General features: G+C 38.3%; 6 protein-coding genes across 8 annotated transcripts; 2 read left to right on the top strand and 4 right to left on the bottom strand.

The window, feature by feature from the left end:
* Positions 1-33,830: 33,830 nt before the first annotated feature.
* Positions 33,831-37,642, bottom strand: mrpl19 (mitochondrial ribosomal protein L19). The gene is made up of 6 exons (XM_005802625.3): positions 37,554-37,642; positions 37,258-37,372; positions 37,061-37,179; positions 36,016-36,150; positions 34,654-34,835; positions 33,831-34,314 (listed from the first exon to the last, which is right to left on the bottom strand). The coding sequence occupies exons 1-6, from the start codon at positions 37,630-37,632 to the stop codon at positions 34,093-34,095; spliced, it is 852 nt and encodes a 283-aa protein (XP_005802682.1). The 5' UTR covers positions 37,633-37,642; the 3' UTR covers positions 33,831-34,092.
* A 1,190-nt stretch (positions 37,643-38,832) lies between these two features.
* Positions 38,833-107,205, top strand: eva1a (eva-1 homolog A, regulator of programmed cell death). Of its 2 annotated transcripts, XM_005802626.3 has the most exons (8): positions 38,833-39,097; positions 60,558-60,781; positions 62,125-62,248; positions 64,411-64,563; positions 71,922-72,065; positions 101,806-101,934; positions 103,796-103,951; positions 105,374-107,205. In XM_005802626.3, the coding sequence occupies exons 1-8, from the start codon at positions 38,986-38,988 to the stop codon at positions 105,751-105,753; spliced, it is 1,422 nt and encodes a 473-aa protein (XP_005802683.2). In that variant the 5' UTR covers positions 38,833-38,985; the 3' UTR covers positions 105,754-107,205. The 2 variants fall into 2 exon arrangements, with proteins under 2 accessions (XP_005802683.2, XP_023203062.1); XM_023347294.1 differs by lacking the exons at positions 38,833-39,097; positions 60,558-60,781; positions 62,125-62,248; positions 64,411-64,563; positions 71,922-72,065 and adding an exon at positions 81,734-82,178.
* Positions 107,206-108,169: 964 nt separating this feature from the next.
* Positions 108,170-114,515, top strand: efhc1 (EF-hand domain containing 1). Its single transcript, XM_005802651.2, has 10 exons — positions 108,170-108,337; positions 110,004-110,216; positions 110,303-110,590; positions 110,703-110,861; positions 112,271-112,457; positions 112,625-112,842; positions 112,965-113,111; positions 113,753-113,966; positions 114,113-114,265; positions 114,432-114,515. The coding sequence occupies exons 1-10, from the start codon at positions 108,275-108,277 to the stop codon at positions 114,443-114,445; spliced, it is 1,656 nt and encodes a 551-aa protein (XP_005802708.1). The 5' UTR covers positions 108,170-108,274; the 3' UTR covers positions 114,446-114,515.
* Positions 114,516-115,100: 585 nt separating this feature from the next.
* Positions 115,101-123,002, bottom strand: tram2 (translocation associated membrane protein 2). Of its 2 annotated transcripts, none has more exons than XM_005802627.3 (11): positions 122,809-123,002; positions 120,727-120,790; positions 120,427-120,536; positions 119,449-119,565; positions 119,265-119,323; positions 118,094-118,178; positions 117,802-117,872; positions 117,540-117,644; positions 117,278-117,421; positions 115,599-115,756; positions 115,101-115,497 (listed from the first exon to the last, which is right to left on the bottom strand). In XM_005802627.3, the coding sequence occupies exons 1-11, from the start codon at positions 122,926-122,928 to the stop codon at positions 115,421-115,423; spliced, it is 1,110 nt and encodes a 369-aa protein (XP_005802684.1). In that variant the 5' UTR covers positions 122,929-123,002; the 3' UTR covers positions 115,101-115,420. The 2 variants fall into 2 exon arrangements, with proteins under 2 accessions (XP_005802684.1, XP_023203036.1); XM_023347268.1 differs by lacking the exon at positions 122,809-123,002 and adding an exon at positions 121,972-122,081.
* Positions 123,003-123,623: 621 nt separating this feature from the next.
* Positions 123,624-129,667, bottom strand: LOC102222613 (XK-related protein 5-like; the record flags this gene model as incomplete). The annotated part of the gene is made up of 7 exons (XM_005802628.2): positions 123,624-125,846; positions 126,822-126,933; positions 127,138-127,307; positions 127,428-127,640; positions 127,725-127,909; positions 128,074-128,257; positions 129,337-129,667. Coding segments are annotated over 7 exons (2,142 nt in total), but the record flags the coding sequence as incomplete, so codon positions are not given.
* A 2,835-nt stretch (positions 129,668-132,502) lies between these two features.
* Positions 132,503-141,498, bottom strand: LOC102222872 (PR domain zinc finger protein 1-like). Its single transcript, XM_005802629.2, has 7 exons — positions 141,364-141,498; positions 139,778-140,029; positions 137,232-137,351; positions 135,997-136,249; positions 133,750-134,762; positions 133,498-133,626; positions 132,503-133,359 (listed from the first exon to the last, which is right to left on the bottom strand). The coding sequence occupies exons 1-7, from the start codon at positions 141,388-141,390 to the stop codon at positions 132,802-132,804; spliced, it is 2,352 nt and encodes a 783-aa protein (XP_005802686.1). The 5' UTR covers positions 141,391-141,498; the 3' UTR covers positions 132,503-132,801.
* Between the last annotated feature and the right edge of the window lie 2,681 nt (positions 141,499-144,179).

Raw genomic sequence — 144,179 nt, 5'->3', positions numbered from 1 at the left:
ATAAAGGAGTAATTCAAACAAGCTCTTAAGAAGGAAATAGTGAGTTGTTTGCTTTTGTTTGCTGTCTCTTTTCTTTCTTTTTTTTTTTTTTTTGCCATTTTCAAGACTGGAAAGGCGTCTGTAAGGCTTAATTTATTTGTGTTTTTGTAGTTGCCAACACAGAAGAGGAGGCTGCAGTCTATTAAGCAAAACATTACAGAGCAGCCGCATGAAGGGAATGAGTCAGGCCTGTGGTCAAACTTTAAAGCTTTAGACTTGCCCTCAAGATGCCCACAGTCCACTGGTCTTGTCTGTTGCCAACCTTGGTGAAAAAATGATTTTCCAGGCCAGTCCTGCACAAAAAAAAATCCTCTGGATAAGAAATCTATTCAATATATCAGTAGTGCAATGATGTATTTAAAACAATCTCTCTCATTATCAGAGAGCAAGCTGAAGGCAGCACCAACCATCCTAAATTTGCAGGTGCTAATGAGGATTGTGCAACTTGCTAATGAGATAACAAGGCCCTAATGAGGCCCTGAGAGAAAATCATGATGGAATGAAATATCCTGCCTCACACCAATAGTGAAATATGAGAGTAAAGCTCTTCTGGGGAATTAAAATGAACTTAAAATTAATATGCCATAACGAGCTGTATTACAGCACATCCCTGATGGGAATGTTTCCTACTAGGAGTTGTGATAGGAATGTTCTAAATGGCTTGTGATGAGAAAATGAGGGTAAAACAAGGACAAGTGTTTGTGTTTATAAGGACTTAACAAGAAATATTAATAAATTAGCAAAGGTTTCTACTAACAATGACAAAATTTTGCACTTCTTAAGTCAAAATTTATCTAGTATTTATTTCCAGCTAGCCAAGGATGAAGTGTGTGCACATCAAAAATATGAATGATGTAACAGTCTGTACAACCTACAAATTAGCTATAATGCACATGCATTTGCATTTTACGGTCTGAGCAGTTGTAGCTGCTCAGACAGTGAGCAGTTAGCAGTTATATATGCATATATATAAAAGCACAAGCATGCACAATGTTCTGTGATAACATCTGGGAGCCATGTTCCCCTCCATCCCCCTTTTTTGTGATTCAGTGGAAATTTCCTAGCTTGCTGTTTTACAGGTTGAGAAAACGTAGAAGCTGCAACCGAAGCTCACTCATAATCCCCCTGTGCCTGTCCCCTGCACTGCTTCCCCATCAAAGAACCACTGATTACTTGGAGCTCCACTGGGAACAGCAGGAACGGGAGATGAGAAGTCAGGTTAGGAGAACCTTAGGGGAAATGAATAAGTTGTAAACAAATCCAGAGGTGAAGAACTGAATGCAATCTGTGCGACTGGCTGTTAAAACAAAGCGTAAGAGACTAAATTATGCCAACAGCTACAAATGCACTGATCAGAATTGTGTTGCCTACTTGTTTTTTATGCTGTGGCATACCAATACCAATTTTAGCCATTTATTATTTCTGTTTAAAAACTTTAACAAATACAAAAACATCAAAAAACATGTTTTTTTCTATAGCTGTCAACCATGAGCAGTCAATTATAGTTGATATTAAAAGCAGAGAAGTGACTGAGAACAAGGCTTTACTTATTTAAAACAAAAATAAAATGATTAAGCAGTTGATATTGCAGTATCTATACCATTTTAAGCAATGACATTACAGCTAACATATCAGCACAGAGTGCCAAACATTCACCTTGTGTATAATGAATCTCTTTCACAGACATGTCTTTATGTGTCACAGAAAGTACAATGTTCTTTAAATTGATTCTCACAGATTGTGTGCTTCATTTGTGCTGGACTTTATTTAAAACAATTGATGGTATCTACTTTAGTCAACACTGAGTCTACTTCAGTTGCTAACAGAGCCCAGGCATAAGACAATGTTCAATTTGGAGACTTTTCTATCTATTGCATCTTTAGGTGTAGGTTAATTTATGAATTAATTAAACATCTTCTTCATTACTGACTACAAAATACTTTACTAAGAAAACACCTGTAGATTTTTCTTACTAAATATGTGAAATGGACTAAAACTAGGCAAGGAGAGCATTAATCAGAGGAGAAGCAAGGATACTAATGATAACTGGAAGAGCTGGAGTGGACCACTAGTGAATTTTTTGACAGGGCAGCTATTCTTTTTACACACAATTATGGATGAGTTGCAAGAAGAATGGGGGCCAGTGAAAGACAGCCAGGAGAAATAGTTTGCCACAAACAATGTAGGGGGAAATACAAAGTTATGGACGTTCTCTAAGCTAAGGTGGAATGGTTTAAATCTAAATATAGTTCATTTGCTAGGCCAACCCAGTCATAGTCTAAATTCAACTGAAAATCTAGAGCAAGAATTGAAATTTCAGTCCATTCTGACAGAGTTTGGCCTACCTTACACAGAGGAAGGGGCAAAATTTGAATTTTTAGATGTTAAATTGGCAGAGAGATGACAGGAGAGATACCCTGTAGTTGTAATTAAGGTGACTTGTCAAAGGAATGCTGAATAACGATGCATTTTTCTGATCGAGGATTTATGTCTGTCTATCATTTTCATAATTTCAGCGAAATTCAATACAAGTTTGTAATTGAAACATGAAAAAAAATGTGAAAAATTTCAGAGTATAAATACTGTTGCAAGTTACTAAATTGGCTGATTTTTTTTTATTTACAAACTTCAATCTTTTGACCAGGCGCCTATAAGATTACAGGCAGCATACACGCTGGATTCCATATGTCACGCAACCACAATAAAGGTTGAATTTTGTCTTGACATCTAAACCAAAGTGAAAGGTATTCAAAACAAACACAGGCCATGAGCAAAGAGGTTCAACTCACTGGTGGCAGAGGTCAGGAAGCAAAGCATCCTCAGTGTGTATGTGTGAGGGAGAGAGTGCCCTTTCAGCTCCTGAAATAGATCGGTGAGTGTATCCGCTCATTCTGCTCTCATGTTTTTAATCTTCCTGTCCATTCGTCCATCATGCAGCACTGCAGCATTTCCTGTTTGAGTCACCGTGGCGATGACCGCATGGCCAATAAAAATCAAACAGGAAACCGTGTGGAGACTCTCTGATTGTTCACGAGGTGTCTGGACAAGGAGACCTCGTCGTACATCCGCTGTGCTTTTTTTTCCCTTACAATAACACAAACACACACACGCACCCGCAAGCAAACACACACCTAATGGGTGTGAATGTATAAAAAGGGATAACAAAAGCAGAAAGTGAAATGCAAAGCAAAAAATTACTAGTGAGCCGGAAGAGCCTGAAGAAGATAAAATAGTACATCTCTGTTATGTGCATAAATAAAGAAGTGTGACTTGGCATCCAAAATAAAAAAAAATAAAAATATTCTCCAAACATCTATAATCTGGGTATAAGATGATTTAAATGCATTGTTTTGTTTTTTTAATTTTCTTAACATGCAGAATGGGTGTGAAGTACTCATCATTATTAGTCAAATCCCAAAAGCCCGACTGAGTGGATGTAAGGATAATGAGACATTTTCCTTGTCTTATTTTTTTTTTATTTATTGTCATCAGTATAATATAACATTGCACTTAAAATCAGATAACGAGAGGCAGTTTTAAGATAGTCTGACGAAGGAGGAAAGGTAGGTGTGCTCCAGGGCAGGGGCGGACTAGGGAGAACAAGTGGACCCAGAGTTCTTGACATACATATAAAAATTGGGAGATAAAGAAAGCCAAGAAAGTGTGGTACCAAATGTAAAAACATTCTGACCGTTTGGGTGGCACCTTCTCTGGTACCATCATTTGAACACAGTAGCTATGTGTGTGTATATATATTTATAGGCCTATATTTTTTCATAAAAATTTCAACTGAGAAGTTGTAAACTGGGCCAATGATTGATTAACTCCTTGGCTACTTTTTCTATCCAGTCCCCCACTGGTGCACTTAGGAAAGCTGTGTCTTATATTCCACACAGGGTGGGATATGAGTCCTCTGAAAGGCCAGTGACCAGACAGACGTTACAAGGCCAAGACCTGGGTTATAACCCTGGAAGGAAGCAGATGCCCTGTGTAGCTTATGGCAGCCAGGATGTCCATGCTGGAGCTAAAAAGATTCCCACATTAGCCATTTTTTGTTTTTTCAGTCCTGGTCGGCACTCCTGAATTCTGGTCACAAAAGACAAATGCTGCTTGTTCAGAATATTTAAATGAATGCTATTGAACAACAAAAGCAATGCAGATACTTTTAGATTTAAGCGGAATAAGAAGAACTGGATTTGTAGTAAAGGTTTTTGATGTTTTAACAAAACATCCTATCAAAACACATATTAAATAGTAGCATATTGAATGGACAGTTTCAATAGTCCTGGAACGATATCTGACCTAGGTTGCAGTAAAACATTATTTTCAAAGAGTCCAAATTCATGCAGCTCTCAATTCTTTAATATAATTGAGTTCAAGAAAACAAGTACTTTTGCATGTTAAATCAATAAAGGTGAACTATAAATGTAAGATTAAAACTTAGAAACTTCTCAACATTTGAAAATAGAACTACAGTAAAACTAATTTTGAAATCAGATCTAAGAGATTATTGGGTACTGTCTGAAAAGTTATGTAATGAAAAGTTTACAGAAATATTAACAGACAAAAATAGGTGTTAATTTTTCAGTTTTTTTTTTAAACTGTTATTTATATTTCTAAATATCCATGTTCCAAACTTTATTTAATTCACAAGCTAAGTATTTACCTTGCAAGTTTGTGTAGTTTACAAACCCAGTCTGTAAATTAAATATTTAGCTCCAAATTAAACAATTTTCAAAATATAATATTTGTTAAATATTTAGCTTGGAACTAAATACTTAGCTTGCTAATTAAATATGTAGGTTGCTAGATAACAATTTCAAATTGAAATTGCAATTTCAATTTGCAAATTAATTTAGCAAACTTAGATAAGCAGAAGTATACTATCAAAATAAAAGCAAAGCTCTATTTAAACTTCTGCTGGTAACGAGACTGAAATTCAAGGATTTCTTAAACATGCATGAAGGAATGAAAGCAAAACTGTATGCATTTTTTGATGACAGAATAACATTATCACATGACATAAAATTTAAAACTGTTGATTTTACATAATACTCCTTTTTTACAACATCACAAAGCACTTTGAAATCTACAATTTCAAAATATGGGGAGACAGAAGGTGGAAGGAGGTGCTCTGGTCAAATGGAACCAAAACTGTGCTTTTTGCCTGACATGCAAAACATTATTTGTGGAAGAAAATTAACTCTTAACTCACAATTCTGTTTTAAAATATGGTGATGGCAGCATCATTCTGCTGGAAGGCTTTACTTCAGCAGGGACACTGAACATCTTCCCTCTATAAATAAAGGGAAGATGGATGGAGAAATGGTTTAAATCAATATTCTCAGACACTCCCAGTCCAATTTTGCTGAGTTTGAGGTATTTTTCTGTTTCTGCAAAGCTGGCAGAGACATACCCAAAAGACTTGTAGCAGGAAAATGTAGAAGACTTGTAGCAGGAAAATGTGGTTGGACAAAGTTTTTACTCATGTTTCTTTTTTGCAAAAACAAAAGAAACTTAGAAAAAAACCCTGAAAAATAATTTTCGCAATTATGCACTACTTTGTGTTGGTCTAGCTAAAAACTGAGTAAAATGCATTTGAAGTTTGTGGCTGCAATGTGAGAAAGCAAGAAAAACTCCAGGGGTTTGAATATTTTTAAAAGGAACTCTATGAGAACTTTTTTTTTTTCAAAGTAAAAAGAAACAAGTGGCTCTCATTTGTGCAAATAAAATGTGATATAAGGAGTATTTACTGAGTATTCTTCAGCACACAAATTGTCCAAATGTATTCCAGTTGCTACAGCAGCAAAGTAGAACCCTGACTGTGTGAAAGCATCTTTTGTGTGTTTCTCACTCCCGCACTCTGCTACACCCTCTTTCTTTCTTAGAGTGTGTTGTGGCTCCTGTAGCGTGTTCTCCTGCTCTTTACGCAACATGCAGCGTCACAACATGACCTTGTGCCAGTTTCATCCACATTTTGCCAGCCTCTCAGGCAGCCGTTCCAAACCCCAGTCTGCGCTGCGCACATGCATCCTGTTCCTGACGGAACAGGCCTATGTGTGCGCAGATCACACCCACATAATCTTGGATAAAGACAGATAAACAAAAGCAATTATATATTTCCACATCCACACATTTTTTTTGTCAGTTATTCTCCCAGACACACCTCTGTATACACAGACACACACACACACACGCCCCCACGCACACGCCAGCACATCTCACTGTACACAGAGTACTACTTAGCCAGAAACAAGTCCCTCTTTTACGGCCTCTGCAATATGTTTATAAATAAGTGAGTTTATAGATTTGAGGGCATCATAAAAATGAGTGAGTATGGGAGCTGAATGCCAGACCTCAGGCTCAGTGTCTCTTAATTGAAAGTCTCACAGGCACTCAACTTGTTTTCTCTGGGAATCAGCTGGGGAGAGGCTCTGGGGTGTTGCTGGCTCAGCAGCTGCATGCAGAAGCTTGCGCAAAAAGCCACCAATTATGGAAAAATTGTTGTGTTTTCATTTGGTTTTGATTCAGAACTCTCACTTGAGTCTCCCAGTAATACCTAACTATAAAAAAAGGCCTGAAAAAAATGCATAATACTACATTGTTAATAAAGTTGGTCCTCACATGTAAGCTTGAGGTTTGTGCCACTGTGCGGAATTTGCTGGCTCAGTCGATTACAAAATCCACCCAATTTTTATTGTCTGTGATCAGATTAAACCACTGGGAAAACAGAGTCAACCGTGTGTGTAAATTAAAGAGATATGATAATCTCTTACTAGTAAACAGGCAGGTTTTCCCCTGACAGAGTTGATTATGGAGCACATTCCCATGTTATCCACAAGAAGTCGTGACCTGCGATAATAAATGAGTGGAGTTTTCTAATTTGGCTTGGATTCTGTCAAGGGTCAGGGAGCACCACCTCTGTGCCTTTGAGCTCTTTCTTTGTGGGGGGTCAATAGAGGTGAGGGAATAGCCACAGGCGAGCTCACTCAAATGCAAACACACATTCATGAACTCACACAATATCTATATGTCTACAGACTTCCAGGAAAGTCAACAAAAGGAGATTTTAGTGCTTTCCAGAGGTTTGGATTCATGTGTTCTTGGTCTCCAGAGATCACACTCTGGGTCAGTTGTAATTTTTCTAACTAGACACTGCATGGCACTGTACGCAGAGTAAGACACAGGGATGAGCTGAGCACATCAAAGTTGTTCATCGTAGACCTAATACACTTTGGGGCTTTTCATAACTCCTCACTTAAAGAGTGCGCCCCTATTGGGCCCCTCTGACCTCTGTGATCTGTGCGTGTACGGAACCAAGGCGGAACTAAACGGGTGGCTCCGGCGGCGTCATGAGAAGAGTCCTTCGTCATCTGTGCAGAATGTGTGTCAGGAGATTGGGTAACTCTGCCATGGGAGGAAAAGACAGGCAGCCCACACAGCACACTTTGTTGAAACAGAAGACATCTCACTTACAAGGGACATGTTTGTAGTGTGTGTAGAGGGGTCTGTGCTGAGCCATGAAGGAGCATTTGTGTGTATGTTTGCATGTGTTTGTATTGTTTGAATAAAATGTTCAGTTCCTTGCAAAAGTATTCATTGTTTTGCAACAGGAAGTTTGTCTTGGCTATGAATCACTATTAATAAATGCTAGGGGCAATTATTAAGAAAACGTGATTTAATCAAAATTAACAAGTCAGGGCACCACTTGATTATCAGGAATTAATAGCAAACAGCTCTCAATGTCTGTCAGATTTTTTTTTTCCCTGAATACCTGAATGGTGAGGTGCGGTATTTCAGAACAGTAAATCAAAGAACACATTTCAGCACTGGTGTTCTCAAACAACAAGGTCTACACACAGGATTAAACAACTTCTCTCCAAAATATGAAAATGTATTAACAAAATATTTCAACTTAACTTCCAGTTAAGATACTCCAGTCAAGAATCTCTTTAACTAGGCATGTAACATTCACTTAAGTTAAAATAAAAAGGATAAGGAAACTATGTGAAAAAATATTGTAAAGGTAAAAGATGAGAATAAAACTGAAACCGATCACCAATAAATGATGCAGTGATGTCACAGTGAGTTTATAGGTCTCAAAACAAGGTTTGTTTTTAGACTCTCATTACTGAGAGCCAAAACAAATTAGAGTGAGCTCAAATTAACTCTGAAAGCTAATAAAGGACACCAGTTTCTAAGGGTTAAGAAGCAGTTCACAATGCAAAGGAGAATGAAAATAAAGCAATAGTTTCACAAAAAATTTTTAAAAACATATACATTTTGGTTAATTGATTCTTAATGTGCTAACTAGCCATCACAGTAACTGACTGAATGGAGTGATGGACTACCAAGATGGTGATAAAAAGCGGATATGGACTCATGATTTCCCAGACAGAAAGCAGGAGTGATTATGTCACATCCAGAATTAGCGGCTCAGCTAACAACACATAAAATAGCAGCAGCTGTGCCATTTAGCAACCTCTCTAAATATCACATGTATCTTTAAGTACCACTAATACAAATATTATTGTGTGTATGAGCTCTGGCAGTGTGTCACAGCCAGAATAGAACAAGCTGTGTAGTAAAAACAGCAGAACTAATTGTGGCTAGTAAGCTAACAGAGCTTTAGCTTTAGTAGCTCAGATATCAGACACACTTCAACAAGTCCATAAGGATGGTGTGAACATGAAGGGAAAACACAGCACCTTTCCAGGGTGAAATCAGGGAACAGCAGGCGATGGTGATGGAAACATAGTAATTAATGGGTAAAAGAGATTCTTTATTCGATTCACAGACGTGAGAGAATTTTGTCAGCGGTGAATCCAGAAGGTTCCACAGGAGACAGGTTAGGGGAATACATGAGGAGACATGGATCAAATTACTTATACAACAGTTAGGCAAAAATCAGAGGTCAGAGCACATGAAACCAGGTCAATCCAAAGATCAGGAGCCTGGTAGAAGTCAGGCAAGAGTAAGGCAAGGCATCTGTTGCGAATTCAAATAACAGAAACGAAGGTGAGGAAAAACCATTGAACATCCCTTTGGAGCTTTCGATAATCTTGCAGAAACTAGAAAGCTGGAGAGTGATTTAATAGACCACATCACAGGTGAGTGAAATTGCATTAGAGGGGCTGGAATGGCAGAATGGAGACATCAAGTCATAATCATGTTCTTGGAGAACATGATTATTTTTGGCTGTTAAATTGATAACTCATCATCATAGTTAACATTAGTATTTATCCTGTAGATGATTAATACCTAAATTTTCTCCAACTGCCACCAAATTGCTTCTCAGAAACCTGAGAACTGTAATAACTGAGCAGTTCCTCTGAGATTGTCTGCATGTGTGTGTCCAAGCATGTGTGCATCATTTATCACCAAAACTTTGTTTTTTCTCCACTCACAATGTTTGTGTTTACCTGTAGCCCTGTCTGATGAGACTACAGAGGAGCTCAAAGTCACAACGGTGTTCTGTTCAGTCCATCTGCAGGAGAATCCTGGAAAATAGGCATTACCTGTTGACTGCAAAGCAGTTGACAAAGCCAGAAAGCAGAAAAAAAGTCCAAGCCATTACTCTGATAGGTTTAGGGAGAGGTTCTCATTTGGTAACTGGATCTGGTCGTGGTGGATGTGGTTTCATCCATCCACAGTCTCTCTTACTTGTTTGTCCAGACTGGAATTACTGTTGACTGTCCCTGCATAGTAGTGGCAGCTTGTCCTCAATTAATGCCCCTTAAACACTACACTTTCTACAACCTGCCATTGTGAAACACGTTTGATTGATATTGATGTTAATGTTACATTTATGTCTCATATGAAAGATACAGAGGAAGTTTTATTCTGTTGTGGAAATGCTGACATAAAAGTAGGCTTTCATTTGTAGGCCTTATTTAATTTAGAAGATTTTAGCAAAATGTTATGTTTGCTTAGGTTTTTTTTTACAAGATCATCTTTCAATGCAATATTTGCTATAAAACGTCAAGAGTTTTTTTTATTTAAGTCCACATAAAACAAAATATATAGCATGACGCCTTTTATATTTCCAGTTCTCCCTCTATTTAAACTTAGCTTTTACTCCAAACATTTTGAGAAATTACATTAATGAAAATTTTTCTTCAAGAAGATCATTACATACTATAGGTAATGATAGCAAACAATTGTCACAAATGGCAAATATTTATTCTTAAACTAAATGACAATAAATAATAATACAATGTAAACAATGTTCGGATTGAATTCGACAAGTGGCCTACTTTGAATTTCTATTTTTAGAATAGAATAGAATAGAATAGAAGTACTTTATTCATCCCAGCAGGGAAATTACTTCGCAGTTACAGCATAGAGACAAGACACAATAACAACTACCACTGAGTAGTAGTTGTAGATAAAATAAAAAACAAAAAATAAGATATAAAATGCTATAAATTGTAAAAATATAAAATGCTGTTAATATAAAAAGCAACTTAAGAGCAGTCCTTGCAAGATTCAAAAAATGCAGATATGTATATGTAAATATATGTACAGCAAGTGTGCCACAGTGCAGTTGTGCAAAATTGGACTGATTAGTGCAGAACAATGATTTAGCTTTTATTGTACAGTGAGATGGCATGTGGCAGGAAGGATTTCCTGTATCTGTCCCTACGACAGCGGAGCTGGAGCAGCCAATGTGAGAAGGTGCTCCACTGTCTGTCCACTATGTGGTGGAGAGGGTGCTGTTTATTGTCCATAATAGACAGAACCTTCTTCAGTGTAAAGAGAGATTTGTCACATCTAATCAAAACTGTGGGTAAAAGCACTTAAAGGATAGCGACTTAATACGTCAAACAGTTGTATTTCAACAGTTATGCCTATTGCTAGGAAAACAGGCACAAATTTGTTGACAATTAATATTTCTATATCTGAACATTTAAAATTATAGACAAATAAGACAAACAGGAAGTGATCACATATCTCACTACTTTTAAGAAAGTGTGGAGTTTCAACACATTTACATGATTCAAAAATACATGATTCAAAACCAAAAATTCCTTTTGCATGGTTTTGAAAAAGGAATTTTTCCCCCATGCCTATGGCAGGACTTTTTCCCAAATTCAAGAATATTTATTCCTGATTTTTTTTATTTCTTTATTTATTTTAGTGATGGGTCAGTACCTAAGCAAATATCTTTCTCATCTGTTACCAGGTAATTTTAAAAATGTTCACCATTTGCATTTTCATTATCGTCATCACTGATATCATCACTGCTGCCACGACCCATATCCGTTTACTCTGTTCCTCTCCATGCTAAAAGACAACGCGCATCCTGCCGGTACTTTCAGAAACCCCCATTATGGATTTCCTGCATCACATTCCAACCAAACGACCCAGCCGACTGATGCCCTGTGCGGTGCCGTTCTCACACTTAAGATAGCCATGATTAGAAAACATCCGGGACCATATTGGATGCCCAGCGGAACACCGCCTGCCGCGTTGACTCCTCACGTCTCTAAGCCAGCTGGCTCACATAATCAGGAGCTTTGAGCAGGCACTCGGGAATAACATCAGTCCCTTGGATATCATTCGCATTCTCGTCAGAGCTGCTGTCAACATGAGTAAAAGGGGCTCAGGTTCAGCAGCAGCCACGGTAATGGGATGGACAGATGTTTAGACGTGAGGGGAGCCGGCTCCCTTTGGGGCGCCTGCAGCAGCCTGACAGAAAGCAATAAGCTTGATGTGGAGGGAAAGAATACAGTACAGTACATTCACAAAAAAAGCTGCAATGTGAGCCAGGAGAGGGAGATTTAGATAAAGGGTCTGATAGGGGGGAAAAAAAAGAGAAAGTGGAAACGGTTGAGGTACACAGTGCCAAAACAGCTGGTTCAAAAACCAGAAGTGATAAGTTCAGTAAATATTTAAACAATAGTTTTTACAGGATTTTGAGTTGAAATATAAGTAAAACTTTCCTTTTTTGACATCTGAATTTGACTGTGCAAATAACCATAAAGGGAAAGAGAAAATAAAAGGGAGAAAAGGAGGTCCTGCCAGAAAAATTTATGATGTTGGCTGGACAAAAGATGGAAACAGCTGAGAGATTTTTGAGGGGCATCCCCTGCTCTGGTCACACTTTTATTTTAGTTGAGGAAAACTCGAACTCACTCGCTGGTCCCACCAACAAACATTCGTTCTCTTTCTGTCTCTCACCCCCACTCCAGCGCTTGTCTGTCCTTGCCAAGTATTTTATCCTGGGAGGTGAAGTGAGTGTTTCCACATGTGGTAGGCCAGTGCTACCAGTTTGGCTTGTTACACTGATTCAACACAAAGACCCCTTATGGAAGCACAAAGACAAACAGTGAAGAGGCCACAATTACCTCATAGTGCTTACATTTTTTTTTTTTTGCTTGATTGCCCTGACTGAAAAGTTAGAGAAGGAAAGACAATTATAAACAATTATATCAACTGAAAATATAAATGTTGCTTAGCTTTTTACATTTTCTAGATTTGCTGTGAAATATGGAATAGGGAGACTATCACTTGCAATTTTCAAATGCGGATATTGACATCAAACATATTAGTGGTTATCAGTAATTTAAAATACAGAACAGATATCCTAAAAGCATGTTTAATGTGAGATTTAAAGGAAAAATCATTCTCAATAGAATAACCAAAAGTTCTTTATCTAAGTAGAGAAAGATGAATGCCATTTAGAGCATGCCCTTAAGATTTCTGAAATGCTATGACTTTTAGATGAATATAGTTGAGTGTCATCTGCATGTGCGAAGCCAGGGTGCGGGTGGGTGCAACAAGCAACATTACTGAACATTGTATTTTTTATAAGTATAGATGCTAGCAAAATTTTGTAAAAAAGAATTGTTTTTTGGTGTTTTTTTTACCTGCTTTTGGATCGACATCTACTGTACATCTGTACAGACTTTGGAATTCTGACAGGAGCAACATCAGCAATGACATTGTTTAAACCTAGAAACCTCTACAGCATGGCTCAAGGAGTGCTGGGATAAGAAAGTCAAATGCAGTAGCATAAACCTTCTTGAAAAAGGTAATAAATATATATAGAAATATAGATAGACATATAAATCTAAGTAATTCATTTCTGTTACATTTTGGAATGGTCGTGACTATTGTGCTTATAAGGGTTCATTTCTTTCTTTCCATTTTAGAAAAACTTATACTATGCCTAAGTTTTTATTTGAGATCTTTGACTATGCAAGTTGTGATAACTTGCTCATCCAAGATTCAAACTATATTTTGTAAATAAGCAAGATGGAATTTGCATTATTCTTTCTAAGCTTACTTGAACAGAAGGAAAATCTATGATCAGCATATATGAAGTATTTTGTGAATGGCTGCTTGTGCTTTTCATGTATGTTCACACAGGAACTCCCAGGACATTTTAGGGTGAGAACTAAGGGTTGCTGACTGTGATGGAAGTTGAGCTCGATAGAAATGGGGCAGCAGGCATGGAAGAGGGTGGTGATGAAAGAAAGTGAGAGCACACACACACACACTCTCTTTTCTCTGCCGTCCGTTACTGCCTGCCACCATCACAGTGGGGGGGCCGTGGCCTTTGCAAAGCCTAAGAATGCTAAAGGCTAATCCTACAGGAATGCTCCTGGAATGTGAAAGTTGAGTCAGGGATCGAACAAGAGAGGGGTGGAGAAGAAATGGTTGGGGAGGCAGAGAGAAAAAAGGGGGGCTTATAGAAAGGGGTTGCATTCAGATATAAATGAAATGAAAGAGGAAAAAAGAAAAGGGGAGTACTATGGGGGAGTTCAAAAAGAGAGGTGGAGGGCCATAAAAAAAGAAAGCAGGGAAAAGGAACAAAAGCAGAGAAAGAGAGCAAGTGAGAAACAGATTGGCTGGAGGGCTGATTGCAGAGTGTCTTGTTATAAGATAAACGGTGGGATGCGTTCGTTTCTTCAAGAGTAATTTTTAAAATTATTGTAGAAACTGAGCCAAAACCTTGCAAATTCTTTTGAAAGACTCTGATTCTGCAGGTACACAGAGATAACTCTGATGGTTTCGCTAGGATATTGTGTGAGCTTGTCTTGTCATGAAACAAGAAACGAACTTTGTGCAGACTTTCGTAACAATGGCAGTTAGGCGTCCACCGTTGCAGCTAAGCTGTCAGGATGAGTTTGTACTTGTCCTTGATTCCTGGTTCCTTTTGCAAATATGGTTGTTCCGCTTTATTAATGTACTGTGACGTACACAAATAGGCACAGAATGAAATGTTCTTTAATGATGGTTGGATCAGTAACTTTTTTTTAATAAAACACAATGTGACTAAATCACATTTGACACTAAAGTACAAATTTAATGACAGCTTAGTAGTTTCTGCTTCCATTGGCACTAGGATGTAAAGCAAACCTGGATGATAAATGATAACTGATAAAACTTTGATGACAGAGGGAAACGTTTTTCCTCATATCCTGGTACCTGAGGGGCAGGTGTTCCCTGAATGTGCCTGAATGCCAGCTAGCGTTAAAACAGACACACGTGGGAAGAGGATCTGTCTCCAAAGTTGTTATGTGTTTTCTTAGTCTGGTTGTCGTTGAGCAACAGTAATTACAGCCACTGTTGCACTTTCAGTTAAACCTGCTGACAAAACTTGAAAGATGCAGCTGCTCCATGATCCTTACTAATATTGTTTTGTGTATATCAGTGGAAATATGTGTGGGCTGAGAACGAAGCAAGAAATTACCAATATGAGATGAAGAAACTTTTGAAATACAACTATTTTTTCAAGGAACTGTGGTATTTCAATAGTCCCCTTACATCATGGGTGAACAGAGCTCCATGATGTTTTCAAGTCTTTGTCTCTCTTATCTCTTGAAGGGATTCTACTATGTATTTTCCAGGCAGTGTCCTATTTTACAACTGTGTTACTTTCAGTTGTTATGCAAATGCTGGATATATCAAGAACACCTTAAAAGAAATGTAACTTTGCATCATAGTAATATCTGATGCCTTGAAATTGGCATCAGAAATGGAAGAAAAACCTTCTGTGACAAATTACAAAGTAATAACTGATTCAATGACAAAGTAAAAACTAATTTCTGTAAGAAAAAGAGAATCTAGAAAAAATGTGCACATTTGTAATGTGAACAGCTTATGATTCAATTATAGAAAGTTACTTGCGTGTAAAAGCAAGCATGAAACATACAATTACAGATGGCTCGAAGCCTTCAAGGGTGCAAAATAGGTCAGGTGTGAAATGACAAGCGCAAGACAAAATGTCATGACAATGCTTGTGAAATGCTTATCAGTATAACACTGGGACATTTTTGACCATTTAAATTACAGCCTAAATAAACGCAGTGAGTAAACAAAGAAGAAGTGTAGATGTCATCTCTTTACATACCACAGTATAACAAGAAAGGATGCAGGGTAACAATGACTCAGATGATTTGGCATATTGTGAAGGCAGTTGTTCATGGAGTCAAGCTATCATACAATCAAACTAATAATTTATCAGAAATGATACAATGGATCTCAAAAGTGTACTGTTGTAAATATCAAGTTTTGGTGTCTTTAAAGAAAACCAGTGCTTACTTTACTGTATCAAATGTCCTGTACATTTTTACTGAAAAACAAATTTGCTGGAGGTGCAATGTGAAAATAGTGTAATCCCTTTGTTGCATAAGTATAGAATAAGTAAGAATACACTCAGACTATTATTTGGTACCACGTTTTGATGGATTTATAGCCTTCAGACTTCAGATATCCAGTCTGATGCCCCCTGGAATAAAATTCTGCTGTCCTTTCAGAATCTCTTAACATTTATCCATTTGCTTGATTTTGCTAAAAAAAAAAATCAGTTTGCACAAAGGTAAGGATGGATCCAAAAGATCTAAATGGATAAAAATTTCTTCTCTGAAGAAGAGAGCAAGAAATGTTTTGTTATTGTATATATGCTATGTGACAGTAAGGAAAAAAAATCTGGTTTAACAGTAACATTACAGAACCCAGTCATTCAAGCTTCCAAAAGGTCAATGGCAATACTGAAGGAGCTGCTGGTATTTCTGTTGAAAACTGTCCATGTTCTATACGTGATAACACTCTCCTGCTTTCTCCAAGGCTCTAAGCTAAGTTGCAGGGTTTCAAGAAAGAGGGTTTGTTTTCAAAAGCAACTAACTAAGTCCAGAAGCTTTTGGGAGAATGTCATATAGTCCCCCAAACAGTCCTATTTAGGCCTTTTTAATTGAACTCTAGTTCATTTGCCCAGATACCCTGGTTTGTTTTGGGAGGTGTAAATATGCAATCAAACTCTGATGCTGACCAAAAAAGTGGATTCTGGTTCTTCTAAAAACCTAGGTCTTGGCTTGGTTGAAATGAACTCTGGTGCGGTTTGAATGCCAAGCTTTATTAACGGACGGAGACGTTCCAAAAGCAAAAAGTGGATTTCAGGACAGGGCATTCTGGGCATATACAACCAAAACAAGCGTTTGACTTCAGTGCCAGCGGAAGAAATGGCTAGTAGTCTTTTGCCAAAGACAAAAGATAAATGCATAGCTACCAAAACCTAAACCAACTCCCGTTTTTTTTTTACATGTCATGAAAAAAGTGTGCACGCACGCTTGCGCTGTGCGCGCAACTGTGCACAGCCCGCACACTTGCGCGCTGTGTCTTATTCAGACGTCTTTGTGTCATTTCCTCCAGTAGTTCTTGGTACGGTGATGGCGCCTCACAAACCAAACCCTTGTCTGGTTTGCTTGACACAGTGCAGTATGAAAGCAACCCGCACCAACTGAAAACGTAACAAATTTAGGTCTCCAAACATACCAAGTTTCCCAGACTGTCAGGTGTGAAAACTCCCTTAGAATATCACAGTTCTAAAATGTATGCTTCGTAAAACAAACACTGTGCTTCACCAACAGAACACCATATCCACAGTAAAACATGGGGGTGGAAGTATCATGCTGTGGGTTAACCATTCTTCAGATGAAACTGAACATATTGTCAAGGTTGATATACTCAAGAATAGTTTCAAATAGCTTTAAGGTTTTTTTTGGTTTTACTTTATTTGCCAAAATATTCAAATGTCTGCGAGAAAGCTGGAAATTAAAAAAATTATAATTTTTCAGTATTATTATTTGTCAAACCATGCATGCAATTCAACAAACAAAAATACTGAAACTAATTTAAAATTTTAAAGTAATCTAGCATATGTTCAGAATTAAATCTGATGAAAAATCTGTTGGTCTATGGGCAAGAGTTGTTCTCACAACCTGATATGTTAGGAGAACTTTTGCATAGTAGAATGGATAAATCTACCAAAATCATCATGAGAGACACACCACTACAGATATAGAATAAAATTAGCAGTGTGACTGGGAGGACCAGTGATAAATAGCAAACATTTGAACCCAAATGAGTCTGAGTGGGAGAGGAAGAGAGCAGATGGAAACTGAGCAGTGATGAGAGATTTTAAGAGGGTGGGATATGTGAAGAGACAATAGGACAGACGGTGACATGTAGAGCCATACAGTTTTCAGGAAGTCCCCTAATAAAAGCTTTCCTGTCTTGCTGAGAGTCCCTAGTCTCTGATGACTTTTTACTGAGACCTATTTGACACCAATTAAACCCGCTTTGGATCTAAGTGAACCTTTCCCCGCAGGACACAGCTAAAGCGCAGACATGTGCATGATAGATGGGTATGCAAGAGGACTTCCTATGCAGACATACAATGCACGGATGGACACAAGAGTATATGCAGACAGCCACCAGCAAGCAGACACACAGTGCCTCAATTAATGCCAAAATAACTGGAAAAATGTCTTTTCCAGATAAGATAAGGTTCTAAAGTCAAGAAAATGTTTCTAGTCTTTAAGCTGTCCAGAAACATTAACATGTACGTTAACTATAAGACAAATAATAATTGAACTATTGCAGATTGATGGCAAAGAATATTACAAACAGTGTTAGCACCATTCAAATTAAATAAGAAAGAGAAAGTTGCTTTTGTGATATTGTGATATCCTGGACCACAGCTAATTGCTAAAATCCAGAAATACTTCAGACCTCTTCTGAAAAAACTTTTAATAGTTCAATCACCAAATATACCATAATACGAGTAAATTAAGTAAGTGAAATCTGTCTTAGCACTACTGCAGAAGCTAACATCCGCTGTCTTCTGATCTTGGGAGCTCATCCTATCATCAACAAGTATTATGCATGGTACTCCTAGATTGGAAATGATTTTTAATGAAGTTACTAAATTCTGTGTCTGACTATAAACAAACATTATGTTTATTTAATAAGAATTGATGAGCTTGCCAGTGCAGTGGTTTTGGCAAAAATCACATTTCACATTAATGAGGATTGTTTTCTCACTGCGTACTTAGATTAAAGGTGTTTTTTTTTTTTTTTCATCGTGAGATAATGCCAGTTCAAAAACAGATTTATTTATTTGAACCTTTTTTGTTATTAAGCGACAAATTAAATATAAATAGGCTTGTTTTCCACTTTAGGATTTGGAGTAATTTGCCCTATGGTCCTAGTTCAGCACAGCACAGCAGTGTATATGATCAATAAATACTTGGATGCACAGGACCCTGTTACTTTTGGACACAGTTATGCATTTTGTTCCTCTTTTCAAATCGATAAATATTCAATAAATACCTTGAAGCCATGTTGATCTGGAATGGTGAGTCTCTTAGATCATCCCATTTGTCTATTTTTTTATTTATATTAAATAACAATCTACAGTTCTTGCAGCCTTTTTCACAATTGCCAGGTGCAGTTGTGAAATAGAAAATTTTCTTGTAATTACTTGCTTAACTACTTAAGAAGTTTTCATTTAGGAAACTGTTCAACAAATGTAAAATTTTACTAAAATTGATTAAGGGAGAGAAAATTTCTCCCTTTCTCAAAGTTAAGAAATTGAAACAAGTTTTTTTGACTAACCTGAAATCTTACATAAGTCACTGGCCTTTCAAATTTTTTTGTCTGTGTGGCCCATAAATTTCAGGAGGACCCAGGATGATGCAGCTCAGGATAAAGGATTGAGACAGAGGATTACCAAAAGGGAGTAGGCTGGGTGAATTCAGGGGTTAGACGAATTAGAAATTGGGCCCAAATCCTGGGCACAGCATGCCACGCTCCAGGCTTCATCCAGCCTTGCTTCAAAGAGCCTAAAATCTCTCCAGAGCCACTCAGACAAATTATAGTAATAAACAACAAGTAACCCTCCCACATACACACACACAAAACACACACACATAACAAACATGTCTCCCAGGGGGAAAACTAACAGGCTTGGAATCCCATCGCCCTGGTGGCTCAACCTAACAAGGCTGCCCTGCTGCTGACTGCCTGTTTCCAACTTTGTTTGTTTGTTTACTCAAACACACCAGAGACAGCAGCAGAAGCGGGGAATGTTATCTTCACAGAGCTCAGGCTGAAAGAAGTTTGGGGAAAAAAACTTCAATTACATGTGATTTTGTGGGGTTGGTGTAGTTGATTACAAAAGATAAGCTGGACTGTGAGAGGGCAATAATGATCGACTGACCTACGGGAAAGCTGGGTGTGCTTCGTCTAATTTTCCTTTTACTGTAAATGTCTGCAAAACAGATGATTGGATTGTGGCTTTACAGAACCTGGAATTATAAGTGAAAAAAAGTATCATTTTACTCTCTTGTATAATGTTGAAAAATATGAAGAAAAGGTTATGACCATCTTTATTGAGTGAGGTGTAGGTTCCAGCTTAAGGTATTAGCGGCTAATTGCTAAGAGCTCTGTAATGGAAATCAAAGATCACTGTGTTTATGTCCAACTCACTCAAAAGACTTTTCAGAGAATAAGATTAACATGTTTTCTGCATGTTAAGATTCTCACATTTTCTATCCAGAGTAGCTGCAAAACCTTAATTAAATCAAAAGAAATATAAAATTACCGGCTTATAGACAGCACAGGTAGAGTTTTTACCTGCCCTCCAAGGGTAACCGCACTCACAAGGTGTGGAATTTGACAAGGCGATAATTCACAGCTCTTACTGTAGTTCGCATGAAATTGTTAACAGAAAATCCCAGAAGACTCTGGAGAAGGGTGGGAGATCTGTCACAACTCTCTTCTTTTATCTGGTTTAGCTAAGAGGAAAGATAGATAAACACTCTCTTGTGTTGTTCCTCCAAGGTCAATCCCTGTGTGAGTCTGAAGCCTCACTGAATATCTATGAGACAATTAGGTGACAGAGAAATAAAGAACACGATGCATCACCAGAAAAAACAGAGCAGATAGTCTAAAAGAAACAGAACCAAACATAAATGTTTAAGCTTAGGGGCTGAGTGGGTGTACTCCTCCCAGAACCTTTCTCTGGCTTATCAATCTTGGTGATATCAGACAGTGATGGGAGGAATGTCAACAGCACTCACCTCTAACCCTACGTGTGAAGGCACTACAGCGGAACTGTGACCCCCTGATTCTCCTCCCGACGACCTCCAGGCAGCCCCTCTCTAATGGAGATTTTATGGATGGTGTTTCACTTTATAGCGACTTTGGGCATGACTAGATGTCTCTGTGAGCCAGATGTGTTGCCTAGACAAAGGAGGCAAATTACTTAAGCACTACTTTTTTCAGGTAAAAGCACTAAAATGTCAGCTGGATTTCACAGTCAATGGAAGATGCTAAAAAAATTTGATGTGTCTGCTACAGAATTAATTTAAGCAAAATATTTCTAAAAATATGGATCCCAAAGATGTATTTGCAGATGTTCTGTTAATGTTTCCTTGAAAGTCCTGTACTCAGTAATATGGCAAATTTTTACAGTTGCTAATTTGCAGCTCTAGACCAGGTCTTCAACCAACCGAGTATTCAAATAATTCAATTTTTAAATAATGATTCTATTGTTTTAAGAGAAAAAAGCCATTCAAACCAGACTGGCCCAATGTCAAAATGTAATTGTCCCCTAAACCTAAAAATGGGTTGTGTCACCCTTGATGAAAACAACTGTCATCAAGAATGGACTTTGTCTAAGTCTAAGTCATACAGAGATAGACTTGCTGAAGCTTTGGATCACTTTCGTTCTGCATAACCCAAATACACTGGAGCTTAAGGTCACTGATGGTTGGATTATTTTCAAGAGCAGAATTGACAGATCCATCAATTATCTAACGAGCAATCTATGTTCTAAAGCAGCAAAGTAGTTTTGATTCCTCAAAAAGTCTTGGGTGTCCTCAAGATGATTCTTGACAGATCTAAGGCCTTTGTGTTCATTTTGGTGAGCTATAACTCTCAGGCCATTTTTCCCCACTCTCTCTTTGTTATTGTTAAATCATGAACAACAATTGTTCTCAGCATCTTAACTGGGAAAAGTGGAGCCTATGGTGCCTTAGATGTTCTGGGTTCTTTAGTGACATCATCAAAGACTTGTTAATACCTTCCTTGAAAAGGGTAATGTACATTTTGGATCCAGAACTCAGACTACAGCCCAGAAAAGATTAAACAACTTTTAACAACCAAACTTGGAAGGGGCATGGACAAAAATTTCTTCTTCAGATCGGATTTCTCTATCCATTTCACAGAATCTGTGAAATGGATAGAGTTGGAACTCAACAAACCCAAATCCTCAGAGATGTAACTAGTGAGGAGTGGAAAATGTCATTTTACCAGTGATTATTTCACTCACAGTACCGTATAGAACGGAACATTTTACAATATACAAACTGAGAACAATGACATCACGGAAAGTGGAAACTTAGTAGCAGGGTTGGATCACACAGTCCAATTCAATGTTAAGGTTTGACCATGGGAAAGTGGGAGGTTACTTTGTTTGTAACCCACAGCTCAATGGTTGGGTGAACAGTCCAAGTCAGCAACATGGCAGTCAGGAATCAGGCAGGACAATGGTCAGAAGGCATAAAATAAGTCAGAAATTCAGACATGGAATGCTCAAAGCGTGTGACAAGGATGACAATAGTTGATCTTTCATTGAGTGAGCGAAGATTAGGAGTTTATATAGGCAGCAGCATCCATGGGAGCAATCAGCAGCCAGCAGGTTTGGGAGAGGCAGATCAGTGAAGCAGCATGAAACATGATAGGAACAAGAGCATCATAACAGGTGTGTCATTATTTAAAGTTCTCAATTTATAGATGGCTCTGACTGTGCTTCACTGAAGTGTCAAAGCCATGGAAATGGCTTTAAAACCCTTTCCTGAAAGATGACAGTGACTTGATTTTTCACCTATGTGTGTATGCTTTTTGAGTCCCTCCTGTCTATTATATGTTGTCCGGTGGATCCAATTGAAATAATTTGTTGATTCTACAGGTCTAGTAGCAATTAAATCAAGGTGTGAGCATTGAAATCTTGTTAAGCACAACTAAATAATAATTTTAAAAGGACATAGGCTCAAGGTGATTTTGCATTATTAAGTGTAATCATTGTTAAAAAAAATTGCATTCAAAATATATCAAGACATAACCCTACAGAGAATAGCTTTTTATCATTTAAGAAAGCTAAAACAGACAGCAAGTGTGAAATAGTGAAATGAATGATGGAGCAAGACAGACAGAGAGTTAGCAAAGAGAGAGAGAGAGAGAGATAAAAGGACAAAAAGGAGGCAGAGAGGGAGAGAAGAGAGATCAAGTGTCAAGTCCACTGTGGTCCATTTTGCCCAGAGACAGCTGCAGCCACAACTGACAAATCCAGAGGGGCCCCTTCCTCTATAGGCACCGGGAAAGCACCGGGAATTATCCAGAGTCTCAGCTCTCCACTCCTTGGGGAAGTGCTCTCTCTGTCTTTCTTTAGTCAGCAGGGAAGACGAGGAGAGGAGTGTCATGTCCTGTCCCACTTCCAGTGCCCCAGTGCCACCACCAAAGCTCCTGCTGTATTCTAACCCACCCCCATGCACTGTTGATATCCTGAAAGAGGATAGAGCTGGCAAACTTGGGGGGCAGACTCCTGTCACACCCTTCCCCTTCTAGTTCCATATGTCTTTTTATAATGATTTGTATGTGTTTTAAAGGAATGTGGGGAGAAAGAGAGGTAGAGGGAAAGTGTGAACAGCTGTAACGAACTGTTATCCGGGGCATAGTATACCCACACCATTAGGGCTCCATAACATCTGTACACAGCTATGTGTTAAGTTGAATTTTTAAACAAACCAGTCACAGTTCAAAGAAGGCCACCGCTTGCTGGCAAATCCTGATACCTGCTGCGTCAGTAAAAGAAGCTGCATTTAGGGGAAATGAGAGCAGCTTACTGGTACAGAGAAGAAGAAAAAATGTGGGACAGGTTGCGGATATTAGTGCAAGAAAGGGGGGGGTACAAGGCAAAAATGTGTTGCTTGGAAAAAAGGGGGGGAGATCAGTAGCCACGAGAGGGAGAAAGTTAGGAGAAGGTTTTGATGTTTGGGAAAGGAGTGCAGCAGGGGAGCACATCGTAATGTATCTATTGAAGTTCAGGCCTCTGTGTTTGATACAGTACATCTGCACCCCATTTCCCTCTTTTCCCCCAGCTGCACACTCTCACGTGTACAGGAACAATAAGACCCAGGACCATAAATTCCCTTACTCCCTCTCTCCCCTCACATCCATCTCTCTTAGCATCCATGTTTTTTTCAGTATTTAGATCTTTTCCACAAGCTTTTCCCTTCTGTCTTTCACACCCCAAATAAGTCACTCCCCTTTTCTATCCTCTTCTGTTTCTGACATATTGCAATGCTGCTCAGACTGCTGACTTGGCTATTGCTTCTCATTTCAGAGACTGTGCCATAAAAAGCTTGAATTAATTGATTTCCTCTTCGTAAGAGGGGTCATGTCTTCTGCTCTGGTTTCTGAAATCCTTTACTCCCCTCATGTTCTCTTCCTTTGCCTCACACTCCTCCTGCTCCCCCATTACTCCCTAAGGACTATGAGTGCACCTCTTACCCTAATCCCTCCGCCTCCACCACCACTCTGGGATGCGAGAGAATGGAAGTATCAGTTGGCCCCCATCAGGTCCGCTGGGGTGTGGGTGCGCGGTAAATGAAATATGGTAGCTGTCGCATTAGGAAATCCATTGAAGTTAATGAGGGCCGGTGTTCTCTGCGGAACCACATCTGCTGCTGGTTAGGCGCCAACAGCCTCCTATGCAGACACTACTATGGGGACTGGTCTGGGGCTCAAGAGGGCGTGGGGGCAGAGTGGGAGTAACATTGATGGGGAAACTGGACCTGGGGTATTGAGTGGTATTGGCCAGCAGTTGGGTAAGAGGAGACAATGAACGGTAATTTGTGATCATTGCTGGATGGGCATTGAGTAATGGATATCAAGATCGGTGTGGAAAAACCACAAAAATTAGCTTATCCACCCCCTCATGGTATGGCAACATATGATACAGACATAGAAATTTATATTCATTTTATATATACTGTATATATATAATATTCATATTGTGAATTATTAATATAGCATTAATATGTCACAATATTAATGCTGTATTAATTTTCCTCCACACATTTCATTTTACCTGCTTTTTGATGGATGTTCTCCTTGTTTGACCTGTCAGTTTATATTGATTGCAATACGTCGTTAGGCTTGTATTTGTTCCATATTTATTCAATTTTGTCATGGATTGAACATTGCTCCATGAGATTTTCAAATCTTGGGATATTGCTTGATAACTAGTCTGCTTTAAACATCTCCACATCTTTATCCCAAATCTGTCAGGGTCTATATAAATACTCTACATACTTTTCTGATTTTATTTACAAGAAACTGAATACTATGTTGATATTTCTTGCACAATTACACAGTACTTAATGTTGTTCTGTCATAAAAACAAAAGCAATTTTTGATAGTTAAAGGAGAAAAAGTTGACATTGTGAGTGCTTTTGAAAGGTCCTTTTATATATATCCTACTCTGTTGCAAAAATAGGTCTAGAAATAACACCAGAAAAACAATTAAACTGTCCTGTATTATAAGCTGGTAATGAGCTGTGAAGTAGATCTTTGTAATTTGATACTGTGGGCTATTGTAGGGTAATGGTGCATGGGTTGAAGATGGCAGCTCTGATAGAGCAATCAAATTGTCTTTGAGACCTTACCATAGGTTTTAGGTTTTATTGTAGGCTCCCAATTTATAACAACTGACCTACATACCCCTGGGTGTGTGGGCTAGGGAGTGATAATGATAGCTAAATAATAAAGACAAGACAAGTAAACTCAGTGTGACAGGGTTAAGCATTACGTAGACAGTAGTCAGAGTTTTGTCAAATAGTGTCAGACGTGGCCAGGTCAGAAGTTTAATGATAGCGTCCATGCGAGACACAGCGAATGGGTAGCATATTGACACGCAGACAAACGGGCCAGAGCTGCCCTGAATGGCCCGTCACAGCTATTTAAGACAAACTTTGAACGCTTTCAACTGATGGCTTTGGGCAGTTCAGATGAGGTCTTGAGCTTGTGTGGAATTTACTGGCTGCCGTAGAATTTGTTTTTATATCAAGACTGGGTCGCATTAGCTAATCAGTTTTTAAACTGCCTGAAGTACCAGATGGTGAAGAGTTTACTGCTTTAGAAAAGTTCAAAGAGTGTTTGGTAAGCTGTCAATCAGAGAGCTGTAAGCTGATGTTAGACTTTTTTGCACAGCGCCCCAAAGATTTATTGGCATTCCTGGTAAACATGTGTAAAAAGCTTTAAATAAATACATCTTTTGGGGGGATGTTTGCTGTAGCATAACCTCCAACACAAAAGTAGCTGTAGTTTTCTAACAGCACCTTTTGGAGATTTTTTCACTTCCCTTATAACAAATAGTAAATTCTTGTGGCAGAATTAATTTGAGTCCATCTCTAGACTTGTAATCAGGACATGTGTTTTGCCAATATTTATTAATCAAATTGGTCTGGTCATTTATCGATAACAACTGAGCTGAAAATATTTATTTTTAAAATGTTATTCAATATAAATTGGTTTTAGTCAGAATGTCTTCTGTTCATCTTAAAAGCACAAAAAGGGCTTCATAATTGGGATCTTTTTTAAATGTCAGCTCATGAACAAAAGTGGAAGAAGGTCTCTTAACCTCTGGTCAGATCACATAATAACCTTCCCATGGTTAGCGCTGAGCGGGAGGTCAGTTCATGCTCCAAGGTGTCAGACCATTTGTCAGCTACAGTCCAGTTCAGAGAGCACCTTTACAGAGTCATTTATCTTCCCTGTGTATAGTAAGTAGGTATTCACTGAGTGTGTATGTCTTTCAGGCCATTTGTCTGTTATTCACATCTTCATTGTTCTGTTTTTAGCAAGAGTCCTAAGTAGGATTTCTTTGTGTCCATTTCAGGTCATCAGTGGTCAGCATGCAAAACAGGTGAATAAAGATGGTAACAAACGGAATATTTTAGATCTATTCTAAGTTCAAACCAAACAAAAATAGTTTAAAAAAACAGTTTAACAATTTTGGTGCTAAATCATTTCTTCATAATCAGACTTAAGCAATCAAAATGAAACCTGCAGAATCAGACATTAGAGTGCGTCAGCATGAGGTTATTCCTACACTTACAGCATAGGAGAAATATGTTATTGTAAGCACATTGCAATAGCCAGGTAAAAACAGGTGTGGTTACTGGAAAATGTCAAACATCAAAACAGGACCACACAAATGGGTAAATCAATAACTCAGTAGATAAAATTGCTCTGATTTGTTTGTTACATTAAGCCCTAAAAACATGAATTGAAGTCTGCCACTCTCAAACGATTAAATGATTATACTAAAAAGACTATTGCATTGTAAATATTTCTACAGAGAAGAATCCGGAATGTGTGAAAATCAAGTTATTAAATATCTTAACTGTTAGCTTAAGTTTAAATAGACACAATGATTAACTTCCAAATACACTTTTGCAGCAAATACATTTACAGAGTTGAAGTGTAAATGAATGTCAAAGTTCTGTTATATGTTTGTGTTGAGACATCACCCAACGGGATCTTCATCTGGAGTAAGATAAATCAGCAGCAGGGTTCTTGTTACCTCACAGGACCTTATATCAATTATTCAGTTGTTTGTCAACCTTTCTGGCCCCAGGCGTTCTAGATTAGAGTTCACTTGAGTTTCTTCTAAATCCTTGGGTACTTGTAATAATCTGAAGATAAACAATATAGTGAAGTTTTTTCTCAGGCAGAAGTTTTTTTTTGTCTTGTTTTTTTTTTAAGTAAATGGAAATGTTAAATGGTGTCTATATTTGAATTACATAACATAATAGATGTGCTAAATAACTAGATGACCCACAGCAGTGGGGTTTGGCTCTGAATCAAATGATTGTGCGCCTCAGCTCCATCCTTGAATATCAACAGCAATTTAGGGTAAATTGCCTTTCAGCTGCTGCTTGATACGAGGGAATAAATGAACAGAGGCAGTTAGATTGAAGTTAGTGATACCCGGCCCCGTAAAGGCCTGCTTTGACTGCATACTTGGCATTAGATCAAGGTGAATCTGGTATGTGTAAGGGAATGAGCTCAGAAAGTGTGTGTGCATTTGGAGCCCTCATTAGTAAACTCCAGTCTGCATCCACAGACTAAATACACCACTCCTCCTTTCCCCTTCACTCTCTGCCTCTCAACCAAATGAGGTTAATAAAACTCAAGAGTTTACTACCATCACTAACACCATCCCTCCTCCCATGCATTCTCCTTCATCTTTCTCTCTGTACCTCCACCTCTATGCACTCCTGAGCCAACAACTCTCGATACCTCCTTCAATTCCAAAGCTTCCCTCCCTCTTTCATCTCAGCTGAAATGCTTTTTTCTTCCTTTCCTCACCTCTTTTTTATTGTCATTGTTGCAAGGCGAAAGCTCAGGGATTTCCTCCCTTTTTTTCCCAGGACAGAGGTGCAATTACAGCTCAGAAGAGAGGAAGACCAGCTGTAGAGGGGCTTCTGAACGACAGCTGAGGGAAGACAAAGCTGAGGGCGCCCTTCAGAGGCAAGAAAGCCATACTGCTAATATGCCCACCACAGATGTTCACCATCGCATCAAAACAAAGGCATGCCTTTTAAACCAATGTTCTAAAAGTACACAGTGGGGTCATCATGACCAAACAGGAGTAGAATATATAATGATTAAGAATGTACTGTGTTATGACCTGGATCGCATGTCCTGACTCTTAAAGCGCAACTGAACTGGCTTTGGTAGCAGCAAGCACTGATATCAGTGTTATGAGAAAATGCATTAAACAGCTTTGGAGTCACCTTGGCGGCATATGTACATGGAGATCCTGAAAGTCTAGAATGTGCATTAGGATGTGGAATAAATTCAGATGGCTGTGTCCTGTATACTGGGTGGAATGGCAGAAATATCGTCAATACAGTTTGCAAGTAAGGTAGCCAGTGCATCTTTATACACATAATTCTAGCTAGATATTTTGCCATTCTTCTGACCAACATTGGCAAAGTTAATTTAAATGGGGTAGGTTCCCAGCATAAACTTCCCGTTTTGGTATTATTGCACTGTTGGGACATACAGTTGTGTATGTCCCAGCTAGCTGTTTATTTGAGGTGAAGTTACAATATTTGGTGGTAGTTGTATGTCTGCATCATGCTATCCACTTTGTATTACACCAGTGTCACCGACAGTGAAACAGACCCTCAGGATTAGGCAACCACCATGCTTGTAACTGGTACAGTATTATTCAATATGAAAGCCTTGATTCTGTGAAATAGGTATGAGCAATTTCCTTACAGCCTGTTATCATTATGAAAAAAAAGTGATTTATTGCAATTTTTGAACAACTCTGATTGACATTAATAAACTCCACAAACTGATAGCAAAACTGAGATTAACCATTATGTTCTATTGTTTTTGTGAGACCATTAAAAAATAACTGTTCAGCATTATTGAATTCAATAATTATCAAATTGATTGTGTGTAGAAATGTGAGACTATACCAACAATTTGGTATAGACTATAGAGTTTTGTGTAGTGGTAAGTCAAACTCTATAGACTATAGAGTTTGGTACAACTGTATTACCAAACTCAAAACTGAAAGGGATGAATAATATTTTTGATGTTAAACTGAAATAAAAGAAATGCTCAGGCTTTCATACTGCAGCAGTGACACACATTTTCAAGAAGGATGTTGAGTTTTATTTGTAAAGCCTCTATTTAGTCTGCTGAATATGTGGTGAATGACTTCATTGCTCTCTGTCATTGCTGTGATAAAATGTTTTTATTTTTCTCTCTTGTCTGTGGGTGGTTCTGACCTAACTGTAATTTGTGTTGGAAGTAAAAATGCAATGCATGTATATAAATTTTAGCATGTCATATTGTGTTTTATTTATTCCCTTAACCTTGCTTCAGTGTTTTATGTCAGGCATGTTGATGGTCAAAGTAACAAATCTTCAAATTTTCCCAGAGAGGACATCGCTCCTCCTCCTACAAGGCCTATTCTCTGAGCTAAACCACCACAATTACAGCTTTCACAAAAAGGAGCTAAACCAGATGTGTTTCTTTTTCTATATGAAGGGACAAAAAAGTTGCTGTTGTAATTCCATAACATTAAGCTAAGGAATAAATAAGGTAATTCACATACTAAATAGGACAATCATATGAAATTCAAACAAGAGATATTGAAACTGTTTAAGAAGTATAATGACTAAGGACATTTCAATTTCTCTCTATGTATACATATATATATATAAACAAAATTATGTCAAATAACTGAGTGCAAAAGTTGTTAATCCTTGTGTCTTGTGTAAGGGGAGCTGTTTCTTGTTGCAAGTATTGTGAAAATCTAACGTACCTTTTTAATGGGTCTTTTAAAAACTTTCAAATGAATTGTATTACTGCCACTGCTAAACAGTCTGTTTAACTATTTAAATAAGTAGTTGGGGTTTTTTTTATTGCAGAAGCATAAGCTCTCATTAAGAATGTTAGAAAATCCAAGCTTTGACTTAAATACATTTATTCAGTACGGAAAGATTAAATGTTAAGCCATAAACGTTTTTTTTCTAAATCAGTCACATCACAATTAGAGGCAACCCAAATGAAACCTATTAAAAAATTGAAGTGCTTTTGCCATTTATGCTTATTGTTAGTTGATGAGGGTGCTTAAGAATTTAAGATGCAGAATTTCATTTCTTGTAAGTAGTTTTAAAAATGGAAAAAATGTGTTGACTCTACTAGGTCAAACAGGGAGATGAGCAGCAATAAATATGGGGTGAGGAGTCAAAACTCGAACAGCTATATTCAGAAGAAGCAGGCTTCATGCATGTGGTACCCACTCTACCACTACACCATTCCCTTTCCCAGAGATTATGAATGTTGTACTTTCAAAGAAATAATAGTATAACTGGAATTTGTTGGTCAATTTAGTCTTTAATAATTTGTCAAAAGTTAAATGTGACTGGGCATGGACTGGTTAGCGGGATTAAGGTATACTGAAGTTAAAAAAAAGGTAACTTCTTGTAAGTGAGTGTGTTTCAGAGCATGCATTTGTTTCCAGCTGTGTGAACTATAAAGTAAGCCTGCCCCTCCCGCACATATTGTCTCAAAGCAGGCTAAAAAAAACATTTCTCATTCTTATTCAAGAGAGAAAAGTAGCTTTTTGGAAATATTTCTGATGGCGGTGCCACTTGTCTTAAGTTTTAAAACTACAGTTGAGAGAGGGATTTAGATAAAAGCTGCGTTGTTCAATTTTATGTTAAAGTTCAAGGTTGACACACAGTGAGTCTAAGACAGAGTCATGCCTACTTAGCACTACAGTTGATTCTCCTTTCAACTGCAAGAATTTCATGGCTCCTCACTTAGGACCACATCAGCAAAATAACTGGGATATGTGACTGCTCAGCTTCAGCTATCAGCTGCTTGCAATGTAATGTTTCCTAGCAGCTGTTGCTCTGTCAGGTTGTCTGCGTGTCTCTAACAAAGGGAGAGTGATGGCAGCAGGAGCCCTAGCCAAGCTCGTGGGACAGTTGGACAGAGGAACAGACGGCAGCGTCGTTTCACTGGAAGCATATGGTGAAACTCAAGTGTGTAATCTACCAAGGACCACGGGTGGCCCTGAGCTGCACGTACACACAAGTGCACTCACACACACAATGACAGGGTGTAATTTACCTGTGAGGGAGGGGGTTTGGGGGGTCTACGGGTGGCCCAGTATCCAGTTGCACTTGTCATACATGTAGACAGCTTGAACATAGTTCACACTAACACTGACAAGGACAGAGCGAGTGAAACTAATTTCCCCAGGCCAGGCAGGTAGAAGAGTAGGAAATCGCATGACACTCCAAAGGATAAAGAAAAAGAGGTAAAGATCAAAATTTCAGTCTGTGGGAGTTTCTTCACACACTGTATCACATCCTTTCCAATTCACCAAGCTGGCTCCTTTTCAAAGCCTGAGCTAACCCCCCCGAGAAAGAGAGAGACCCAAGAAAAAAGGTGAAGGCTTTGGAAGGGCAAGTGAAAAGGGAGGAAGACTGATTGGAAGAGTACATCCCTCCCAACATTCCTGTGTTGACCTTGAGAGTAGTGTGGCAATGGAGCTATCATCAGCCCACCATGCTTTACAGTTGACCGCTATTGATGGGTGGGATTATTGTCGCCACAAACCTGCATGCTCCACCCTGGTGCCACGGCAACCATGAATGGAGCGTATCCAGTTTCGCTCGGGAATTGACAGACAGGTTGCCCCAGACATCTACAGTTGGCAAAGTTTGAGATGTCTGGTTGTGGTGAAAGGTGATTTGATAGCCTGTCTGCTAGTTGACGAATGTGAGTGTGTGTGTGTGTTTGATCTCGGTTCCCAGCCAAGGGGTTTTAACTTCACTCCAGGTGCAGAGAAGTCAACCGGAGGGCATGGGAGGCTCGTGCAGATGAGACGATGGGCCTAGATCTCACACACACACACAGAGTGGCAGGAAGTTTCCTTTGAGTAACCTTTTGGTTTAAACTGGTTTACCAGTCCAGTGGTGTTACTGTGGAATGCCTCTGAAGACTCTGTAATGTGCTTTAGGATAAACATTTCAGTTACTGCCTCCGCAAGAGAACATCAATCAGTTCCAAACAGAAATACTGAGAGGGAGAAATGAGAAGGTGAAAGGGCCAGCTGGTTCAGTGGGTAAGGTAATGACAATGTGCAGGACAGCCACTTAAAAGCAGATGGAGTTGGCTTTCTTTGCTGCAGATTGATGATTGAGCAGGGAGTAACTTAGCTGGACCCCTGCATACGAGACAACTTACTTAACAGGTAGAAGATTCTTTAATAATCAAACTATTTGCAAACATGCTCTGGGTTGCTGTTAAAGCAGAAAACATAACTCTCAGTTACTCCTCTGGATCTCCGCACAGCAACTCTGTGTGGTCCATAATGAGCTCAGCAAACATCTGCTGCTCCTGTATTAGAGACCATTTTCTCCACGTCTCATCCTGTAATATGCAGAAATTAGAGTGCAGAGACTCATTCAGCCTGTTTATACACACACACATTCACAGGGAGCAGACATAACATAAGGAGTCCAAGTGTTTTTATACAGCTCGACTGACGCGCTAACATACCATCTTAACACCACAATTTTCCATCCACAGTAGTAAAACACTACCGGGTGTCTTTGCTTGCACTCCTTGAATTTTTCTTTTTAAACACCAAGTCTATTTTAAACGACAGGCATACTGAAATAAATGGATCTTTTTATTTTAGGAAAATGCCCTTTAAAGATTTATTCAAATAATACACAATTGTTTATTTTAGTTTGTAAGGTACTTACCTTCAAAAACCCAGTCAGACAGTTATGTAACCATTTATAGGAGCATTAATAAAAGTAGAACAGTGCCACCTTGTGACATTTTTGGAATTTGTGTTTCCCATCTCCTTTTCCTGAAGCAGAAATTAATCTATTGTCTTAAGCTCCAATAGAGGAAGGGAAGAGGAGATTTCAATTCAGTTATACAGGCACACTGCTATAAATAATAAGAAAAACATTTTTCAACGTAGACATATTAGCCTAATTAAAAGTCTGTATATGTTGGACAATTGAGCAACTGTAAAGGCTCAGTTGTCTTGACATTTGTGATTCAGGAGTGGCTTAATGCAAGAAAGGTAATATTTGAAGGGTTTCTTAACATTCCACAAATCAAAAGTAAAGAACAAACCTGTTAAAGTTCTGTCATTCATCTCCTTTATAAAATATAAAATTTCACTATGAATTTATGCCATAGCAGGCAGTTTTAATGATACTTGGAAAATAAGATATATACAGACATAAAGAAGTATTGATAAAAGAAAGTTGCTATGAAGGAGGCTGAACAGCCGTGAAGATAGAAGAACAGACAAAAATGAAAGTAGAACAGAAGGAGCATAATGTGCTTTTCCACACTTCTTCAGACCTCGAAAACCTAAAAATTTAATTCCGCACTGCAAAGGAACCCTGCAGTTCCCAATAGCCCATGCAATGCACATGTGTGGGGTGAGTCTTGAAGCACCATTTTCTACCACACATTTTGTTTTTAGTCAACTTGCTTTGGTATGCTTGGCTATAGTAATCTGTGAACTGCCAGCTTCTTTAGCAGTGACCGTATTTTGGCTTATCCCTTTTATAGAGGGTGCCAATTAATGACTGCTGGACCGCCCTCAAGGCAGCAGTCATCTACTTCATTGTGATAACTATAATGTGGTACTATAACCTTTTATTAAAAATTCTTATTCTTATTGGTCTCATAAATTTACAATAAAAAAATATTCCCACTTAAGACTCCTCTGTTCCAAGCAGTTAAAAGTGAAAGCTTAATATATGGAAAAAGAAAGAGGAAGGAAATAAAAACAAGTTGTATTAAAATAAAAGCAATAACAAGGGAAAAACAAGCTAAATAAAAGACAATTAACTCAAATAGAACATTTCAACAGTTTAATATTTTTAGAATGCAACTTAATTTCTGTTTGGAAGGAGACAAGTATACATACAAGACAATTCAATCCACTGACAAATATGAAATGTCCATGTTGCTTCCTTTGTATTTATTATACAGTGACCTTTAAGTTCATTGTCACATACTGAATGAATACTTACATTCAATCTATTTTCCAATTATTCCTTGTTGTTGGAAATGTTGGCTCCTATGGTTACACTGAGCGGTAAAACAGGAGGACTCCAGTCACTTGCTCATCTCCTCCTGCACTTCTTTGAAGATCTGTTCCTCTAGTTCGGTGGTGTCATACTCCCGCAGCATGTCATACTCCCTCCAAGGCTGTGCATGTTTCTGGGCACCCGCCATCTGATTGGGCGTCATGCACAGATCGAAGCGGATGCCCTGGATGTTGAACTTGGGCCGTTCCCAGTGTTTGGACCACGGCTTTGGACGCATTCTTACTTTGAGCTGGAGAACAGAGAGGGAGAAAAAAAGGCTTAATTGTTTTAATTTTTAATTGCTTTTTTATTATTCTTTCTCAACTGTTTTGTTTTACTGCAGGTGATGTATAAGAAAATTGACGCCAAAAAACCTATACCAAGTAGTTCTCTGTGAATTTTACTAATTTATTACAAGAGTTCCAAAGAACCAAATAACTTAATGGAGGTACATTTGCGTTACTTAAACAAAAACATAAAGACATTTATTACTATAAACAATAAATGTTTATAGTAACACAGCACGACAAAGAACAGTTTAAATTAAAGCAGGAATAATTTGTCGGACCAACCTAAACAGCCCACTCACCGAGTTAAGAGGCACTTCTCCAGTAGGGGAGAAGGGCACAGGCTTCATTTCTGGGTCCACTATGCTGTACTCAGGCAGAGCGTCTCTAAGGTACATAAGGTTATCGTCCAGTCTTTTTTCCAGCTTCAGGACTTCAATTTTCTGGATCCTAGGATTGTACATCTCGTAGCAGATCTCAACACCTTGGAAACACACACATTTTGTTTGATGCTCACCAGTCTCCTTCCTTGTACCAGTAAGTACTGACCAATTAATCAGCAAGACAATAAAATTAGCACATTTTCCATAATTTCAAAATCAGCAGCGCAATCTTCTGGTCATTTCAGAAGGCCACTGAACAATTAAAGAATAAAGATATCTGTAAACTGATCTGTGATGCTGACAAACTACTGAAAGATTAGCAGGTTATTTGGGAGGCATGTCAGGAAAATGCTTTTTTTCCTCCTACAATCATAAAATGTAACCATATGGAGTTTGCTAGACACTGCTGTGACTTTAGCTGGAACAGTTGGTTGTTTCTGGCATGAGAAGGATAAATATGTGGAAAAGCAAATGTTGATGAATCTGCCATGCAGTGGGTGTTTTGAGCTAAAGTACAGAGTGCATACCCAAGACTAAAGAAATCCTCTTACTGTTCTAATTGACAAAAAGATGTTGTACACTAATTGTAGTACCAACAGTTTTGTTAAATAAATAACAGTATTTTTTTTCCACAAAAATATGTTTTATGGGATTTTGCAAAATTGTTCAATCTAAAGAATCTACTACTGTAATTAAAGATTAATGAAGTCATTCACTGGGTTTTTACACATCTCTGCTAGGAGCCATGCACATACTACACACAGATATAGCTGGGACACCGATTTGTCCAAATATCAAAACAACTAAAAAGTGACCGTCAATCAAAGATCACACATTTTTACTAATTTCTCTTGAAAGAAAGTGTACGATAAACCTGCCAAACCATGACTTTTGCACACTGTTACGCTCCTTCCATTAGCAAAATTATTCAGCAAGTATTAAGCAACTGAAACATCCAATATAGTCAGTGATTTAACACAGTGGCAAGCAGCCTGGACTAATATTTAGTTCACATCTTGAATGAAGAAAAAAAAATACACATTTTTATCTTGGCTTAAAGGTTTACATTCAAAGAAATTATTTTTAAAAAGTTATGCTAGTTTCGGTGCATGACCAAACACAGTCATCTATAACTCTTTCTACATTTGAACAGAATCTGTTTCAAACTATGTCAAGTGTTTAAAGCTTCAAAAATCCTTGCAGGGTTGGAGTGAATCTTAGATGACATCTTAAGCCAAACATGCTTCTCTATGCTGAATTGTGCAGCATAACTAATCTTACCTTGATTATTAATGATGTTCCTTAAGACAAAAGTGGCGCCCAGCCCGTTTCCACGCCTCTGGATGCAGATACCCACAAAGCGGTTTGTTTTTCCACTAGCATTAGGATCAGCCATGGTCACTGCAAGAATGCTGCCTGAAAGACATGAAAATAATACTAACTAGTACTGATAAAGCTAATTAAATAATAAATTTTTTCAATAATACTAATACCAACAACCAAGTCAGGGCACATCTCTGCTCACTAACAATCACAATTTTTACTTTTGTTAATATTCATTATGATTGATTCTTTTTTTTTTTTTTTTTTAGAAATAATACTTGTTGCCAATCACTTTCTGAATAAAAAAAGATTAGATAAAATGAGGGGAAAAAAGTTCATTTTTTTTCTTCCCCATCTTAGAATTTACCGATATTTGATTCTTTCCATCACTCTAATAGTTTTTGTGTTATCGTCTTATTCTGCTGAGCCCCAGTGAAGTCCATGCAAACCTTTATGACAAGGTCCTAGTCATCATCCAAATAGTTGCATGATGGTCAGGGACCATCAGACTGAAGACTGTTTTTGTATAAAACTCAAAGAAAGTTCTTTTTTTTTAAATTTTCCATCTAAATTTTGGTCAGTTCATTTTGAGACATCAAATCCTGAGCCATTATTAGTCATAGATAACGCAGGATTTAAGCTGCTTAGTAGTTTGGAGCTCCTTTTGTTTTTCTTTTCAGTTTGTAAAAGTTTCATGAGACATGCCGAGCAAATGTCTGAATCACAGCAGAATCCTCTCAATATGGAGGAGCAGCAGCTCCACTTGGAGCTTCCCCCAGATGAGGAAGCATCTCAGCCAATTTCCAAGTCCCTTCGTTTTAGTCACTTACAGCTGCAAACTTGAAATTCAGCACTAGGAAAAACAGATTCGCTCTTTTGTTTTTTCTTTTTTTTTTGGTAATACAATTGCGTGTAAATACAGAGAAAACAATCAACCAACTAACAAGAAATACTGTGATGTCCAGGTGAAACAACGTCAAACTTAAAACATTTAGTCCCTTACCAACATAGAATTCGGGAATGTTGAGCATTTTCCTCCTGCGAATCATGTCTTTCCTCTCCAAGAAAAACTTGAAAGGAGCCGTCCTCTGCCTGGGAGGGACGAACTCTGGACTCAGAAACCTGACAGAAAATGAAGCAAGCTGAACCAACACAGTAACCAACGAGATTTTGTTGTTTACAATGTAAGAATAATCTTACTTTCTCAAAGAAGCCACCGTTTGTGTTTTATCTATTATGACAGGCTTGGAAGGAGGGACAAATTTAGGCGGTTCGCTGTCTGCCGCAGGGCGACACATGGATGTAGAAAACAACCCTGAAAACAAAAAGGAAGAAAGATCTCAAGATGAATAAAAAAATTGTCTACGGCTAGCGTAGCTAACCTCGCTAATCTTAGCGATATCAGAACAAAATACAACTAAGAGTCTATTTATTCCAAGAGTAAGAGCGAGTAATACAACATTGCAGACAGTTTCAAGCATCTTTAAGACACTTACGTTCATTCTGGTGCTGCAATTTTCGACAAAAACGCAGCGGCGTAGCAAGTTTACCAAGCCCTCTAGTGCAGACCGCCATGTCTGACCTTCTGTTGTCACATTGTACGGAAACCGTGAAGACCAAACTTTCTAAACGCGATTATGGGGTGTAGTTCAGGAGTTTACTTCGGAAGATGGCGCAATTGTTCTATTATAAATCGGCCGCTCTGTGTGTAAAGTTTTCAAAGGGGAAAATTGAACAAAACGTGTTTTTTAATTGAAACGAAAACGTAAAAATTACGTAAAAGTTGCTATTGTTATGCCTTAGATGATAAGTTACATTTTAGATGAATCTGACTAGAACATTTCTTCCTCACACCTGTAACGTCTACAAAAATAATAACAATAACAATAATAATTACATTATTACTGCTTTCTTACAATTTTGGTTTCTTTGTGCCAGTCTTCATTAAAGGTCAGATTTGTAGAACTTACAAAGTTGTCCTGTTGATAGATTCTCCCACCTGAGTTTTTGGATCTCTAAAGCTCATCCAAAATAACTATTGGTCTTTTAATTGCAGTGCTGAATAATGCTGCCCTTGCCAATCCTGACAAGTGTGCGCATGGCTATGTAATCGCTTTTTTTCAGTTGTTCAATACTCTTCATTTTCAAGGGATCATCTGGATAGTATTTTATAATGTGCTTGGGATATTGTTTTATAAACTAACTCTGTTTTGAACTTCTCTACAGCCTCATTCTTAACTAGTCTTGTTACTAATAGTCTCAAAAACCCTCTCTGCTCTTCACAGAACAATTAGGTGACTTCTCAACGAATGTATAGTTGCAGGGGGAATGACTTTATTATTATTTTTTTATCTATAAATTTTATTTATTTTATAAAATGCCTAATCCAATGGTTTGTTGTTGTTGTTGTTTTTTTTTTTTACTATTCCTTCCTTTATTTTGCAGAACTTTGAGTTCTGCCACTTAAATTCCAAAGAAAGTATACTGAGCGTTGTTGTAACTTGACAAAACATGGAAAATTTCAACAGGTATGAAAACCAAGACATTGTCAGTGAAGACGAAGCTTATCTAAAAGTTTGCAGCATTTTCGAAATGCTGTTAAAGTCTGAATTGTGCAGTATAAATTGTAATTTCCAAAGAGAGATTTTGCCCTATGTGTTTCCCTTAGATCTTTGAGGGCATGCAGGGTGGCGCAGTTCCAGCAGGTGGAATGCCTCCTCCTTCAAAGCGCGGTTGGAAATAACACTCGGTGCACACACGGACTCCAAACCCAGCCCTAGTCGATGCAAGAAGCATTGTGGTGGAGGGAGGATGATGGAAGTCTAGAAACATGGAATCGCACATCTCTTGAAACTGGAACTCGTTGCTGCTGGATTTTTTTTTTTTTTTTCGGTGATTCGGGGGGAAATTACAAACTTCGAGGTTTCAATGATGTTATTCTCAGATTGGACTATCTCAGCCGTCAATTTTGCGCTCCTGTTGGGAATAACGTGTCTGACCGTCATCTGCGATCTCACCAAGGGCTCTCCGGACTTTTCAGGTAACCATTTTAATTAAAAGTTTGAATCTTAAAAAAAAAATAAATAAATAAATAAAATAAAACAAATGCGCTATTTATAATAAAAAAAATAACTATTCTGCGTATTGGTTCTCCACATTTTACCTTGCATTTTCAGTTAGAACTTACACTATTACAAATAAATGATTAAATCAAACTTAAAGCGCGTCTTAGGAAGCGCGTCTTTCAAAACAACTTTGAGGTGTAATTTCAGTCCAGCGTCGCATCACGACCCGTGCCTCTGGCGTGCTACAGCATGCGCTCTCAGATGTTTGTCTCGTAAACCTTCTGAGACATACAACTCGAACACACGGAAAGGGAATAAAGAGCCAGAATGAGCTGAACTTTTGGCCTGCTTTAGATCACTTTCTGTTGAACGATCTACATGAACAAGTTCTACAAAACAACTGGGTATATAGGGATTATGAAGTAGTTTTGCACATAGAATATGTTATTGGTGACGCGGCTCGATGATTTGAATTATGTGGTTAATATATGTTGAATAATATTTCCTGCAGATACATGCAGGGGGGCGGGGAGGGGACAAACTGCTTCATGTTTTCTGGTACCACTTTGAAAGTTAATACATTGCAGTGCCTTGGACCCGGCTGTTACTTTGATTAGGTAACAAGCTGGGATTTTTCATCTGCCAAAGCAAATCCTGTATATTACTTAACTACAGTTAACTATTTACCCCCATAGAGATTTCTACAGTTTTTGCTTTGTTTGTCATTCTTACATGATTCAGATCATCAAACTTTAGCTGTCAGAAAAAAGATAACATGAGGATTATGCTTACAAAGTGCAATTTGTAAATGATTACTTTATTTATTAAAAGTCTATTCAAACCAACTTAGCACTATGTTGAAATAATAACTAACCCCCTAGTTCAGAAGTGGTGGAGCCCCATTGGCAGCAAGGACAGCCATTAAGTGTTTTCAGTAAATGGATATAAGAATTTGACATCACTATAAAGGAATTTTGGTCTCTTCTTGCAGAGCTGTTTTAATTCACACACAGTTGGGAGTTTTTAAGCGTGGATAGTGCTTTTATGGCGATGCCACAACATGTTGATCTAATTTTAGGCAGGATTTTAACTAATCTATTCCAAACCCTTCACATTTTTACCTTTGGATCAATGTCCTGTCTCACATGCCAAGTACAGTTGAGGTAGTAAGTTTGCAGAGTTGTACGTTCAGGACAGGAGAACAACTTCTGTAGGGTTTCCCGGTAGAGAGCAGAATTCATGGCCCCCTTCAGTTATGGTAAATTGTCATGTACCAAACTAGAGCATCAGGCTAAAACAATAACAATGCCATCACCAAGTTTCACAAAAGTGAAACTTGGTGATTTTCTCGTCACCAAAAACCAACTTGGTGATGATTTTTGGGACTGTGTTAGCAGTCCCAAAAAGTTCCAAAAACATTTTTGCAACAAGTCTTGGAGATTATCAAGATTTGAGACAGTATTTTGCTTTTTGCCTTTTAAATCTTCCATAGATTCCATTTTTGTTCAGTATTTTTGTCATTGTTGAATAATGGACACTGAGGCAAGTGAGTCCTTCAGTGGTTTTAATGTTCCAGCTTCTTTTGTAACCTCTTGGATGAGTTGTTGATGCTCTCTTAGAGTAGTTTTGGATGTGGATAATCACAGTTAGTTGTTGTAATGTGGCCAGTAATTACTTTTTCAGCATGTGTCAGGTGATCTAGACAGATTTATTTCCATTTATAAATGAAGTTGTGATTTGAAAACTGTCTTTTGAATTCAGTGATTCAAATTTGTTGAATGGCCTGAAACATTAAAAGCGACAAAAAAAAAAAACACTAACAAAAGGAAGGGAATCCATAGTAAGTCAGAACACTTTTATTTACGGTGCTGTAAAACAGGAAGGAAGCTTTGTCACAGTGTTAATTAGCCTCTAATGGGTCTAATGGTTGGAAACAGCAAGGTGACAATACAGTGAGAGTTGCTAAACAACAGATGTGTGAAATATACTCCCATGCATATTATTCTTGATACTGTCTAATGAGCTGCTAAAGAACGCGGTAGGGATGGCTGGTAAAGCTGTAATTACCACACGTATGAGTGGGTGTTGGTTTTTTGTCACAAGTAGTACTGCTGAGTGGAGTATAAGTTGGTTAACTCAGTAAAAGTCAAAAAGATTTTAGATTTGAGCTGATTGGTCCAAGCTTACACGCGATGGTGCAAATTTTTGGTGTTACAGGAATTCATTGATGCTCTTTCAGAATACTTTACTCCTGTGAGAAACATATTTCAAATGCCTCAGATTAACTGGAGCCATTTATAACACCAAGTTACTATTCTGTGTCCTATGTGGTACAAGATTGTACAGAGGTGCTGTTCAAACATTCAAAGATAAGTGAAACGAGGAAGAAACTGCCAGACAATGCCTCAGGGACAAATAAGTCCCCCTTTTTTCACATTCTTGACCTGCCGAAATTCCAGGGAAACAAGAACAATTTGTTTGATTGACAGGTGTTGTTAGCTCGCTGGCTGATAGAAAGTGGTTTGTGTAACCCTTTGGTGTGATTACAATAGCACTCCTTCAATAATGTTTCATGAGGTCAGGACATACAGAGCCACAGGTCTTTGACCACTGCCAAATCTCACTTCAAGGTTCACTGTTATGGGCTTTTTTATGGGTCCTCCATAGTTCAGGTTTTAGATCTTCTGGTGACTTAGATGACCATTTGAGGTTAATTATGTGATTGCTTAAATATTTCTCAGCTACTTTTGCTATATGTTTAGAATCACTGTCCTGTTGAAATATCTTTTGATGGACTTGTGACCATTTGGTGTACCCTACCTCTTGGCCGTTGACTACTGAAGATAGGTATTATCCGCAGGGACATTGTAAAGATTAAAAGGGTATGGGAAGTGGATGAAGGAATCTAGCTAAGAGATGTAATGATATTATTCAGCTTTCTGGCGAAGGCTGCGAGAGTTTTATCTAAAATAGTAAAAGTCCATGATGGCATGCACTCTCATAAGACTTTGAGGGCTCATGAAAGAGAAACAGCCCCACAGCATGACAAACCTGATGATAGATGAGTTGTTTTCCCACATTTTCTTCCTTTGTTTCATGGCAGCTCTTGTCTGGCCTTTGCCTTCCTGTGCAATTCCTCTTGAAAACATTTCTCATTTCTGGCATATTGTGGGCTTTCTCCCCTTGACTTTGATTGTCTCCTGTAAATTTTTGACCGGGACACTCAGCAAACAGAAGGAGATGTTGTGAATGATGATATTGATTTTCTGCACTGTTTTAGGATTGTAGTGTGCCTGTAATTTTAGCAATGGCATTGGAGGAAGTGAATGCTTCCATACATTGAATTAACATTATCAGGTAAATATTAGCAATTGGATAAAATTTAAAACATCAACACAGTCCATGCCTTTGGGAAGCAATTGTTCCTCAACAGCAGGAAGCCTAGAGTCTCTGTATAAAGAAAAGTGTAGTCCAATGGTCTGGTTTTTACCAGGCAATTTTGTGTAGGTAAAAACATAAATCACAATCCAGCTTCGGAAAACATTTTAAGCCTTCTTCTTTGTATAAAACTAAGGTGGCAAGACATGGTTGAAGTGAACCCACCGTTGTTGTACTGCTCATCTCACATTGAACAGGTTGAGATAAAGTGTTCTGAGTCAGAACAGCTGACTTGACTATGAAAGTGGTCAGGAATCACAAGGATTCAATGTGTTTAACCTTTCAGAATAAGACACTCATTTTCTCTCTAACACTCTATCTCAACCTCGATAAGTTCCACTACATGCCTCCTTTGGATCTGCAATGCTGACTTCATTTTGTGAATGCCTCTTCATTCATCACCAATGGGCCTGACAGGTGATGAATGAACAGCAGAGGCAGCTTACATATGGGGGGTTATTTATGCAGCTTTATACCAATTTGTGATTCCAGATTGAGTCCCAGTAGGCAAACTCTGCATATTACCTTTTGTAAGTGGACAACAGACACATTTTTTGTGACACAGCTGCCAAACAACTAGCTGGTACATAGACAGCATCAAATGGTTGTCTATATTTGTTGGTTTATCAAACAGTATGCTTCAGAGACTTTTCTCTTCTTCAATTACCATCCTGCTGGGGGGTCTGTAGTTGGAAGATAGAACTTGGTCCTTTGTCACTTCAATCACATCTACAGTATATATGACTTAAATATGACATTTAACCTCTGAGCTGAAGAGAAATAACCAGTGGGAATTAGTTGCTATGTTTCAAGCAGCAGAAGTTTATATTCCGCAACATAGTGTTTGAAGTTGTCTGTGTGTGTGCTTGCATGTCATATCAATGCTACACTTTAATACATCATCAGCATCTTTTAGCTTACTGCTGAAAACTATAGTTTGTGTGTGGGTAATTTACTCCTGCTTCTGCCCCATCATCTTCGTCTATTACAGTATACAGCTGCCTACTGAGATAATTAGAGGTGCAGAGTGAGCTGTGCAACACTTAAGTGTCTATAGGCTTACAGTGGCAGCAGTTAATTAATACTCATCTGTATGTTTTATTGATGCTTTGTTAATTAACTTATAGATGATTCATTTTGATTACTACACTCCTAATGACCTCTTGTTACCAAACAATGAACAGTCATCTTAGTACTGACAGAAATGTTTTAAATATCTTTCAGTATGAGGATCACATTATGTGTTTATTTCTTTCCTATCTGGATGCCAACATGAACTCGAGCACAGCAAATTATCAACATGTGGAAATAAAGGTAAATAAAAGAGATGCAATGACCTCAGAAAGGCTTAACCATAATAGGAATAGACTTCTTAAGTGTGCTTTTTTACTAGATTGAGTCATTCTAAGTCCAAGCAAGCAAAACTCTGCCACATGTGTTAAAAACGCTTCATTGTTGTTCGGTCTCACCAGAAAAACCACGTTGTCGCCAAAGGGTTACTGTGAGGCCACTTTCGTTCTGTTTTCACCGTCATAAAACCCCATGGACAAACCCCTCTCTAATCCCAGTCAATAGGATGAGAGGCTGTCGAGGGGCCGTGGGGTCAACTGAGGTCAACCCATAGTAACTGTGAGAGTGTGTGTGGTTAGAGGGGAGTTACCATCCATCTTGCTTTTTGTTCCCTGCTGACGGGCCTTCTCACGTGTTCTTTCCCAGATTGCAAAGGTTGAGGGAAAGTCAGGACAATACCAGTCATTAATTTATTTCAGTTTTGAGTTTATTTCACTCATGGCAATCTTTTAACTGGCAGAAGAAAATGGATTTCATGTTTTGTAACTCAGTTTTCTTTTAATAAATCATATTTAAGAATTTTTTCTGCCCTTTTGTCTCATATTTTTTTTCCATTTTCAGGCATTATAGGGAGGAGCCTAATCAAAATGGTCTAATCTGCAGATTTTGTTTTCTTCTATAAATATTTTCTCATTGGAATCCATCTAGCTTACATTTATTTTCTGTTTAGTTCTCCACTAGCCTCCATCTATATCACTGAAACTTCACATTGTGCCAAGATGATAAGCAGCTGAAGCCTTTTTTGTTGAGAGGGAACTATCTGCAGTGAGTGGAGAAAAGTCAAGCACAGTCAAGTACGATGCAATGGAAAACTCCATGTGATGATACCGAGGCTCGATTTACAGCAATTACATGTTTGCACTTTACAATACTCAGTTGTGGCTGTTGCTTTTACTAAATCTTTCTATATGTTTACTTTGTACAGTCACTAAAAATATTTCCCGTGACTTTCTCCAAAGATGATTTGCTTTTTGTTAGAAAGAGTGTTACAAAGACAAACAGTGATAGGCATTTAGAAAAAAGTGTGCAAATAGTAACAATGCTGCCACTTACATGAAAAATTATTAAAGCATCTTATCATCTTGTATTAAATAGAAATGAAAAATGAGTTTACTTACAGCAAAGAAATGTTACTTTTTATTTGGTTTGAAAAAAATAAACTTTTATAGTTTTTACATCATTTGGCACTTAATTTATGATTAAGACAGTTTATAAAGTCATTAAAACTTCCGTTTTTTTCTATCAGTTACTTGTCCTTTCTCAAACTTACAGCTGTGTAAAATTAATGCCATGCTTGTTATTGTGCTGTGTATATTGGGATGTCTAAAAATTTCTATGACAATGGTCTAACAACAAAACAAACAAAAAAATAAATAAACACATTTCGTAAAAAAGAAAGTCCTGTAGATTCCCTCATCTCTAATATTGCCTGTGCTTTGGAATGAAGGGAGTAAAATTTACACCCTGCTACTGATTGGACTTCTGTCTTGTTTTTTTTTTTACAATCAGCCCTATTCTCAGTCTGTGAATATGGTTGTGGACAAAAAAAAATATTAGCTGACTTATGGTGCTAGTAGTAATAGATAATCCTTTATTTCCCTTATTCCGGATGATTTTGGCTGATTTTAGCCAATACACTTTTTTTGCCCAGCTGTCAGTTTCATATTTGGGATTTTAGGCTTTTGAAGTTGCACGTAATTGTGGCTGAACAAAATTCATCCAGGTTGATAGATCGACCAAATGTTTTTCTATGCCAAGATATATAAAAGTGAAGCCAAGACACACAGAAAACCTAGAACTTCTCCTCCTCGGTTACTGCACAAGCAAGTCCTGGATTAAGCTTTTCCAAACCCCTTCTCACATACAAGCCCCTCCACATATGACTGAGCACCACTTATTCCCCTCAAACCTTTATCCGCTTTACTTTTTTTAATAGCCGTGTATAAGGGTAACACGTCACACCCCATGCTCTGCTCTTTGAGCCCCTTTCACACACTCATTATCTCACCTCTGTCTTCTCCCAGCCAGCGCCACCCCTCCTTCTCCTCCTCTGTGCTGCCTTTACTCCTCCCTGGAGCTTGCCTGATCACTGTTTCTGTGTTTGCGTGTGTGCCAGGTGAGCTCTGTCTAAACAAATCCTGCCTCCCACTTGTTTTGTCTACCGCTTTGCAGGCAAGCGGCTGGGCGGACAGCGAGGGCCTGGCATGAGGCTGCTTTTCTTTAAGAACTGAATAGGAGGCCTTAAAGAGCAATTTTTTGAACTGTGTTTTCAAAGAGGTGAATAGAGGAATGAGCTCACAAGAGTTTTGCTTCAACTAAGATCCTTTCAAAATTTCATCTTTTTAGTCCTGTCTGGAGCTCGACGCAGACAGATTTCAAAAGGAAATAGGTGGATTTATGGCATGTTGTGAGATTTAAATGTTGCTCAGAATCCGCTTACAGAATCTAAATTGTTGCAAATCCACTTAGGCTTAGTTTTCATAACACAAACTTCATGCAGTTGTTGAGAAAATAACTCTATACATGGGTCTTTGTCTAACCCAACAATTCCATAAGAAGCTACATTATAAATAATAATTTTCCAATTTGAAAAATAGAATGAAGACTTTAGAGTGGCCTATCTCAAAAAGTTAACCTAGTTGAAATGCTGTGTAAGGACTGACTGTTCATGCTCAAAATGCTCCAATATCACTGGATTGAATCTTGCAAAAATCAGCATAGAAAATATTTCTATAGCAGGAATGTAGAAAACCAATTACCAGAACACACACTCGATTGCAAAGGTGGTAGAATTACCTACAAAGAGTAGGGAGCAATTACTTATATTTCCTAAGAAGAAAATATTTTATTTTAATAAATTAAAATCATATAAAAATAGCACATTGTGTTTACTCAGGTTGTCTGGGATCAAAATTTCTTGATGGTCTGAAACATTTTAGTGTGCCAAAGAAATCTGCAAACTTTTTCAGAGGCCTGTACAATTTTTCTTAATTTAATAGTTATGTAGTTTTGCATTGAATGACAATAGATTACTGTGAATCAACTGCAGTTTATTCTATTAGGCAACACCAACTAAAGCTGAAAATGTTTATCTGCCAAGGTCTTGAGCAGTTAACAGCATTTCAATTATTAAAGTTTCTCCTTATTTTTTGATAAGAATGTGTGGAAACACATGGTACTACACATAAATTGAATGCAGACAGTTCAGGGACGTAATAGACAGCTTCTGTCTCCACCAGGCGCAGGCTGTAGGGTGTGTGTGTGTTATTTCAGGAGGAAGTCTGACCTGGCACAACATGACAGCGATGAAAGATTTGTAAGTTCCTCCCTCAGGATACAATAAGCAGATACATACAAACACACATAAAGCAGCGCTTGACATCATGCTGGGGAAACAACAAAGTCGTGTTACTGACGAGAGATGAGTGTTTACAACAGGAAGCTGCACTCATTTCAGGTTCGACATGAGAAAATTAAGTTATCCCACCATCATGCAACAATACACAGACATGGTGGAAACAGCTGCTAAGTGATTTATGTTGGGATGTTTGGAAAGTATGAAGCACTTTGGTTTTCTTCTTTGATTTTCCTCTTTAGCAAATCAGGCTTAGGATACACTAATTACCTATTTCTCCTTCAAACTTGAGAAAGACCACACCACTGCATTAAAAATTGACTAGAATGTGGATAGTTCTTCCTGGGTCTCGGAGAGGTCTGCCGGTGTTCATCATGAACACAGTGAGCTGCCCTGTGAATGTGATGGAGTGTAAAAGACTCCTGACATTTTTAAGCTTGCACAAAACTACTGCGTTGAGAGTTTGGTGGTTTATCAGGGTGGTGGCTACATATGGAGGACTTGTGGAGGGTCTTCATACAACCAGCAGTAGTTTATTCACTATGAAGGCATACTGTATGTGTGACTGGGCATCCCAGAATTTGACAAAAACAAATGGCCATAGTGGCCTCATGTAAACCTAAGCACAGTCACACTGGGCTGGCAGTATTCCAACTAACTTACGCAAATGTTTGGTTTTCTTTTTGCAATGCAACTGCTATGTAGAAGATGTCACTGTCAGCAAAAAGGACTTCTATGAACACAAAATCCATATTCAATGCACAGAGTGAGCAGTAGAGAGAGAAAATGTGTTGAGCACTAAAAGCTCGTTTGGGCCATGATTACCTTCCCACCGAAATTAGTTTTTACAAATGCACTGCAATAGGGCAGCTTCCTGTGCTACTTATTCTAAATCATAAACCACTCAGGCTGAGATTATTTTTATATAATCAGGAGCTGGTAGGATAATAAATAAAAATTGTGGTTTGTGAGTTGGTGTACATACAACCTTACAAATGCAAGCTGCCAAATTCTTAACACTCTTCCTTTTATCCTTTACTTTATTTCTGCTAAAGTTTGGATATTAATGCTTTATATCTGTAAGCTGTGAGTGTTTGAAACTGAAGTCAAATTCCTTTTTTGTGCACATAATCTAGGTCAATAATTCTTATTTCTGAGTGCTGATAGTTGAACTTATTATGATATTAATTTCTGGTCTAACACATGTTAAGGTTTAACGGATTTAGAGTTGATCACACTAATTACTCTTAGTAATATCTTGGTCCTACCCCAAGAACAATCATGCATGAACCTGTTGCTGTAAAGCTAGGCTTTGATCTTCTCTCTTGCTGTGTACTTTGTTGAATTTTAGAAGCTTGTTGCGTTTTTGCTAGTAGAGATGCAAATTAATCTTAATTTTAAAGTCACTTTTGACATTTGTCTTAATTTTAAAGTCGCTTTTGACATTTGTTTGGCAAAGTCAAAGTTAGCTTAATACAATTTTTATGTGACCTCATTTTCAAGAATTTAGTGATTTCGTAAGCAAGGTTAGATTTAAAACCTGCAACAGTATAGTTTTCCATAATGGATGAAGAAATGATTCATGTAAAGAAATACAAAATTAAAAGTTGTGAAATTGTGAATTTGCTGAAATTTCCAGTTTTCCAGGAAATTTCCAAATTTCCAAAGAAACAAATTTTGATTTGTTTCTTTGGAAGAAACAAATAAAATTTTGCTGGATTGAACATAAAAATAGATCGATGTACCATAGTGTGTAGTGCAAACAAAACACAGCATATAGAATTCAATCCAAAAGGTTGATAATGGCTCTTTCTGACCCACTCTGCTAAGGCTTTGGGATGAATTCTGGTTCATTGTGAGTGTGAACTTACCTTACTTTGTGCTGTCTGTCTCTGTGTTAGGCGACATAGATGTGGTGGATTTTAGACAACATAAGAACGATGTACTTTTTCAAATCAGACATCCTTTTAAACCCAAAAAAGACCAAAAATAGAAACAGTCTATTACTTCATGGATATTAGTATTTTTACTGTATTTTTTCTAAAACATAAAATCATTCCTCTGAATGATAAATTTAAATTCAATATTTAATACAGACAATGATAACCAATATTTAAAATTAAAACTAATTGTGGATTATTTTGGACTTTTTAACTTAGCAAAATATAATGCACAACTTAAAATCTTTTTGTTTCAATACCATTTATGAGGAACTGAGAAGGTCAAAGTATCCCTCATATTTTGGAGTTGTCTTGTACTCTTCAATATGAATACTGAGGTTACTTTAACTAGACCTGTGGTCCACTCAGGATAGCCTGGATACAATCAGTTTTTTCTTTACATTACTAAATTCCCATAGTTCATCTTATCATATTGCTATATGACTCATGAGTCATAAGTTAACAATTGTTGAGATTTCCCATGGCTTAAATCACAAAAAACACTGTTTAGCACCACAACAAGGCAGCCTAAACTGGCCACAACAGATAAGGCGATGCACTGTTATCACTTTATTTACTGTAAAGAGAAAGCAAACCTATGTCTGAGCAAAAGTAGGAGTCACTTTCTTTTTAAATAGTGTCTCATTTTGAGCTTAACAAGGTTGCTTTTTGAATTACTAAAATGTGCTGAGAAGGAGGTCTTTCTATGAGAAGCACTGGTTTCTAAATCAACTCTTATTACTGGTTGATGAGTGTCCCGAAAGCTAGGCCTCCGTGTGATAATCATTATTTTGTATAGCCTGCTTTCAATACATGAAACCACCCAAACTGCCCAGCCAGGTGTTGACTTGGATAGATTCTTTTTAGTAATGACTGTTATTGTGGTGAATAGAGAGGGAGTCTGATTCTTCAACCACTTACTTACAAAAATGTCTATATACATCACAGGTGTATGTTTGCACTTGCCCTAAACGCTCCTAAGAAAACACTGGGAAACGTGAGGAATACTCTTCAGTAGAGATCGCAGCTGCGCTGAGAAACTGTCTTCACATCTTGGCTGCTTCTGTTTAGTCAACAATTGAAAGATTAGTAAAGAATGCTGTGTCATTTTTCATTCTGAGAGCGCAAAGTTGAATTTGGCAAATTATGGCATCTGCAGCTGCAATCACAAAATGTTGTAGTATTCAGTTTGATAGTCGTAAGATGTAATTAAACAGAAATGAGATCTTCAGACAGCTTGGTGGGTGTGTACGTAGCCCAGTGATTCGCTTAGGTCCAGCTCTCCTATCGTGAAGGAATAAAACTCATTGCAGCGGCAATGACAAGCACATGCAGAAACTCATGGACAGAAATATTTCTGCTCCTTTCAAAGCTATGCTTTCATTCCCCTCCTCCTCTTTCATGTTCCTCACCACGCTTCTTGGGAACTGATTTATGTTTGGGTTTAGACATAAATGTGTCCGCCTTCATCTAACATTAACTTTTTTCTTATCACTCAAGTCTTTCCAACTTATTTATCTTACTGTTTTTAATAAAGGAAAGAAAAACAAAGCGGCTGTAGTTTGATTAAACTCCTCAAGGCACACTGAGAGACGGAAAGAGAGATGGAGAGGCAGAAGGGCCAGACTGAACAAGGAGGCATTGTGTAGCCCCCCAACTGTGTCGGACTGACTGTATGCACTATGGCACACTTCAGCAAACGCCTTCTGAAATCACAGCTAATCTGTAGCTAACCAGTATGGGAAGCTCAGGTAAATGAGGAGGAAACTAATAAGAAAGGCAGTCAGATTACGTTCTTGTTTTACGCTGTTCACACTAATTTCTTACAACATTTACATCCTAAATATATTGCCCCACAAGTCTAAATATCTATTCCTTTGCAACAAATAGATTGCTAATAGTTCAAATATTTTTGTGCCAGAAAAAAAAAAAATCTTGAAAGTATTATATAAATTACTATCCATGTTTTATTTATTTTTGAAAGTTGAGTGAGCCTTTTAAGCCAAAATGATCTGTTGTGAGAAAACTAGATAAACTTATAAAGTTCAGAGGTCAGTTTGGTGTACAATTATGTAACACTGCTCTTCAGATCAGACTGGATCTGGATCAGAAATTACTCTGTCTACCTGAAGACTGATAGATTTTCTTGTTTGTTTAGCTGATTTTTTTTGTCATAAGCCATCATAGCCAATTAATCAATCTCTCTCTCCTCGCTACTCCTCATCATTTCTTCCTATTTTCTCAACCCTGGACAGACCATTATATTTCTTTAACATATAAATTCACATTTGACCTGAAGGCTTTGATGTGACTGCCTTCATCATATGACGCCATTGTTGTTACATTGATTCCCTAGGATGGTGCTACATGTGTATTATCATAACTTTTCTGCACTTTTCCTCACATGCTTAGCTGGTTTCTGTTTTCAGTAATTTTTTCAGCTTCGAACTCAGAAATTAATATAACTTTTATGAGTTGCAAACCTGAACCTGATTGGAATTGTGCATAAGGTTCGAATATACATATTCCGTCTCTTTCTATTTATGTTATTTGTTAGATGAATGGTGTACTGGTTGCTGTATAGTATATTAAAAGGATTTATTGAAGCCTTTTTCAGTCCTCTGCCCCAACCTTTGGCATACTTAGTTTAGGTCTCTGTTTTTTTTTCTTGAATAAAAAGCCGTGTTTGGGGATATTAATTCATTAAAAATAAACCAGAGCATTTTTTTTGGCCAGCCAATTTGTAGACACAAATTTGAGACTTTAGAATGCATGCCACATGAGCAGTGTTCTTTTGCAGCGTGGGCCATTGAAGGATTGTTTTTATTGGGCTGCTTCCCAAAACTTTAAATCTTAGCACAATTGGCATTTTGGCAGGTTAGATAAAAACATCTTCATTCTTCAGCAGTTAAATCACTAGTTCAGGTTGGGTCCTGTATTTACAGATAAAGTGTACCTCAGCAGAACTGTGACTCTTCATGTTTGTGAATTAAACATTTCTTGGATAGGTTGTGTGAAGGAGAAAGATGTTTACAAGTATTTACAGGCAGTTGTGTAACCTTTTGCTACTTAACAAATTTGCTAGTTAAATGCAATGCAGAGTTGAGGCTGAAAGGAGTTTGAGTTGGTAATAACTGTTTTGGCCCCAGTTTAGTGAAAAAAAAAATTACATTTTGACCTTGAGACAGACTTGTAATAATTTGATTGAAAAACTTCAGAGTACTAACATTCATATCACCACCGCAGTTACAAACTAATGTTCTTGTTTTACTCTGTTCACACTAACAGGTAGCGTGAGAGCTTTTAGCTTTTTCAAGCTAAAAGCTCTCGGACTGAAAGGAAGCCCCCCCCCCCTCCCTAACTATTTAGAAAAAAGATCTCCCTTCTAAGACTCATTGGACATGCTGCACCCCTCTTTTCATATTTTCTGTTTCACAAGAATTACTCTATTCCTTGTTGTCAAAGAACAACCCCTGAGATAAGCTTGTTAATTCCCCTTGAGAAGCTTAACCGTCCCAATGCCCTCCCACTTCACTTTTTCTAAGGGAAATATTTATCTCATCTTCTCCGCACATGTTTGAAATTTGCTAGAGGCTAACTGTCATACTGTTGGCAGGTTTAAATCTTTGTAGCAATAGAAGGGTGTGGGTGGGCTGGCCCTAAGGATTACTTGGAGAGGTAAATTTTATTGTGCAAAGGATGAGTTCACTTATATTAAGTCTCATTTATGCCCAAGATTGTTAGAACACATGATACAGACCATGGATGGATGGATGGATGGATGGATGGATGGATGGATGGATGGCACTGTCCATTTTCATTCTGGGTCTTTATTTGTTGAGGTTTGAAATCACAGTTTTACTTAGTTGTTGAGTTATTAAAATTGTATTCTTAATGTAAAGTGAAGTTGAAAACAATATTTTTGGAGTTATTATTCTTCAACCTTTTCTACTATAATCCACACGTTTTGGACAATGTCTTGCTGAGACTTGTCAGGTTTGTACTTTTGGCACAGATTTATGCTGGTTAGACTCTTAAACACGATCCACTTTGAATGATTGAGGAAGACTCCATCTGTCATTCACTTTGCAGCAATAAAAGCTGGAGCTCCAGTTAATAACGGACAGTCTGGTTTCCACCCACTTCTCCCAGGCTATAAAAATGACCATTAAAATGACTTATGTGTCCTCCTCTTGGCCCTTCTCTCAATCTGTGTGTCTGCCCCTCCATTAGACTCTGTCTGTGGGCGTCTGGACATGCAGGGGTGTTCTTGAAACCTTTCAGTCTCTTGCTATTCACCCTTCATCTCCATAGCCACCACCCACCAATGATAAGAAACCCACAGCACTCACACTCAGAAACTCAGAGCAACATGTCCCCTCTCCTGGCTACCCTTTGGCCCTCAGAGGTCACCAGGAAAGACACGTGCTAAAAGAGGTCATGAGTGGGCTTGGGTGGGACCAGTGCTTGAGGATTCCCTAAGGGAGACTTTGCAGCCACTGTCAAGCTGTGATGACATCTGTAAGCTAGCAGATGTTTTATACCTATTTACCCCTCGGGGAGAGTTTAGGCAACAGACCCACAAGTAGAACTTCCCTTATTGTTCTACATCTTAATCTTAATGTTCTTAATGTTTGCCTAACATCTTAATGTTAGGCAAACATTAAGATTGCCTAATGTTTGTAAGGAAAAACATGTAGGCTTATTCTGTGATCATTGAGCTTGAGCTAGAATATGCCCTTTGATTTTGTTGCACCATTAGTCTTTCCCTAAAGACTTCTCCAGGAGGCATCCATTCCTTCCATGCTTAAATCACATTAACTGGCTCCGTTTAGTACTTTGCTGTAATGACTCTAGTACTCTGACCTCCACCAATAAGCCAGTCTCCTAAATCTGTCCTTAAGGGTATCCAGAACCACTCTATAGAGGACACTAACTTTTGTGTTTGTACTGAGTCTCATTCTTTCAGGCAACACGCAAATATAACTATCATTGTATCATTTAAAGTGTAGTAAATCATCAAGCTCGCCTTTTGGCTCAACTCTCTTTGTCACAACAGACCTAGAGTTACTTATGCGGTGCTGGTTTTTTTTTGCCCTTTCACTATTTTGTATCTTTGCACATTTTGCCATTTAAGGCAGTTTGAACATGACCTTTTGGGTACCAGATGGTACCTTCTAGCGTGGAAGGTTTTGTTGCAATCTAATAAAAAAAAACATGTGCATGCAGGAGGTGGATAAAGCATGGGTATTGAAGGGAAATAAGAATAGATTAAAGCACAATGCATTGGTGCAAAATGAAGTACAAATTGGCAAAGGTGCAAATTGACCAAGAGCCCAGTTTCAACCTAGGTTGGCGTTTACCATGCCCAGTACAATTCAGTAAATCTTTGCAATGATTGAAAAATCTAAATGTAGTTTCACTGACTTTAAGAGCTTGTGAATAACAAAAAGAGTGATTGTTTTTTGACCTGCAAGGTATTGATTTTACTTTATATTGGGCTTATTTAATCTGTTGATCCTGTTCACCTATCATCATTTTCTTGCTAAAGATATATACCTATAACTTGTCAATATTATGCTGCATTATCATCATATTAGTATACTTGTGGATCCTGTTTTATACTTTTCACTGTTTTATACTTTCTTTCTCTCTTTTAAATACATTTCAGACATAAAACTCACAGTCCAGTGAGTCCAGTCTGCAAGTCCAGGCCTTGCAGCCTGCTTCTCTTGGTTTCATACATCATGAACATAATTAATGAGCTGCTTTCAGACAAAGTAGGCGCAGAGGCAGGGTTAGAAGTTATTTATGCAGAGTTGTTTGATGTCTGATTGCTTCTGTGTGACCCTGCTGGTTTATTTATGAGTGTGTGCTTAACTGTCTGTGTTGGCACAGGGGAATCATCAGATTGTGCAACAGAGGTGTTTGTGTTTGTGTCTCCAGTTTTAATGACTCCATCTGCCCAGATTCCAGTCTCAGTACAGTCATTTGAAGGGAGGATGGGGTTCAGCTGGAAACTCCACTATTCAAGTGAAACAGATCGTGCACTGTACACACTGGCACACAATACGTGATATACCTGTTTGGTTGCACTTGACTTGCTTTTGGATATCAAACCATGAAAATTATGTGTGTTAACTTTTAAAGGGACTGTCTGGACACATCTGCTAACATCAAAGTAAAGATTGTTAAACTGCAAAGCTATGAAGTGGAATTTAGATTGATGAATTGTGTGTATCCAAATTCCACTGAAGTTCTGTTTTATATTGTCTAGTCCAAATTAGATTTAAAGGGGACATACAGGAAATCCACTTTTGTAGTCCTTAACTACATTTTGTTGTGTACTTGGAGTCTCTTGGAGTGCAGAAACTTTGAACCTAGTTTTCCTCACTGCTGCGTAAATATCTTCAGATTCTGTTTGGGTCTAATTTTTCAATCCATTCCAATTTCTCCCTATTACGTACTTTGAACTACTATGTTTTTTTTTTAATTAGTATGAAGTAAATTTGCTGCAGAACCACTAAATGACCATAGTGGTGGTACACTAGCAATGTACCCTTTCTAGTGTATTTTAATTACATTGTCACTATTATTTTGTTACACCTTGGTATTGAAACATGACACATCAAAAACCTGTGTCACTGGCACGTGAGGATTGGACTTGAATGGCACTAGTCCAAAACACAGAAGAAAAATGAATTGTTAGCCTGTGACCTTGGTTGTGTGTACGTAAGATTACTTCTGTGTTTGAACATAGGACTCCAAAACAAAATTCCTTTGTCATTCTGATCAAACAGGTGGTTTCTTTTTCATATCTTTTAGCTGTAAAAGATGTGCAACCATAAAATGCTGACAAAGATGAAGCTTTGAGCCAATATTCCTAAATGTTAAATGCTGCAGTATAAAATATTAACAATACATGCTGTAAAACGTCTTGAGTTAGAATTTTTAAGAACATCCTTAAGAACATGTTCTAGGTTATTTCCCCAATTTTAAAACATTATTTTGTTCCACCAAATTTTTTAAAGACTTGTCCCACAATTTCAAGCTGCAGGATATTTCCCATGCACATTCAGATTCGTATCAAAATCCTACTGGGCTTCACCACATCTTGAAAGGGCTCCAAGTGAAGTATCCATTTGTGCAGAATACCCCCATGTGCTTTCTTTGCCCCATAGTGTGATTAACTAGAAAGTAGGCTAATCCAAGGCGTGACTGTAAGGGCAAGACTAATTTATTGTAAGGAGAAGAATGTTGTGTATTTTAGGAATGCATTTTTTAGCCTTCAATCTGAAGGGCTTTACTGTAAGCATTGTACTATGTATCTGTAGAAAAGCATTCGGTATTTGTCATTATCATTTGAAAACGTGTTATTGTTGTGGTAATTGTGGAAATGTTGGTTCTTCATTTTTGAGCTTGTGGTTTAATGATAGAAAATTCATCTGACGTCTAAAAGATGTCTGTATTGTTTCGATGCTACAGTGTGTTCAGGCTTCTGAATTAAGAAACGTAACTACTTCAAGGTTTAAAGTTATGGCCACATCCTGCTTCTACTTTTAGAAAGATTTGTCATTATCTTTATAAATGCAGATGCTATTTCTTTTATTCTTTCAGTGTTTTAATGTCTCTTTTAGGGATTTTAAATTCAGATTTCAGGCAGTCACCTACATGCTTGTCTGAGCCATTTTCTGCCGTGATAAAGTGGTATAAGTTTTACTTTTCATCCCCCATCTCTCTACAAATACAGAGTGTGGCCTGTGTCTTTGAGTGGTAATGCTTCCTATAAGTTACCACTTGAAGGGAATTCTTTCTCCCACAGCAAGCCTGCAGCACAGAGTCTTGGAACCTTCCATGGTTTAATGGCTATAATTTGCTTAAAATAATCCCAATAAATGTATGAAGCTGTAAATGCTTAAATGTGGCATGATGGTACATAATACAGGCTTGGTTTTTGTTGCTCTCGCATAAACGAAAGGATTTCTTGACTTTTAAATGTTTTGAAGTATAGTTAATGATATGTTGTGCCTCAGAAAAGTATTCGTACCCTTTGAACTTATTCACATTTTTTTTATGATTTAACACACACTGATATGCTATGTAAACCATGTGTGGAATGTATGCCACACATTTCAGATTATTATTGTTTATTAAAAATTTTGAAGACCATATATAAATCACTTTCTACTTCACAATATGTTATGTTTTGTGACTGCACTGTGACAACATTTAAAAAAAGTTCAAGGGGTATGAATATGCAGTGCAGCCCGGCACTGCACTTGGACTTTTCTGCCTAATCTTGTAGTTTCTGCAGCCTGTTGAATATCTCTAAATGTGAATGTAAGTACCCATATTTGTGGCATTATATCAGGTTATAATCTGTTAATATTCACCAGAGTAATACATTAGTACTGGGGGCAAGAAGGTTTACTTTACGTAATAAACTGAGTTAAAGGCCTAAGCCCTTCAACAAGATTCTGTGCTAAGCTAAAACTGCAACAACATGCCAGCTATATCTACAGCTGCTGCTATTGTGAATGCACTGAGGTGATAGCCAATAGGAAGAGACTGCATCTTTCAAACAGAAAACTAACTCATTGACTCGCCACCTGGGCCAAGAGTGTTGTCAAACCCACGTTTTTTTTTTCTCTCTCTAAGGGCTTGGCATACTCATTATGAGCAAAGACAAGAATCTGAATGAACCTGGACCACAAACTGAATTAGTCAAAGCCCAGCTGACCTGAAAGGCGAGACAGGTAACATTGTGGGAAAGCTGCAAGCTGGGATTTTAGAAGGAAAACTTCTCACAGTGAGCTTCCTTCTCTGTCTTGTTGACACAACACAGTAACTCGTCACTAATCTCCATCATACCTGACCTCCTCCCTCACCGGGTCAGACTTAAGAGTCCTCACATGACCACAAATGAGAAGCTAAAGGTCTAGTTATACGGTCTGTGAGCTGAACACCCGACTGACAGGTTTAATTGCGTCACAGGAAAAGATCCTGTCTCGGTTGGGCCTTAGATACAAAAGGCAGGTGCAGCTTCATCTGTCTTTGTTTATAATAGATCCAAGTGGTCCCTTTATTGAGATTAAACATGTTAAGATCAACAAAGAACTCAGACAAAAGTGACCTGTTTGTACAAGAGCAGCTTCTCCACCGCAGCCTCCTGTTTTTTAATGGCCGAACAAACAAACCTGTAGACAAAATAGCATGACAGCTTTTGTTAGGGGTAAAGGGCAGAGATCTAGTTAAAGAAGTAGTTTGAAGCCACATGAAAAGAAAAGGGGGAGGAAACGGGAGGAGGAAGATGCCTGGGTGTTCCTCCATTATTGTTAAGCTGTCTGCCTTTGAGGGACACCTGTCATTGGCCGTGGTGTCCACACAGCCGCCCGGTTTGTTGGTCTTTAAAGTAGACCTCATTCAACAGGTAGAAGGAAGATGAACAATAGGCATGTTCCTGACATAGCAGGATAGAAAAAGAGACAACTTGGAGTCTTAAGAAAGCACCTGAGGGTTCTTGTGAGATAATCTGTTTGTTTTGTTCCCTCCCTGCCCCTCTTCTGGGGTGGAGTAAGGCCCGTCACAGCGGTTATAGTGAAGAAACTGTTGCACAAGGACGTCTCTTTGAAGAAACCTCCAAATGGCAATTTCTCTAAGCTATCTTAAGCCAAGTCTGTTTCACTGCCTTCCTAACCCTGTCTGTTTCCTTGGTTACACAAATGCGCTGTTATAGCACGATAGGGGGCTCTGCCAGGAACCAGCTTCGGATAATGCGATCCTGTTACAACATCACCAGAGGTCCCATATTCAGGAGCCAAACAGGCTTGTCCTGACCACATTGTTTGTGTTGATGTTTTGTTTCTTTATGTGTGTGTATGCGTGTGTGTGGGTGTGTGTGTGTGTGTGTGTGTGCGTGTGTGTGTGTGTGTGTGTGTGTGTGCGTGTGTGTGTGTGTGTGTGTGTGGTCTTGCTGCCAGGGGAAATGCCAAGTTCCCTCTCACTCTGGAATGTGGCAAGCAAAGTAGACAGGGGGTGTGTGCAGTTGTTGGAGATGGAGACCGTAGTGAGTGAGGTGTGAGGGGGGAGAGGGGACCAGCAAAGCCCAAATCATTAAAACAATCACAATTTGAGAAATGATGTCTTGATGAAATGTCCAAGCCACACAAGTGCTGCTCAGACAGCCTTTAACTTGAGATAATGTTTATGTTAATTTGCATTAGATAGATAGTTCCTTCAAATATATATTAGATAGTTCCTTCAAATATATATTATACAAGTATTGGAAATAATATATGTAACAAAGGCAGGTACTGTTGTTTTTTTAGGGGCTTGAACTTTTAATAACGTGACGGGTGTTATACAAATCATTCCCACATAAATACTGACTGCATATTCACTCCTTTTCTATTTTCACATCTAAAAGTCTGTTAGTTGGTGAAATGACCATTTCTAAAAGCATCTCTATTTAGAGAGAGGCTGACCTTTCAAAGACCTCAAATGTCTCCTCTGTTTCCCTTCCTCCTTTTAACTGTGGCCATGGTGATAAGGGGCCAATGTGTGTGTGAGTGTGGCTTGTTCAAGTGTTTTGTTGTGTGTGTTTGGATACACTGTGTGGGGGCGTGTGTGTGTGTGTGTGTGTGTTCCTTCCTCTTTTATACTGCTGAGCAAATAGGGATAATTGAATCGTGCTGTGTTCATGTTGTGAGTTTATGTAAGTTTGAGTGTATTGACTTTTTGCTAAATGTGTTTGCAATTGAAATAAAAGGAAGTTTTAGCTCAGTTAAATATATTTAGTTTGTTGAATAATGATAATTTAAATTAGAATGTGCATGGTTTATTTTGCAGTGTCTTGCAAGAGTATTACACAATAATAGTCTTACATTTTTTTCATTATAACATCATTACAACTTCACTGTAATTTATTGGAATGTTTTGTAATAGACTAACAAAAACATGTTATTACACTACATTATTGCATATATGATTCTCAAAATATGGCAAACATTTGTCATATTTGTCATTTTAGTAAAGTGACATGCATATTTGTTAGTTCATATGACTACATAGTTTTTGAACCTCTTTATGTTGAAATTTCAGCTTTGGGTATATTGGGGTATGTCTTTATTTTGCACTTCTGGAGAATAAACATTTTGTATGTGAACAGCACTTGTCAAATGTGAAATTGCTAAAAGGGTATATACACAATTTCAGGGAGCTCAAATTATGCTTGATTCCCTATAAGATTTTTCTATTTGCTGCAGTTTAAGGGATTAAAGTAGAGGAGATCCAAGAAAAAGTTTGCGATGTTTTGTAAAAATGTGTCTGTGCTGGCTTCTCTCTGTTTTAAAGGCTACCTATCCAAAGTGTTGAGGAACTACACTGAACAGGCCTGTGACGGAGAGTTCCTGTCTGTTCGTTGTCCCCCCCGTACCACCATAACTGTCCAATCAGCTTTCTATGGTAGAAAAAGGCCCTCTGATCCTCAACAGTGTCCTCAAACATACCAGGCACTCCTGAGCTCCTACCATTCCCAGGAGGATGATCGATATTGTTCTATGTCCACTGCACTGCAGGTAAATAACCAGGACAGTGATCATTTGTAATGTCCTTCTTTACTTTTTAATTCTGATCTAGATCTTTTACAAATTCCAGTTCCATCCATGGCATTAGTCCCGTTTTAGCACATAAACAAATGTCTTTTTCTCCAAATTTCTGCAGCAGAATGTGTCCTACAAGGTGGTCAAATTGGACAAGGGTAAATTTTTGTGAAACCACTGATTATGTAATGCTTTGTTGGGGTGTTTTCCGCCAAATTACCCACTTTAAATGGGAAAGGGGCTTGTGTATTCCCATGGCACAATGCAATTTCATGGAGTTTTTGCTTCAGCATCCTTTCCCAAATTAGGATGCGGTGGGACTAAAACCACCTCTTTGCAACACAGACACAAACACATATTGTTAAGCATTCATTCAGTTGTTAGCTTCATTCTTGGTTCGCCCTGCCTTTTAGAGTCAAACACCCACTATTTCTGCCATAGACAAGTCAGACATGAATGCACAGGCACAGAGGCTGCTTTGTATGGAAGTGAAACATTGACTGGCTGATCTGCCACCCACATGAGCCAAACTGTGGAATCCCATCGTACTACCTGTTCATGACTGTAGGATCGTTGGCATTATTGTGGAAATGTCTCTATAAAATGTTGAATTTATAGATAACTGTGTTGGAGTTTGTTGTTTTGTTTAAATGTTTTGTTAATCTAATGAAATATCTATAAAACTAAGGCTAAATCTGAACAGTTTAAATATAATCTTTTATTTCTGTATAATTGTTTTCTCTAAACTTACTTGAATGACAAAATGGACACATTTTTCGTCTTTTATTATGTGGTCATTTTTATTTGATATTGATAAAACATTACAAAGAATCTAAAATAGGAATTATTCTTGAATAATTCACCAGTTTTTTGTTTAATCAATGACAGATTTTTGTCTTGCTACATGATAAATTTTTTCCTGGATATTTTTTTTTAGGCAGCAACATAAAGTTGCTCTATTGAAATATATTAATGTTTAACTGCATTACTAAAATAATTGACAAATTTGGATGAGAGACAAAGTTTACCCTGTCACTTCACACTGTGCAGAGGGACTTAGGGGAGAAATCTGGGATATTGTTGAATGTTCTCACCTGGGATGCAGATGATGAAACCAGAGAATAAAAACAATGCCAGGAAATCACAAGAGTGGAGTTTCCCAAAGTTTTTTCTTACCCTGGCTTTCCATGGATATAGCCAGCCTGTTTGAAGTGGGTTTAGGTTTGCAGGGTCCCGATTTCACCATCATTTTTGTTTATTGTTCTCCCTCTAAAGCTGCCTTTGGTTCTCTTTTGCTCTGTGTCACTTTTCTTCTTTAGAAAATGTTGGACGAGTGCCAAGACAGAAGGAGCTGTCAAGTCCTTGTCAACAGCCGTGTGTTTGGGACGGACCAGTGTCCTGGCAGCAGTAAATACCTCATTGTCTGGTACAAATGCAGACCTAGTAAGTCCATCATCGCCTTCTCTGACATTTTTGTCCCTCCCATGTGACCCTTGGACCTTTTTTTTTAGTCACCCGTACAGACAGGGCTTTTAAAAAACATCTTTGCATTCTTTGAACTTTTCACACTTTGCTTTATTGGGATTTTATGTGATAGATCAACACAATCAATCAACACAAGAGCTAGTAAGGTGAAGGGAAAATATGTAAAGTTTACAAAGTTTTTATTGATTAAAAAATAAATAAATAAAAATGGGGCATGCATTTGAATTCAGCTCCATATACAATACTACCCTTAAATAAAATCCAGTGCAACCATATACAACCCGTCTGGCCTGGGAACCATTTGCATTCCTCCAAAGAGAGCTAGTAGGTGTTGCTGGGGAAAGCAGTATCTGGGGTTTCCCTCCAGAACCTGTCACCTCTGTTACCTGATCTTCTTTAAGCAAAAGATGATAGATGATATGTTTGGTTAGTACAAATTAGGGTTATGTTTTCATGAACAACCAGTTTTAATGAATATATAGAAGTTATACATACAGGACAACAATTAGTTGAATAGACAACTGTCAATTTAATCTCTGCAGTGAAATATCTGCAAAATACAAGTAAAAATAAAAATGACATCTACTGCTTTTTATGACTTTTAAAGATATAGCAGAAATTGTGGCTATGAGTTACATAAAACATGACTTTTCACATCAAACTGGCCACATGTAACATGCTGTGGTGATAGTCAAAGTTAGAGGGAACATGAATGAAACTTGGCAATTTGAAATCCTGTTAGAGGATTCTATTAGAAGCTTAAAATGATGTGAGACTATGATAAAGGTTCACCTTTCTGCAAGGCAAGTTGGAAATTAAATGGCGTGGTTTATATTAAAGCAAGTTCAGGTGTCAAAATGGCCTTGTCAAAGTCCAGATGTATATCTAATTTGCGGCAACACTGTTCATCCAACCTGACCAAGTTTGAGGTATTTTGCAAGTAACAATGGAAAGTAAAATGTGTCTCTAGATGTTCAAAGCTAGGCATATCCCAAAACACTGGTTTTACAAAGTATTGACTCAGAAGTGCTGAATAGATGCTACTTTTTATAGACTTTAGAATTTTGAAAACCATACATGTTTTTTTTTCCATCTACTTCAGAATTATGCATCAGTTTGTGTTGACCTATCATCTAAAATCTCAATAATATTGAAGATAGTTGATAGTTGAAGATAGGGACAAATGAGAAAAGGGGTTGCTAAAGCAGTAGAGGAGCCTCCTTTTCATCAGTTAATTTCCCTATAATGTAATCTTTCTGTATCTGTTGTGATCTCTTCTTTTACCTTTAAAGAAAAAGTCTTTGCGTTTTCTACCATTATCCTTTGCCTTCCTTCCTGTGAGCCAGCAAGTAAAGAGTATCACTTCAGAGGTGAGCTTCAACAGTGCAGTAATCCCACCCAGATTTTAGCATCCATTCAAATCTAAGAGCTGTGCTGAGCCAAGCTGCACTGAGCTGTGTAAAACTTCTCGCTAGAGTGACCACAAGTGAGCAATAATCCACTGATCCTTCTGGTCCCCCCACTTTTTCTTTCTGCACCGGACGCCGGGGCCAATCAACAGCTCTTTGTTCGGTGTCACTTAACCAATGGCTTCTGTGCGGAAGAAAGAAAGGCCACATGGGGCGTTTGTGAGGTGAGACAGGCAGGTGTCACTGCTTCTGAAAGGAAAGTTGGATGGAGGGCACCTCAAGTGAAGAAAAACAGAGAGGGAGAGAAAGCAAGAGTGAATCCATCACCAGGAAATATCCTGTCCGTTTTGTCTGCTGTCTTTAGCCGACATTCCTGTTCCACTCCCCACATGGACGGAGAAGGGGCTGCCGTTGTGTTTTCATTTCAAGGCCAGTGGATCTGCTCCTTGCTGTCACAGGTCACTTTAGCTGGGTGTGTCTGAGGAATTCCTCTGCATGGCTCTGCACGTTAACTCATTAATTTCCCACTACACGTCATTGTTCGCAAGGAATAAAATTCTGTTTCCTGTTACCAGAACCTATCCTTCACCTATGAAACTTAATTTGTGTAGCGTTTTATTGTTTTTGGAAATTTTAGGAGATCTTAATGATAACTGAAACATTAATAAAGTTGTGAAAGTTTGTGTAATTATTTCTTCTCCCTGTCCACAGATGAGTATAAAAGTAAGGTTGTCTGTGAGGAGGAGCAGATGAGGCTCAACTGCAAACAGGGCATGCAGATTTCTGTTTACTCCGCCATGTTTGGTCGAACTCAACAAGGCACACTGGAGTGCCCCCCTCACTACAGGAGGCCCCCATCAGTAGGTGAGTCACATTGTCAGTGTCAGCTTTCACGATGCACCATGATTAAGGCTATTTGGTAATTCTCTTTTCACACTAATGGATGGCAAAGCTTTTGGTGGATGTCATTCAGCACACAGTGCTAACATGAGGTTCTGTTGATAGAACTGCTTTTTTGTTGCAGATTTGTTCATTGCTAGTCTTTATGTCAAATATCAAGTTTTGTTGTGTAAACCAAACACATCTGGAGAATAAATATAAGATTCTTGCTGCTGTGGTCTCAACTAGTCCTACAGAGTTTTAAAATTCAGTTACTCTACCATAAGACTAAACAAGTCTTAATTTATATTAATATAAAAGTGCAATATTTGTGCAGTATTTGTACAGTTTAGTAGAGTGGTGACTCTCTTTCTTCACAACATCACTTTTGGATTAATTTGAGATCATGGGAGAAATAAACACACGAAGAGACAAGCTGTGAATAGTAAAGGATGTATGTCCTTCGATTTCCATAACTGCCCAGCTTATTTTGTCGTAGATGTTTTCTTTTTACTCATAAATGTTAATGTTTTGGGAATTACCAATAGCATCTTTTGACAGCCTTGTGTACAAAACATCATTCGTAAATGGAAAATCCAATAATTTCAATGAATTTAACACATCAGAACTTCTTTTAACTACAAACAAAGTGACTGTTGAATATTCCCTTCATTAACTTCTTTCAACTAAGAAGATATTTCCTGAATGGGGTTTTTGTGGTTTCTTAAGGCCTCATAATTTCCTATGATGCCACTAGCTTCAAATGATCTTGAGGAAACAGCCTACACCAGCTATTTAAACCTGTTTATACCTGCCCTACAATTTCTGGGTAATTAAAAATAACTTTTGACACAATATACCACTTTTGCATTTTATACACTTGTTTTGAAAGCATTTTCAGATAAATAAAAACATCTCTCAGGGTGAATGACGAAAGACGCAGTCAAACATGCAAACACTGCCAGAGGACTGGGGTGGAATGCAGATCAAATGTCATCCAAAGTGCACATTCTGGCCTGTAGAAAAGGGGACATATTGAATTCCCTTACATGCAAGACTGTGTAGTGGATGTGCGCATCTGAGCACTTGGGATCTCCAGATGTACACTTGTCCTTGTTATAGAGGAATGTTAATTACTCTAATCTGGGACCTACTCTGAGTATTAGTGCAGCTACTGTGGCATTGGCCCAAAGCCGCATTGCTAACTAGCTAATTTACTTTGCTCCACCTTTATTTTGTCATTGCACTGGAGGAAATAATGACAGAGGATTTTACTGTGGATGCACCTGTTTTTTTTACATTTCTCTTGATCTGAAAGCTGGGGGCCATTTTTAGATGTAGGGGTTAACATAATAAGTTTTTGACAAAGGTCTCAGCTCAGTGTTGACAGCCTGACAAAGGCATCATTCACTGAGTCATCATAGACAAATGTACAGAACAGCTTTGTGTGGGAATGTGTACATGTATCTATGTCCTTTTGTATATACACGAGCACTGATAGCTGCATTGAAGGGGTCCTCATACAGGTGGACCGAAAATGTGCAACAGGTAGCAGGTGAGTTTAGGCGCCCAAGGATTTGGTTTCAAGTTCAGACCCAAATACGGTAGCTCCCAACATTGAAAAATCTAATCACAATAGAGCAGAGGTAGGCCCAGGTATTTCTCTAACACTGAGTCACTGTGCGTGTGTGATTGTGAAATCAAGCCATCCATAACCATCTCCGGAGGCTGTTTCAAAAAGACTTGTGGTACTGTAGTGGGACTTCCCCTGTCATCTCTGCCTTTGATGTGGCTGCCATGTCACCTGGAACAGGAAATAAGGCTGCCTGAAGTGACAGCCTATTTACGCAGTATTAATTCTTTCTAAATCACAAAGTGGCATGGTACCTCTTGTAAGTCTAAATGATTTCATAAGTTTATTTTTTACCCACAGTAATTTTTACATATGTAAATATGTGCCAACAGCAGAGCTAGGATTGTCTCCCAAAGTACATGGACCTAGTACGTTTATTGTTGCCTGAGGTGAGTTCACACTATGTCTGCACCTGCCCAGGTGTACAGTTTATTCTGCATGGAGACATAGAAAATGATTTCAAGTTCTTGCCACAAATTCTCAACTTAAATCAGGTCTGAACTGTGACTAGGGTACCTTTTATTCTTGCTCTGATTGCATGTTTGGGTCGTTATTCTGTTTGATCAAGTAAACTAGAGGCTGTGTTGTGCACCATCCATCTTCCCATGAACACTGACCAACTTCCTGTCGCATGAGGTTACCACCACCATTTTTCACCCTGCTTTATTCTTGGTTTGTGAATGCATGACTAATAGTGGTCCTGCTGACAATTTATTCCACCTCCACCCACATGACAAAATGTGGAAAAGTTCAAAGGAGTATGAATATTTTTGCAAGGCGCTGTGCTTGAAGTGTGTACATTGACTGCAATTTACTGCTTTTAGATCATACATCTGGTCGCTTGTTAAATCTAAAGCCCTGAAAAATGTTAAAGATAAAGATGCAAGCAGGTACATGAAGCAAGCTCACATAACTAAAGCCTCTTTGATCCCATCTTTTTTTCTTGGTTTTTGGGGAGGGGGGAAAGGGGGGCACTGGCAACTTTTGGTGGTGAAGGAGAATCCTCAAAGTAAAGGGGCTTGCCTCAGCTCTCCTCTCTCATCTGCCACATTAACATCACACACACCTCTTGACATCTAAATAGGCCCCCATGCTTGGCATGCAGGATTTCAAACATTTTTTCCCCTCTCTTTGGGGAGACCATTGTGCTTTCACTTTTGAGTCTGCTTCAAAGAAAATATTTAAAATATTTAAACCCAGGCTTATTGGTCTCTCAGACAAGCGCAGTTACTTTTAAGATGAAAAAAATTCTTAAAGGTGAATTTGGTGAAAATTTAAAAGTGATATCTGTTGTCGTATGACTTTACTGTTCTGACAATGACAAATAGAAAGCAAATGAAGAACATCTAGGGGATGATTTAGTTGTTGATGATTCAAACTTTTTCATACTATAACCCCATCACACTATTGTGTGACTGTTTTTCTTTCACTTATGGACATGAGTGGGTGTACTGTGCTGATTATGTTAATTTCTTTAGAACCACAATGTACCTATCTGCTGATGTATGCACCCAGCAAGTTAATGAAACTTGTCCCAGAAATCATCTCAAGCCAGTTAGTGGAACTGGACAATGAGTTGACTGTACTCCAATGTTTTCCACAGTTACCAGTTCTGAACCCAGTTGAGCAAGCTTGAGATGTGGTGGAAGAGGATATTTACATCATGGACATGCAGTAAACAAATCTGCAGCAAACACATGGAATGATCATGTCAATATGGACCAAAAGCTCTAAAGAATACTTTTGACACTTTGTTCAGTCTGGACCACAACTATAACCCCTTAGAGGCAAAATTGATTAACTCATAAAATGGGGTGGTGAGTTTGTGTCCATATGTTAGATTGTTAAAGGCAATTTCATAAATGCTCACTTTGAGCCTCCCTTTAAAGCAGCACTGTGTGTAGTGGAAAGCAGGTGAGTCAGAGTGAAAGAGGAGATGGGGATGTATGACAGGCTTCTCCGGCCATTGTTTTTAAATTCCAGGAAAGGTGTGTGTGGGTGGAAAAAACAGGAGTGTTTTGGAAGTTGCTGTGGATATACTGATATGAGCATGTGTGTTTGTATATCTGTTTCCTCACTGTATGAGTTAGGAGACTGTTTTATTGAACAGAAAGCAGGTATAACTCACAGCCATCCTAAAAAAATATACCAGTATATACCTTTCCAAAGTGAAAGCAACGTTAAGCGTCAGTACACCAGATTGTATTTGATATGTTATTGTTCTGGTGTGTTATCATCTGAAAAATGGGAGCATGTTAAAACAAGAACAAGGTGGGGGAAGATTGTACACAATCCAGCATTGATACTTGTAACATAAGGTGGAAAGGTAAAAGTTTCCATTTGTTGAGTGATGTGGCTAAAGGTGTAAACTATGATAACTGCTGGTACAGGGTATCATAGCAACAGAAACTGGGAGAATATAAAATGGAGCTGTAACTGATTTGTTATTTCACTCTAGTAGTAGATGCAATCAGTAACATCTGAGTACAAAAAATATTGTTTTGCATGTGACTCTTGCTTGATTTAAAAGTAGGTGAGTGTAAAGGGGTCTGTTTGCCTGGAAACTCCTCTGCCTGTCTTGGCTTTTGACCTTCTTTACCTGTACAAGGGTTCTGTCCTTATTTTGTTTTGAGAATAAAATGGTGGTAGCACAATCTTGGGAAATTGTTAGGGGTAAAGGTTAGAGGTCACTAGTTGCCTTCTTGTGTTTGCATGTGTGCATAAAAAGAGAAAGACTGCTTAATGCTGTATCCTTGTCAATCTATGTAAATACCACTAATGAGAGACTGCAGGACAGACCCTTTTAAACTAATCACTCTGTGCGTGTGTGTGCGTGTGACGGGGTGTGTGTGTGTGATGGGGTGTGCGTGTGACTGTGGTAGAAGACAAAGCACACATGTTTCTCTGCCCTCGTACTCCTCAACGTCTTCGTCATTTTCTGAACCCCGCAGACCCGCTGGTGTTCGGTGAGCCCTGTGCCTCACTAATCACCAGGAAGAGAATCAAAGCTTCAGCTAATGGGGAGCTGTCAGTCAGAGCAAACTCTCTCATCAGGGAGGATGTTTTCAATGTAGCATACCAGCTTAAACAAGCCCTTTTGGAGGAAAAAAGGGCTTGTTTAAGGTCATCGTAGACATGTTCATTAAAGTTGGACCAAATAACAGCAGCATAAACATTGTGTTTTTACATATGCATGATCACCTACAGAGAAATCTTGAATTATAAGGTTCATGTCTAGTCATTTCCCTAATTTTGGTTTAGGTGTTAGAGAGTAGTGCACCCTGTCAAACTCCAGAGTGATTGGAAGTGCACACATGGACAAAATTGTTAGCAAACCTCCTTCAATGACCGAAAAGCCCACAATGAAATACTTGCAATGAACAAAAGTAATAAACAAAAACTTACTTAAAATTAACCAGTGAAAATCAGATGTTGTTTTTGAATTATGATTCAACAGAATCATTTTAAAAGGGTGGGGTATTACACACAATCAACTTTTTTTTTAGCTTTATATTATTTTATAATGTAATTTCCTCATCTAAAACATACCCACAGTGTTGCTTGCAAACGAGCAAGTGAGTCTGTGTGTTTGAGGTGACGATGGGAAATCTGTAACAACTGAGGTGAACAGCTTGTTTCTGGAGCTCCTTTCTGGTTCCCACAGGGTGCCAGCTTGCTTCATTTAATGCACAAATTATGACTTGTTATTACATTAGTTTATTACACACAATTCTAGCTTCCATTAATGTGGTTTAAGTTGTTCTTTTTCTTGGTTATAAATCAGAATAGCATAGTTAAAGGCAGTTTAAAAAAATCCCTATATGACACTATACATATCTACAAGATTGCCCTTGCAGTCTTCCTGACTGTGACATTTGACCTCTGACCTTCACTGTAATTTGTTATGGGCCGTTGACGTGTGAGCCGAGTTTTAACCAGCCTTTTCTCTTTACCTTTGGCTTTTTTTTATCCTCTGTTTAAGGCCCACCAGGGGAGACAGTGAGACAGCCAAGTGTCCACTTTCAAAGGCTCGTTTCCTCCTGTTGTTTTAAGGGGTTTAGTTGAACCATGGAGGCCCGAGAGGCATCCATGCGAAACCAGGAACCATTCACGCTCCCATTAGACACACAGCAGGAGTTTGTTCTGACTTTATCTGTATTGATGCGCTTTTGTGCTACTTTATCACCGTTTGTATTAAGAAATGAAGAACACAAAAAATCCACTGGGGGTGCTTCAGTAAATCACAATTGGATGTATGAAAAGACAATTTTGTTCATTTATCTAGCACTGTGCTAGATAAACGGACAGTTAGCCGGCTTCGAGGTGAACACCTTTTGAGCTCATGTCGACCTAATCTTCGCAGTCACGCTTCCCTGTTGATGAGAGCTGCAGATGAGAGGTTCACAAGGAGATGGCAGGTGCTTAGTGATGATGTATGAGAGACCCATCCATCCATTCCTTTGCCTCGTCTCCTCGCACAAGCACACACAGATGCTGGATCATGTGTCCTTTGGACAATTTAGGGCTCTTGGAAGCTTTCTGATGTGGACACACACATCAATGTAGTGCGAGCTGAGTGAGGAAAGGGTTTGAGTGTGTTTGTTTATACCTAGAGCTGCTGTAGTTGATGTGCTAGTGCACTAGTAAAGATTACTGAAGGTGAATGACTGTTTTATTTTTTCTTGTTCTATTATTGTAACGACTGAATATGAAGTAGGAGTTTATAACTCTGAATGCAGTTGACCTTTATTATAAGTGAAGAATTTCAAAAGCTTACTTTTTTTTGATTAAACGTACATTTCTATCTGATACACATCAGAGTGGCAAGGAGATGACATTGGTTCTCCTGTCTCTTACTCCCTTCTTGGCAATGCTCCATAGATTCTGCAGTGGTTTCAGATCAAGTTATTTTGCTAAGATTTATATCAAATTTTAATTTAAGAAGAATTTGAATCATGTAGCTTTAAAGATAAATCCACATAAAACTATATCTTTCTGCATTTACTAAATCTATATGTGAGTTTGACTTTAAAAAAAATTAAATATCTGTTATAAAGTTTTTAGTACTGTTCTACTACACTAAGATGTCTGTAAATGATTTAAGCAAGTCCTTTAAGATATGAGTCAAATTATCTATTAATTTTATTCCTCCTTAAAATCACATTTCTTCAAGGCACATTTAATATGATGTATGTATAGCACTATCTAAACAATACCTATGTGTCTTTATTATTTGGTTATCTGCATTTATTATATATATATATTTATTTTTCCTTTTATGTATAAAAATGGAGGAGATTTTATTGGCTTACAGAGAATGAAAAGATAATTCATTTGAAAATGTAAAAAAAAAACTTACATTGATCTTCAAAAACTGCAGCTCATAAAACCCAGTTTTTTGTGTTTTAAGTTTAGTCAGAACTTGAGCAACAAAGTTATATTTCATTCTTTAGTGTCATAACAAGAGTTTTTTTCTTTTTTTCTTTTTGAAGAACATACTGCCATTGCTTTCAAGCACTATAGGTATCCATTTGTGCAGAATGTAAGTTTGGTTACTTTGGTCTTTTGGAGAAAGCAATCAAGTCTTTTTTATCTAATTATGTAAACTCTTCTTTATAATTGTTCTGCCATAAATGAGAGTAACTAATTTCCTTCAGTTTAAACAGGCTGGTTCGCTTAAAACAAACATTCTTTCCTGTTTTTCCCCCAGATTGCCAGGCAGCGAAGGCCCTCCAGGTTCTTACAGCCCGCTGCCAGGGAAAGAAGAGCTGTCGGGTCCAAGCCTCCACCAGAGAATTTGGAGATCCATGCTACGCCGGCACCAAGAAGTACCTCAGTGTCATCTATACATGTGGTGAGCCAAACACTCATCAGATTTTATGTTCCTGCCACTAGGGGGTAATACTTGCTCACTTATAAAATGTGCATTTTTCTGTTAATTTTCTTTTTTTTTTCTTTGCCTCTAAAATACACCCCAAAATAAAAGGTCACAGCTTTTGAAACACAAAAATTCAAACTACATATGGCTTTTCAAAGAAAAGAGTTTTCTTTCTTTCTTTGTGATTGAGACATGTTTTCTCACAGTTGGGGCAGTTTTCCTTTCTTCCTTATTCCTGTTTTAGCTTTACATCTGTGGACGAGATAAAAAGATAAGGAGTTCCGTCTTTTATCTGTTCCATACCCTCGGGTTAATCCTGAACTGTCAAGAATGTAATTCATTAACCACACGTTTGGTGGTATGCTCAAAAGGTCACGCACACACTCACAGAGGCGCCTGAAGCACCATGAATCGATCAGTGAGCGCCATGACGTGGAGCTTTTCAAATCCACAAGAACATTAGCCTCAGAAACCCCAAATTAGATGAATCCAGCTCCAAGGCTTGGCATGTCAGTGGCATTTTTGAGTTCTAATTTTAAGGACTGCCTTTTATTTCATTTTTCACTGTTCCCTTTGGGCTTGAAAAAGCCTATTATGCACTCATTTGGTTTGCAAGTTTATCTGTGTGGATTGCATTTGCAGTAATTCTTCTTCCTTCTCAATCAGTTCGATGTAATTAATCATCCTGCGTCCCAAAGTTCTGCTTCTAGATTTTGGTGTGCTGTCTGGTTTTCAAGACCCCCTCCCATTCGTCACTAATCACTAAATATCATCAACAATCATTCAAGAAATCCATGCAGCCTTTGTCTCGATGACAACCTCCCACTGCAGACAAAAATACACAGACTGTTCAGCTGTGTTTACGCAGTCATTTGGCCCAAATCTCTGTCTGACCTCCCTTATCCTTCACTGATAACTCAACAGTCAACCTTAACAGCTCCGGTGCTGCAGTTTCTAAATGAGTGCCTGTGTAAAAGTCTTATAGACAGGGCCAAAAGGGGAAGGATATGAGATGTTAGCATGCTATCTTTACAGCGGTTAGGATTGTTGCGTCTGTAAATGTGCAGCTTGTTGAGAGGAGGCTGGGGGTTTGCGGTTCAAGAGGGAGATGTTTGATTGTGAGTAGACCCGCCATGTATATGAAGTCGCTGGTGGCTCTGGGCTCAGGCAACGTGGTAATTAAGGGGGATCCTCTTTCATTGGTGGTTGAGTGAAGGGGCAACGCATGGAGACTGGCAGTCCACCCCTCGTTTGCAACGATTTGCATTCATGTTTGTGTCTTTTCATCTTGTTCCTTGGGAGAGGTGAATAAAATTTATCATTTGTGAGTAATTTCTAGTAGCTTCAATGATCTGAAAAGGGAACTTTGTGTTTAACAGTTATTGTTTGCACACATATTTACATCAAAAAGGTTGCATGACATTTTGAAGTATGCCAGGAAAATCAAATCACCATGAAGGGTTTGCGTGCCAATGCACGCCGTTATTTGCATAAATATTTATTGCCCTGAACATTTAAAGTTTCCTTGTGAAAATTTATGAAATCAAATTAAAAGGATATATGCTTTTCAGTTAAAAAAAGAAAATTAATATGAAGAGAGTGACAAAAATGTGTGTCCAACCTGCTTTTCTCAAATACCTGTAAATAAAACCCTGTGCAGGCAACTGCCTTATAAAAGTTTGAGTTTGGCTGCATGTTTTTATCTGAGTTATTCTATGAAAGGCTCAGTGATTTGTTAGGAAAATTTGGTGAACAAATATAAATGCATTATAAAGAATGCTATTCTTTAAAATGCATTCTAAAGAATAGTATGCATTATAATCCCAGATCTTACCAGTCCCAGATCTGGGACTTTCTTATTATAATTAAAAATCATTAAAAATCCAGACCGTAATATAATTGAGAAGCTGTGTCAAGATTGGAAAATTGATGTTCACAGGTGCTCTCCATCCAGTCTGACTGAGATTGAGGCACTGTACAAAACTTCCAGTAGTCGGATCTGCAAAGTTGGAACAATAATGCTTCAGAACATTTTATCTACTGTTACGGCTTTCTGGTCACAATTATAGGGTACTTTGTGTTTGTCTATCTACTTTGTGTTGGTCTTTGTGTTCAATTTTGAAGACAACACAGTTGTGACGAGGTAATATGTGAAAAATTCAAGGTGTGTAAATACCACTGGAAGGTGCTGTATTTCCATTAGGGAATACGTGCAAGTATTATTTTGATTTATGATGAAGACTCTTTATCAGCCTCAGCCTTCCTGTGATTTATGAAGCTTCACAGCTTCTTCTTCCCTTAGCTCAAGGGATGGACTCGCTTCTTAGAAATAACACAGATGCAAATAACCTGGAACTCTCCGTCAGTCTCCCAGCAGAATACACACACTGCACGGCCTCCGCTGCCAGGCTTCATTTACATTTTCTCCCTCAGGAGGAAGTCCCTGTGACTTGTTTGTCCCAGAACTGCTACATGTATCTATGAGTAGAACAAATGTAACGCCATATAATTGGTGAGACTAGGGTTGAAAAGAAATATTTAACTCTAACAATTATGCACAAAGTAAATATTTGCTTTCATTGTAGCTACCTGAGACGGATAAGTGAGTCTTCTATGGAACACTTGTTTTTCACAAAGCGACCTTTTGACGTTTCGTTTTTCTTATGTTTAGATATATTGAAAGGTTGACCCGTATTGAAAGGCGAAATAGCCTTTTTTGTCGCTATAACATATTTCTATTCTTAGATTTTTTTTCTAAGCATTGTGGTAAATTCGATCCAATCTGACCACTAATTCAAGTTGCTGTTTGTAAAACAAGCAAGTAAATAATGTTCTAATTATTTTTAATGAACGGAGCACACAATACAAACAAAATAAAGACTTACATGTAAGAACCTGCCAGAGCATTTATGCTCAATGTAAAATGTATATTTCGGGTCATATTAAGGGTTAGGTGCTTTACAGAAATATTTATCTCTACTTGAACTTTTTTCACATTTTTCTTTTTTGTAGTGTTGGTGTTCTCCCACACTCAGAGCTTTTGTATGTCTCCCAAAACCTCAGCTTTGGTTAAAACCATATATGATGTTCCCTCTGAGAATTACACATTATACTTTGTGTTAATCTATAACATAAAACCAAAAAGGAATCCATTTAATTTTGTGGTTCTACTGCCAGCCCTGCGACAGACTGGCGACCTGTCCAGGGTGTACCCCGCCTCTCGCCCGGAACGTAGCTGGAGATGGGCACCAGCAACCCTCCCGACCCCATTAGGGACAAGGGTGAACAGAAAATGGATGGATGGATGGATGGTTCTACTGCAATGACATGTGAAAAATGTATTTGAGGGCTGATTAATACCTTTGCGCTGTATTGTCATTTATTTATTTAGTTATTCTATGAAATAACTTTGTATATTATGACATTCCTGCTACTCTGTTCTACAAAAAGTCACTATAAATTGAAACTAAAGTTAACTAAACATGATCTATGAACAATCATTCTAATCATATGAGCCCAAAGTAAACAAAAAAAATCCCTCCTTCATCTTTCTGAATCAATCTCAGTTTTAAGGTTGTCTCACTACCCCGAAGGCATTTCCTACTTTACTCCCGTAAGAAATAATAAAGCCTTGGAACTTATATCAAAATGAAGGAGAGGCTCTTCCAAACTCTCCTAGAAGGTTTTATATCAGATCTGTTATATGTTGAATAATAGCTAAAACTATCACAGCCTGTTTTGATCGCTATACCACACATTGTTGAAGAGAGTCAAAGAAAGCTGAAATAAACTGATTCAGTTGCCAAAAAGGAAATTAATTCATTGTAGCGTTCTGCTGGTTTTCTTGCAATTTGGGGCTGTTGTAGGACGCTACGTTGCCCACCAATTTCCAGCCTTGAGTTTGTAACCTCCGAATGGAAAGAAGAAGAATGGAAACAAATGCCAAGTGTAATTTAAACATAATGTATGTACTTATACATAAAGCCTTTACTACTGCATCCACTTTAGCACGCAAGAAATCCCTCTACCACATTTCTGTTGAACCATATAAAACAGAAAGCAGAAAAATCTTACCTATTACTGAGGGTCTCTTTAGACCTTTCAATCATACCTCCCTAATGCTAATCTGGTTCTGTACAGATCTTAGGGCAGAAATGCTGCGATTCACAATGTTTTTTAAAGAATTAACACTGAGTCATGTAAAACTTTGTAGGTCTGTACCATTTATTAAAAAAACAAAGCCTTAAAGTTTATATCAAACATATTTCTTTAAATACAAAACAAATAAAATTGGGCAAAAGTGCAAAAACATATAAAATGCCTGTGTTTTTATGACTGCACATATTTTTATAACCCTTTTTTTTTTATCCGTATGTTTGTCAGATAGCAAGTATACCTCTATGGTATTTGGAAAGCGACAGCTTGTCAAGGTGCTATTAAGCATTACTGTCAGATGTTTTACTCATGAAAAGTTAAGTAAATCATGCAGCAGTGTCTATGGTTTATCCTCTGCAAAAAAGGTTGTAAGCTACGAGCAATGGGATCTTTTCCAGATGTATTACATAGTAGACAAGGTGACTGTGGTGCTTGTCAAGAGCAAAAAAATACAGCCTTGTTTTTTTTACAGGTGTACATGCTGCATACCTACTGGTTGTAAATAGTCCAGGGGATGAAAATACACAGGAAAAAGGCAGGAGTTGTTTCATAAAATCCTTCATACAGTGGCAGATTTACTCTAGCTGTCCAGAACAGATATGTCCAGCTCACCACCTGGCCAGCGGCCACGATGCTCATTTTTCATCCTCAAATATTCAAACCCCTTTTATATATTTTGACATTAAGACTTAATACTGTTATTATTCAGAAACTCATTGTCGTTATTGGAAGAAACACGTCAACATTTATCATCCTTAACATATGATCATCAGCAATCTACAAACGTTTTTTTTTTTTTTTGTGTGTTTGGCTATCTTAGCTACAGTATCAAATGGTGTGTTTGTAAAGTAAGTCATTTTGGATTCTTCCTAATACACAGCAGGAACTGATTGTGTAGATGTATTTGAATAAATAAATAAATAAAGAAATATTTCTGTAAAAAGCAGGGTCCAAATATCAGTATCACTGAATTAAACTAAGAAAGACAAAAACAAGTCATAGTAGAACTTTTTAGTGAAAGCATGCTAAACTTATCAACATATTTTTCAGCATAAATTAAATTACGTTTCTCCTTCATAATTTTAGTATTTGTTGTCTAACTGTTCCTTTTGTCTGTGAAGAAAATTTAGTGAGTGGCAGAATGATGGACCCTTGAGTTTACTGCCAGTGTTTTTAAGCGGAAGACAAACCCGGTATTGGAGCCTGTGGTTCTTTAGATATGGCTGCTTTGGGGATGACTTATATGCAACTGGGGAAAGGAGGAAGATAAAGATGTAACTCAGAAACTTGTGGTTTGAATAGTCACAAATGGTTTTGCAGAAGTGAGCCAAGACACATAGACACAGGCACCCATTAACAATAATACTCCGCCTACTTGCGCACATTCATTTCATGTCAGCAGAGGAGACTGTGGGGAAGATGTTTATTTTGGCGCAGTTGTATGAAGCTGCTGCCCAGCCAGGCAGACAGTGGCTGCTGCTGGGACTCATCATTCTCTCTCATAGTATAGCTGGATTTTTTTTCAACATAAACCCCAAAACACACATGTTTTATAGTGTGTTCACTGAACCATGTGCTTTTTTTTTCAGGTATCTACAGTTCACACAGATGGTTGCACACACATCTGTGTATGCTATGTGACACAGCGTTTTACACAGTTATCTGTCAGAAGAGGACTTTCCGTTCTTTATCTCTAATCTCTAAAACCCGTTTAGCGAGGTTTTAATCAGTTTTTTGTGTTCCAAATGGAACTGGGGTAGCCAGACTTGTATGTCGAACCAGCCTAGCACAAGATAACTCAACTCAAGACTCAGGTGACTGGAAAATGTTCTTGCATCACTAGTTTATTAACCACATGTTTTGGGCAAAGAAAAATTGCCAAGATGTTGAAAATAGTCTTCATCTCAATGTGGAAGCCGCAGAATCCCTGTGAATTCTTTCCATTCTCATAAAACAAAGCTTACTCGACAGAAATTGAGAAAGCTTTTTCCCCTTCCCCTGTCACTCATCGCTATATGTGGTGGCACATTAAACATGAGACCTCATCCAACTTTGTTTGTCACTCTTCTAGTTGCTTCAAATCCTGCAAACATTTGTCTGCCTGTACAGTAGATACAGGATCGTTTTTGTATGTGGATTTTTTCTTGTAACTAGATTAGCACTTATGAAGATCAACACTATATGCAGGCAAGTTCATTTGTCTTACCCATTTTGAAGAGTGTTGAACAATTTTTACTGTATATCTAGAGGGAAACATCATGGATTTATAATTCAAGGTTTAAAGACACTTGGATCATATTATAAAATTAAAATATAAATTAGAAATATTTTTAGTCACATACATTTTGTGGATTGTCAGGGTTGATAATCAACAGATTATTCAATGTTAGGAGCATTGCTTTCTTTGTATGGGAATTTATTTCTTGCAGTGAACAAACATACTCAAGAAAAAAACAATTTTTAATGATGAAAACATAAAGAATAAAAATATATTTTAAGCGATTTTGAAATATTGTGTTAGCAGGACTTCTTCATATGCATAACCTTTTCAAAACTTTTTTCGACAGTATTAATTGAGTTGTAATACTCAGAGTCTTATAACTGAGATTGACTCGAAATAGAGTCAAATTTAAGTTTGTCCATATGATTGATTTCTATTGGTTTGATATGATTATATATTTATGAATGGAAACTGATTCTGTTTATCTTTTATGGTGCATTGAAATGATTGTCAAAATTTGAACTGAATATCTTTACCAAAGATGCTAGCAATTTTAACACAATTTTAACAGTCTGCTGTCCAGCAAAATAAATAAATAAATAAGGCAATCAGTACAATCTGTACAGTCAGTGGATAAGGTTGAGGAACATCAAGTGAGTTTCCGTGTTTTGCTGATATGTAAAATTTATGCTTTGCCAGCATAAACTGATGTCTGAACAGTTCAGTAACACCAAACTATTCCTCCCTGACTTTAATGTTTCCACACTTGACATTACAGAATGTGTTGTAGTCATATGCTTCTCATTAAGCTGAATGCCTAGTTAGTGTAATCTCAATAAAAATAAATAAATCAGGAAGTAGAAAAGGTGTTTTATCACCTCTGATCTTTTTCTGCTCACCCTGGCAGATATCTCATGCAACTTGAAGCAAAAATAATCCAAATGTATCTTAATCAACAGGTGGTGACCATTCATTTTGTGCTTTTTTCTGTCTATTCAAATGCTACCAAAGTGTTTTGCTTTACCACAAAGTGCCTGACTAATCTGAGTAATCAAAGTTCATTCAGTGTTTTGTATCTAAAATTAGTCCCTGTCACATGCATCAGCAAAGCAACTTAAGTTCATGTACCCAGCATATTCTGCCCCTTACTAATAATAATAAATGTGTGAAGTAAAACATTTATTCTTAACAAAAATAGTATTGACAGAATCTGTCTCTTTAATTACTAAACATAACCCAGATTTTTTGAAGCTGCCAAAAGTTCCAAGGCCATCTTTGTCTTTATTTGTGGCATTAATCACATCATTTTCCATCTGACTAAATGCTAATGGAATTATTGTGGGTGGATTTTCTTTACTTCCTGCCCGCTGTTGTTTTTCTCTATAATGTTGTGAACATCATCAAAGCCTTTAGGGGGAAAAAATCCTTCTATCCTCCTATTCATCCCATTATTTCAGCAATAAATTCTCTCTCTGTTATGGCTCATAATAAGGCCAGGTTTCATGTTAACAATGATGTCTGTTACAACTGGTGAGTTCTCTAAAGTCTGAGCTTGGAGCCAGAGCCACTTATGTCTAAATAGCCATTCCAGCACTCTGCATAGGAAGCTCTTTCCAGAGTGGAGGAATGTTCTGCATTCGACCCAGTAAGCCATTTGTCTTCTTTAGACAGGTAACATAATAGACAGAATCTGTTAACATTCTCTCAGTCACATGTGTGCTTGGATGTAAAAGCAAATGTATTACTCAGCACATATAAAAATTGACTTTTTTTTCTTTTGCCAAATGGGCCACTGCTTTTCAAACTGCAAAATAGGCAAATCTGGACTAATATTGACCAAATTTGTCAAATACAACAACTGTGCATTGTTTTCCCAAGTACTACACACATCTGTTTCAATCTGTGACTCGTTCTTGTTTTCATTTATATGCGGAGAATGTTGAATCAGAAGACCGAGGGGGCAGACTAATGTTTTCCAGTCTGTGGCTGGTTTCAGTTTTCTTCCTGCAGAGGAAGAGGGCCTCCTTATCCACTGCAGAGAGAGAGAGAGAGGGGGATTATGGGACAGTGAGCAATATTTGTGTGTGTGAGGAGAGGGCCTGTCTGGGGGTAGGAGTCAAATAAGAACAATTATTTTTTGGAATTTTTGGCGTTGTAAAAGTGTTTTAGTTTGTTAACTTCTACACAATTTCAAAGAGTCCCACAAAGAATTAACTCCACTGGTCAGCTTTTCTGTCATCAATACAGCAGCTTATTTTAACTTTAAAAATATTAACATGGACATTGAACAGTTTAAGGAAACAATCCACTTGACTTGTAAAAGCAGATGATTAGGATAAATATTGTTTGAAATGCTTTGGCTTCTTAGTCCTTGTTATATTGTTTGCAAATGTTCTTTGCAGAAAAAGCCCATATTAGTCAAATACCTTTTTGGAGAATATATTATAAGAGTATTTAGAATCTGTGATGGACTGGCAACCTGTCCAGGTTACAATGATGTTCTATTGAGCTGCTTACCAAAACAGCCATAGCCCTGTAGCTTAGAATTAATAAGAAAAAGTTGTTTTATGGTTTTGCAAAGACTATTTTACATCCAGTATATCTGATATCATGTCCAGTTTATATCTGTGCATTGTGCATCTTTGTCCAAAGGCAAGTGGAGCTGTCGTGCTTCATACATACGGAGATGTACTGACAGTCCTCTCTTTACCACACCATACTCTATGCCTAAAATGCCATTGTTTGTTGTGCCTCATTGTGCTTCCTTGGATCTAAACAGCCAGAGATCAGCGCCAACTGACATTGAGAAGAAAACATGGTCCTCTCAACATTAGAGTAAATGAGTGGTTATGTTTCTCCCAAATGTCTGCCTACTGCAGATCTAATAATACATTTGTCCTAAAAGTTAGATATACTGTGCTTGGAATATCTCATCTTTGCAACCTGCCATTGCAGTGTGTCTTCAATTATGTGCAGCTCCTAGCAGCATGTTCCAGGTCACACACATCCCGCTTCCACATTTTCCAGGATCACTTGAATGAAATTCTCAAGTCATTTCCCGGAGCAACACTCTGACATTTCTCTTTGCTCTCCGTCTGTCTCGTGCTCACTCTCACACCCACCCACACCAGCCCCTCGCCTTCTATGACTTGCTCTGTCCCTCCCCTTTGTAATTCTGTTTGACTGCTCACTCACATAGCAGTGGAGGTGGACACTACACATGTCCCACGTCTCCCTCTCCCTGTCCCTGCCTCTCCAGCTCATTCTCTCTCGCGCTCTCTCTCTCCTGCTGTCACATTCCAGTTGTGTAAAGCCGGGTTTAACTTTCGCTCTCGCTGAGAATAGGAAGGAAGGCAGAGCTTAAGAGAGAAGAATCCTTATTCTCTGGTTTGGAGGAAGAAAAAAAGAGGTAACTCCCCTTGTACTTTATTTGACTAAAAAAGGGGGAGTCACCATAAAGGACCATACCTTCTTAAAGGGGCTATTCTTTGTTATCCTCCCTCCTTCCTTCCTTATGTTTCCTTTTTTGGCTCACTCTCTCTGATTCTGCTCAGACCCACAGTGGACTATTCACGTGAGCATTTGTTTTTACGACTAAGATAGTTGCAGCTCTCGTGGCGGGGCAGAAGAGTGGTCTTTAACGGCCAGGCAGTCTCCTAAGCTCGAAGAGAAAGAAGTTAACCCTGGAGGATTTTTCATTCAGCAATGTGTATGTAAGTGTCCCCTCGCCTTTTGCCTGAACACGCTCTTGAATTTCTCTGTTTCTGTCTGTCTTTGAACTGAAGTTGTTGAAGGCTGGTGGTGAAGATTGAACCAACTTTTTCTATCCTCTAAACTTTAAAAATGTTTGATTCTAAAGGATATTTCAAAATGAAAGAATATCTCAGATGGCTAAAATAATTTTGAAGTGAATATGTCTGCTACTATACCTATTGTGCTTTCCTATTCCTGTGAAATATAATCAGAAGCTAATTTGCAAGCTTAAAGTCTTATACTCATATGGACTGTGGATTCAGGAACAATTTGCCAGCATGCAAACATGAACATGACATAAACTGGCAATCTCTCTGCACTGTTACATTGATAGCTACGCTATTTGTTTACATATTTCAGTGTGACTATAGAAGATCAGCAGGTTTTCCTAATGAACGAACTGATTCAGCTTGAGTTTAACTCAACCGTGGGGTCCAGAGTTTAATAAAAATACCAGAGGCAATGAGATGTTCACAGCAAATGCCAACTGCTGACTCAAAACCGTACATACTGGCTGAAAATGTGAAGAAACACTGAAGCTTAATTAAAGTACTTCTAAAAAAAAAAACAAAAAAAAACGTATTTCAAATCTTAATCTGAAATAAAGTTATCATTTTAAAAACTGACAATTTTGCTTATTTTTGTTGATGTGCTAAATCAATTTTCTGTTAAAAACCATCAGGCCAAACTGGACAACTTGTCAGTGGAAATAGTGACTTCTAAACAAGCCCGATTGTAAAACTGAAGAAAAAAAGAATAAATAAATACAAAATTATATTGTTTGTGAAGTTAAAATTAGAACATTTAAAGCATAAATAAATATTTTTTCTGTAATAAATGTTCAATGTATTGAATGTAAGCAATACATGTTCAATGTACTTATGAATATGTTTTTCCAACACATTAATACCTTTTTTGTCTGATTGATTTAAGAATGTTAGGAATGGGGTATTTAGTATTTAGGTAACTGATTTATTTATTAAAATAGTGACATTAGTATTATTCCAGGATTGCAGCCCTTAAGGTTTGAAGTAACACTTTCCTGTGTTACTATTTCTTTATTTTTTATGGCTCAAAATTGTACATTTTAAGTGTCTAACTGTTCCTTAGTTAAAAATTGCAATTTCACTTATAACAAGGTCTAACAAATTAATCAAAATAATATCTGAATTTGAAAATGTATCATTTGGTATGAATTTTCTGTGTACAGTTAAGTGTATTGCTAATTTTGGCACTACTGCAAGACCACTGGCAACTGCTGTCCTACATCCAGGTTGATATCTCTTCATAATGTTGTCATAGGACTATTGCGGTTTCATTTGAACTTACTCTTAAGTCCAAAAGACAAACAACCATTTTGCTCCTATGGTGCTTCCACCACATAAATCCATACTTTTGTCACTTTATTTCATTATTTTGTTTGCTATTCTCATTTCCACTACTATATGGTGTGATAGCAACCAGAAGAATCTATATATCCAGTTATAGTATTAATTATAAAGCTCATGACACAAGTTCATGCAACAATTATATGCTACAATATTTCCTGTCAAAATAAAAAGTGTCCCTTGAGGAGATGCCCAGGTTGTGACTTTGCCTGGGCTGCTGTTATGGGCCCCATTATTAAAGTACATGTTTTAAGCTTGACAATGTGTTGTATTTGTGTTTCAGACTTATACTTTAGAGTTAGAAAGGAGTTACTTCTTGTGGTGACTCAATGTATCTAAAAGAACAGAGAAAAATGTATATTCTCAAGGATGAGGATAGTTTCTCTTCAGACTACAAAAGGTGATCTAGATGAAAGTGGATTCATATTTGTAATCTATCCTCCAAAGATTTTGACTGCATTGACACTTGTGTTTAGTACAATCTGGATAGTATTGTGTCTCCGCTACTGAATTTTATTGTCAGGTGTGAGCTGGATTTTGAACTTGTCTCCATCTGTGAACAGTTGTGATATTAGCATGCGAAGAGGTGATCTAAAATATTTTAGATTCAGCATTTCTTCTTGCTACCAATAAAGTGTGAAGTGTTGTAGGCTGGGCACAAAATATTTGCTTAGCAGTTTGGGGGTAAGTTGTTTATATTGCTTCCAAATGGTCTGGCTGTTTTATTGCATGCTACAAACAAATGTAAGCCATACATAGATGGTGAAGGCATGAGAATCTGCTACTCCAAGCATGTACCCACACCTACCCCTCTCTGCCAGTCAGGTTTGCTTCTAATTGATGCACGGCTGTTCCCCCTTAGTGCCAGTTTGCAGTGTCGGCCTGGACCCTCCCAAACCACAAGGGACTCTTTGTTTGTAATTTATGAATTAGTGTGTGGTTTGTGTTAGCAAAAGAGGAAGGGGGAGGATTTGTGGGGCAGGCATTTTACAGCACAGACAGGATTTAGACCAGCAACTCAGGATGTTGGTTTGCCTCTGTTTGTTATTCCAGATTAGTACTTTGCATGCTCTTTGTAGATGTAGGGAGAGATTGGGAGGGCAGCAAAAATGATTAATAGGCAAACAGAACATGTTTTTCTATCTTTCTGTTATTCTCTGTCTAACCTTTTGTAGCTCTTTCTCTGTGACTTTGTGTTCCACAGTGCTGTGCTAATCAATCTGGATTTGGGTCTGGTCTCTAGATAAGACCAATGACTTAGTTCTAAAAACAGAGAGGAAGCAGAGTTGGAGCATCTCTTCATCCTAGTAGAGCCCAGACCCTACTGCACCTTCTACCACCCTTCTTTGCTGTTTTTAATCAAGTGGCTTCATTTACTCTGTCTTGTCTGAATATAACCTGGCACTGTACTGAGCTTTGGTCCGATTCTCTCACAGAAAGAAAAACCCTTTTTGACCCCTTCATTTTTTCCCCTCTAACCTTGACTTCATTTTTATCCTTTCCTTCTCTGTTCTCTGTTTTTGCAGCCCAGCATGCATTCCTCAAGGCTTCAGTTCTCCTTAAGAAATGTTTTCTTTTTCCATCCTTCCTCTTACCTTTTTCTTCACACTTCAGTTGTCCTTTTCAAGAAATACTCTATTTATGAAAATATTTTGGGATAACTATACCGAGAGGCTAAAAATGATTTTAACACAAACATGCATCTACATGTTGGGTTTTAGATAGACTGGTCATTGCAAGTTCATGTACCATTTTATTGTATTTCTCCATTGTCAAACAACATCTAATGTTTGCTGCTAGAAGCCACACAATTAAGTTGCTACAGGTCTGCGCTACTTACTTTGGTTCTTCTTCTCTTTAAGGTAATTTAATAGGAATTTCTTTCCTCTTTGGTCAGTTCTTTGTGCTCTGCCACAATTGGTAGGTCAAAGAGACTTCTTCTGTCCTATCTAAAAAAGCACCTGTGGTTTTGTCTTTCCTCTGATGTCCAGGTTACTGCCTGGACTGGTTCCATATTGGGGGATTTATGGGGACTTCTATTGCTATAGGCAATAAATTATCTCCCAGTAAAATTTGCAAGGTATGTCGTCCAGATTTAGGTAGAATTCAAGTCACTGAGGTAAGACAGTGGACGGTTACTGAGGCTCACCCACACAGAGTACAGAAATTCATCACCTTAATGCTCTGTAGTTACATTTACAAATCCCAGTATGTTTAGTCTTGTGCTGATATAAAATTCTGATTTTTATCTTTTGCCATCCTGCCATGAGTAGATAGTGGGGTTTTTTGTAACACCTTTTGTGAAAGAGTGTTGGTGTGCCACAATAGGAGTCTAGATTTGGCTATGATTAACTATAAATTATTCCTTAGGTCAATTATTGATAAAACTAGTAATTTTGATCAAAATTACAAGTCAGGGCACCATGTATTTTAGGATAATAATAGCCAAGCAGTTCAGTCTCCGTTATTTCATATAAATACAAGCCTGATGTGGTTTGGGTTTTAAAATAATACATTAAGTAATAAGTGTTCAATATCCTTGAACAGAAAGATGTACAGACTACTTCTCTGCAACATATACATTTATTGACAAAAGAATTCAGTTAAATACTGTATTCAACAAACTCATTGAACTAGTAACACCCAGTAACACATAACCACCTAGAAAAAAATTAAAGAATGATGAAAATATAAAAACAAAGAAAATATTTACATTTATTCAAAAAGAACCAAGAAAATTTTTACAGTGATGTTACAGTTCAGCATCAGTTGTGAATATTGAAAAACCAGGTTCATTCAAAAGAAAGCAGTGCTTTATTTGTTTTGACTAAATTGGAAATCAATTAACTTTTTCAAAAATTGATTTGTAATCTATTTATTTTCTTATTTATGTACTTACTTACTACTTCAGTAACTGATTAATTAATAATTTGAATCACCAGGGGTGTGGCTGAAATGTACAGAATCTGACATTTTGCTGTTAAAACTATTTCTTGTCAGGCCATAGCTCTATAAATAACAATATCAATAGTTTATTGTCACCAGTTTGTTGTGGCTGACTGTGTGAACACAAAAAGCTTTGTCTTGGAAATGCCATAGCCCTTAGCTACATTTAGCTTAGATGGAAATTGTTTTAAGAAAATGGGAGATTTTAGAATGTTTTCGGGGCCATTTTATATAGATTAGGTGCCAAATAAGGAAGGCAAAATACCCATGAAGGAGAAAGTCTCACCTTGCAGGATTATCTGTGATTAAAACATGCCTTCTGCTCGGAGGGATAGCAGAGAGCGACAGCCTGTCAATAGCAATGAAGGAACCTGTAAGTATAAGGTTCCTTCTAAAGAATTCTGAATAAAACCACAAACCAGGTGTATTCCTTTGACTGGGGCAAATACAATAGAGTCACCTGAATATTTTTGGATCCAGAGCTTCGGATCAATGAGCAAAGCCTTCCTTCTGTCAGCGAGAGAAGGGGTCTCATGTAGTGCACTTGTCTCCCCTATGTCACAGTCATGAAAGACCAATAAAAGAGAGATAGAATTACTTCAGTATCAATTGTAATGTCGTCACAGTTTCATGCATTGAAACTCCTCCTCTTGTTGAAACTGAAAGTAGGTCAATGCGGTACATTGTGGCATTAATAGTTCTCACACCAAACTCCTGCATTCAGTCCTTCATGGCTGGAGGCTCAACAGCATGACTGCAGTGCAACAGTGATGTACTAATTTAAAACAAATTATTATATAGTTGACATTTTAAACTTATATTTGTCATATTTTGTGTTAGCAATTAGCATGATCAGCACATTTGACATTAATAACTGTATACTGGTTTGTCTGTGTGTGTTCAAACTTACTCATAATTCGGACATTTTATGAAAGGCTGATGACATTTCGTAGTATGCAATTATGCATGAAAGATTAGAAACAACACATTGGCAGTATTGATATCTTCTGAAGTTGGAAACTTCATAAAACATTGCTGGGCAGAAATTAATTCTTTGTTGGACAGTGACTTTTGTTTCTGAAAATATTAAGCATAAAATGAGGAAAACATCAAAGTATGAAATGGCCAAAGATAACTCCTTGTGGTTCTTCAGCACTGACAGAAGTTTTGTAGCAGCTCGACTGAATATATCTCAGTAGAAAATACAGTTTCTCTTCAAGTCTTTGTTCTTCCTCTGACATTAGATTTAAACATCTGACTGATACTTAGCTGCTTTTTCCCTAAGTAACTACAGCCACACTGAAACATGTGGTCACAACTATCTGGTAGCCTAAATAAATGATGCATTCACAGATTCTGAAAAGACTGGATTTTTTAGCTTTATATTTCTCAGTTAAACGTAATGATGCTTGGTTGCAATTCTATACAAAATCCCACACACATTGAGTAAACAGACTGTGGCAATGTGGTTTATAAAATATATTTAAAAATATTCAAATTTTACTGTGGGAGTCTAAACAATATGTTTTTTGACAAGAGGACTTCTTTAAAGGTTTTATTCTGAAAGGTTTCTACCTTCATAGTTGGCCCTTTAAGAATACCTTTTTCAAGGCCTCATGTTGAGGGTGAAGGACACAGCTCTTTTGCAAAAGAATAAATGTGTTGGCAGTAGAAGACCCTTAACAGTAGACCAAGTAATTAAACCAAAGCTCTGCAGCATGAGGTAAAGTGGAAAAAGTCCAGTCCAGAGGCCCATACCTTCTTTGTGAGTACGTGTCAGGCTTTTTGCTCAAGGTGAGTATGTTTGCCCACTTCCCTGTCTGGCCAGGTCTGTGTATTCTGGACGCTGGTCAACAGCTATCTGCCAGTTACTGTTCACATTAAATTAAATGGGTGCCTTTTTATACTGGCTTCTTTTCGGGGGTGTATACATATAACATGTTTTGTTCTCTGTAGCAATTTTGTCCCACATTAGTAGAAAAAATTAAGGAGCATTTGTTAGTCAGAAGTGCAACTTTTGGGAGATAACTAAGTATGTGCATTTTATGCATCTAAATAAAACAACACTGTACCAACAGTATTGGTTCTAAAATTTGTTTGCAAATAGTTTTTAAAGGCTGCATGCTTTTGGAAATGTAATTGCTCACTTCACTCTTAAAAATTTATATAACCACTCATGTCGTAATATTAAGTTTTGTAAACATCTGGTTGGCCCAAGTATGTCAATAAGGAAAGGGCATTTAACCATGTAACCCACAAGTGAGGTAAAGCAGGATGTCAGGAGTTTTACATCATTCAATAGGAATCCAGAATATCGAAGGCAAAATAACAACACTTATATAAAGCAATAAGTATACTAAACCTTTTAGTTGGATGTGGCGCATGTTCATTTTGCTGTTCTGTTCTCAACCCGAATACTGGTGTAGAGTAGCATGTGGTGTTTACAGCCCTCTTTTGGCTTTTCCCTCTTCTCTCCCCACTGTCACCTCACCCAGTCTCACCCTATTAAGCTCAATTTGTTCTGAGAGGCGAAAATTGCTTTGAGCCAAGAAAACACTTGTTGGGTGAGCAGAACAAAGTTAAAACTTGTTTCAGACATGTATTCAGTGTGTGGATTGAAAAAAACAATGCTTATTGAAACTGAGATGTAAATAAGAAAGGAGAGACATTTGCAATTATTTTTAAAATAATTTTCATGGAGTTCAATTGTAGTATAAATAAATGAACTGATGTTATGCCATGCTCGCATGCCAACAGAAAGAAGAAAGAGTCATAGAGGATGAGGTAAAGTGTTGCTTGCATGACTGTTTATTAGAAGCCTGGAGACTTTCAAAAAAGCCTAAACAACCCTGAACCAACCTTTAAGATCTCCTATAAAGCTTGAAATGTTTTGAAGCAGGATTACAGAGTGCAAATTTAATGAACATTCATTAGAGGAGAGGTTTCTATCTAAACATATGCAAGTCAGGCCACATGAAGCACATTTTTTACACTTTAACCATTGGTCTTGGGTTGCATTTCGTCAGTAGTTTTATTCATGGTGTGTTACAAGCTTTACAAATTAACAAACAAGTTTTAAAAATGGCCTCCTAATTTCTTATAATTAAGGATATTTCACAAATTAAGTGTTAAATCTTTTTCTGTACACCTCCTGTGTTGTCAGTATTCATTTTTTTAAATTTAAATAAAAGCATGCTAAATGTGATTACATTATCTCTTTGTTTTAAGCCTTAGAATGTGAAAACTACACTGAACTGTTTAAAAATTTGACTTAATCTTCAAATTGTTCTTTTGTGACCTTTGATGCTCCACATCTAACTGATAATCTAAATCTATCAAAGTTCTAGACTGAAGGACCAAGATTTTCTAAATGTTACATGATCTGTGAAGGTTTTAGTGTGAGAGCTCTGTTTTGTTGATAAAGATCTGACCATGGCAATTTGGGGAAAACACAGGACGCAGAGTTAAGTAAACATGTGATTGATGATGGCCTGAAACAGCCAGGGTCAGTCCACTTATCACATGGCGGATGGCTCTTCTTCAAACAATATTGATCTGTAATTGTTGTTTTCTGGGTCAAAAGTTATCTACATTCTGTTGCTTATAGGTCTCCTCTGTGTTTCAAGGAAAGGCCACAGAGGGTTAAGCAGGAGGAAGTAAACCTAACACACTCAGTCTTTACTTCTGAGTGTGTAACTTGTTCCTTAATGTTGCAAGCAGTCTGTTTTTTAAAAGTGGAAGTTAAGTGACAGACTCAATGTAATTATACCACAAACTTTTAACACCTTACTGTGTATTTATTGGAAATTTAATGTGAAAGACTGACCCAGTAGTGTACAATTCTAAAATGTAGGGGAAAATATGCATGGTTAGTAACTTTGTTCCGAAAAATAAATCTATTTAAAATAGGTTAATGAAAGTTAAAATTGGATTGAGAACATCTGTGAAAATCAATTTTAAATCCCCATTTTTCAAACAGATTTTTTATTTGATTTAGGTCTGCATGCTCCGGCCACCACCAAATTTCACCATGGCGATGGTGTGTTTTGGGTGATGTTAGGTGTTAGTTTGCAATGACACATATCTTTTTGCATGTCAGCCAAAAGGTCTCACCTGACCAGAGCACGTTCTTCCACATGAAGATTCCACAACAGAATCACCAGCGCATGTCTACATTTTACAATTATGCACTGTTTTGGGAATCACATAAATTCCCAAAACGACATTTGATATTTGTGGCATCCGGGTGGCAAAATAAGAAGAATTTCAAGCGATATACTTTTGCAAGGCACTGAATACTAAAATTAGTTTTTAATCCTTAGTGTGAAAATCAAGCGTATCTCTGGATAATAATAATATTTTTCGCTAAAGGCTTCAAATCTATTTTCTCTCACTGGTATTAGTCCCAGAGTCTGTCTTAAATAGCCTGCAGGCTCAAAGCTCCAGCGTGGCTGAGTACAGTACAATCCTGCAGGCTTGATATTTATAAAATCTCCCAGAGAACATCCATCACTCTGATCTCGAGCCAGAGCCCACTGATCTGCACTCTAAGCACCAAAGTGGTTGTACTCCCTTCCTTTTCCCTTCAACAAAGATGCGAGCAATGATGGAAGAAGGAATGGCAAGAGAAAAAGTGGGAGGAAAAGCAGTTTTGTGTCCTTGTTTGGCATACTTTTTTCTACTTTTTTTCTCCCAGTAGGCCATCTGTTTCCTGCCTGCAACATGACACCCAGTGCCAGATTGGGTTCTGCTAGTTTTGGGGAGTGTGCGCTGTTGTGGGGTTTATGATTAACTGCTATGCTAACCCTAGAAGGCTTTTATGTTGGTACGGAGCGACCCATGTGGCTGCATGTGATTCGGGTGTGACATAATAAACGTGGTTCATCAAAACTGTGTGGGAACCACTTTCTTCTGCAGCACTGATTCATATGGAGCATGTTACTTTGGGACATTTGATTTAGTAATGGGGTATTTTATGTCAATTTATTAGATATGGAAACGTTCCATTTCATTGGTTTTCTGTATGCTCTAATGGAACAATGCTTGAAAAGTGTCTGTTTTTTCTCAGATAAGATACTTAAGTGTTGTATGTGAGAAGAAAACTTTTTAGAAAACACTTTTTATAAAAACTCAATTTGACTACTTTTGGGTCTTGGAACAGTCCATAAGCAGCTTCATTTGAACTTTTCTATAGCTTTTAACACACCTGTCCTATAGGGAATTTTCCATCCACAGGCCCACACTGAAAAGCTGGATGCTTCTTTCACAGTGTGTGCTTCTTTTTTTTTTAACAGTGTGCATAAATACATGTCAGCTATAGCTCAGCCAGCTTTCTGAGTTGCACTTAGCTTAGTCACAGTGTACCCAGGTCTCTATGGGACTGAATTTAGCTTCCTTCAAATTATCTGGATATTGAGATGGTATTTTTTCACATTTGCAAGATTTTGCTTATAGGGTCCATTGGACCATGTAAGCTTTTCACCTTTGTATGCAGTCTGGCAGGGTTGCACTGACCCCGTGTGTGCTTCGACAAGGCTTTTTTTTTTCATTGGCATGTATGTAGTTTTGGGAACTGGTAAATCAAAAACTCGTTGCTCATACTTCATACATATTTTACCTTTTAGCGAGAATGCATGCTAAATGTTTGGATTACAGAAAAAGCAACAGACATGTTTGTTAGGAATGCATTGCTGTAGAAATTGAACAAATACCTACTAAGCTAAGTCAGATTAAGTCTTATATGACATCTCTGTAAATACACAATTGCAGATCACCTTTATCCATTTCCATAGATGGTGCAATTTCTCTGCTCAACAAAAAATCTACAGATATTAAATGCAGGTTAAAGCTATCTTACCTCCATCACTCCTTCAAGAAAGTCAATTTTTCTTTTTGCCACAGTAAGCCACAGTTGCCTTTCTTCTTCTCTTCCCCCTGCTCAGTCTGGCAACTGAGTGCTGGATATTTACTCTGTCTCATACAGCTGAGCGTAATGTGTCAAATGGTGACATTTGTATTCTGTATGTGCTTATGCAAGTCTGGCTTTGGTCAAATCAGTAAAAGGGATTGTAAGAAAAGACAAGCCACAGTTGGCTGTCCAATCAAGGTCTTTTGTAGTTTTCAAGACAACAGAATTTACAATTGTTGTTAAAATACTTGACTGTAAAACTTGCACAAATCTAATATTGTTATTGAATTGCTCATAAGGATTGTTTATGTGTGGCGATATGTTCAGGTTCTCTGGTCTGTGCAAAGCACTTCAGCTGCAGCAGGTGTTTATTTTAAAGACTGTTGTAAAAGTGTCTGGAGCTGTCTCTGAGTCTAGCGTTCCTCTCTCGGCTGATCTCTTGCGCTCTGTCTTTCTGCTCTCGTAACCCTGGGGACATGCCTCCACATCTGTTTGGTCTCAAGCTGTTTAAAAGCCATGGCTGTGTCGACCGGAGTCACCGGAAATAGAAGCACACGTATTCGTTGTTTTAGGAAATATAGACTGCAACACAGACAACCAGAACATCTCTACTGTGTGAGTGGAAACACATCGGGCATAAATTTGAGTCTTTACCTTGATCGGTTGACCCAAGAATCACTGTGGGATCTGTCTAAAAACTTTCTCATTCCCCTTTGAAATGAAGACAGGGCATGTTTATAGAGACTGTCCTGCTCTCTTTTACTGTCTCTCCTCTCTGTCTGTTGATCACAAACAGCTGCTGAGTGCATTCTGTAGTAGCACCTGCTTACTACTGTCTAACTATGGATCTGGTTCTAATAATAGTTGACAGTAGAATCATGTTAAAAATTCTCTGCTGGGAAAGGATAGGTCTGGTAATTGCACCTGGTATGTGGTACAAATGCATTTGGTGGCATACAATGTATCAGTTTTGCATATATTCCTAATATGTAGATGTGGACTGTTTCCTATGTGGGTCCAGATGTGAGGAAATGAAGCAGCTTTTAAGCAGCATGGTGCAAATACGGTGGTTGTGACCCTCGAGTCATCTGGAGATTACATCACAAATGCTAAAATACAAGACTTTTAAGTTGATGTTTAAAGTTGATTCTGGACCTTTATTTGTCTCAAATCACAAATCTTTATGCAACATACAAGAAATCTAGGAAGCTTAGGTATAATTTGATTCATAGTAATTTCAATGTTTAACAGTTTCAATGTTAAAGTAAGCATTACTTTAACATTTAGTGATGCTCAATGTTAAAGTCAGCATTGCTCACTTCAGCATTGAGTTCGTTAAACCTATTAACTTACAAATAATAACTCTAATACACTCTTGTGTTTAAACCTGTTGAGTTTCACTCACCTTAGAGTAATAATACACCAGTACTTTATATTCTTTTCACCCAATAATACAGCTCTCAGTAAGAATAATAAACTCCAAATACTATTCTATTAAAATCAAACACACACACACACACCTGTATGAGGTATGAACATATATTAAACACAATAATAAAATAACAAAATTGCAAATGTTTCAGTCTTTTAGTTTCACAAAACCTAAGTTAATGTGGGCCCACACTTCAATGTCCACCTACGCCAGCAATGATAACCTAAAATATAAGTTGCTTTGCTCTACATCACTTCCCCTTGCAAACATGATCCCTTCAAAGTAAAATTTGGTGACGATTATTTTACTAAGAAACAGTTTTAACTACGTATTTCCAAATTCTTTAAACTTATTATACCATATTACTTTAAGTACTTATAAGCACAGCTTTTTGTTAACACTTATTTATAACAATTTTGAAATATTTAGGCAAACATGTTTAACACATTCTAAATTATTACACTTTCCATGAACCTAACTCAACACAAAACACCTTTATTTTGGATTGGGTTACATATCTATTATCTGCATCATTTAGGTTTTTGATCCATCACCTAGTAATTGTTACCACTCCTGCTTTCTGTCCGTAATTTCTCCTTTTTTATGCCCGCCTGGTTATTCCTTTATCCTTGTCTCTATTTTTGTACTCTGTTCTTCCTCTTACCATTGACCCTTTCATTTCAATTACTGTGTAACAATTTCTGCTGAAAAGATGTTTTGGACAGTTAAAACTCCAGTATAGTGTTTAATGGTAGACTAAACAAACAGTGTTGATGTTTTTCCCATTATGTAATCTCAGGTGTCGTATGATTAGACGGATGACAAACTTAGACTGAGCCAGGACTCGCTATCAGTATCCCTTTCCAGAACCCACCTCTAATGTATAACTCTGTCAGCACTTGGGGAAAAAAACAAAAAAAAACATTCCTCACATTTAGATACGCACGCCCACGTGGCGGTTTTAATATGATGATGCTTAAGTTATCACTGATTGTCTGTTTGCGTAATACAGTAAGGTATTACTTATCTGAGATCTGGTGGCCGTAATCATTCTCACTTATGGTTTGTATAATTGCTTGATGATGACAGAGCACAGTAACACCAGTGATATACAGTTTACACACATAAGGCAGGCGGTAGTGTTTTTACCTGAATAACGAATAGAATGAGATGTTCTGCATCAAATCATAGAGTACATAATGATGCACAGATGCTGAAAGAAGATGCTTTGTGATGCTTCTATAATTTTGCCCTCTAGTGTCTAAGACAACAGCTTCTAATTTAATTCACTTCTGTTGTGTGTTTACTGAAAAGCCACTTAGCTGTTGGGAATCTCTTAAACAATGCATGCAACACTGTTCTATCTTCGTATGATTACCTCGTTTGTCTTAACTTGCGACAAAGGCAGTTGTGAAATCAACTTTTTAAAGGAAAGCTTGAAAGGTAGAACAGGTTTCCCTTAAATGTTTGCATTGATTTTGTTCATCAAAATCCAAATCAATGCAAACATCTGCTAAAGACTATCCTTATCAGATTCTACTTCTGCATGCTATTATTGTATTATGTTGTAAAAGCTGTGATTGCATTGTTTTCCTCTATTTGTAGCTTTGAAAAGCAATAGTTAGCTAGTATGCACACTGAGAGAAGGACATGTAAATAAAGTCTTCCTGTCATTTTATAATCATTGGTTCCTCTAGTTAATTTGTTCATTCATTTTCTTAACAGCAAATGCTGTATGTCAATTTATTGTTGGGCGTCATGGGAAATAGATTTAACAGCGGTTAATCTTGGAGTATTATGCACTCTTCTGGTCCCAGTAGATTTCTTTCAGTTGCTGATGTTATTATCGCCTTTGTTCAACCAGTTGTTGTCCTCAGCTAAAGATAGCACTATTGTTCAGAGTAGCCTTGACAGTTGTCAGGGCATGCTTGTTGCATGTTGCCTTTATGTCTTATTTTGCCCAAAAATATCCTACAACATTCACACTGATACTTCTCCCTTTTATATCAGTGAGAACAAATGACACGTCTGCATCTTGGTGGTTTACAGACGAGACAGTCATTCGGTGACCTCAGCTGCTGTGTTCACCTATGAAAACAGCCCCCATGAGCTCATAACTATGATACGAAAGAGTGAGTTTAGGCTGGTGGCTTTGGCTTGATGATTCAGCATTGGGTGCATCCTTGTTGACCCACAGATGGACACCAGATAATGACGAGCTTTGCTGATTTCAGCCTCAGATAAGTTTCTTTTGCTTTCGACTGATGAAAACAGCCACATTAGCAACAGAGATCCAATCTGCTCGCTGTGGCCACATTTCTAGTCCGATTAAGAGTTTAGTACATTTATTTTTTATTTATTAGCATCAAAGATATAAAATCAGAGATACAAAATAATTTACATGTTTTGTGGTATCTGAGGGAGCGTACCAGAATAAAGTCTTTCTTACATGATTATGACCCTATTCTGTCTATTTCTGTCACTGCATGTATATTAATGATACCCTGTATGGGCTTGTGTTGAGAATGAGGAGCACTTAAATAGTTAAAACAGCTGGGGCTGTGGAGTGAAACGAATGGTTGTGGTGAGGTGAGAGCGATCACAATTTGAAGACAGTCTGTGGAGACCTTGCATGTGGGTGTGTGTGTGTGTATGCATACATTAACATTCATATGTCTCCTACAGAAGGTGGTAAAGTAATTGGCACAGTTTATCCATTAAAATTGTGAATGCTGTGTTTTGGAGCTGAATTCGGACATACAATAGAAGTAAGGCTGAAAAGTAGGGAGTGAAGCTATCTTCTCTTAGGATTGTATTACCATTTGTCTTTTTTAGAGCTGCTGTCGCTCTGTAAACCTGTATTGTGATAAAAAAAAAAGCTGCAACTGTAGGACAAACTCGTTCTGAAAAAGAAAATTTCTTGATTTCACAAAGTGTCAATAATTAGTTCTCCTTGTCTTGAATGTAAAGTAACATTTGTGACATATTATGATATATATATATATTTTTTTTACCGAAAAACACAAAATAATGATTAGAGATTTCCACACCTATTGGATGTGTCAACATAAAGGTGTTCAAAGAGCCATAGAAATTAATTTTAAATCACTTTTAAATTTGGCAGAGCTTTGAGTTTCAAAAATATTTTTTTAGCACATTTAAATATTTTTTCCAAGACCTTTTGTATGAGATTTTCTAAGAATAGCATTTATTATAGTTCTTCTAGATGTCCTGTTTGGGCTATAATTAGTTTCTGTTTTTATAAGTTTTCCATCTATTTGCTTCCTGAAGACGATTAGAGGTATGGGTGCCATTCAAATAATTAGTAAGAACCCACAAACCAAAGTTTGTTCTGAAAAATTGTGGTACAATTTATGTTTTGACCAATCAATTATTCAACGTAGGTCACAAAAATTAGTTGTCAAAATCTGACTTCTTGGTTCATATTGGTCCAGTCAGTGACAACTGCTATAACCTAAGTTGCTAACTCATTTTTTTATGCAGCCTTTTCTGTTTTAGGTGGATCACAGTGTCTCCTAACCTCTAATCCAGGATCTACTGGTTTTTAAAGGGCTTTTGTACACACATTTACTGGGGATGTCAATATTTGTGGAAGGTGCAAAAGTAAAACTGTTGGCCTTTTGCTTCAGGACTCCTCTGAAATTTCCATAATGATAGTGGGTTGTAACTCTTTCCTAGCACTTGTACATGCTAAACTCTAAACCTAATAAAGCAATAAAGTAATTTGCATGGTTTAAGCTAACAGAAAATTGGAGCAGAACCAGAAAAAGGCCTTAGCACAGACCACCAGTCCCTTGGTGGTGTTCACATTACTGCTGTTAAACCTGATCTGGTTTGTATACACAAGACAAGAATGAGTGAGTTAATCATGCCCTCTGACATACAGTCCCTAATCTAAGGAAATGGATGAAAACTTAAAACACGTTGACAATTTTTTAAGCCATTTATTCCCACAGATGGAGAGGTAGCATCTCTGTTTTTTAATGGTAGTAAATAAACTTTTCCAGCCACTGGTTTTTTAGACACTCATGCCTACTCACATCTTTATACTGCGTTATGTCCATGCATTGTCTGTCTCTCATAAGAAGTCAAAATTGACACATATTCACACTCAACCTCAATAAGGCTGTTGTCATCTGGATACTGTTATGGCGTTACACTGGGGGAGGGACCACTGAGAAGCTTTATCGACACCTTCAGCTTCTGCCCTGTTCACCTCGCTTGTTATTCCGCAGGAATGCCATTACCTAAGTGAAAAATGACTGTGTGTGTTTGGGTTTGTGGATGAGTTCATGAATGTGTGCATGGAGATGTCTGTCTGCATGTCTGTGGGAGGTAAGAGAAAGACCCAAAAGAGAATAAAACATTTTCTTGTTTCCATGTGTCAATAAACATTGAACAGATTCACTGAATTATTACCCTTTTGTGTGCATGAGTTGAGTTTTGAGCTTTAATCAGCACTTTATTGGTGTAGATTAAGTAGGCACTGGCTGTGTGCTAATTAAAACCAGACAGTTTATTCTCAGACTTCCAACAAAATGCCAGCACATTGTCTCAGTGTATTTTTTCCCCCTTAAACACACTACATATGTTCGGTTTCAGGGCCAAACAGGGAATTTAAAACAATGCTGTAAATGTTTATTCCCCTGCAGCCCCCCGAGCCCCCGAACCCCTCCACTCTTGCATGTTCTCAAGGGCTACATTACATTAAAGTAATTGGCACAGTTTTGATCTCACCTCAGATAATTAGGCTCTAATATTTCATTATATCCCCTTCGGCTTGCAAGGTTTTGCTTCAAATATTTTCAGCGTTGGTCAGCACAGGGCACGCAAACACCAACATACATGCACACGCACACTGGTCTGCAGAGCCCAGTGAAAACAAAGCTATGCTCTGCCAGTGTAAACAAGGGTCATTGTTATGAGGGTTCTTTCCCGCCTTGTATCGTCGCTCCCTGTGGCAATCCATGCCTCTGAGAGTCACGGCTTAAGCAGAGAGGCCTCGTTTGGCAAAGTTATTTTAAGAATCGCGAGGAATCATTTGCCCTGCATTTATGTGAGCATGTCATTATAATGCAGGCTTTGGGGTGTGATTTATGTGCTCGGTTTTGCTCCCTTTCACCCCCTTTTTCCTCCCGTTTTACTGGTTCGGTCTAACTGTCTGGGTTCTGAGGGGTGGTTTGCGGCCATTTAATTCACAAAGTTTGAGCTTTTTTGACTTTTTTGATATTTTTAGATGAGCTGTGGTCAGTGTAACACATTGCACTGAAGCGTATTTTTGTGGAACGTAATTCAACCGCGTTTCATTTAGTGTGCTTGTGCGTGTCACATTCGGTGTCTTCACTGTGAACACGGGCCACATGTGGAGTCGATTAGGACCAATCAGAAAGCTGTAATCAGGGCGGGGCATGGGGAAGATGGTGGTGTACTATTGGGGGCATTTTAGGACTTGTGATTAGTGGGCCAGATAGATGAGGAAGAACACAGGGTAACTTTAAGGTCAAATCTCATTTCTCAATTTTGCTGTTTCTCCTACTTCCAAATTTGATATATTGCTTTGGTTTGCCACATGACCTGGTACAATTACAGGGAAGTATTTTAATGTAAGAATATATGCTTCTGCAACTGGAAACCTGGTTAAAACCATTTGGAGTTTGAGTGAATAGCGAACTGAAACAAATACTAGAAGTCAATAACTATGTCTTTTAGTTCCCCTTGTGTATACATGTACATTTATTCAGGCTGCTTCACTGGTCTTTATTTTTCTAGTGAGTTAACTGGTTCCTCTGAAGGCCAAAACCTAAAAGCATTCTAGTTTATGACCTTTCACATTCCTCTTACTAAATTTAAACAGCCACTGTTTCCACCAGCTGGACCACTGTGACTGAATCCACTGTTTTATCCACTTTTACTCCAGTCAGTAAAATTCATTTGTAAAGATTATAATTTTTGACAAATGATTGCATCATTACACACCAAAATATAATTTTTAAAAAAGATCAATTAATGTTTTGTTGGCCAAGATGTTTAAGGAAATATTTGAAATCATATTGGGTGTGATGCTACACATTGTTTCTGAACCAGAACTTTTGTGGAAAACATTGAGGGAAAAATGGCCAATTTTAAACACACAATGTCCTCAGGTAACAATAAGTATTTATACCTAATTACAAACATACGGTATAAATTACCTGATTTAATTCAAACCTGACATCATTTTTCAGTCCAGTCCTGCCAGATTGTTTCTTGAAATGGTGGTAAAGTTATGCTTTGAATCTGCTCACATTTTACCGACCCTTATAGCCATGATATTTTCCTCTGGACACCAATTAAAGCGGCAGTATGACTGCTTTTTTGGAGGTCATGTGGAACAATTACAATTAGTTTGGAATTCAGACTGCTGTTCCCTTTTAATATGATGTAAATCTAATTATTTACAATAAAATTAACAATGAAATGTTCTCCAGCAGTTACACAGTGCTGTAAAGATAAACGCATAACTCTGCCAAACAGAATTCCCAGAGAGTAAAGCTTTGAATGTCAGTGGTTATATTTTCATTATTGCTTACAATTGGAAAAGCCTTGTAATATGTCTAGGGGATAAATATCTAGTGACTGGAAGGAGTGTGGTCTGCTCAGCTCCTTCCTTAGTTTAGATTGGCTTTTGGATCACAGCCAAATTACAACCCTGGAAAGTATATTTATTTTCCCAGATTTAAAACAAACTGGACATTTTTGGGGCTTTTTTTGTCCTCAATCACATTTCAGAATCTGAGTATTAGGAGCTCTGATGATGCCTGCAGAAACACGGAGCAAATCTTTCCTCAAAGTTCGATTGCTTGTTCAGAGAGATGAATATGTGAGAACAGCAGAAAGCCGGACAGTCGGTCATCTGTCGAGCTGCAAATCACTGCAGATACAACAGGGTAGATAAACAAGGTGACCGGAGCGTGGCCTGGCCTGCAAAAACCACATTTGAGCGAACAGGAATGTATAACCCACTGCATTGTGGGTTTGTGTCTGGGGGAAAAGAGTTCAGACTCTCTAACTCACAGGGAGCTGTTAGGATATGGGGGTAGCAGTGGTGGCGGGGGGAAGGGGTGCAATGAGTAAGGGGGAATAGAAGAATCTTAACTTTTGGGAATCAGTGAGTAGCATGAAGAGGAATGTGAGTCATGGCCAGGATGTTCTCTACATCTGCCTCCTTCATACAGTAGCTGTTTAATGATTGTTTTTCTTTTGCTTTTGTTTTAATGAAACGCACCAGGCATTAGGGAAACTCTCAGTCTTCATCAGCAGCATCTGTTAAGCATCTCTGGCGTCTGCTGTAGCCTGTTTTGGCTCTTTAGCTTCATTGCAAGATTAGTTCCGAATAAAAAATGGAAATCATGGCTTATACTTAGTAGCTTATACTTAGTAGTTTATACTTAGTCTCTACAAGAGCTTACAGAGCTCGAGAATACTAAGCCACAACTACAGGCAGGTATGAGATTCTCCCTGTAAAAAAAACTAAAGTACAAGTGCTGTATCAGGGGTTTTACCCACAAATTCAAAACTAAAATAAATAACATGATCTACTTGCTCTTTTTGTGAATTGAAAACCAAAACGTATTCTTACTGCTGTTAAAAATTGTGTTCACTTTCTCTTGCATCTTATTCACGAGTCTACTTTCTTATGGTAGCAAATTTGCTCATTTCTTTCATCATTGTGGCTGGAAGTAGTTATATTAAGCTGTAAATACCTATGTAAGCCACTTAGTTATAAGGCTAGCATTACATTAAATATACAGAAGTTGTTAAACATTTATTTAGAAGTACTTTAGAAAAAAAAATTCTTTAATTATCTGCTCCTTCAACTAACTCTTTAACTTTGCTTTTCCCTTTCTTTGAAGTGCCAAAGAGACTGCTCCAGGAGCCAGGCCGCAGACCACCGGTGTACCACCCACCCTCTGCCACCCGTGACCCCAATGTAGTGGGAGACGGGCCTTCTGGGGGAAGTTCAGGACAAAACACTGTTCCAAGTAAGCAACAGAGCAAATGCACAATCTGATAGATCCAGACTCAAACATTCAGCCTTTTAAAGAGAACAGTGAACAGTCTTGAAGGTTTCCAGGACTCAAGACCAATCATAATTTATGGCTCAAGTTTAGAAGTATGTGTATACTAAAAGTCACATGTATAACTGTTTCCATATGTGTCGAGTTCACGTTGTGATCAGTGGCCTTTCAAACATTAAGCATTCAAAGATCCACTGATTAGCCTACATGTAAGCATAGTCTAAGCCCGTCTTATAATGTCAAACATCCAGGGAGGTAAAAAGACAGAGAAAGACTGATAAAATGAAAAAGTGGAGAGCCTGGCAATGAAGAAAACTCAAACAAAGCTTCATTCTTTTGGGACACTGGCTCCCATCCAACACTCATTACTCTGCTCAGCTACCGGCACAGTACTGATCAGGAGGATGCTTGAATGAACAAGGAGTTAATAGAGGGAAAAAGCAAAGGGGGAACTGGGAATGATGCAGCACTGACAGCCTCTGACTCATGAATAGATTCACTTCCTTGCACAACTTTAAAAAAAATCCTTTATGAGTTTATCGGGAAAAACCTGTGTTTATCTCTAAAGTGACTGTACAATGGCAGACAGACGTATGTAGCAGGAAAACAGTTAATGGTACATAGTTTGAACCTATGCCAGCTAAAGTTAATGTCAACAGCTAGTTATTCTGATATGCAGGCTTGTTGGAAATGCATGGCATGTGGAATGTGCCATTTCTAATCATTGTCTGTGTTTTCAGATCCAGGTGTTAAGAACATATTTCTTATAAAAATTACCCTATTTTCTTCTGCAATATAGTTTTAAGTTTCTTTCAATAAAATTTATTTGAGCCACTTAGCTCTTTATTTCTGCCTACAGTTGTGAAAAAAAATCTATTTCTAGCATTAGTATGCAAACAAAGTATTTACAATTATTATAATGTGGTTCGAACAACCAAAAAGATTTTCATATTTTAAGATTTCTTTTTATTGAAGCAACATTCTTCTGTTTCCTGTGTTTTCTGTTCACAGTTTTGTGGATATGTTTGTGTTTGATATAGAGAAAGATACCCAGGTTGACTGTTGAACTTACGTGCTCGCCACATTAATAGGTCTAGGTGGAACCACTTAACTGCACAGTGAGCAACCCTATTCTAAACTGTATTTATCAGATAAAAAAGTCTGACACATCTTAAGAAACCTACAATTAGAGGTAAGACAGTTTACCAAAGCCTGCTTACCTTCACCAAACAAAAAAGTCCAAATGTAGTAACATCACAGGTTAACCACACTCAGATGCATCTCGCATCTGTTTTTAGGTTATTTTTCTAGCGGTGCATTGTTCATTCATGGAGATCATGTTGTGGCTAAAAAAAGCAACAATTTAAAATTTAATAAAATGATCTGTACCCGGCGATTAGACTGGCACATAGATGACCAAAGGCAGCACAAATAGAAATGACGGAAATCTAGAGTAGCAAAAAGTTGTTACTTTTTATGAACACAGCCTCCTGAGAAATAGGTTGGGGGGGGACGTTTTGAAATGTTGCCAAACTGAAAACTATTTCCATGTGGTTTTCTGTCGCTTAAAGTTTTTGAGTCAGAGTAAATCAAACAGAAGCAGATGTTGTTCCATCTTCTGAATTTCTCTGTGTGTCTTTGACAAAACATAGCAAAATTCTCCTGAGAGGCCTTAGGTGACTCAGTTTTCTGACAGATGTTTGCACAATACACACTTGTTTTACCATAAATTACCCTAGTAATGATGAATTACTCACACTGAATGTAATGGGCTTGAAGTCGAAGCCTCACAGTGACTTACTGCTTTTAAAACTGCAACCTTTAGCTCGGAGCCCCGACAAGAAGAAACCATCTGACACCAGAAGAGGCAGCGGAAACAGTCCATCACAGCCATCAGGCATGAATCCTGTGATCAACTCCACCTCCAGAGCCAACATGGCCCTCATCAGCAATGCACTGGCAGCATACACCTACATATCAGGTAGTACGCTGTTGGTGAAATTTAGTGAGGCATCGCAGAATATCCAGATGTAAGCTGTAATAGTGATTGCATTCAACTGATATCATTAAGGAAAAAGAGCAAAAGAAGGAGGAAAACTTTAGGTCATCTGAACAGACTTTATTAGAGTGTATTATATCCAACTCTGTGGCCGAAAAAAGTATTTATTTGTAATAATATGCATTGTGCATGCATAAAAATGAATGTCCAAAAACATTAGCTTACACAATCTAAATACTTTGTTGCGTATTTAATAGTAATAACATTTTAGGATTAATAAATATTTGCTGCAGAAGTTACACCACAGCCAAAAATAGGTTTTTATTTTTTTTTTTTTTTCTTCTTTATTTGAAACTTCCAGTGTATAAGTGAGTGTGACGATGCAGTTTTAAAAATATTGAGATTATTTTTCTCAGTGTAGTCAAAAGATCATGTGGATTCAATGATTTCGCTGCAGCAGTATAAAATCTAAACAACCAGTCATTGCAATGTGGGATTTCTTACTTGAGGACAAACAAAATTCTCAGAATTTGGAGTGTATTTTTGCAAAGAAGAATCTGAGATCTGTTGTCTAAGGATGATATTTTGCTTCATTTTGTGCTTAGACCAATTTGTTTAGCTCATAAGAGAAGAGAATGTCTGACATGCTCCCAGAAATTTGGAAAATGACCAAACAGATGCATTAATGTCCTCCATACTTATTGATACATTCATTTAAATTATTCTTAGTGCAATGCTCAAATTGAAAATTTTGGAAAATATGACCTTCAAACACATTCTTTTAGCGGTAAAAATACGTTATATATAAATTGTCGTTAATAATGTATTTTTAATGCTTTTACAGCCTTAAAACTTTTTGGCATGCTGTTTGTTTTTATAAATATAAAATAAAATTTACATAAATCCCAAATTCTGTGTGACTATTTCCACCAGCTTAATTGTTTTAGATTTTAGGTATAGACAATCAAATCGAAAATTATGTCCAGATTAATTTAAAAACCAATGATAAAATCCTTTGGTTTAGTGTCAGATATGAATCTCAATTAACATCACAACTTTAGTGTCATAAGCCAGTTGAGTTTACCGCCATGTTTTCTTGCTGTGTTTGCACAGCACAGGACAAAAAAGAGAATCTGCTCTGTGGTCTGATTGAAAACTTTTTTTTTTCTTCAAAAAGCTCCATCTCTCTGTAATCCGCATACACCTCATTATCAAGATTACAAAACACGGAGCCATTCAGTGTTGTTCTGTGTTTTTTGCGTCATTGTGGGTCATTGTACCACCAATTGGCCTATTTAAATTACATATCTAATTAGGTCTAATTAAATATTTCTCCTGTTTCCTATTAGAAACCCACTTATTTAGAACTTTTCCTTTTCCAATGTTCTTTCTCTACAAAAACAGATCATCCCGAAAGGGCCGCACTATTCTTCGTTTGCGGTGTGTGTGTGGGCCTCTTCCTCACCCTCTTTGCCCTGGTGGTCCAGATCTCCTGTCGCACAGACTGCCAGTCTCGGAAGCGGCCAGCCGTCAAGAAACCGCCCCGTCCGGCCCATTCGTCCTCGGACTCCAGCGACTCAGACTCGGACTGGGACACCACGTCGGACCTGTCGGCGCGGAGGCACAGGCGCTTCGAGCGCACGCTCAACATGAACGTTTTCACCTCAGCAGAGGAGCTGGAGCGAGCCCAGCGGCTTGAGGAAAGGGAGCGAATCATACGGGAGATCTGGATGAACGGGCAGCCCGACATTCCAGGGACACGGAGCCTCAATCGGTATTACTGAGTACCGCCTTCAGTCGTTCTTATTGAAGACTTTCTTGAACTAAATCCAGGATGCACTTGGTCATGAGGGTAGGAACCAGAGAAGGCCGGCATGGAGCTTTGGAAGCAAGCATGCAATTGCAGCTGTAGACTCTGAACACCAGAGGGGAAGTTTTTCAGGCTTGTAGGGTGGTCTGCGTGTTCCACTGGGTATCATAAGGCGCAGCCCCCTCGGTCAAACAATAAGCTTGGGCTCTGCACAGCAAGCTTACCTCATGGTTCACCCTTACTGCCGGAATTGAGTGGTGAAGGGCAACACTGACTCTCCGTTGACTTCAGTAGGCCTTTTTGAAGTGGGGATTTATGGGTTGGTTGCCTTGGACATCCACAGGCCTGCAGAGACTACATGGAGACTGAAGGACCACGGCCTCACAGGGGTCTATTATACACGGAACACTTGGCAGCTGGATGAGACTGTGAAACTTTGAGCTTTCTGCTCTCTACTTTCCAGTATTCAATATGAACTTCAACAAAGAAAAAAAAAAGTGCTTTTGACAATGAGATGAATTAAGACAATCTTTCCACGGTGAACCATGCTGCCTTTGAGCTTCATAAAACCAAAAGATGTTGTATGTGTGCGTGTTTGTGTGAGTGCGAGGGATTCATCTCAATCCTTATGAAACATATTTTATAATATTTAATAGATATTGACCTTTTGCTCTCAAGTATGGTTTATTTTTAAATATTTTTATACATGGCAAAAGTTGTCTGGCACCTCAGGGATGCAATCCTAGTGTTTCTGTGTTTGGCTGATGCGCTTTCTTCCTAAAAAGGGGGTCATTAGCAGACCAAATAAATTCTTTTTTTTAAGGCATTGAAAGATAATAGCTAGAAATATGATGCAAAGAGCCTCCAAGAGGTTTTTAATGATTTATAACCTTATTTTTGATACAATAATTCACAGATCAGTGCCTTTTTCTAGCTATGAAAGACAGTTGGTAGAATTTAACAAATGTTTTAAACAGGTGAGCTAATTAATGCGAAATACTTCATTTGCATGCCACTATTACAGTACAGTTGCAACAGAAAGGTGAAGCTTGTGTCACATCTGAATGTTTTTATTTAATATTGCACTTGCTATGTACTCTGACAGATATGAAAATTACAAGAATATACCAGTTTCGTACCAGTGGTTTTGCTTGAACGTTTTTTGTTATTTTTTCTTGTTTTGGTCTTTGCTCCTTTAAGATTGTGTGGAGTGCTGGGCTACTGCCAATCAGGACCTTATTGTAAAACTAGTGGTCTTGAGCAGATGTTTGTGGCTATCTGAAGAAGGAACCAGCTCTGCACAATAAACAAGTAGGCTACACATGTATAAGTAAATTAGAATCCATTGAAAAGTTCATTTGTACAAGTCAATCCGTTCAAAAATGAAATTCAATCAGAGTGGCTTATTTCAACTTTGATTAATATGAGGTGCATATATATATATATATATATATATATATATATATATATATATATATATATATATATATATATATATTAACTAACCTTTTGGTTATTTATTAGCTGTAAGCCTTATTCATCAAAATCAAAAAAAGTAAGCTCTTGCTTTTGAATTCAACTGTTGACATGAATGAGATATTTGATGATATCCTAATTTATTGAGATGCATCTCACTAGCTGACATGTAACCTGCTTTTGTTTTTCAGTCACATTGCCAGTTTGATAACATAAGCTACTGCCTTTGGCTTTGTAATATTTTAACAGAGTTTTGTTACAGAACACACAGAGCATTTCAGAGTTATTATTACAACGGACCAGTCCACATGGACTTTTATGCCTACATGATAAATAAATTAAACTTATCTGTCAGAATAAACTATGTCATATGTGCTTTAAATAAACTGTGTTCAAATTAAGTGATCATCCACATTGCATTTTCTTTCTATTTTTTCTTCAAAAAAAAAAATTAAATATGCACTCTTTACCAAATAAGTCAAGCATTTTTGGTCTTCATACACTGTATGTTGTTTTTCTAATTTGGTTTGTAGCCAGGTCATGTTTGTAAATGAGAAGTTATACTCAACAGCTTACCTGGATAAATCAATAAATAGGAGACAAACAACTTAATCACATCTTTATTAATAGAAGGAAACAAGCAACACAATGCAACTCCAGTCAGTTGGGGTCAGACAGTTTTGAGCTTTGTTGCCACCTGCTGGTTGAATAACAGTTATGCAACTTGTGTTATACTGAAACAAACTTTAGGCTGTTGTGATAAGAAATAACAGTTTTGAAATCCGTATTGATTCATCAGCATTAATGTCTGTCTTGTGTCATTTTCTGTGTGGCTAAAAGAAAATTCCGCGTTTTGCTTTAAAATTGTTTTCGGTTTACCGTTTCCATAGATACCATAAACTAAACAGTGGAAGTGTTGTGCAGCTTCTCGCTTCAACGAAATCGTTTTAATTTCATAAAACAGGGAATTACCAGACCTTTAGAGTGAGGGAAATTTCAGAAGAAAGTCGATACAGAAAATGTCCGCCGAGTGGAATAATGGATTACCATTTATACCTGGATACACATTTCGGGATCTGTCGGTAAGTTGTTAAGCATAACTTTTTTAATTATTTTATTATTATTATTTATTATTTTTTTATTATCTTTGTTAAGGATTTAAGGTCTTGTTTAAGAAGTTCCATTTCATTCGTAAAATAGCTTTGTGTCTCCCGGTAATGAAAATGCAGATACCGCATTCCTTTAAACAGCAAGTCGGGGCTCGTTTAACTTAAAGGTCCGAAAAACAAACGAATTTCAGAGCTAAAATATTTTCCCTTTAACATATGAGTATATGAGAATTTCTAGCTGCAGCGACCCAGTTTTCAGTAAGGGTGTCCACACAGTATGGTAAATTCAAGACATTGTCAGGGATAGATGAATATAAAACAAGTTTATTTAACCTTTACAATCCAAAATGCCTTTTTTTACTCTCAGTCTGAGTAAATAAAACTTGTTTAGAGCCATAAATCTTACATGAACATTAGAAAAAAGAAAGAAAAATGTCAAGAACCACCACTTTACTCCTTTTTTAGGGTTTAAACTAAAGAATAGCATAAAACCTTGAGGATAAATACTTTTTCTTTTTTGTAAGGTCTAAGAAAAGTACATCATTTACAACCAAATGGCATGAAAATTGATCTAAAGAAATAGTACTGGTACTTTTAGGGTCATTCAGTTTTGGAAATTCATTACAGCCATTCCATGAGGGAAAAAAACTACTAGGAACTCATATTGTTATATCTATATGTAAAAACATTAATTTGTTCTTCATCATTTTTAACTAAAGTTACCAAAACAAACTGTAGAATTTCTTTTAACAGCCATTTGCAGCTCTGAAGCCACAGATTGTTGACCCCTGGGATAAAAACAAAGCAAGGAAAATATTTTCCATTCATGGAATTTCAACATGAAAAATGTTTGCTGACCTAGAGAATACACATGTCTGTTATCACAAAGAATAGATGGATTCCAGCAATCATCTTGCTGGAGAAGCAACTTGCTGTCATTCATTACGTAAGGACATACCACTAAGCAAGTTTTTGTTGTCAGGACTGGGAAAAGATGGTGTCACCTTTCCTCTTTGACAGGAAATTATCCTTAAAAAGTTAAAGGTGAAATACCTCTAAATAATGATGTCTAATGATATCTAAATGTGTTTGAAATACAGTTTTGGGTTTACCAAAAACAAAGACAGACTGGCTGACTTGAAATAGCCAAAAGACATGTCACTGAATGTCCAATGTTGATTGGCATCATTCTGTAGAGAAAAAGATTATAGGTGAAAAAATATTTAAGACACACGCCAGTTGCCTTATTCAATTCAGTTCAATTCAAAAATACTTTTCTAACCCCAAAGTGAAATTAAATCATTTGAACTTCACTGCCATCAAATTTATCCCAATGTCAGAAGAAGCAATTTTATGACAAAAGAAAAATCTGATTAAATGAAAAGACTGCCAGCATCTAATTTATTGATTTTTTCCCCCCTGAGGGTGGGGTTATTGTTACATATTTAGTTTTTTGTAATCTTTAAATACTTATTTTTCTGTGCATATGAATGTTTTTGATCTTGCAGCTACATTTTGTTATGTCATTGCTCACACTTCTAATTGTATTCATGTACATGCTTAGTGTTGGTAAGTCCAGATTTATACTATGATTTGGCTAGGCCTTTGTCATTGACTTCTCTGTGGTTTGTGTGTGCAGAAGACAGCCTTCCATCGGTCCCAGACACTCGGCTATAAGAATGGCTTTATTCTGCCTCGTCGTCCTTCTGTGGTCATTGGGAAGGAGGTTCTAGCATCAGAGCCATTAACTCACCACGATATTGATAAACTGTGCTTTGAGGCGCCATGTACTGTATATGATAAGCCACAATATGAAGAATTCATTCCAGCTCATGTGGCACTCGATAAGAAGGTCTGAGATCACAAAGAAAAATATCGATATAGGTTAGCGTGTACTTTTTTGTTTTTAATACCTCTTTCTTGCATACCATGTTTTAGGTCCTTCGCTTCTATGGATACTTCTTGGAGGAAATCTTGAACTCCCCTGCAGAAAATTACCGTGTTCGCTCCGTGACCATTTACTACTACCTTGAGGATGACAGCATGTGTATCATCGAGCCATCAGTGGAGAACTCTGGGCTACCACAAGGCAAGCGTATCAAACGTCAGCGTTTGCCAAAAAATGAGTATGGGAATTATTACAACTGGAAAGATCTCAACCTTGCTATGGACCTGGAGGTCTATGGGTCCAAGTACCGCATCACAGACTGTGATTTGTTCACTAAGGTACAGTAATTACCTCCTCTGCCTACCTCACACAAAAAGATGTAGAGGCATTTATAGGTCTACTTTTGGAAACATACACACTCTTTGTCTATGTCTCACATCCTCTGAACAGGAATTCATGGAGAGTGAGGGCATCATTTTGAAGGAGCCAGAAAAAATACCAGAAGATCATTACAGCAAACGCCGTAGTATCAAACCAATCCTAGAACATGTCAACACCAGCCCTGCCAAGTTTGAGAAATTATACCGCTTTCTTCATATGGACTCCAAGGTAAATTCAGGGCAGATGGGCGGATCATTTCAAGATGACAGAAAGGGAACAGCTCAAATAACCATTTGTTACAACCAAGATATGCTACAGAAGACGAACACACTGGGTGCCATGCCTGTCAACTAAGAACAGCAAGCTGTCGCTACACTTCACACAAGTTCACCAAAAGAGGACAATAGCAGAACATTTTGCTTGGTTTGATAATCCTCAGTTCTAGCTACAGCATGTTTGTGTCCCTTCCTTGGATTAACTGCAGCTGGTGATGGTGTAAACGTGTGTTTTAGATTTTCTTGAAACATTTTGGGTGCCTTGGTATTAATTGACCTTCATTTCAGTGCCAAAGCTTACATTGGTACTTTTGCTGTCCATGTTCACCCCTTTATGAGCACACTATCTATCTTCTTAGGGAGACTTACAGTAAGACAGTGATGCACCAGAGCAGGAGACTGGACAAATCAGTAACTGTATGGTGTCAATGTGGACCAATATCTCGGAGAAATATTTCTAACAACTTGGTGACAATATGCCACAAAGAAATAAGGCAATTCTGAAGGCCAAAAGGGGATTTACATTTGTTACCTGGAGAGGGTGCCAAATAAAATTGGCCACTAGTTGCATGATAAGCTCTGACAGAGAACACACAATAATTTTTAGAAAGACAAAAATGGGTAAAATAGTTTAAAATACACTTCTCTTTTTCACGTTTCAGCAATAATTGTAGAAGACTTAGACTTAGACTTAGACTGACTTTATTGTCATTTTGCATGCACAGGGTGTATACAGAACGAAATTTCGTTGCATACGGCTCAGGACAATGTTTTGAGCTTTCAATGTTGTGAGGTTACTCCAGAATAAAATAAAATACAGTATAAAATATGAATATAAATATAGAATATAAAGTGCAGTAATGACAGTAAAATATAAGTTATTTAGCTCTGTACATGTGCAAGGTATAAAGTGGAAACCAGTTTTTAAGTGCAGTCCAGTTAAGAGTTCAGCAGTCTTATGGCAAGTGGGAAAAAGCTGTTTCGGAACCTGGTGGTCCTGCACCGGACGCTGCGGAACCTCTTTCCAGAGGGCAGCAGGGAGAACAGACCATGGTGGGGGTGAGAGGGGTCACTGATGATGTTTCGGCCTCGGGACATGCAGCGCTGGGATGAAATGTCCTGAATGGAGGGAAGGGGGGCCCCGATGATCCTTTCTATAAATCAGTCTATAAAACACTTCCGTCTTTCAAAGCGGAATTCTTGAATTCAAATCCTGAATAGTGATAGAGTTCTCCATCTTTGAATGGCAAGCATGAATTTTGAGTGCAACTACTTCATTTTTTTAGAAGGCATTAATATAATATTAATTAACTGTTTAATTAATTCATTGTATCTTAACTCCCTGTTTTGATTTATGGTCAGGTGCTCCGATTCTACGGTCAGTGGGTCGAATGTGATGCTTATCAGAGTCATACCTGGCCTGTTATCATTCACTATTACCTGGTAGACGACACTGTGGATGTAAGAGAGGTTCATCAACGCAACAGTGGCCGCGATCCTTTCCCTCTTTTCCTGAGCCGACAAAAGATACCTAAGAAAGTCAAAGAAGGTAAGATGCTTTAAGATGTGTAAGCAACTATGTAGCTATTGATATATGTACAGTAAATATTTCTTGATTTTATGCTGAAATATTTTCATACTTTATTTTTAAAAAATGCTCAAACAACAGATTACTACATAAAATGAAAATACATGATTAAATTCCACTCTTTTAAGAGACCTTCCCTAGCATTGTGATGGAGATCTGCAAGGACCTTGTAGAGGAGTACTATTCCCCCAAAGACTTTCAGCTGGGTCAAAAGGTGAAGCTCCTGAGCCATAACTTCTTTTTGTACGACTGCGACGGCTTCACTAGAGAATATTACCAGAAGAATTACCCAGACATGGAGATGAAAGCTGTAGAGATACCAAAGATGGAAGATACATCAAAGAAGGTATGGCTTTGCTGATTTGCAAAAACTCCCCCTGCTTCATAAAATCTACCTTCTGTTGCTCATCATAGATCATACACCTTTTAGATTATCTAATGTTAAAGTGTGTTTGTTTTCATCCAAAGACACAGGTGATTCCACCCTACAACGGATTTGGCTCTCTTGAAGACTCTCTCCAAAATTGTTTTTCTTTAGTTCCTGAGCCTCCCAAACATAATATAATGAAGAGATTAGTAAACAGCAACAAAATGCTTCGCTACATTGCCAAGCTGGTGAGTTACCACTGATGGATAATAAACTCTGCGGCAGTAGTACCAACTAAACATACAGTGCTGCTCAGAGTTTTACATTCGCTTGTCATTCACATTATTGTCCCGTTAATTTCAGACTTTTAATGAACAATGTGTTCTTCTGTTTATCAGAGTGGAATATTTACAGGTTTGAAATAATAGAAAGCCTCAAACCTTCACTAATATTTTCGTAAATTTGCTTTAGCAAGTCAAAGAAACTGTACTCATATTTTGTAGCTGTGTTCATATTCATAAACTTTAACACACCTGAGAGTTTCAGCAAGACAATGGTGTAAAACTGATTTTAAGTAGGCTACCATTAATTTCTGGAATTTTAACCTTTTGTGGATTAGAGAAATTTTGTAGTCAGCTTAATTAAATGCGCAACTTTGTTTCATTGAAGCCGTTTGTCATATAATTATTTTAACCTGGAAAAAGAATGGTAGAAAGGCACAGTTAAAACCTCAATCAATTATGAAATTAATGTTCAAAATGTTCGTATGTAATATTCTGACTGGCACTGTAAATCAAATAGTAAACTACGCTTACTTGCTATGGTACATTAAGGAGACACTTAATGCTTCAGTCCCTCCAGACTTAAGTTTTCCTTCACTGTCCCTCAGGAATCCCCATACCCTGAAGATAGAGACCGGCGTTTTATACTGTCCTACCACCTGGACACTGACATGATCAGTATTTATGAAACGCCAAGGCGCAACTCTGGCGTTATTAGTGGGAAGTTTCTGGAAAGCTGCCACATTCCCAAGCCAGGCTCCGCTGTGGATAATCCTGTGTACTACACGCCTGCAGACTTGGTTATTGGAGCCACTGTGGAGGGTAATCCTAATTTCAGTCCTGAAAGATTGTTATGAAAATTTTACAAGTCTTGCTATAACTGTGCTATAAAGATATCATACATGGATCATGAGCGCTGTTCAGTAAGTCAGTTACAAGACATTAATACAGAGCTTACTGTTTACCAGCTTTCGGCCACCGCTTCATTCTGACCAACGCAGACCTCTACGTGCTTAAATACTTGGAGTCCAACTCAGATCAGGTCCCTTCTCACACTCTGGAGTCACTGAAACAAACATTAGGAGCAGAGAAGGCGAGCAGCATGCCAGTGGGGCAAACAGGTAACCATTAAATCTGCCTTTTTTTTCCTGTAACCTTTTAAACTGATTTTAAACCTCAGATTCTCCATCTGTCTGCTTGTTATGTCCTCCTTACATACAGTAGATGTCGCTCTTTCCACATAAATTCAAACGAATTAAGACTTAATGCTTCTCCTTGTTTTACCAGGTGAAGAAAAATAATCCGCTCCATGACCGGAAGGAAATTGTGGATTATTTTTCCCCCCAAAGGCAATGAATAAAGATTTATGCAAATAAAATGAAATTGTAGTTCTGTGATTACTCTAAAGTCCTTCACTGAAACACAAAATAACTCTCAGCTGGATACATACCAGCACAGTGTCATTTCAGATAATTACTGAAATCTCAGGCTTCATGCTGACAGGGTTTCATAAATACACTGTTGTCCAAGAGAAAAACTGAAAAAGAAATCCAGGAAACATTTAAAAACAATAATAATAATGATAATAAAAAACATCCATTTCAGACCAATGTATTTTTTAATAAAGTAATTGATAAACAAAACAGAGGGGAAATAAAGGACATGAAATGGCATGCGGTAACATCCACAAAACATACTTGATACAAATCTGTTAAGTGACCAGTGACAAATGCATGATATATAATTTTTTTCTTTTTTTGCTGGTTAGTTTATATCATTTCATCAGCAACGCTTTTCTGCCCCGGCGGAACAGAAGGGAAAACAAGCCAAGCCGGCTCACTAGTATGAGCTGCAGTACAGTACTTATGTTTGAGAGTATGCAAAAACACATTCAACATGGACACAAAGATAACATGTGCAGCACACAATACTCACTTTACTTTCTTTTTTTTATTTGTTGTTTATGAATCACTAACGGTGTGCCTTAGTGTTGGATCGCAGGCTGCGTAGATGTACAAAAAAACCAAAAAGAAAACAAATACTGATACAATGAGAGGAATAAATGTCTGTTGGGCTCAAAGGAAGTCCTTGGATTTTCATATTCCAGCATTCAAGCCAAAAGTCTGTAGTTACTGAGTCCCTGTATCATCATCACAGGACATTCTCAGCCAAAACTTTGTGACCAGCGGCAGCTCTCCCCCTCAGCTTCACTGCTGTGCTGATGAGAAACCTTAATTAGGGATGAAGTCACCGTTGAGGCCAGGAAGTCTGCCACCTCAGGGGGATTTGAGCTTCTTTGTCCGTGGTGAGACGCCATTCTCAGCTTTAAGCACTCCGTTCTCATGATAACCAACTAGCAGGGAGACAGAGGAGAAAAGTTAAAATATTCTCTGATGCGTCATAAAAGTTAGAGCGAGACAAGTTGAATCAAGAAAAATTATCTCAGGAGCTCACATGTGTCCCTCTTTAATTGCCGTACGGGTTGTTTTGCGGTAGCCTTCTTGCGGACGGCTTGTTCGTGTCTGAACTCCCGCCAGCGCCTCAGCTGGAAGCGGATAAACTTCCAGAGGAGCCAAGATTGAGTCAAACAAACCACCAGTAGAACTGTCATCCTGAGCAAGACCAAACGAGAAAAGATTAGTGCTGCTGCCATCAACTCTGACATTCTTTCTTCTTTTTCTTTAAATAGGCCTGGTAATATTGGCCAAAAGACCTTTTTGTGCTGGGAGTCTGGATTGAAAATTGCGATGTACAAACAGATTCGAACTAGCTGGCTGGTTGTCATAAATACTCAAAAAAAACTAAAATTAACAAGTCAGTAAGTTAACCTGATGCTAGCATTTCAGTATACCAATGTTGGATGATGCTCCACCTTTATCAATTTCTTATTAAAATAAAATCAAAACTGAGAAATTAACATTTCAGCCACAAACTTTTATCAAGCTCACACATGATAAAGACCAGAAACTCTTTAATAAGAACTGATTCAGTCTGATAAATAACATCCTGTTGTCAAAAGGCTTTAAAAAATCCACACCATCCATTTCCCATAGACTCATTTAAGAAAAACGAGATTTACAACACATTATGTCATAGTTAGAAATGTAAACATGAATATCCACAGAGACAATATATATTAATTTAGATGGTATAAATCCAACAAGCCTCATTCTGTTGAGTTACTTACTTAATATCACAAAACTGCAATGAGGAAATATGATAAGCATCATTTAATTGCTCTTCAACTGAATAATCCATACTACTTATGCACATTTCTGCTTACCAATGATTTGTTAATGTCGTTTTGTATTTTCAGCATAGTCCAAAGGAGCAAAAATCACAAATAAAAAAAATGATAGCATACGGTGTTGATGTACACGCTATTAATGGTATATGTTTTATGTTGGTGAGGTGAAACGAAAACTCTTTGGTTCTCACAGTAATATTCCAATGTGCAGTTTTCAAAGCAAACAGTTATTAGAGAGGGGAACCAAGCATTTTTGTATCTTATTTAACAGTTTTCTTTTTAAATTGAACAAGATCTTCATATTTTACTGAGGATTAAAGGGGAACCTTTAAAAACAAAACACAGCTCAGGTTCACACGTTAAGAAAAGCCTATACTTTTTGAAAAAAAAAAAAAAATAGAAGGTGAACTTAAAAGTGAGCAATTTTTTTCGGTTTGGCAAGTAAATCAGGACAATTCTTTTTCAAAGCTGTCTTAAAGCGCTATATGAGTTGGCTCTAGAGGTTTTTCTCAAACGATAAAACTGACTAATAAAGAGTGAATGTTTAAGTAGAGAAGGCTAAAAAAAAAGTTTTTTGTTTTTTTTTATCAGTTCATGAACTTCTCTTTCACCCACATCTCCAAAAACAAAACAAAAAAATGACTGCATTTTTGTCCAGTTTCACAATTAGATGCAATTGCTTCATACGCTTACAACCACTTCCAATTTAAGAGATGTTCTAATCATTAGATTGTAGTTTCCAGATGGTCTGATCCAAACATCACATTATACATTTTTCAGCCAGTCTTGTCCCAGGCACCCGTTTCATGTTAAAGATGTACAATGTTTATTGAGATCATTCGGGGGGTTTTTTCTGTTCGTCAAAAAAGCCTAAACCAGGGCTCACCTTATCAGAACAGTGTTGAAGTTCCCCATCTCTATGTCCAGCCCCTGATTCTCACAGCGGGCCAAACCAAAGCCCACGGCGAGGAACATCAGGGTCAGAGTGGCCATCCGTGTAAACACGAAGCTCACCGCCCACAGATCAAACCTGAACCAACACAGCAACGTGGCATTTTTCAGATTCACCCTGCATGAGGCTGCATTAATGCAAATTAACCTTTTACAGCTGAACGACTTGGAACCTATTTAGGAAAGAAACCCCTTACATTTTCTGATGATTCTCATCAGTGAAGTACAGGAGTCTGGCAATGTGGAAGCCCAGTTCTGACACGTACTGGAGAAAAAGGAGCACCAGACCCACACGGCTCAAACTACAGAAGAGAAAAAGATCGACTTCAGGATGTACAAGCAAAACCACACAGCAACTGAGCTGGGTTATCTTAGCACTTTGCTCTTGTCAGAACTAATGCAAACTTCTTCACAAACCTTCTACACTTCACTACCACTTTACCAATCACAGACACTTACTTTAACAAATAAGCTACAGAGATGTGCAGCAGATAAAGGCAGATGTACTGCAGCTGACGTGGAATCTCCTCCTGAAACAGAAAGCAGAGTTATTTTTAGAAACACACCCGACTCGCCAATCTTCCATGAGATTGCCCCCCATTCTGTTTAGCACATCTGATGAGATTGCCCCCCATTCTGTTTAGCACATTTGCAGGGGAATTATACAAGAAGTCCATGGAAAGAGTTCTAAACAAAGCTTATCTAGTCCCACTCCAGAGCTCCCCCTGTTCCCAGGGCCTCCTCCACTGACCTTGCGTACTTTCTGGAAGTAGAGCTCCGGCAGAGCGTGGAGCCAGTAGGCCAGCTGAGTGAGGTAGAAAAACTTCACCTGAAACCTTGAGTGCAAACACGGAGAACGGCGGGAGAATTAAACAGAAGCAAAACAGCAGCAAACATGCTGCAGTTGTGTGTGCATAAATGAACACAGATGATTCTTTTCCGATCAGAAACATACAACGCGCTAACTTTGGTGGTGTCGGCCACTTCGGCTTTGTTTTTTATTTTGTTTCAAGGAAGGATGTTGTTTTAACAAATAGTTTTGAAGGTCTTTTCTGAAGCTGTTCTTTGGGTCATTGGCAGCAGCTTCTTTGAAATAGAACTCTTCAGAGGGGAATGAGGTTTTTAGGTGTCATGCAATTAAAAGACTGAACTCTGAATTGTTCAAGCATAAGAAAGGGTTTCCAACAATATGAAGGACGGCTAAACCCTCATGTTTAATTTGCACTCATACAAAATCCCTTTTCATTTCTTAGTTATGTTTTCATAAAAAGACTGTTTACAGCAGGTCATATATTTGCCAGTTTCTACATCATTGAAAACTACCTCAAAATATTGAATTACTAAGCTGTAAAAAAATAAATAAATGAATGATCTGCAGTTTAAAAGAGTCAGTTTAATTTGTTTATACACAGAAGAAAATTATTTAATATGCTGATTTGCTGGAAGTATTATGCACTATGGCCATTTTTCTACATATAACATATGATTGCTTTTCAAGAATTTTTTTTCCCACTTTAAATTCGCCTGCAAAAATTTACTTTAAAAAATTTGCCTGCAAATGTGGCGACCTTCTGATGACCCATGCCAAAGCAATTCGAACTAAACGGAGTACATGGGTAATTTAAATTACACTCCTTCTTGACTTCAAACCAGGTCCTGCCTCGTCATAAAAAAACGAAACAAAAAAAAAAGAAAACTGTCAATTCTGGTCAGGATCCAATTTGCCAGTACATCTCAGATATTATACAGGTGACCCATTATGAATAAAACATATCTAAAAGCATATTTTTCAGCAGGACTTTACTCAATTACATGTAAATTCTTATTATTTTTATGACTTCTACTTAATATTCCAGTGTACCACCATAAGAACAAGCAGCTCTGTATTTATTTGTAAAAGAGTAAACCTTGTAAATATCTACCTGAGGTGTGAATGCGGGTAGTTCTCCCAAAGGCTGCTGGGGTGCAGAAGATATCCTTCCTATTTAGAAAAGATCATAAAGAACAAATAAAACCCTCTAACTGCCTCATTTCTACATGTCAAAGTTAGGGAATATTGTGGAGTATCAATAAATGAGAAGTTATACCAGTAAAATCTTTACTCACTGTAATGAGGATGTAGAAACTCCACACACTCGACACTAAATGAAACACACCCAGCTGACCTGACTCATTAAACTTGGTGTTTTTGCTCTTGGACAGGTGAAGGCGGCGGTTCACTTTCTGTGACAGGAACAAAACAACAGATCATGTGAGTGACACTGGATCCTGTCATAATGATCGTCACTGTCACTGTGGTGCACAAGGAAGTGTCACCGATACAAAAAAAAAAAAAAAAAGTAGGGCAAGAAGAGACAGGCGATACCATTTATGGCTGCTGCTGACAAACACTCCTCTAACGGTGTACTGTGTTCCATTCAAGGCAAACAAAAAGCTGATTTAAGGTGCTAAAATAAAATTCATTTGTCCTGGTTGTATTTTAAGACAGATCAAATATTATGTGACTTTGCTGTACACAAGCAGTCTTTTTCTGTGTTTAAAATAAGCTTGAAAATGTTTGTGATGTACTGTGACTCATCATTACGTGTGCAAATCCAGCCAGGTGAAAATTTTCTGACCTTTGGAGAGACTTGAAATACAATCTTTCACACTGTCATAATCACATTACGTTTACCAATTTGTATGGAGCCCAAAAAAATTATATTTCATTTCTGGTTATCCTTTTGCCTGCTCCTCTGAATTATGCATATTGTGTTGGCCTGTCACATAAACTCCTAATCAAATACAATGAAAAAGTTTTATGAATACCTGTTAAAGGCAGTGAGGTCATCAGAACATTTTTAAATACAAAACTTGGTGTTTAAGAAATGATTTAATTTAGCAAACCTGTAGAAAACATATAATATAAAGGCAAACATTTGCAATTTTATATCAGTAATGGAAGAAAATACATTTTCTTGTATGTATTTTATGTACATAGATTACAATACAGTGATGTTTTTGTTGCATCTTGCAACACAGGTAAGGACACTATATAATGTTGTGATTTACAAATGCATTTTGCTTGGCAGTTTAGGTGCTTACATCCAGAAGATACTCCTGAACTACAGCATGGAGGATGATAGCGATGAAGAAATAGAAGAGGATGGTGGCACAGTCCTTCCATCCATAATGATACGTAGTCACCTCTCCCTCTAAGCACACAAAGGAGGGGAGAAACACACAAAACACATAGTCCGGTTTGTTGAAGCATCCTGTAGAAGTTGACTGCCTTAATACACCATGATGACAATAATGCAGAATGTTCATATAAAGGAATATTCTGCATTTAAGTTAGAAAAAAAACGTGTTCATGGTCTTAAATATAATTTCGTCACCTCTTACCTAGTGATAATGTGGTGATGTTGTACTGGGGCTGAATAAAGAGTATGGCTGTCTTTGCTGTTGCCTGAAAAGAAGGACAAAAACAAGTAAGTGATCTGAGTAAAGCAGCTTCAACAAACTGGTCTTCAAAGTGTTGTTATAAGATGAGATCAGGACAGTGTCAACAGGAAGAGCAGAAAGACGCAAGATGAACTGAATTCCTACGGATAATATGTTTGTTAAAGACATAATCAGGAGTACTACACAGGAAAGACCAGATACTTGAGAAATTTTTGTATGAGGAATTTCCATAGTATGATGCTTCCACTATGGTGGTGAAAATACTGTGATATGTATACAAGCTAGAAAGTTCTATTTTAATATTATCCAATTAGATCACCTTTGTAGACCTGTTTGGATTGTTCCATTGACATGGTCGGTGGCGAACTACAAACAGAACTTCTTAATGCTTTCATTAAAACAATTATAGATAACTGCCGTAATACGATCTGAATCCGTTTTACGTCTGAGCTGTATTGGAATTATTCAGACTAATATGAACTGAATTTGGACCCAACTGTGATCGGCACGACTGTTCTGCACCAATGTAAACCATTCCAACATGGTTGATGATGCTGCCATCATGTTTTACAATTGAGATGGTGGGTCTTAAACCATGTACAGTGTTAGGTTTCTGCCACTCATGGTGTTTCGACTGAAGGCCAAAAAGTTCAGTTTAGATCTCCCAGCATCTTCTTTCCTATGTTTGCCAATATGGTCTCATCTAAACAAAGTATCCCCCTTTCACAATCACAGGGTCAGAATCTGACTGTATGACTGGGAGTCAAAGAGTGAGTCAAAAAAGAGTGGATTGGAATTTGGACAAATTATACATGTTTCCTAGTCAAGTGCCTTGAGATAACATTCATTGTGAAGTGGTGAAAAGTCCAAAAGCTAGCCTCTTAAAGGACAGTATTTGCTTGCTTCTGTTTTACGCAGTCCAAGCTGCCAAAGCATACAGGATTGTTGAGAAAGACTTGGTGCTCTGCCATCAGATTAACCATCACAACAACTCACTGCTTTTGTTCTGTTTGCTGGGGGTATTTGACCTATGGGAACAAGATCTGAAAAATCAAGTTCATATGAAATGCACAGTTCCCTTTTTCTTCTGAAACCAGAAAAAAAAAGGAAATCCCCCTTCAAGTTATTCTCAACTCGACCAGATGTGTGATCACAACCAGAGTTCCGGACAGAAACTTTAAATACCCGGAGGTGGGGACATGATGGCTTTAGCAGGGTGCTAGGAGAAACAGCTCCACCATGAACCATCCAGCTGAATGTCCTTGCCGAAATAGCGGCTGGTCAAAGCGGTCTTTGGAGCTGCTAAAGCCAGAGTGGCCACAAGCAACGGATCAGAGTGAGACGTGGCAGTTAACTTAACAGATAAAGCGCGCGGCTGAAAACGTAGTAACTTCCGTTACTGCCTTTCAAAATAAACAGGAGCGGTTTTAATTACAATAAAGCGAGTGCCGTACTTTTATTTTGAAAATAGGAGCAGCCTAATTTCCTGCATAATTTTGAGATTTTTGCTACAGTTCATAAAGTTTGTTACAACACAATGTTTACTGGAATTAAGCATATGTTAAATATAAGAAAATCTATTCATCTTGACAGGAAGCAAAGCAGGTAACTACGGAGTCATTTTGTTTATGCAAAAGAAATCCAAGAGCCCCATTAAAGATACTTAATACTAAAAGCAAATATGTAATATTTCACTTTGAAAACCAGATTCCATAATGTGCCTTGCAGTTATGTTCAACACTTATCTAAAGCAGTTTTAATTCGTGTATGTCTTCGACCAGAAAAGCAGCACTTACTGGCAACAAAAGTTGTAAAAAAAAAAAAGTACATGAAAGAAGGTAATATTCTCGTTCTTATCGGTCGGTGTGAACGAACCTCTGATGCACTCTGCACGTAATCGATAGAAACAGAGATTTTCAGCTCACACATCAGTGCAGGAACGCACACAGACCTGCATTCTTTAAACAGCTGAGAGACAAACAGAGACGAGGGAAGAAAGGAAAGAATCAGAGTTCATCTCACCTCAAACATCAGCCCGATCAGAATGAAAATCACCAGGCTGAACACGATGTCGGCATGATTCTGGATGAGAAACTCCTGGCTGAAGAACGGGTAGCTCTTGTTTCTCCGGCGAAATGCCATGTCAACTCACTGATTTTATAAATCTGAAAAATTTTTTCGGCTCTGCGAAGTTCAGGAGTTAACTTTCGCGGCGGTTTGCGCATGCGCCTCATCTTAAAGGGCGAGTGTCATAAATACCTTTAAGGCCATTTAGGTCCCACATCCTGCTGACAAAAGGTGATTTAAGCACGAGTCTCAAAACTGAGGCTGTTTTAACAACCTGCATTGTTTTTTACACCCGAACAATGAAAAAGATTTGGCCAAAGGTTACAAAAACGACGAATAAAGACAACCGCTGTATTAAGTGCAACAATTATTATTTTTCGTTTTATTTTTTTTATTACTTCAAAGCCAACAGTCAATTGTGGGAAAAAAAAAACAATAGAACAAGTGAATAAAATATTCACTACGTGCAAAAAGTGTCTTATTCATGTTCCTTTAGCTTTTTACACATGTAATTTTATGAAAAGAGCGACACAAAGCCGCAGACAACCTTGAAGCAAAAGAAAGATACTATTTACATATATTTTTCAGAAGTAGTGTGCGTCAGATATTTCAACCTAAATCTGCTTTTCCTCCAGGAGTTTCTTGTATTTAGCTCCTCCCACCATCAGCTTTAAATAACTTTCCTATTACTGCAGGAATAAATACAAGTCTGAGATCATTTCAATAATTTCCTAAGAACTATCTTTAAAAAAAATGAACGAAACAATAAGTCAACTCAGTCAAACATGTAGGCTGTTTATTGCTTATTTCAAGCCACCAGTGGCCTCAGACGTCATATTTCAAAATGCCACACAGGCATTGTTACACTGCTTTCCTGTCTCACAACAGTGCTTCTACTAAAAGTTTGTCACCTGAAAAGAGCAATCAAGAGCAAATAAATAAAAAAAAGTCACCACAAATGTCTCATAAGCACATGATTCATTTTGTCTCACAGTAGATGAATTTGTGCCTGAGACGTTATTGTTGTTTTACAACATAATGTTAGTTCAATAAGTTATTTAACAATTACATGGTCAACATGTAACAGAAAAAAAAAGATAAAAAACATCACAGTTTTCTGCTCAACGCAATGCCAATTAACACCACATGAGAAACAGAGCTTATTAATATCACATGTATGTAGTGAAGTCTTATTTTTTACGTTAAAGAAAGAAAAAAACAACAGCAGAAACAGATGAGACTGAAAATAGTTTTGCTTTTAAGAAGCCATAAAAGCTATGGCTTACATTGAGATAGGTTCAAAGGTCAGATGCTCCACTCACTGCTGGATCTATGCACTCTGTCATCAAACAGCTGCAGTGATATGAATGTTTCAGTATGACTTACTGAAATTCGCTGCGGTTTCAGAGCAGAGTCGCTGCCTATGATAAAATGTTTTAAACCAAACTAACACGTACAATGATTTGAATAAATACTCACACCCCTTGAATCTTTTCACATTATGTCATCCTGCAACCACAAATTTTAATGCAGTTCATTGGAACTTTATGTGACAGACCAACATATTTTTTTTGCAAATAAAAATGAAAAAATGTCTGCTGTGCATTTGTAATCATACCCCTTTAATCTGATACCTCTAAATCTAATGCATACTTTTGCTTTCATATTAAGTAATCACAGTCATGTGGAAGCAATTTTTTTTTTTTGCACAGTATAATTCCAAAGTGTAGCTGCCAAACAATAGTCCAAATATGAACTGATACTGGGGCTGGTGGTGTGATCATACACCATTACCGTCACTTGAATGTCAGATTTTCCTTTAAAAAAAACAAACATAGATAGTTTCTGTGTTTCCAACATTTAGAAGCAATGCATTTTTAAGAGTGGTTAATGTTAAGAGAAAAATAGATGTTATTTTAGGATTATTTTAGGTTCCCTACTGCATGTAGTGCTCTAACCCCTACGACTCTGATAAAGCTGGTGTGCTGCGTTAACGTTGGATCAGCTGCTGCTCTTAACTTGTTCCCTGATTGTGCCACAAGACAGCTAGAAGGTATTATCTTCATCTCTGCGGGACAGTATGAGCTGCCTCCTTGGACCTGTGAGATGTGGGACGCTCGGGGGAGAATCTGACACCCCGCAGTCCAGCTTAGGAGTGGAGGTGCAGCGTGGCCCGACGCGGCTCATGAGTCCACGCACGTCTCTGTGCAGGGCAGGATCACTGGGGATGGAGCTGAGCCGGACCCCCTGTTCCAGACCCCCGATGTCCCGGTCCAAACGGGGGTTGCTGGCGCTGCTGGGGGACTGGGGATCAGCACTGAAGTACAAGGTGGAACTTGATTCAGTAGGGCAGTAATAAGGCTCCGGGCTGTCTCCGAAAACGGACTTGCCCTCCGGGGAGCTGCGTTTGAAATCCGAAGCAGGTGACTCCATGGGGCTTTCCATCTCCAGACTGTCGTCCTCTCCCTCAGGTCGCTCGGTCGACGTGGGCTCGCTTACGCTCTGGAACTCGTCTTTGCAGTCTGAGAGCGGAGCCAGGCCCTTTCCCTGGGACTCGGAGGTGGACACCCCTTCACAGCTGCCTCCAGCGGTAAAGGTGATGCCCTCGTTGCTTTTAAACTCCTGGTTGTACTCCTCCATGTCCAGTATGGCCGCCGGCCCACCGGCTCCATACGCCCTGTTGATTTTACAGAGATCGCCGGTTTTCAGGGCCAGACGGATGAGGAGCCAGTGGTGGTGGAAGCAAGGGCAGGAGCTGTTGGAGTGGCCTTGACAGTTTCCCGGGTGCTCCAGCAGAGAGCCAGCCACGCCGGACAGGGAGAAGCTGCCGTGATTCTGGACAGAAGACGCTGGCAGACTTTTGTCGCCAAGAGAGAAGGAGGACTCGCCTTGCTCTATGCATGTGCTGCCCATCTGATGTCGGTTTGTACCTTGGGAGATTTCTGTGGACTTGGGATGGAGGAACCGGTAGTACAGGACCAGCGAGGTGGCTCCTTGGAAGCAAACGAGAGAAAATATTAAAGTTTAGTATGTATTTCTTCCCTGTGCCCTCCGACTGATTGGCACCTCTGTTAGATTGTAGTTTGGGATAGTAGGGAAACACAGACACACTCCTGTCCTACTCAGGTAGTCTGTTAGTCTTTCTCATTTTGAAGAGTGTCAAAGAGAAATGGGCCATTAATTATTAGTTGTCTTCTGCAACTTTGCTCAACCTTAGAAAGAAACTATAAATAAATAACTGCTTTGGCTTATTTTACTGGAATTATTTGGGTTCCAAATTGGATTGGCACCAGTGATTTAAAAAATAAAAATGCCTCAGTGCAATATTCTGTCCATATTTAATAACTGTATGGTAATTGAGGATCTTTTGAATTTGTTTTTCTATGAATTTATCAGACTGTAACTTATTTTGATTTTTTTCAAAAAGGTTTATCAGGGAAAGTCAGTTAATTTGCGGTGAAAAGCTGCAAACAAACACTTCAGTCAGAAGCAGCTTTATCCGCTAAGTTTGTGCACACAAACAAGAAATTTGACTTTGGTTCCATTTTGCCCTCAGTGAGAACATTTTAAATATAAATAGGGAACTATTATAAAGCATGTCTTTGTAAATATGTGCATATACAGTGTTTTTACAAAAGAAGAAGACAAGGTTGAATTAGGGAAGGTATCGATGTATCGATGTATCGATGTATCGAAGTATCGATGTGGGAACTCCGACTGTTAAGTGTTCATCAAAGAGACAACCAGAGGAAACAAAACCGTCTCTCTTCAGTGTTGTGTATTTAAGAAAATTTGATATCATATGATCTTAACAGTTTCAGACATTTCAGATGATGAATTTTCTGCCTTTGCAGCCATATAGTCGTTTTTAAGAGTTTTGATTCCATACCTTTTGCTATCATTATTATTATTAACAGAATTGGACTGGTTTATGCCTCTGTTCAGATGCTGCGGACAAAATGACTCACCAAGGAAAAAGCTGCACAGCACAGAGGTGGGAAGGGTCATGCTATCCCATGATGCTTCGCTCAGGAAGTCGGACGCGGCCAGCAGCAGAGTCACATTCTCTACGAGCATGAACTAAGGGAGGACGAGAAAGTCACACCATCACTCATTTTCCAACAGCTTTACGTCACTTCAGGCTGAGGACACAGAGGTGAGGATGACGGTGCAAACTTCTTGCTTTACATAAGCTTGTGTCCTTGTTGGTCACTGCGTGGAATGACCGGACACACCGGTGCATAGCGCATGAAACAGTTTTCTGTAAAACAAGTCATTTCTTACTGCATAGAAACTGGCCATGCGAAAGCGCGAGGGTCCGTCTTTGACGTTGAAGAAGAGGAAGACGTGGATAAGCCCCAGAATGCCGTTAAAGGCACGCCAGCACCAGTGACCAGTGCAAATGTCGGGCTGCTGTGATACTAGCCAGAAGGAGGCTGTGAGCCAGTGAAAACCTGGATGTCAAGGCAAAAACAGACCAAAATCAAAGATTTATAGCCCAAACGCAAACTAAGGAAGTTTGTTTTTGGGTTGTGCCTAAATGGCATTGGAGGACCTTCTCTCTCTGTGCTCACCTGCTACTCCGCAGACCCACCAGTTGAAGACCCTGGCGAAGAACATGAGGCAGGTCACCCGGGCTCCCAACATGCCTGCTCTCCAGACCAGCTGGCACAGCAGGGCTGCTGGTGGCATGGCCAAGTGGCCTGGCCGTATCAGGCAGCAGGCTCGGCTGTACAGCACCAGGGCCCAGGAAATGGACAGCACGCATAGTCCACAGCAATATGCCACTGAGTGTTAAACAGAAGCAAAGCATTAGACAATAAAGTCATGTCTCAAATGAGAGCTAATAACTGACTTAGAGATGAGCTGACCTGGTGACATTATCCCCACATCTGTAGACACGACCACATATGCCTGCAGCAAGCTCTGAGGCAGCGTTAGGACAAGCGCCTCCAGCAGCCACAGGGCAGCAACGTCTGCCTGCTGCATGACAGCAGCACCCAGCTCAGCCACAGAGTCCTGCATGTGCAGCACGGACCTCATGCAGTCCCACAACCTGCCAGCAGAGGGAGACAAACACCTGAACCGGGATAACCTTCTCAATGACAGAATGATGTCAAAATCCCTGTCTGCACTCTCAGGAGTGTCATATCTCACCGAACATGGTGGCTGTGCTCACATGCAATAAACCCCAACATGCCAGGGTTGCACAGATCATACCTTTTGAAGATGCCCAAGTGTAGCACGTGTATGACGGAGAGGTAGCACCGCCTTTCATCCCCGTCATCATAGTACCACTTCACACTTAGCAGCTGGACTGCTGTCCCAGGAAGGAAGAGGCCGAGTGTGAGGCCCGCCCACTGCGTCTCCTCGTTCCAAAGGTAGAATCCTATACAGTAGATCACTGATGCACGCACGCAAACAAAAGACGAGCAGAATGCAGGTTTGTGCAAGAATTTAAAGTGCAAATGGAACTTACAGAGTGCCAAAATGAAATGAGGTAACAAGAGGTCATTATGCACAAAGCATGCTTTATCAGTGGGACAGATTTCTGCAAATTGTTTTTACCATTTGGCATTACAAACTGAATTTAACTGCAATGTTTTATAACCAGGATGGCACTGGATTTGAATATGCAAATGGTTTGTATTAGATTGATTTGAATATATCTTTTCATATACCTGGAAATGTGTCTTGAGATGACATGTGTTGCAAATTGGCACTACATAAATAAAAGTAATTGAAGTGAACTGTATTAAAGCATTGCATATGTTCGGATATATTGCCAAATGCACAGAATGCAACGGACAAAAAGAGCCCCCACAATGCAGTCATGCTGTCTGTCTACCAGCTTTGATGCAAACTTCAAATATTTGTTACAGAAACTGATGCTGCTCAGAAATGAGAAATCGGCAGAAGAGTGGAGTCCAACCAGCAGCTGAGTATTTTTATCTTCAGGGAATGGTATACCTGCAGAACACAAAGTCACACTTTGTACAGATCCAGTCCTCTTTCTGGTATCCTGACCTTGGCTCATTGATCCGCTTGTTCAGGGAGACTGAGCTGACAAATAACAGGTGGGATGAGAACAGCACGAGAGATAATTTTGTTTAATACGGACTAAAATTTTAGAAATGAATATGGGGTAAGGATTTTAAGAATACAAATGCTGTTTGTGGTGAGCGGTAGGATGTAAATAGCCTTGGATGATAGGTGAAGGTGTTGGGGGACACCTTCAGGTGTTCACACCAGTTTCCAGCTGAGGTAAACAAAGCCTCGGCTCTCTGTTCAGGCTAGTAATATTAAATTGTGTTTCCTCATGAATATAAAGCTGTGACAGTACTATAGAGGTCATATTTCCATGCGTGTAGCTAAAACATCCACAGTGGGATGAAACTTGTCTTCTTGCTGTTATTTTATTTTGTTAGATAAAGCATCAACTTGGGAGCGCGAACGCCACCGGCAAGCTAGCTGCCCACTTACGTGCGCTCCGCTCGGCCACGATAACCAGCGCCGACACGCCGAGCAGGATTGCCTGGCACCACGCAATCCAGCAGCCGCTCCGCCGGGCCGCTGACGGCATCCTGCGGGCGAGCGCTCCGGGAGCGGCGTTCATCATGTTGCAGATATGTGTGAGCGAGGAACAGCTGGGGACATGATCCTGGTCATCCTTCTCTCCGGATACATCCGCTCCCTTCTTCTTCTTCTTCTTCTCCTCCCGTTGCCCACCCCCTGTCAAAAAACATGACGTCAGTGGTCGCTTTAAAGGGGCATCAGTTACCGAGCGACTGATGAGACTGTAACTGTAGAGTGTTTACGGCAGAACATTGTATCATTTGATCCCCATCATCGGCCATAACATTATGACCACTGACATTCGAAGTGAATAACATTGATTATATCTTCATCCTGGCATGTTGAGATATTACAGTATATGTCAAGCACCAATAGGCGAGCTGCTGTGGCTCAAACGATGATGTTCGTGCGGGTTCTGATAGACACATGTCAGAATATACAGTGGGCCACATTTCATTGCGTGGGGTTTTGACCAGTTAGCCCATGCTGACCAGAATTCTCCACCTAAGTGGGAATCAATGGACAAACAACTGGAACAACTGGCAACACCGATGAATCTTTTGTGTATGTGGGAGGCATGTCTTTAAAATGCTTTCTTGTTTAATATGGGGCACTGGGTTGCACTGTGGAAGACAGCAAAAGGTTGTGGATTTTATCATGCACTTCACCTCAGAGTTATTCATTCATATTAATAGATCTGAAATGAAAAGCTTCATGCCAGATGGGACAATATAACTTTATGAAGACAGCTATTATGAAAAGGCATTATAAGCCTTTTGCAGATGTAGTGTTTTTATCAATTAAATCTAATTTCATAATTTGCTACTGGGACATGGATGTGGTCTCATTTTCAGCTCCAGCTACAACTACAGAGGTAAATGCATCTTAGCATGTCCACTCCAGGTTCCACAAGACGGTCTCAAGCATTCTCCTCCTGAATGTTCTCTTGAGTTGATTCCTTTGAAAAAAAGAACAACAACACTGTATTCTAAAGTTTATCCCTGTGAATGTTTGTACCTCTCAGACGTAATAGTTCAATTTACGATAGTTCATTTGTTTGTTTGTTTTTTTGTTGCCTAACAGCTGATAATTGCTTTTGGGCAGGCAAAGTGATGCAACTGATCATCAAGAATTATTAAGAAGTCAAAAGACATAAATGTCTGGGTGATAGAACAAAGGATTTGTATCAGATACCAATCAGAGCTTCATTAGCTTCCTGTCGTATTTCCTAGCTGTGTACATCGCTGTATGAAGTTCATTCCTCATTGAGTGAACATGTAAAAATCAATATCACATTTATTAAGCGTGCAACTCACAAATAGTATTTTATTTTTGCAGTGCTATTTCCATCGCACCCAGACTAAGCCAACCAACGGGTAGTCAGGAACATCATCCACATCAAAATCGTCAACTGAATACCACCGGTAGTATTTGTATAATAATTTAAGAAACATGGCTGTAGGACATTTTAAAACCTGGCAGTTCTTTTTTTCATTTTTTTCATCAATACAGAACAAGATGAAGAGCAACTGTAAGACAGATGGTGACTTGATCTACAGGGTATCATCAGCTAAGAGGTAGGTCAGGTAGGAGTCATATGAGCCACCAGTTTCAGTGTCCACATTAAAGCAAGTTTCACATCACCATGGAGTGTGTGTGTGTTGTGGGGGGAGGTGGGGAGGCAAAATAGAAGCACCTGCTCTCTTCAACTCTTTTGAGTTCAACTGAAATTCACCGCTTCCACTGACCAACCAATTCTAAAACATTTTGGAGAAACATTTTATAGTCATGCAGGAAAAAAAGATTGAATTATTTGACCACAGTGACAGGCCTGCCACTGTCACTGTGGACTCAAGACTTGAGGACTCAAGTCTGTATTGAGTCTTGAGTCCTCAAGACTCAAGACTCAATACCGACTTCCCAGCTTGAGTCCAGTCGGGCTGGACTCAAGCTGGGACTTGAGTCGGGCTGGACTCAAGTCTGGAGTCCTCAAGTTCTCTGTCAACTGTCAACTGTCACCTTGGTGGTGGCAGCATTATTCTGTGAGGCTGTTTTACTGCAAGTGGTGCAATTCAAAACATGGATGGAATATTAATGAAAAATTCCTTAATTTCATCTCAAACCAAGAACTGGATGATTGAAACATGGTCACAGCTGTGTGTTCTAACAGGATCATTATTACAAGCATTAACACTGGTTTTGGATTAGAAAAAGCACGCTGATGTTAACCGTTTTGGAGAACCCTGACCTAAAATGTACTTAAAATCTGTCAACTTTGCTTGAAAATGCATGACATTTGAACTATGTGTTGATAACAAGCGTAAATGATTCATTACACCACCTGACCATTGAAACCCATCCTTTGTCCACTCTTCTTTGGTTTATATTTTGAGGTTTGTTGGCCCAAAAATTAGTTTTAAAAGTTATTTCTTTTATACATACATTCCTGAGATTCTCAATTTTGCCGTATTAAAAGCTAGAGCTGCATGAAATCGGTTTGATGGCGATATTAGAGCCATCACAAATGTTCTTTTTTTCCTCAAATACTGCAGTTCAACAAATTGCATTAATTTTTGCAAACATCTTAACTTGTTTGCCTAGTCATGATATTGCACATGCATGCTGAGTTAAAGTTTGCTGTTTGTGAACAAAACATCTACCGCCTGATTAAAACTGAAATCACAGTATATACATATCGGTTCAAAATTTGCAGTAAGACCATACTGATAGTGAGAATAGTGTAATTTTGTGGTAATTATATATTTTTTTCCAGGCTGAAGCGATGATACTTACTGGCGAATATCCAGAGACTCATAACAGGATGTTTATCTGCATCACTAACTCCCCACATCAGCCGAGTGCACTCACACAAAGGCAAGCATGTATACCAAACACGAACAATTGAGGTTTCCTCTGTGTCGTCATTTCAGCACTTAGCCCACTGACACTAGAGTCATGTTTGTACAGTCATTTTCACTTTAGCCACTCAACGTTAACACGGGCATGTGCACCCCAACTGGAAAACTCGGTCTTACACAGTGAGTCCACAAATATCATCACATTTTGGTAATAATTTATTGTTTCAAATGTTTAAAAATATGTATCCAAATATATAGCAAGTATTGAATTTTTACACACATTAGATTCAAATCAGTAACTGAATAAATTATAAAAACATAAGAATATTAAATCACTGAAGTCTGTTTTTTTCCCAGGTCATGCTGGCAATGTCTTGACTCTTGATGAGCTCAAATCCCTATTGAGTATATAGGCAATCCATGATAGAGATAAGGCTTTACTTCAAATAGGACAGTGACAGACAGCTGCTGAGTTGGCCTCTAAGGATTATTTGGTGGGATTAGCAGGTCAGTCTTAAGTCTCTGAAATGCAGCCTGACTCCAGCTTGATGCTTGCTGGTGGCAAAACCATGGGACTGTGATAATGCATCTGAGCAGCGGTACACTCCTCTGCTGATCTAGAGATGCTCAGTTCGGCCTTCCCTCTGGTAACATCTTGGAGGCTTAAGATATTATTATCTATCTTTTGTATCAGGTCAATGATGTTCCCTTTGTCTATCTCGGCCTCAGTGGCCACTACTTCTAGCTGCTCTGCGGCCTCACTCATGTCGAACCTCTCTATCTCAGAATTGACCCGTTGTAGCTCCTCTGGTGACAGCCTCCGGGATGCTGAGGGGGAAAGAGGGCAGAAGCCTTGGAGGTGCACCTGCAGGCTGCTGTAGTGAAGATACGTACTGGAGCAGAGAGGACAGCGGTGAGTCCCCTCCCCTGTATGCAGCCGCTTGTGAAGCTTGAGGTGAATAAATTGAGTAAATCGGGCTGGACAGAGCTTGCACTGGTAAGGCCTCTCACCAGAGTGTAATCTCTGGTGGGTCTTCAGGTTGCTAGTGCTGCTAAATCTCTTATGGCACACCTAAAAATAAAGCAACGTAAATGTAATAAATGCATCTATCGGTGTTCAAGCTTAGATGACATGATGGCTAGAAGTGTTAGCTCTTTTCAATATGTAGATTCAAGCTGTGAAATAATACTTCTAAAGTTACACACTTACCTTGCACTCGTGAGGTTTCTCTCCTGTGTGAACCAGGTAGTGTTTTTGCAAGTGTGCCAGCTGAGTGAAGTTCTTGTTACAGGTCTGACATTTAAATGGACGCTCGCCGCTGTGCACTCGCAGATGAACCTGAAAACAACATGTAAGAGCAATAGGTTTCGTTTCAGCTTTAGTATGCTCTTAAACACAGCATAGTCATTCAGTTATATTTCTTGCTAGTTATTTTCTTCAGGATCTTGATGTTGTACTGACCTTGAGATTGGACAGCTGCCCAAAGATCTTTCCACAGATGTTGCATTCATACCTAATCTTTCCATTTTGCCTTGTGAGTGGATAAGACAGGGTCTTGTAGCCAATGATCTGGCCTCCTCTCTTTTGCCTCCCAAGATCCAATGCATCTTCAGTATTGCTCTGAGTGGCAGAGGTAGGTGTGGAAGGAAGGTAGTTTGAGGAGGCAGCCGTAGCAACTGGAGGTGAGCATTCCCGAGGTGCAAAAGAAGGTTTTCCATGGAGATTAATGCCAATGGGTGGGGAGCTGGCCTTGATAGATGCAGTAAGGTCTGTGTAGACATTGGTGCAAGCAGAGTATTTGAAGTCTCTGAGGTCAGTTGAAGTATTCTTGAGGTAGTTTATCTTTTTGGAGTGGAGGTCATTGGTGTCTTTGTGGTCATTGTTTTGCATAAGACTGACGTCTTGTTTGCAGTTGGATGACACAAGTAAAAAGTCTTTGGAACCACTATCTGAAGGATGTAGAAAGTGTGCATAGTTGTCGAAAGGTAGAAACTTAGAGGATGTGGGCAAGTGTGGTTTCAGTTGTTCATTGTAGAATGGTAACGAATGCGGGAGAAGGCCCAGTGAGTAGTGAGGCAATAGATAGGGGCTCTCCCTGAAAGTGGAGTGAACATCCTTAGAAACACAAGGTTTTTGATGAAGTTCAGTTTTGCCAGCGTCTTGAGTGTGTTGCAGGGCGAAGTGCAAATTAGTTGGAATGGGAGTGCTTAATGCTGGCCTTTTGGCAGTAGAAGCGCTGTATGGTGCCAAAGATAGCAAAGGAACATATCTGTAGCCATGAGGGGACTCCAAGTTGGACTGCATTGGGTAGACAGTATTGGAACATAAGGGAAAAACTGGTACACTTGTTGAAAACACCTGACTGTCCTGGTGTCTAAGACAGATAGATTTAGGTTTGGAAGGTTCATCTCGGAGAATCTCAGAAACAGTGTGCCCTTGTTTTCCTTTCATCTTTTCACAAGCCTGAATCTGCTCTGATAGACAAATAGAAAATGGAGAGATGTCATTAGAATCAGATGAATTTAGTATAAAAATTCAAAAACTCAGCTAGCTACTACATTCCATTGAGTGATCTGTAAAGTTTTAATAATAATATACATCCAAGCATGTTCTTTTTATCAATCTGACCATTTTCGTAAATATGGAGTTAAACCTTTTTCACTAAGTTTACCTTTCAGAGTTTCCCACACCACTTAACCTTATAAAAAGTGACAGTAGGCATGACACAATCAACCTATGATCTGATGCAAATAGTATACAACCCATGGTTACAGAAACTGCTTTAGAGACCTAGTTATATAGACCTAGTTATATCTATATCTATATATATATAAAATCATCATGTAGATCTTTATGATGACCCACATATGACCCACATCTACATGGTACAGAAATTTAGACTTTCAGTCAGACTGAAATGGTCCTGAAGGTAGCTGGACATGTTCACTGAATCATGCACAGACATTACGTTTACAATAGCAGGACTTCTATAGTATCACATGTAAACAAGTGAATAGCCAGGAAGTCTTGTGGGTGGTGCTTTTATGGCCTCCTGCAGACTAGACAAAGTACTGAAGGTTGCAAACAGAGGAAGACAAAATACAGGGGTATGGTTGTGCATTTAACCTACTTTGGACACAGTTAACATCATCTCACACACTGGAGCGCAAGTCTTATCTTTTGTTCACTCCCTTCTTACCCTACCCTTCCACCTCTTAGCAAACAAACAAATAACACTGAGTGAGATATCAATCTTTCAGCGGGTCACCTTGTCAGGAAGTTAAAGTAGCCTTCCAAAGTCACTTCTTTTAAGAGCTAAATAAATAAAAGATGGTGCACCTGAATAAAGCCAATACCTTAAGTCACAACTACTGAGGGAGCACTGACATATGTAAACAGATAATATAGACTAAAAGGTTTAAAATAAGGAAAATGGTCTCATTTTACTTAGGTGCTACCTCTTTAGAAAATCCCCTCTCTGTTTCCATGACTGTTCTATCGTCTTTTGTACTCTCCTTCAACAAAGAGGCCATGGGTGTGACTGAGTAATTTTTTTAACACCCATACAAAGACTGTGTCAGCTGGTCAACTGTTTGACAGGGAGCTCTTCACTGTGACAATCTAACCGGAATATGTGTCAAAGCATAGGTTTTGGGGTGGTTTCGAGTGACTTTTATGAGATTTTATTCAATCTAAGCAAACACTTACCATTTGTCTTAATAGCTAGTTGGCCACGATGAGGGTAGTTGCAACGCTGGGCAAGTTCAGAGCTGTACCACACCAGAAGCTCCTGATCTGGCTGAAGTGGTTTGATTGTGTAAAAGAAGATGTCCAAACCTATCTGGCAGGCAACCAGATTCTGCTCTTCTACTGATCTTGCTGGGTTGACATAACGCATCCAGTTGCTTTGTTCCTCATTCAAACCATCCAGGATATGGTGAAGTTGCCCCTCTGAGAAGACCTATAATACAAAACAACATTGAAATTATGGAAAGTAGTTCTGGTAATAATGAGACAGGCAGCACTGTAATATGATCTGACTTCAGAATCAGGATGTCAGTTTCCTAGTCTGTTTATGGTAAGCATTATATATATATGTTCAGCTTAAGAAGTAGCATAGGGCTGGTTGCGGTGTAGCAACTCATCTAGATTTATGAAAGCAACACTGAATGAGACATTCTCAGTATGACTGGATTATAGTACGATATCTCGCCTACTGCCACCATGAGCTAGGACAATTGTGGAGCAGATGTCCTTTACCTTCTCTTTCCATCTCTACTTTTTCTGCTGTCTGCAGCTATGGAGCAGTGCTCTTGATTGATTCATGGCTAACAGACCATCTCCGTTTAAGCTACTCAAAGGTCAGATAAGCCTGGTATTAGTTCAAGGTTACCAGCCCTGTGCTTCTGAATTGCAATGGAGCTTGTGTGTAATGGAAGATCTTCTGGTGTTGCTGATTTGTAACATCGCAGTTCTCAGGCTCAAAGCCACTTCCTCGCTTAGTCAGTGTGAGAATGTGAGTCTGGAGAAGTGCGGACATGTATATGGTGTATTTACTGGCAGTGATACCACTGCTGAGAGAAGCAGAGAGAGAAGAACCACTGCGTCACTGAAACCAAACAGCTGTGTGTGCCTGGGTGTGTGGGCGTGCATGTGTGTGTGTGTATGTGATTTCAGACAGCCTTGCTCAGTACTGGCAATCAGTTTTGCATACGTGTTAAACACACGATTAATCCTCCATCTAGTGCAATACCCAAGCATTGACAAGCAAACTTTTCTTATACAGGATGCCTCTCCTTGACCACAACTGCAAACCAGCGCAATGACACTGTTATAGAAAGGTCCCTGGTTGGAGCTGCAGGATGTGAACAGTTCTGAAACACACACCCTTGCATTTAGTTTTCAAACACCCAAATCCAGAGCCTCACATATTGCATACTTACCCTCCAGAAGTATCTGCTGTCAGCATTTTTTGGCAGAGTTTTGCTGGTGTAGCTTTCGCCAACAAGAGGACCAAAACGGGTACCCTTTGGAATCAACTCCTTACTGGTCACTCCAAGCACCTGTTCAATAAGAAACATACAGAAACATACAATTACAGATTAGTTCACAAATGGAGAGAACAAAGAAGACAGAATAAAGAAGGCAGAATAAAAGACAGCTTTTTTGATAAAAGCTGTCTTTTATCAAAAGAAAAGACAGCTTTTCTTTTGATAAGAAAGCTGTTTTATCAAATTTTGCATTACAAATCAACTTCAATGTGATTAAATAAAGTAATGCAGTGTTTTGGAAAACTATTTGCTCCCTGGCATATTTCTTGTTTTAAATATCAGAAAACAACAACTTGAGTAAATTCCAAAAAAACTGTTTTCAAATTATGTCTTCAGTTAAGGAAAAAATACATCACAGCCAATGTGAAAAGATAATTATCCACCTTTCTAAGACATGAATTCACTCTGACTAGACACATTTTTAAATAGCTGAGTTAAATTTCACTAACACCCACGTCTGATCACTGCCTGACTTGCATAATCAAGAAGTAACTTAATAAGGGCCTGTCTGACAGCAAGATGTAGGTTAAAAGATCTCAAAAAGTAACATGTCATAACCTAAGCAAAATGTCATATAAATCACTTGACCTAGAAAGATTTATAAACAATTTCTAAGGCTTTGAGACTCCACAGAACCACACTATCCACAGTGAAAACATTTAAAAAAGCAGGGAACTTTCCCAGGGTAGCAGAATTTCTCTGCGAAATTACATCAAAGTACATAAAAAACTCAATCAATGCAACCCATATTATTATGTCAGGTACTGCAGGCTTCACTTCTCTCAGTTAGGTCAGAGTTCATGACTCAATTATCTTAAATAAATTGGGGAGAAAAAAATTGTATCCAAAGGACAATCCAAAGGCCAAAACATAAACAAAAAGAAGACAGAGGCCAGTCTGTCATTTGCCAGTTTGTTGATCCTCAAATATTTTGGTAAAATCTAATGTGGACTGCCTAGAAAATTGTTTTCGGTATACATCTCATTACGAATCACACTGTGATACTAACAACATTTCAAACAAAGCAGGACACTGTCACTTCTAGGTTTATCACTTGAGTGATACTGCCAGTATAAATAAACAGTGATTCTGTTAATTTATTGGTAATGATAGTTGCAGGACACCACCAGTTCAGTTTTAGGCACAGTTCCTGTTTAAAATAGTGTCAGATTGATTTGAAAAGATTTTGTAATGTTAATAAATGAAATTATAATTTATAGACAGCTATTTTGTATTGTTCAGGTTACCTTTGCCTGATATTAAAATTTCTGTGATAATCTGAGACAAGTAAGGACAACAAAACAACAAAACGTAGAAGAGAGTCTGGCCGATAATATTTTCATACAAATTTTAGGTGAATTGCTAGAAAGTTGCCATCTTCTTATTATTTTTACAAGGCAGCAGATTTTATTGTGTCAGATCTTTCACACTGAATTATGATATGGCACAATCTTTTACCCATATTCTGAATATTTCATAAGCCAGTCGTCAGAGATTTCTGTAGTTTCTCTACCACATTAAAATTTCACCACTGCTGTTGTTCTGTGACCTCCAGGTGTGAAACTCACTCCTCTATCTCCAGCCTTCCAGCTGAAGAAGATAGGATAAGGTGTCATGGTCACACCCCGACTGGTGAACTACACCAGGTTACATTTTTGTCAAACCTAAAGCATAAAGGCACATATAAGGTATTCTTTCACCTGTGAGTGATTCTAATATAGTGTCTGTAGCAGGATGAGTTTGACTCTGGTTCATCTACTTAGTTTTGTTCTTGATGGCTTTATTTCAGTTGCGCTTGTGTTGCAGATCACTGGTTGTCTGTGCTAAAAGACCCCAGGCAAGCCTTGTTAAAAGGTGAAAGTTGTAAGGTAAGTATTCAACTTTGGACAGATAATCTACTTCCTGTGACTACGTTTGAAAACCATACTTTCTCTATAGATTCAGCCACACAACTTTAGATTTGGTGGACAATTTTGACTAAGCCAGACACACCTATGTTTTAAATAGCCAGACTTCTGGCTATTTAAAAGATTATTTCAGGTATTTCCTATTTGATGAGTCCCCATGTGTCAGCTTTGCTTTAGGGTCTAATTTGTCCCTGGAACAAAGGGATCAGAATCTTTGCTAGCTCCTAATCACAGCCCCCTGTGTCTGAGTGCCGGGGGCTCAGCCATTGTTTCCGTCTTTGCCACGGCACACATGCAGGAGGGAGGAAAGGCTCAAATTAGACAATAACATGTCAAGTACATCCCGCCTGAGGATGGATGAGTGGACGGAAGGATGTTGGAGTGACGCAAAGAAAGTCTGTAAAAACATAAACAACTGCTCCGTTTATGCTTAGATGTTTTTGATTTAGGGATTTTACAGTATAATTCCAATGCCATGCTTTTGTTAAAACCCCACATATTGTATAAGAGTAGGAGGAAAGTCTTACATACCTCTGTAGAACTGTAGCAACGTTTCAGGGCAAGGTTTCTGGGCAAAGACCTCTCGGCTCTTGTTTTGCCATGGCTTTTGGACTCTTCCTCCAGGGGATGGTCTTTCACAATGTAGGTGCACTGCTCCTCAAAGTTGGCTTCGCTCCACGATCTCATATCTACATTTTGTGTACCTGTCACAGAGGTAGCTCCTATGCTCTGTGGTGACCTCTCTGAGGTTAGCATGTCTGTGGTGCATTCAGAAGACGAGGCCTAGGGAGGAGGAAAGGGCAAAATATTTGGGTGAGCGGTAAATCAGACCATATCAATAAAAACATGCTGGCTGTTGGATTGTAGAGATGATAGAGGCTTTTTTTCCAGCTACCACGAATGATGTGGGTTCTTTTTTGCAAACAAAAACAGGTTTCCTTTACAACACATCCACCCAACACATCAAGGCTCACTTTGGAACTCTTGTTGACACAATATGCCATTGTCTTTTCATTTCACAGCAAAAAAAAGAAATACAGCTGTACCACGAAAAGTCAAGCTTTGAATTGATCTTGAAGTAGATTTTGGAGTGTAATGTGAGATATATCATAGAGGAGGTAGTTATAGTTCCAGGAATAAGACTCTTTCCATCGGCTGCTACCGGACAAACAAACTTCAAAGTGAAACCTGCCCAATTAGCCCCACTGTCCCACACATCCTGTGACTCTGAATCACCACCCCGAGGCTACAGTGGAGGTTCCTTTGCACGTCAGCCCTGAAGCAGGACCACTTTCACAAGGAAACTAACACTCCTTGTGTATCAACCCGACTTCCTCTGAATTGACTTGGCATTTTGCCAGACCTGAACTCTTCTTTTTCTCTTTCTATCTGATCTTTCTATCTTTCTCACTATTTCTCTGTTTCACCTCAACAAGATGTGGTCAAGTAGCTCAGCCCTCACAAAAGAAATGTGCCGTATATGATAGGATGATATACAGAGTGAAAAGATGATGAAAGGTTTGTGACACACAAACACAACATGCAGAGCTAGTGCTTTATTAATCTCTTCACTTTGCTGCTCAGATAATGATTGATAAGCACTAATATTGGTAAGCAGTCATTTGACTCATGTTCTTCCCTGATAAGAAACCACATTAAATGCAAAATCTAAACCTTATTAAAGACTTAACCATCTAATGTAGGCTCAGAGAAGCTAAAGCAACAGATTTATTATCTGGGAGAAAAACAAGAGAGAATGGACGCAGATAAAAATGCAACGAGATGAGATTTATGGAGGATGTTTCAGCCTTTTTTCTCTGAAGTGTGTCGCCACAGCTGACTCGGAATGACTGTCACAAGTGTGACAGCTCACTTTGAAACCATTCAACCTAGTGACACAGCAGAAAATATACTCTGGAAATCAAGACATGAGTCAAGAGCTGTATTACCATGTATCAGTTTGACTCTAGAAAGCACAATTAAACTCTGTCAGACACTTCTTCCTGAGAGACAGAGATGTGTCTATCAGTTAAAGAGAATAACTAAATTAGAAACCGATTCCCCAGACAGTCCTTCAGATAGTGATATCAATGATTTTATGAATGTATCAGACTTACTTTAAAGCCTTGAGAGGAGCCACACATAAGGCAGGCTGTCTGTGCTCTCCTAGAGGTTGAGTTTCTATTCTCTGCGTCTCTTGTCTTCTGTCACTCACCCGACCACAGCCTACCTAAGCGTGGCTGACTGTGCAGTCAAACCTTTGAGTCTGGAGGAGCTAAGGTGCATTTCTGAGACTATACGAGAGTAAAACACTCCCTTTTCCTGCTGTGCGCCCTCCTCCTTCTCTTCCTCCTCCACTCCCCCCCTTTTTTTTTTACCCCATGTTGACTCCTCCTTAGAGTGGTTATATTAGCGTGTGTGTATGTGTGTGTCATTGTGTTGCCCTGAGGCATAAGGCTTTCTCCAGGGGGGTCCGTTGGCTGTCACAAAGCTATGTCCGGATCACACAAATGCATCTTCATTTTCTGAAAATTGCTCTCTCTCTCTGTGTGCAAAAAGAAGGCAAACCTGTGTTGAGATTGTGAAATGCTAAGCAAGAATGGTTTGTTTGGAACTGTTGCTTCCTTTCCCTTAGACGTTATTTGAAATGAATGCAAAATTTTATGTCATACAATTCAGCAAAAGTTTTGTCATTTAGAACTCAGAGTTTCTTTAAAGAAATGACAAAGAGTTTCTTTGTCATTTCTCTTTTTAAAAACTCTTTACATGTAAATCTAGAGCACCTTTTAAAGTGCTTTAGGTTTCAGCTGCCTATTTTTATTTTTGTATTTTCAGTAGAATGTAGGTTTGTTAAGATACTTACTTATGTCTTACCAATTAGTCATTCTGATATATAAAAAAAGGTCACCTAATCGCAAACGACACACCAATGTTGTCTCTTACAGAACAGACAACTGTAAAAGAAAAAGAAAGAAAAAATCTATATATAAATGTAGACTTTTTGTCTCCAGCAGCCTGTCACCAAACTTGTTTCTTGTTTTCTTAAGGTCACAATGTAGAAGTATGCTGTTATGGTCAAGTACAAGTACTCGACTGGATATCTGAAAAAAGCAACTAAAGTTAAAAAAAAAACTCCAGAACCTGCAAGAGTTCAAAAAATTTCAGCATGATACAGTAATATCATGCCGTCTGTGCAATAAGTTAAGCCATTAACTTTTCTAACCATGATGTACTCCACATTATGCTGTTAGTGATATTAAAACAAATTGGAAGTGATTGTGAACAGCAAAAAAAAAAAAAAAAAAAAAAAAAAGAAATCACACAGGTGGCCAAGTTTCTGTAACCCCCAGGTAGCTACAGACTAGAATGGATGGGTTTTTTTTATGGCTGGGCAGTTGAATCCAAGCCTTACATCATTAAGTGCAAGACAAAGTGTCAGATACTGTAGTGTTACAGGGAGCGAAAAAATTTTAACCATCAGGATGAACCCAGCGACATGACAGCAACAAAAGTCCAACATTGTTTCAACTTTCTTGTGTCCCATTGCTAGCACATCTACATGTACGAGCTCAATAATTCTCATACACAAATTTCACTGGTTGCTGGGCTGGAGGAGGGAAAATGATACTGCCTGCCATGTGTCAAACCTATAAACGCAGTGGTTGAAAAGAGTGGGCCGACAGCCTGCTAAATGGTACGGTGCTGATAATTTTAGTTTTTCTTCTCTTATTTTCTTGAAGATGTTTTGACACTGACCTAAACAGCTTCTTCAGTTATACCTTTTTAGCTTGGCTCCTACAAAATTGAAGGATTCTTTTGAGGTAAAATGTTTTTAAGAAGCAAGAAAAGAAGCCCAGTTCCTTTGGAAAGCAAATGAGACAATAATTTAGGTAATAGTGAATTTCCAAACAACTAAACTTGCTTGTTCTACAAGTATACAAAAACATGTGCTAACATCTTTCAAACAGCTTACCAGCAGTGTGCAGCAAAATATGAGGATGCAACTTAGAAAAAACTTGGCATGATTTCAAAGAAATAAGCTAAACATTCCTGCTAGTAACCACAGGAGACATTTCCCAGGAATAGATATAGAATACCAGTTTATTATTTCGAGAGACTTCAAAGTAGTTTGCGATTTGTAATTTTAATTGCAATGTTTTATTCTCATGTTTAATTGAATCCTACTAAAATAACTGAAATCCCAGTCTAATTATTACTGTGGAAGAGTTTACAAGTTTCTGAATCCAGAAAAATTCTTAAAACTGAAAACAAAAGTTAACAAAGTTTACTTTAATGCACTTTTTTTGTTTTGTTTAGTTTTTTGCTTTAAACACTTAATAAACAAGCACATTAAACATATAATAAAACAGCAATCAAGAAGATTTTGTAACCTGAATCCACAGTGAGAGGACAATAAATAAGTGTCACTACTAGATTGTTGGAAGGAACGTGCCTTTTACAACAGATTCACTTGCATGTTCTGGTTATAGAAACCAGTCATCAGTGTGTTGAAGCAAAGGTAAGGTCCAGGAACTGTGTGTGTTTAGATCTGTACTTTGTGTTGATCTGTAACCTGACTTTCAACTGAAGTCTCTTTCCGCCCTCATTTGGTTGGCTGCCAGCCATTTCGGGAATTATCTGAAATTCTCCAACCTGTCATCCACGCGTTTGACACACGACATACCGTAACAAGCAAGCAATCTGTTTCCTTATTTCCTTTCGCGAGTGCCTTCACCTTATGCATTATTCTGTTACTTTCTCCCCTGTAGAAACATTCATATCACAGGATTCTGTTTCTTGCACACACACTCCTTTGTTTTCATGTCGTTTTGTCCTTCCTTTCAGGCTTCCTGTCCCATTCACCACACCTGACTAAGCTACTAATTACGGCTGCTGACATGAGCCACCATGTAATTTAAAATCCACTTCTCTC

This window comes from Xiphophorus maculatus, chromosome 15, assembly GCF_002775205.1.
Source record: "Xiphophorus maculatus strain JP 163 A chromosome 15, X_maculatus-5.0-male, whole genome shotgun sequence".
Classification (NCBI taxonomy): Eukaryota; Metazoa; Chordata; class Actinopteri; order Cyprinodontiformes; family Poeciliidae; genus Xiphophorus; species Xiphophorus maculatus.
This window is presented reverse-complemented; position numbering and strand designations above follow the sequence as displayed.

Coding starts and splice junctions, on each gene's coding strand:
- mrpl19 (XM_005802625.3), bottom strand. CDS start 37,632: ATGGCGGTCTGCACTAGAGGGCTTGGTAAACTTGCTACGCCGCTGCGT. Junction 37,373..37,553: donor ATTGCAGCACCAGAATGAAC/GTAAGTGTCTTA, acceptor TTTTGTTTTCAG/GGTTGTTTTCTACATCCATG. Junction 37,180..37,257: donor ACGGTGGCTTCTTTGAGAAA/GTAAGATTATTC, acceptor ATTTTCTGTCAG/GTTTCTGAGTCCAGAGTTCG.
- eva1a (XM_005802626.3), top strand. CDS start 38,986: ATGATGTTATTCTCAGATTGGACTATCTCAGCCGTCAATTTTGCGCTC. Junction 39,098..60,557: donor GGGCTCTCCGGACTTTTCAG/GTAACCATTTTA, acceptor TCTGTTTTAAAG/GCTACCTATCCAAAGTGTTG. Junction 60,782..62,124: donor CTATGTCCACTGCACTGCAG/GTAAATAACCAG, acceptor TTTCTTCTTTAG/AAAATGTTGGACGAGTGCCA.
- efhc1 (XM_005802651.2), top strand. CDS start 108,275: ATGTCCGCCGAGTGGAATAATGGATTACCATTTATACCTGGATACACA. Junction 110,591..110,702: donor ACTGTGATTTGTTCACTAAG/GTACAGTAATTA, acceptor TCCTCTGAACAG/GAATTCATGGAGAGTGAGGG. Junction 113,967..114,112: donor TATTGGAGCCACTGTGGAGG/GTAATCCTAATT, acceptor ACTGTTTACCAG/CTTTCGGCCACCGCTTCATT.
- tram2 (XM_005802627.3), bottom strand. CDS start 122,928: ATGGCATTTCGCCGGAGAAACAAGAGCTACCCGTTCTTCAGCCAGGAG. Junction 119,324..119,448: donor GTTTCTACATCCTCATTACA/GTGAGTAAAGAT, acceptor TTTTCTAAATAG/GAAGGATATCTTCTGCACCC. Junction 115,498..115,598: donor GCAATTAAAGAGGGACACAT/GTGAGCTCCTGA, acceptor TCTCCCTGCTAG/TTGGTTATCATGAGAACGGA.
- LOC102222872 (XM_005802629.2), bottom strand. CDS start 141,390: ATGTGTGGCTCCTCTCAAGGCTTTAAA. Junction 137,352..139,777: donor GTTGCTACAGTTCTACAGAG/GTATGTAAGACT, acceptor CTTATTGAACAG/GTGCTTGGAGTGACCAGTAA. Junction 133,360..133,497: donor AGAAACCTCACGAGTGCAAG/GTAAGTGTGTAA, acceptor CTTTATTTTTAG/GTGTGCCATAAGAGATTTAG.